The sequence below is a fragment of the Mauremys mutica genome, chromosome 11 (genome assembly GCF_020497125.1).
Source record: "Mauremys mutica isolate MM-2020 ecotype Southern chromosome 11, ASM2049712v1, whole genome shotgun sequence".
In the NCBI taxonomy this organism is placed as follows: domain Eukaryota; kingdom Metazoa; phylum Chordata; order Testudines; family Geoemydidae; genus Mauremys; species Mauremys mutica.
Window position 1 is genome coordinate 84755662 of NC_059082.1, and position 141853 is coordinate 84897514.

Consider the following 141853-nt stretch of genomic DNA (forward strand, 5'->3'; position numbering starts at 1 on the left):
GTGCAGGTTTCCCTGGAGGCTGAGGACTGAAAGGTCAGATACAGAGTGACAGACAGACGGGTGGTTAGTGGCAGCTGGAGCTACACAGGACATGGATGATCTCCGGTTGGCTAATGGCTGGATCGCCAACACTAGGAATTGCATGTGGGGTTGTAGCCGTGTTGGTCCCAGGATATTAGAGAGACAAGAGGGGTGAGGTCATATCTGTTATTGGACCAACTTCTGTACGGGAGAGACCAGCTTTCAACACAGAGCCCTTCCTCAGGTCTGAGACACTAACTCAGTGTCACTGCTACCTATGGGCTGTGAACAGATTGTTTAGCATGTGTAGTTAACACACTGTTTCAAAAGACCATTAATGGTGAAGTGGCCCATTAACACCCCTCCTGTCATAGGGAGGAAATGGGGGGAGGAGCAGCTGAGACAGGTGTGTTAGTGGGTTACAGATTGTCATAAGTCCAGCGTCAATAGGAAGTCACAGCTCAGAAGTCAAATCAAAATAAACCCAGGAGATTTACTTCCCCCTGGAGCAGACATAGAGCCCCATACTCAGTGCAGGCCCTTTCTCCTGGGAATGTGCATTACGGCAAGTGAGCAAGAAGATTTGCACGTCATCTGCAGAATATGATGATACAATGAACAGGAAAGTGTTTGTGGTTTTTGCCTGAAGCCCCGAAGCTCTGAGTTCAATCACATCCTTATGGCTAAAGGGTTCCTCTGTTAGGCCTTGGCTACACTTGCAAATTTGTAGCGCTGCAGCAGGATGTGAAAACACACCCTCTCCAGCGCTGCAAATTGCGGCGCTGCAGCAGGGTGTGAAAACACACCCTCTCCAGCGCTGCAAATTGCGGCGCTGCAGCAGGGTGTGAAAACACATCCTCTCCAGCGCTGCAAATTGCGGCGCTGCAAAGCGCCAGTGTAGTCAAAGCCCCAGCGCTGGGAGCGCGGCTCCCAGCACTGTACGTTATTCCCCACAGGGAGGTGGAGTACGGACAGCGCTGGGAGAGCTCTCTCCCAGCGCCGGCGCTTTGACTACACTTAGCGCTTCAAAGCGCTGCCGCGGTAGCGCTTTGAAGTGCAAGTGTAGCCACAGCCTTAGTGTCTCCTCTGGGGCTACAAGAAGTGGATGCCGACCATCCCGGATTGTGCGTTTTACTGAATGAAACGCTACATAGGGGTGACTCGCGCATACAGGCAGCACCTTTGCCCTGCCCACTGAGCCTGCATAGAGCAGCGGGAGCTCCCCAGCTGCAGCCCTCTGCTCTAGGGGCTGCTGGCCCACATGTAGAAGTTGATCCACGTTACCTATGCAGCCTAGACTGACAAGCCTGCCCTGTGCAGGAGCAGTTATATTCTGTACGTGTTAAAGGGCCGTAGCCCACCACACCTTGTTCCAGGTTAGGAACTGAAATAATCCATCCCACTCCAAGACACTTTCCGGCTGCTGGAAATGCCCCTGCTCATGGGCTTGTCCTGGGCACACCCCTAACGGACGTGCTTATTTCGCTCAGACGTGTAAGTGCAGAGCAGCCTGCAGTGCATGTCTCGCACGCCTAGACCCCTCTCCCACTCCAGCACACCGAGCCTTCCAGCTCTCCACGGCCTTCCGAAAATCTTACTTCTACTGTGTCTTATGCTGGCAACTTCCTGGCCCCTCTGGCTGCTGCCTGCCAGCACCCAAAAGCTCCAGTTCCTTAGTATTCAAAATCACAGCAAACAAACCACCAGCAAGAAGCTGCCAAACATGAACTGTCCTAATGCCACCCTCACCTCATGATCTAACTTAGGTCCTGATCGTTCAGTCCAGTCTTCTAGCATGGAGCCCTGTGCCCCCAAGAAGCCCAGCTGGGCCTCCTTGCTAGTGGATCCAACTGCAGGATCAAGGTGTGAGACTGTGAAATCTTCTGGACAGGGACTTCTACTGTGTGCAGTAAAGCTCTGGGCCCTCTGTGCGGTGCTGTAGAAACGCTGAGTAAAGGCTGGATGTACAGACCACTTCACACCTTCCTCTGACATGAACCTTCACAGCTGTTCCGCAGCACTACACAACGGCTTTGACAGGAGGTGAAGAATCCTCTGTGAAATTGAAGCTGCAATGGGAATTTTTTGTAGGTAGAATGTAATTACCCAAAGTGGAGCACCAAGCCTAAGTCTTGTCCATAGGATCTTTAATTACTGGTTATGGTCAGGACATCAGTGCCATGTCTGCAGGACACCACCCTGGGCCATTAGCTGAGCACTGCTGGCTAACAGGGAAGAGCATGAATCATCTATTCCATGTTTGCAACACCTGGGTTTTCCTGTCGACGGCCATGTCTGCCAGCAGAGCTATGTCAGTAAGGGCCTTAAGAGCTGTGATCCATGGCTGTGCCAGCAAGCGCCTGAGTGCACACACCAGCAGAACGTTGCTGTAGCAGTATAGCTTGTTTTGCTGCCGTGTGTGTGGAGTGAGCTGTACCGTACACTCCTGACTATCCGAGTAGCAGGTGGGTCACAGACTTTATTCAGATAATTGGGAGGTTGGATAATCTACAAGGCAGAAGCCATTCAGCAACAAAGGCTGTGGCTACACTTGCACTTCAAAGTGCTGCCGCGGCAGCGCTTTGAAGCGCTAAGTGTAGTCAAAGCGCCAGCGCTGGGAGAGAGCTCTCCCAGCGCTGTCCGTACTCCACCTCCCTGTGGGGAATAACGGACAGCGCTGGGAGCCGCGCTCCCAGCGCTGGGGCTTTGACCACACTGGCGCTTTGCAGCGCCGCAATTTGCAGCGCTGGAGAGAGTGTGTTTTCACACCCTGCTGCAGTGCTGCAAATTTGCAAGTGTAGCCATGGCCAAAGTGGCCTTCCCCATGGCTAAGTGCTCGTTCTCCTCGCAGTCCTGATGGGAGGGAGGTCTCTTCTCTCTTCATAGAATCTCAGGGTTGGAAGGGACCTCAGGAGGTATCTAGTCCAACCCCCTGCTCAAAGCAGGACCAATCCCCAGACAGATTTTTGCCCCAGATCCCTAAATGGCCCCTCAAGGATTGAACTCACAACCCTGGGTTCAGCAGGCCAATGCTCAAACTGCTGAGCTATCCCTCCCCCCTATTATGTGTGCACCACTGCATTATCCAAACCCCTTCCTTGTCTCCAGCATTTAATTGCTGCACAGGGCATGTGTCTCATGCTGGGGGACAAGAAGGGATTTGGATAATGGGGTTTTGGTTAAACGGGGAGTTAGCTGTACGAGCAAAAACCCTGCTTTGGCAACATAGCTGCCTCCACGCTAGGAGTGCTTTGCCTTGAGTGCAGGGGCCTGCCTTAGCTGACCTGTTACAGTCCCTTGCAGTCATAAACGTCTCTAAGCCTGCAGTACACTGGTATTCGTAAGCTGGTAACGTGCTCCTAGTGCAGACTGGGCCAAAGTATTGACCCAGGCCCGGTGTTGTTCAGTTGCTGACAGATAAAATCTAGGCCTGAGGTGGTGGCTCCTGGCCAAGCATAGAATGGATGTTATGCAAAGTGACCCTTCTCAAGCCAGAAAATTCCTCAGCACCACATGCTGTTTACAGTCTGTTGCTGCCAAAATATGCACCCTCCAAAGATTAATCTCCAAAGATCCTGTCAGCCGAGATGGCCCCAGAAGCCTTCAGAATCAGGAGCCAGCACAGACTTAAACCTGACATTGGGAAACCCCATATTTCCCAGTATCAGAACTCCAGGCCACGTAGGCATTTAATCCAGCGACACAAGCTCAGCAGACTGGCAATACACACCGGTGATGTGATGCTAACAGGGGCTAGCCAGTTGCCTAGGGCGTGAGAGTACCCCAAACTAAATCAGCCCGTCCAGTAACTAACTGATGTAGAAGCAACGTAGCACCCGTCCTCTGTCTCCTTAGCCTGGAGAGTTACAAAATCACCCCGAGTCTTCCCTAGCTGAGACTGCTTCCCTAGTGGCAAAGAAATTGATTTTAAGATAATTGATCTTCTCATCTACTCCACGAATAAGTGATTGGTGACCAGGAGGAAGAGATGTTGGTGTTACACAGGATGGAGCTGTGTAAGCTGTACAAAAATTGCCTTGGACTCTTTGAGCGCATGAAGGCTGGGGTGTGTTGAACAGCTGTTTTCTGCCCCTTTCTAGCCTTTAGGAGTCTGCATGTATACAGGAACTAAAACGTGACTGAACCCTCCCCCCATAGCCATGCTTGTGCAGCCCTGCCAGGGTTTTCTGCCCTTCAAGTCACATCTGCAAGGACAGGTGTGATGCAGCTGCATTGATGATGGAGTGCAGCCTCCTAAAATATGTAACACGTAATGGCTTATTCCCCAGCTGGCTCTCGCTTAGTTACAAAAGTAACTTCTAAACGGGGCAGGTGTGGGAGTTTTCTGATGGGAATGACCCTGGCAGAACTCCCTGACCCCACCTTCAGACAACTGGATGCTTCAGTAAAGTCAACCAAATAGCTTTTCCTGTTCTGGAATGTCAGTTCAAATGCAAAGATGTCTAGTGGGCACACTTGCTAAAACCCTCAGCTTCCTGGGAGGTGATGGGGCTACTCTGCCTAACTAGTTATTTTGGAAAGACGTAAAATGCTCTCGAACTCCCATTGTGTTGGAACATGCTGGTTCCTTGCCTAGAGAGGGGTAAGGAGTTCTGGCTGCAGCGAGAACTTTAATTATTTAGAGCCCTGGTTCTTGCATAAAGCTCAGGAAGCCAGGGTGTGGCATCGGTCTATCCGTGTGACACACAGCCTACCAAACTCCTCGCTGCTACCAAAAATGTGAAGCACAATTGATGACATATCTCAATGGCCACGACGGGCTGAGAACATACCAGCTTCACCATATCCTGCTGCACACTGGCAGTGCCAGGCTCACGGCTTCCGCTGGGAACAATGCCCAGAGGTCATGCAGCATGGCCTGGTGAGAAGCCAAGCTGTGTATATGTACATCACGGCTCTTCAGGTGCCATTGTGCATATGAGGCCTGGCATCCTTCCAGTTTTGGACGTTAAACTTCGTCATGGAGCAGAGGGGGGGCTGACTGAGGTCATACTCTTGGTTTCATCCAACTAAACGGAGGAGAGGCTGGGAAAGGCCCCGCCTTAGGAGCATGGCAGGTAGTGAGCCGGTGGGGATGGTACCACCCTGGCTGCATAGGAAAGTGGGAAAGCCCTTGACATGTTTCATTTAGAATGTCACCCCACAGAAGAAAAGCATGTTTCAGTTCCTGGCGCCAGTGGAGATGCATTGTTCCAGGCAGAACCCCGGAGACTCCGCTATCCAAGGAGCCCTGCCTTTCTCGCTATAAATCACAGCACATTTAGAGTGTTAAGGAGGTGTAACTTCTGGGAAATGGTCACCTGATTGCAGCACACACCTTTGGCAAAGCCCCGGAAGGTGGAGGGGAGTTTTTGTTTGGATTTGGCATAGAATTTAATCAGGAAGGTGGCAGAAGGTATGCCTTGTGGGAGAAGGTGCCTCTTCAAATAACAAGACATAGTTATTTATAAAGAGGACCCAGGCAGCCAACCCTTTGCCCTCAGCACTTCATCCCTTCAAAGCAGAGCCTCTACCTTGCACAAGGTAAATCAATTCCATGATAGCAGCTTTGGGCTTGTCTACACGGTGGGGTAATGTGCTCTGGGGGATGTGATTTCTAAAGTGTGTTAATTGGTCCATGCAGACCCTGCTGGTAGTTAAAGCATTCCAGGGAATGTGCAGTACGCACCAGCAGGGACCACATGGACCAATTAATGTGCATCACAACGCGCTTTAGAAATTACAGCCGCATGGTGCACATTACATTAGCCACCGTGTAGACAAGCCCGGAGAGTCACTCCCAGTTGTTGAGCAGTTCTGAGTTGGTCCCTTGTCACAAATGTAAAGGGCTGGTATAGAGCAGGCCAGGGAGAGCGAGGCACGGCTCCCTCGTTCTCAGCAATGACTTCGGACAGTCAAGCAGAATAACTCACACGTCCATTAATTTAAAAAAATCAGTTTATTAAAAAATATATCTTTCCCTGTTCTTCGTTTCCCAGCCTCTCTGCTGGTAAATAATTCAGTTAAAAAAGACGTCTTGTATTGCACACTTGGAAACATCTTTGTTCTCATTGTTAAAATGCCTGATTCATTTGACAACACAGTACTCTGAAAGCCCAGGAGGTGTCGCTGGCCCAGCACACATCCCTCCTAACACTCCCACAGCCCACCCTACTCAGCTCCCAGGAGGCCATGGCAGGAACCGACTAGGAAGAGGGAGATTGAGTCATGGCTGGGCGCCCACCCTTCCATACAGAATGCACTTGCCAGGAGTGTGCTCACTGGGCACACCAGAGAAGACAATGAGCTGCAGCCTTCACTCTGGGGTCGCAATGGGAGTTTTGCTGTTGACTTCAAGGGAGGCAGAATTGGACCCTGAATGTTCTCGTGTTCATGTTCTCGAGGCAGGGAAACGCCAGTGATTCGGGCTAACCCAATCTGAGAGAACGGGCATGAGCAGTGACCTTTTTAGAACCAATGTTTGAAACTCAGTGGGTCAGAGCTGCAGGTACAGTGCCCCCTGGCCAGGACGGAACTAGTGGTAGGACCCAAGGAGCCCGTGCACAGGGGCTTGGCATCAGAGAGGGCAGTTCCATAGGGAACTCGCTGCATGCTAATGGACAAGGGGAGTTTGAGGGCCACACGCCTGGGTATGGGGTCAGTGTATCTTCTGCTCACTATTGCCCATTGAGGCTGGGTCTGGGTACAGGAATTCCAGGGGGCTCTGCTGCCACTGTGCCCAGGAGTGGGATTCCTCTTCCTTCCTGGCGCTTGAGATGCTCCCCAGAGCACAGGCCAGTTCTTCGGGCGGTGTGCCAGCCAATGGGGCTGGCATTTGAATGGTACTTCCCAGCAGAAGGGCCCGGCCCGTGGGTCAAATGACTGCAGCATGAAGAGGATTCAGCTGCCCTTTGAGTGCCGGAACCTGAGTGTGCCAAGGGCACCTGCACTGTCAGTGGGATACTTTGGGGCTAGTGTAAGAGTGGGTCTGACTGTGGTTTGAGGAGCGCACTGATTGCTGTGTCTGGTCATTATCCTGCTCAAAATTAGACTTCGGGCATTTTAAAGGAAGGGCTGGGGCTGCGTCTGGCTCCCTTTTACTCAGGCTGAGTAGTGCCTTACTCCAGGAGGAGTTCGACTGGCTTTCAAGGTTCTCCCCCAGGCTAAGGAATTTCTCTCTTGGGGTGGGGCTGGCAGAATCCTGCCCGCTCCGTGTTTAGCCGAACCGGTTAGAATCTGACCCTACAGTGGCATTTTCCTTTCCTCTCCCCACCATCCAGTACCTGCATGGTTTTAACGCTTTCCCCAGAGCTCCCTCTCGGCCTGCCCCATGCCAAGTAACACAAGCCGTCCCACATGTCAGGCCTGGAGCAGCTGTGGGGTTATGCTGGATAGGCCCGCTTCTCCCGAGGCGTGATTCCTACCCAGATGAAATGGGGAGGGTGGTGGCTTGTCTCTGTTTGGCAAGGCCCATCACGGCTCAATTCCACATCCTGCACAAACCTTTCACTGGAAAACACCAGGGACTGGGACCTGGCGTTACCAACCACTGCTCTGTGCTGGGGGGCTGAGTCCTCCTGCCTGCACTCCTCCCAGGGCTCTGAACCCTACCCAAGAGTCCCTCAGTGCTCACCCCCAGACACACACCTCTCGCTCCTGGACACCCGGATTACACGTTCATTGCCTACTGTGGCCTCTGGAGGAGGAGATAAATACTGTCAATGGCTCCTGCCCTCCAGCGTGTCGGGCAGCGGGTCTGTGAATGCCGCTTTTAGCTGCAAAGTGCTGTAGTTGGGCGGCGGAGTCCTGGGCATGTGATTTTCCTGGGGCAGTGGTAAGCGAAGGGCAGTGTTAAAGGTGGGCAGGTCCTCGTCGATGCACACGGGGTTGTCGTGGCCCTCTTTGGCCGGAGCGTTAACCTGAGGGGGTGCTGCCTTTCGGTCATTCCACCATTTCTTCGCCTTTTGCCAGTAGCGCCGCATGATGATGAAGAATGAGTCGATGAAGAAAACTTCGATGATCTCAATGACACAAACCACGGAGCAGCTCATCCAAAGGCCCAGCTGGCCCCCAAAGTTGGAAAGAAGAATGACAAGCTGGAGGAGAAGAGAGTGCAAGGTTACGCCGGACCCAGCCAGGCCTCCCTGGGGGCCGGGACAGCAGCAGCGAGCAATCGGCGTCTGTCACAAGGTGCCCAGGGACAGGGTAACTAGACACCATTAAAGGGACACAATACAGAGGAGTCTGGGTGCTAAAGTGAAGGCGAACTGTAATGGGCACGTCTCTAAGCTTCCTGCCGGCTCCTCTCTCACTTACGCTTTAGAAATACCAGCTAACACAGAAACCGAAAAGTCGCTGACACTTGTCTCAGGGCTGTTCCTAGAGGAGAGGTGCCTACGTGACAGAGGACAAGGACTGAATGGGCCAAGGAACCTGAGCTCCCCTCATGCCCCTGGAGAGGGTAGCGACAGGACAGAACTGGGGCACATTGCAGGGCACTGTTTGGGGAAGCTAGTCCTGTTGCTACCTGCACTGGACCCATTCTGGGTCTAAACAGACGCTTGCAGACGTCAGAGCTTACGTTGTTGGCGGGATTCTCGGAAATGAATCTCTCGTTCAGGTCTTTGTAGAACACCACGAGGTTTGCGAGGTCCGTTCTGGGAAGGGAGAGAGAGAGAGCAGGCCCTGGCTTTAGTCAAACACTAGTGTGAGGCTCACTGAAGAGTGATTTAAAGAACCAGTTGGACGGGTAGGGCCAGGGGAGCGTTCTTTTCTATTGCCATTGTTAGGGCCGCGGCGATTGTATCTGAACTCGGGACACAGGCTGGAAATACACAGGGGGAAACTTACTTGTTCAGCATTTTGTTAATTTTCTGCCCTTTGTCCCAGGAGAGGACTCGAAGCATCCAGTCCTTGGAAAACAAGAAAACAATGCAACTGCCATGAGCGCAAGCCCAGGGAGCCCAGGACACGACAGCTCATTTGGCCCAGGTTTCAGTCTAGAATGCCATGATTGTGTGGTAGGGGACCTCACGCTACCACCGGGGAGGGGGGATCTCGCAGACCCAGAGAGACTGACCCCCCCAGGGGACAAGTTCCAGGTTAGCTGGTGAGCTCCTTGGCCAGGGCCATGTCCTTGTACCTGGGTATGGGAGCCTCACGCATTGCAAGTGTTCAGATCCCCTGGTCAGGAGCACCAGGCCGATGCTCACAAATACAGGAGGGGCCTCTCACTTCCAAAGCTGCACCTCTGGATTGACCTGGTTCCTGTTGGAGCTGGGAAGCTTCCCCTCCCCATTTTGTTTGCCCTTGTAACCTCATCTCCCCATCGCTGAGAAATCTGGGCTCACCCCTCCCTCACGGAGACTGCCGGGAACCCCTGGAGGATGTGACAAAGCAGCAGAAGCAGGAAAGCCCCAGCCTGACAATGATCCTGTGGTCCGAGGCACAAGGGAACCAAGCCAGCCGGACGCAGCGCCTGCTGCCCTCATTGTGTGTCTAGGCTGGCTGAGCGAGCAGAGCAGAACCGGGAGCTCACCTCAGAAACTGAAGATGGCCACTGGGCTAAGCTGGTGGTCAGCGTCCATTCCTTAAAGCTGTGGGAAAAGAGGCCTGGTGTTAGCTGTAGGTCTGAATTCCTGCATGAGGAATGTTTCATTTCTTGCCTATCTGGCAGCAGGACTTACCTGCAGGCTTCTTTGCAAATCTGCTGACAACCCAGCTGCTCCTTCACAAACTTCTCATGCAGCTTGTAGTAGCAGTACACTGCAGGAAGAGAGCGCAGGGTAACTGGCTGGGGAAGCCAGCGAGAGAGTCTGGGCTTGGGAGACCTGCGTTCATTCCTGGCTCTGGAACAGACTCCCTTTGTGCCTTGGGCAAGTCCCCTCTCTTCTGAGGTTCTCATTTCCCCCGCTACAAAGTGGGGATAAATACTTCCCCTGGAAAGACGCGCTCCTCGGGCAGGGACAGGCTCTTGCCAAGCGTCTGCACAGAGTCTAGCACAGTGTTTCTCAAATGCAGCCACCAGAGGGTTTTCTTGTGGCCACAGCCTCCTTCACTGTGATTTGGGGGGGAGGGGAAAGCAGCGGCCCCCTCCCTGTTGCTCCTGGATGCACTGCCCTGGGGCTGGTTGCTGGGGTACCAGCAGGGGTTTGGGCCCCTGGAGACACCTGGGCAACCCTGGAGGAGCAGGCAGCTGGTGAGTCCGCCCCCAGTGCCCCCTTACTAGCTAGCAGTAAATACGTTAAGATGATTTGGACGTGTCTATGTGCATATTTGTTTGTTTTTCCTAACGCTAATTAAGTATTTTAGGAAAAAGTGTGAGTGGCCACCAGCAAGAGTTGGTGGCCGCACTCTGACTGGCCACCAAAACATGTGTCCTGAGAACCCCTAGCACAACAGAGCGCTGGACGCAGGCGGGGCCTCCAAAGGCTCCCAGAGCACAACCCAGTAGCGTTCCGAAGCGCGTAGCTGGGATTTCAGAGACACGGGAGCTCTTGCTAGCGGAGAGCTAATCTCCGGGCTGAGCAATCAAAGCTGGCAAGGGTGCCCGCGTTACTCCAAGGCAGATTCACCTTTCCTCCAGCCCGGCTGGGCTTGTGTGGGTGGAGATTTCAGAGGAGAATAGGGTGTGTGGTAATGATCTAATGCCAGGGGCTGAGCTGGGCGTGTCTGTCAGGAGCACATTTGGTGGTTGTAACCAGGCGGTAGAGGAGGCTGCGTGGGGACTTGAGAACTTACTCCAGTTGGGGTATTTCTTGTAGTTGCAGTACTCTGCACCAGGAGGCAAGGGCTGGGCGTACTGGGCACAGCCACAGGTATCCACCATGGCCCTCTGGAAACAGGAATGCAGGCAAATCTGCAGGGAAATAAACCAAGAGTTGGGTTTCTATGAGCCAACCAATGCGCCAGGATGCCTGGGTTGCTTCTAGGTTCTGCCACTGACTGCTCTATTCCAGAACGGGTCGTCAGCTGGAACCAGCAGGGTCTAACATTTCCAGCTGGGATTTCCTATAGGTGGGGCCCCATCTTCAGTCCCTACCAACTGCAGTGCAGGGCTCTGTGCTTTAATGAACTAATCCTACTGGAGTCCTGTGTGACCTCAGCTGGCATCACATCCCAGGGGGCTGCATTTTTATACTTGATAAAAGAAGAATCAAGCCCAGGTGCCGGATTTGCAAAAAGTAGCAATTAATATAAGCGCAATGGGAATTATCATGGAGGAAACCAGGATGCCCGATGCTTTCAAGGCAGAGCCTATTACAGGAGTCATGCAAAACTAGTGGAAACTTTCTTTGTAAGCGTTCTGCTGCTTGGACACAGGTTAGATCGTATCAGTTATTCATGGAGTCTTATCTGACAGGGGTCACAATTTCGGGCTTCAAGGGTTACACTAAGCCACAACATTTGTTTGGCAAATATTTTCCAGTCCAGCAGTGCCAGAGAATTGCATAATGAGCCAATGTTCCTGCTATATGACAAAATCCCCAAGGCAACTTCAAGCTTCAATCACTTTGGAACAAAACCCTACTTTTAAAAGCACTACGGTATTCTACAGCTGTGCTCCAAAGCATTTCAACTGGAGCAGAGCTTCTGCAGGGTTGGGGGCTAGCACTGCAGAATACGGCCCCGTTTGTATACGGGGATCGCCCAAATGACTGAAAAACCTGAGGAAGAATCTCGGTGGGGCTAGAAAGCTCATCTCTCTCACCAACAGAAGTTGGTCCAAGAGCAGATTTAAAATTTGTATTAAGACGTTGTTTAAGGGAACAGTACATAGTTTATACACGGAAGTTTCTGGTTACATCCCCCACCTTGTCTCTGACAAAGCAAATGTAACAGAGCTTTACCTGGAGCGAGTAGCTCTTGTTGTAGAGGTTTGCTACTGGAATGTCCGTGCCAGTCTCGGTGCAGTCGCTGTACGGTTTGCTTAGCTTGTGAGACTGAGTCTGAAAACCAGAAACCAAATGTTCATTTGCGAGACCCCAGCAGAGCTGAAGGAAAGACACCATTCAGTGCTGCTTATTGGACACCCTGGGATCAGAGTCCTAAACAATAACAACGATGATGCAGGACTGAAGCTACTTCTGGGCTGTGCCCACACCGTATAGCTTATGTGAATTAGCCTGTAGGACATAGGCTGCTTTTGTGGAGGAGATTATGTGGCTAGAATTGTTCTTAGATTCTTTCTTAATTACATTTGACACCTCCATGAGATGCCTCCTGTCGCAATCTTTTCTGGGCATTCACCTTTCCCCATTCTGTCTCCTGTGCCTGGAATAAGGGGCCTCCTGATTGAGGGCTCCATACTGACAGGTGTTGAGTGTCTTCAACCTCTCCTGAAGCCAATGGGAGTTAAGACCACTCAGCAGCTCAGAGGTTCTGGCTACTAGTGCACTTGGCTACCTCGCTTACCTCCTTCCAACTTCCCTGCTTCTGCCTAGCCTCTCCCACTCGCCCACCCACCGACAGTCCTAAAAGAATGCCTGGAGACGTGCACCAGATCTCAGGAATACTCATTCAAGCGTCTGTACATCCATCCTCTCTGCCCGTACCGTGTCTGACTTGGCCACAGATCCTGCAGTCAGCTCCAGGAGCACAGACCCAGCAAAGGGGCTCCATGTGGGTACAGGGTTCTGTGCTAGTAGATCTGACTGTAGGACCAGGGCCTGAGGGTAAATTCCTTGGGGCAGGATCTGTCTGTAAAGCACTATGCACAGCTATGGGGCTGTAGAAATTCCAGACCCCAGCAACCCTGGCTGCAGTCACTTGTGCAGTGCAGCTCAATTGCTTCAATCAAAGACTGAAATTACACCCAGAAGGGGCAAGGAAAGACACTGATTCAGTCTGGTGAGAGCAAGAAGAGACTGGTTGCTTTTGAAAATTCATGTGAAATGGCTTTTAAGTGTCACTCTTTCAGTTCCTGGAAGAGATCTAATGCTAGGAATCCTGCCTCGCAGGATCTGCTACTGGGTCCCTTTGCTTGTCTTGTCCTTGGCTTCTGAGAGCTGCTTTTGGTAGAATTTCTGCTGTGGCATGAACTCCTCTTCTGTCATTCCTGCACTGAAATAACATTGCTCTGTGTGTGGACAAGGGGCGGGAGACATTACCCATGTCTGGTTTAGGACATTGTGGCCAGTATATTTAGAGGGTGGAGGGTCTTGGTGCATCTACAGAAATGCATGTGCATCCATTATGTATCCAGAAACCCACATTTGCAAAATACCATGTGCCCGTGTACAAGCCCATCTGTGCACACACATGCAGCCGTGTAGTGGCATGGGCATTTCAGTGGATGTGTGCACTGAGCTCTCCTTTGCATAACTGGATGCATGTGCAGGATTGATCAGGGTGCTCCGAGGAGACAGTGTTGTGGGGGTTGCATGTGAAGCAGCCCATCTGTGACAATCACAGATCGCTCTCTATAAAGGCTCCCAGGAAATGCCAGGCTCGGATTCTTCCTCCTCATGATAGTCACTACTAATATGGCACCAAGATGTAGTTTTTTATTCTGAGATGAAGAAACTGGAAGCGGGATTCTACCTTCTCTGATACATCCCAATGCAAGCAGCCTGTTTGTAAGCTCTTAAACCCAACTCCAAGGAAATGTATTGAATCTTATTTTTGTGTATTGCATAAACTACCATATTTCAGGGTACTCAAAGTCTAATCACCTACACATTCAGAATATTTGCAATGGCTTCCTGCTAACCAATATATTGATTATGAGAGGGCACTTCTTCCATGTCAGACTTTGTGTGTTAATCTTTTCTGTTTGAGTGACTATCTTATTCACTGTGCACCAAGTCTTGTCCTGTGGCCAGCTGATGCCAGAAATCTACTGCCCCAAGACATGGCTCTGGGACTTTAAGGCGGTGTATGAGATAGTTGAGGAATGCCAAGGCAAACCATGTTTTTCAGTATCTACAGTTGTTCCAGTAGAGTTTCGCTAATGTGATATGTGGACTTGTTCTTATTCTATAGGCAGCAGAACAAGGACATGGGGGTTAGGCAGGACTGGGAGATATTTTAGGTCTCTATAGATCTAACCCTCTGCTGCTGATTACTCATGCCTGCTTTTATAGAAACCTACAAGCCTCTTTGAGAAAGTCCCATATTTTTAGACACTATAAAGTCCCTTGTCCCTAATGCTGATCCAGACACCTGGAAGATAGTCATCTCGATGCACATTTGAACCTATCAGACTTTATCCTACTGTCCTTTCTAATGCATGGACTATCGGGGCAGGGCAGGGCACACCCAGCCCTCCAAATAAGCAGCTTCGCTGGGTGTTTGTGGTACAGTGAACAGCAGAGAAAAGAAAAGCCCAAACAATCACTGAACTGGTCCCTGAGATTAATGGGGAAGTTTGTCTCTTCTGATGGCACAGCTTTAGCTTCTCTGCAACAGGCACAGGCCCCTTAGGACGCTATCACCTACTCTACACTGAACTACTTTGGGAAACTCCCAGCACCTTATTTCAGCCTCCACCCTTCCCCCAGTGACAGCAATGGTGGGAGATTCCCCTTGGCAGGGTCTCTTCACCGCCAGCCCAGCAGGGCAGGAAGCACAGAACCCAGCTAGCCAATCAGAATAGACAGATGTCAGAGCTGTGCTTTAGCTCGTCTGCTCCAGCAGCCAAACCACGTCAGAACCTGATCTGACCACAGCCACGTCCGTCCTGTGCTACAGCACCTGAGTTAAACCAGGGGGTTGATGGTGTGGATAGCGCCTCAAACGTTGTAGGAAACATCAGAATCCTCAAGAAATCCACGGGATAAAACCAGGGTGACCCGTAGGTGTGGGATTCCCACAGGCCTGATTTCCAACAGCTCTCACCCCTGAGCAATGAAACGTGGCTCCGAAGAGTGCTCTAGCGCAGGTCAGTGACAGTGGCTCTCTCTCTGGCCTCATGCTTTCGAATGCGCTTCAGAGAGCCAGGCCTGGGGCATAACTGGACCCTCCCAGCTCTCTGCTAGCATTCCAGGATGCTGAGAGGCAGCAGCGGGATCTATTTAACACAGTTAATACAGTGTTTGTAAGCGCTACCGTGAGCCCGAGGAGAAAGATCTCTGCCACTCACAAAGTGCATCCCAATGGAGGTGGCCGTTGCAGTCTCAATCTCAGTCCCGATATCTTCAATAAAGGGATATTCATGCTGGTCGTGGACAATGATTTTGGCCCCGGTCGAGGTTACCAGGAAGGGATTGTAATCGGCTTCCTCTATGTAAAGAACAACCTGCAATCCTGCAGAACAAAGAAATAGCATTGACGGGGTTAAAAAAGCTAGATCCCTACCTCAGGGAGAGTCGACCAGTCTATGGTCACTGTACAGTCTTCTTCAGTTTTAACTGTCATCATCTCTTTGGACTGAACATATGGCTTCAAGTGGAATTGTCAGGATATCATGTGGGTGCATCAATGCCTGTCCAAGCACTGCTGCAGCTAATCTTTAGCATCCAGAACAACTAATAATAAATAAACAACTAAAAATAAACAGTTAGAATGTAACTGAAAACCTATTAAAAACCAAGTTACATAACTGGGGAGGAATAATTTCAGGTGGAAAAACTCTAGTGATGCAACAACATTTGATTCATGTGATTTGGCAACAGATTGGGGAAATGTTCATTTGAACCAACACAATCAGATAACATGTCTAGTTGTCAGTCAATCCCCTTAGGATCCAGTTCCCTGAACAATCTGCTTTCCAGTGTCTCTACTAACTTGGTTCCCTTACCGTACTCGCTGCCTCCTGTAGAGGTGGTCAGGACTTTTCCGTTTTCTCCACTATTGAAGGTGTAGCAGTTGCCATACAGTGGATGATGGAAAGGGGTGAAGTTTCTAAAAGAGAGCAAACATTTTTTTCATCCTAGGCTCTGGTCTAACTGCCTGTGGCAATGTAAATTACTCCCTGGATCTCCCATCAGCCTGACAGAAGAGATAGCAAGTGGGTTTAACGGGTGTTAAGGCTCCTAAATTAGACTGTTTGTTACTTAAGTGATGAGGCTCAATGTACATATTCATGCCATATCGCTACATAAAACAGCCAACAAACATGTTACAGTCCCAGGAAGAGAAGTGTGTGCACTATTAGGGTATTCAGTCACTAACTTCAGAGTGGGGGTAGCCTTGTGGCACCTGAGAGACTAACACATTTATTTGGGCATAAGCTTTTGTGGGCTAAAACCCACTTCATCAGATGCATGGAGTGGAAAATACAGTAGGAAGAGATATATATACAGAGAACATGAAAAAATGGGTGTTGCCATACAACTATAACGAGAGTAATCAATTAAGGTGGGCTATTATCAGCAGGAGAAATTAATTGACTTGTCTCGCTAGTTGGTATGGCGACCCCCATCTTTTCAGGTTTGGGGGGAGGGATAGTTCAGTGGTTTGAGCACTGGCCTGCAAAACCCAGGGTTGTGACTTCAATCCTTGAGGGGGCCACTTAGGGATCTGGGGCAAAAATCTGTCTGGGCATTGGTCCTGCTTTAAGCAGGGGGTTGGACTAGATGACCTCCTGAGGTCCCTTCCAACCTTGATATTCTATATCGTCCTACTGTATTTTTCACTCCATGCATCTGATTAAGTGGATTTTAGCCCACAAAAATGCCCAAATAAATTTGTTAGTCTCTAAGGTGCCACAAGGACTCCTTGTTCTTTTTGCAGTCACTAAATGAAATCCTGGTCCAGAATTTCTCCCTAAGAGCACACTGTGTTAGGCTGGTGAGTAGTTTTTGTGCACTGACCTTGTGTCACAAGATATGCCATCGAAGAAACACGTCAGCAGAAGATCCTCAGCGGAGTAGCCCATATTCACTTTCGTCTCCAAGGGTATTTGTGCCATGATGTTCATATAATGCAGCTTGTACCATTCTTGAATAGCATTTACCCCAGAGCTGAATGTGTAAACTGCACAGTCACTGCTGTTGTTTGGGTCACACTAATAATAATAAAGGAGGAAAATGAGTTTCAGGTGAGGAAGACGTGGTGTAATTTTCCGTTGAAGGGTTTGCAATATGATTTCTACTGAAAAATGCTACTCAAGCAGGAAGTTTCTAGTTGCAGGAGAAAAAAAAAAGGGGAAGACAAATGAGGTATGATGGGATACATAAACCAAGGAAGAAAATGGTTCCTCTTCAAAAGGTCCTTGGTGGACCTCGTGTTGAGAACTGTGTGCATTCTGAAGGCAGATCAGTCTGGAAAAGATACAGAGGAAGCAAACTGGCCTTTCCTGGGAGCATGGACATCAGGAACTGAATGTGTGTAACCTTAAAGAAGCATGGCAGGTGGAGGCTCATCATGGGGGATCTAAGAAATTACCTCTCCAGTGTCATGGTTGGCAATAAAGAGGAAGCATTTTAGGCTGGATTTCAAAAAGGACTTTTTCTTCCAGAGGGTTGCAGGCAAGTGGAATAATCTGCGGGAAGCGGTGGATGGACATGTTTAAGGAACCGGTGGATGAATGTTTACCTGCTGAAAATTGCACCCCATGTCAGGGGGCTGGATTTGGAAGATCTACAGTACATGGGTCTCTCCATCCTTGAAGGTTCTTTGTATCTATTCCTCACTAAAGCCTCAATTAACTCTTGAAAATTTATCATTTCCCTCCAGTGCTACACTTGTCATCTCCTCAAACAGCGGTGCCTGCCCCAGCACATCCACTCCCTCTGCCAACACCTCGCCCAGTCACCACATGGGAATGGAACTCACCAACTGAAAGCCCACGACATCTTGTGGATCCCCAGTATTCACCATGCTGGAACCCTGGTGAAAGACACTGGTCTCAATCTTCCGCTTATTGCCACTTGGAATCTCAGTCACAGTCTTCTTAGAGAGGTCTTCGAACTTTAGCAGAGGGATTCTTTCAAGAAATTTGCTCTCTGTAGCGTTCCAGTCATCTGCATCCCGACGTACCTTGGATTTGCCCTCTGAAAATCCATATAAAGTCTCCAGAGCATTTTTTGTCTCTTTGTCCAGTTCAGACAAGTGCTCTTTCATTGTACTATACCTACATTGGAGAGAAGGTAATAGGAAATAACAGGCCATATTCTCCCCGTGTCACCCTGCTGGACTACTCCATGCAGTCCTATCCTGTCCTATGCATTGTACAATGAATAGTTTACTATAGGGGACAGCCAGCTCTTCCTCATTCTCCTCCCTAGACTGACTTAGTACTGATGCTTCACTTCATATACTGTCTGGAACTTTTATTCACACAAGTAATTTGAATTGGCTTGGGTAAAAGCTGTATCGTAGAGATTGCCCATTGACTGAAGGACTATGAACAACAGGCCATTATAAACAGCAACAGACTGAACTGTGAAGAGGTCACTGTAAGGTCTGAGCTTCTTTAATATCTTAATTAATGAGCTGGAGAGGCTAGAGAAGGCAGTGACATATTGTAATACATTGAAGAGGAATTGCCAAAACTAGAGAGAGCAGAAAGATGGACGGGAAATGGAAAAGATTTATCCTGGGGACAATGCAATCTGAAGTGCAGATCCTCCATGGGCAGGAGAGACCAGAGGGCAGGAATGGCAGAGAGACTGGGATGGGGAGAGGGACAGCAGATTATACAGTTTGGCAGGAAAAAGAACCCAATGTGATTTTGGACAGCATATGCCAAGGCGTCCCATCCAAGAGAGAGGAGATGGCAAACTCTCTGCTCCCCGTTGGAGAGTGTGTGCCTGGAATATTAGTTAGGCCTGAGCTCTTCATTACTGGAAGGATGGCGTTCAGAGAGAGCCCCAGGAACGATCAGGGGTCCGGGGGGCTGACTTGTGCAGAAAGATAAAACAAGCGAAATGCATCTAGCTTGGCTCAGCACTGGTAAGTCAAATATGGCTACAGATGTCTGATGGGTGTAACCAGCCAGGAAGTAGAGGTGCTGCATTTGAGGGTGCTGCGGGAAGGGGGCAGAGATAACAGTAAGGAGGTGGAATTAAAGAGCAGTGGTGTCAGAGCAGCAGGATAAGCTTCCTGAGGGGCTCAGTGATGGAAAGAGTTTTGAGGAAAAATTATTTAACAAATGTCTGAGAAACACTTTCCTTGTGCCCTTTGAAAACACCCTGGCCGTAATGGTGTGACTGCCATTTATACAGCAATTAGCCACCCCCAGGCCCCTCGTGGCTTACTTGTAAGGGTTGATGTTGCAGATGGTGACAGCGGGGAAAGGCAGCTTCTGGAACTGCACAGTGACTGAGACAGAGGCCGTGTAATAGGACATGACGAGCTCAGCACACTGCCACAGGATCAGCCCCACGGCGCTCAAGGTGAGCAGGATCCAGATGAACCTGCGCAAGCGTCCCCTTGATACCACGATACGCCGGCAGCCATGCGTATTGGTGTTCATGCAGTACCAATGCATCAGCTCACTGACTGTTGGAGCCTGAGGGCCAGTCACTGGCAAAGTCTTCTTGATCTTGGCTTTGATCGTCTTCCCAGGAGCCATGTTTAACTCTACACATGAAGGATGACAAAATATTTTAAAGAAACAAAGTGGGTGAGGTAATATCTTTTATTGTACCAGCAATGGGTGAGAGAGACAAGCTTTTGTGATCAACGGCGCCATGTCTAGTTGGCAGCCGGTACCAAGCGGAGTGCCCCAAGGGTCGACCCTGGGGCCGGTTTTGTTCAACATCTTCACTAATGATCTGGATGATGGGATGGATTGCACCCTCAGCAAGTTCACAGATGACACTAAGCTGGGGGGAGAGGTAGATACGCTGGAGGGTCGGGATAGGGTCCAGAGTGACCTAGACAAATTGGAGGATTGGGCCAAAAGAAATCTGATGAGGTTCAACAAGGGCAAGTGCAGAGTCCTGCACTTAGAATCCCATGCACTGCTACAGGATGGGGGCCGACTGGCTAAGCAGCAGTTCTGCAGAAAAGGACCTGGGGATTACAGTGGATGAGAAGCTGGATATGAGTCAGCAGTGTGCTCTTGTTGCCAAGAAGGCTAACGGCATATTGGGCTGTATTAGTAGGAGCATTGCCAGCAGATCGAGGGAAGTGAATATTCCCCTCTGTTCAGCACTGGTGAGGCCACATCTGGAGTATTGTGTCCAGTTTTGGGCCCCCCACTACAGAAAGGATGTGGATAAATTGGAGAGAGCCCAGCGGAGGGCAACAAAAATGATTAGGGGGCTAGAGCACATGACTTATGAGGAGAGGCTGAGGGAACTGGGGTTATTTAGTCTGGAGAAGAGAAGAGTGAGGGGGGATTTGATAGCAGCCTTCAACTACCTGAAGGGGGTTCCAAAGGGGATGGAGCTCGGCTGTTCTCAGTGGTGGCAGATGACAGAACAAGGAGCAATGGTCTCAAGTTGCAGTGGGGGAGGTTTAGATTGGACATTAGGAAACACTATTTCACTAGGAGGGTGGTGAAGCACTGGAATGGGTAACCTAGGGAGGTGGTGGAATCTCCTTCCTTAGAGGTTTTTAAGGTCAGGCTTGACAAAGCCCTGGCTGGGATAATTTAGTTGGGGGTTGGTCCTGCTTTGAGCAGGGGTTGGACTCTATGACCTCCTGAGGTCTCTTCCAACCCTAATCTATAATTCTATGATTTTGCATTACAGAGCTCTTCTTCAGGTCTGGGAATAGGGTTTCCAACTCTCACTGAAGCTATCCTGTGAGATTCCCCCCCCACCCAACATGACAATGTAATTTTCTTAAAATATCCTATTAAAATCTTCCAGATTGCTTTCAGTAGTCACCCGGAGATCAATGCCGATTCCAGGAGACTCCAAGCCAATCCTGGAGGGTTGGCAACCCAATCTGGGAAAGGTACTCAGTATTTTACAAGGGCACTTCCCTAGGCAGACAGCGGTCTCTGGAGGGCACTCACAAACCTAGCAGAGGCAAAGCTCATTTATCTCTGGTATTTCTTGCTTGCTCCCTTTGCTAATTCTCCGGGTGATCAGTGTTAAGCCAGGGCCCCCAACCTTAGAGCTCATCTGCTCGTCCTGCACCAAATTCACTACGGGCCCAATCCTGCAAATACTGTTGATCTCAATGTTGGGGTTTACTGACACGAGTAAAGTTACTCTTACACAGAAGTGTTTGCAGGATTGGGCCCTAAGTGCACTTCCAGGGCGATAGACACCAAGCAGTTGCAAACAGCATAGTGACATGGACATAGCAGCTCAGGCTGGGAAGCACAGACCTCTGCTTGCAATAGAAACTGCTGCAGTTACAGAGATGGGAACCCAGAATTACTGGTACTAGCCAGGGAACGTGAGCATCTAGAAAGTGTCCTGGGGCACTGATCATTTTGCTAAATATTTCCCAGCTAGGAAGTGTCACTGTAGAATATATTTGTGCAACAAATAGCAAAACACTTTCCCACAAATGACACATTCTACAATCTATTCTTATTGCCGATTTGCCCAAGTCTCTTGAATTCATAAATCTTACAAAGGAAAATCACAGGATTTAAAACCAGACCTAAATACACGCACACGTGCAAATCTCCAGTAATGTACAAAATGTGAGAAAAATGAAGTTTACTCAAGAAATAGGAAACCATCATTTTGTACCTACGGACACGGGGGCCAATTGCAAAAGATTTAATCAAGTGAGCAACTTTACTGGTGCAGTCAGTCCCATTTGAGTTAATAGGGCTACTCGGGTGAGTAAAGTTACTCAGGTGCATGAGTTTCCCCAGGATCAGGGCCATGATTTGTGGCAAAGGAAGGGTCCCTCAGCCTTGTTAAGCAAGAGGCAGGCAGGCGCCTTTCCCGTGTGGTTTAAGTTATTCATTATTACAAGTGTTTGCTGATTTTAAGGTGAAAGATTTACACTTATTTTCTACCCAGATATTTCTAGGGAGTGGAGCTGAAGCAGCTGTGGGAGGCACCAGCCTCACCCCTCTGCTAACTGGGGCTCTCCTTTGTCACCCCCTGCCTGAGGCTCCCCTGGCCTTGTGAGGAACGCGGGTGGGATTATCCTGCACTCCTCCTGCCCAGGGGTTTTCCTGTGCAAGGAGGGAAGGATCAAGGCTCCTGCTGGGAACCAGCGGGAAACGGGCGCCGTCCCCCGGTCGGTGCTGGGACCCTTCGCTCACGGACGGAATGACAGGCTGGAAAGCTCTGCCATGCCCCGGGGGTGCCGCCAGCTCTCCAGCCAGGCGCTCTCAGCCCCCAGCGGCTCGGAGGCTGCGGTAGCTGCAGAGACAGACTCGCCTTTAAAACGCTCCGGTGTTTCCCGGTGGCTCCAGGGCGGGGAGGGGAGCTGGGGACACGGGACCCTCTGGCCGGGGGGCGGCTCTGGCTGCCCGGACACAGGAGGGGGCTTCGCAGCGCCTGGTGCAGGCTGCCCGGCTCATCTCAGCGCAGAGACGGGCAGGAGCCCGCGCCGGGCCAGGAGCCCGCGGCGGGGCAGCCACAGGGCGGAGGAGATGCCGGTGGACCCTGAGCGCCCAAGGACGGACAGGTGCGCACTCCCCCCCCGGAGCCCGCTCTGCTCCGGGCCCCCCCTGGTCCCTCCCCCTCGGAGCCCCTCGGGTCCCTCCCCCCGGACCCGCTCTGCCCCGGAGCCCCCCGGATCCCTCCCCCCGGGCCCCGCTCTGCCCCGGAGCCCCCCGGATCCCTCCCCCCCCAGCCCGCTCTGCTCCGGGCCCCCCCTGGTCCCTCCCCCTCGGAGCCCCTCGGGTCCCTCCTCCCGGAGCCCGCTCTGCTCCGGAGCCCCCCGGGTCCCTCCCCCCCCCCCGCCCGCTCTGCTCCGGGCCCCCCGGATCCCTCCCCCCGGGCCCCGCTCTGCTTCGGGGCCCCCCGGATCCCTCCCCCCGGGCCCCGCTCTGCTCCGGGCAATACCCCCCGTCCCTCCCCCTCGGATCCCCTCGGGTCCCTCCCCCCGGGCCCCGCTCTGCTCCGGAGCCCCTCGGGTCCCTCTTCCATCGAGCCCGCTCTGTTTCGGGGGCCCCCGGATCCCTCGCCCCGGGCCCCGCTCTGCTCCGGGCTCCCCCCCGTCCCTCCCCCCGGGGTCCCTCCCCCGCCCGGTGCCCGCTCTGCTTCGGGGCTCCCCGGGGCCCTCCCCCCGGGCCCCGCTCTGCTCCGCCCCCCCCCCCCCGGGCCCCGCTCTGCTCCGGAGCCCCCCGGGTCCCTCCACCCGGACCCCGCTCTGCTCCGGAGCCCCTCGGGTCCCTCCTCCCCGGATCCTCTCGGGGTCCCTCCCCCACCCGGAGCCCGCTCTGCTCGGGCCGCCCCCCGGACCCGCTCTGCCCCGGAGCCCCCCGTCCCTCCCCCCGGGCCCCGCTCTGCTCCGGGCCCCCCGGTCCCTCCCCCCGGGCCCCGCTCTGCTCCGGGCCCCCCCGGTCCCTGCCCCCGGGCCCCGCTCTGCTCCGGGCCCCCCCGGTCCCTGCCCCCAGGCCCCGCTCTGCTCCGGGCTCCCCCCGGTCCCTCCCCCTCGGAGCCCCTCGGGTCCCTCCCCCCGGACCCCGCTCTGCTCCGGAGCCCCTCGGGTCCCTCTTCCATCGAGCCCGCTCTGTTTCGGGGACCCCCGGATCCCTCGCCCCGGGCCCCGCTCTGCTCCGGGCTCCCCCCCGTCCCTCCCCCTCGGGGTCCCTCCCCCGCCCGGAGCCCGCTCTGCTCCGGGGCCCCCGGGTCCCTCCCCCTCGGAGCCCCTCGGATCCCTCCCCCCGGGCCCCGCTCTGCTCCGCCCCCCCCGGACCCGCTCTGCCCCGGAGCCCCCCGGGTCCCTCCACCCGGACCCCGCTCTGCTCCGGAGCCCCTCGGGTCCCTCCTCCCCGGATCCCCTCGGGTCCCTCCCCCCCCCGGACCCGCTCTGCCCCGGAGCCCCCGGTCCCTCCCCCCGGGCCCCGCTCTGCTCCGGGCCCCCCCGGTCCCTCCCCCCGGACCCGCTCTGCCCCGGAGCCCCCCGGGGCGCTCTCACCTCGCGTGTCTCCACGACCGGGGGACTCCATGCGGCCGGCGCGGCGGTAGGTGCTGCGGGCAGGGAGGCGGCAGGTGTCCGTGTGGGATGCGAGCGGCGCGCTCCGACCGACCCCTGCGGCCGCCCCGTCTCAGGTTGCTGCCCCGCCTCTGCCCGGCCCGCAGCGACCCCGCGGCGCCCCCTGCCGGCAGGCCTGAGCACAGGCCTTGGCACAGGCGTCGGGGCCCGCTGCCTGCGGAGCCGGTGGGGCGGCAGCTGCGGGGAGAGGGGCGGCAGGGCTGCGGGCAGGGGGCCTTGGGGGGCTGCCCCGCTGGTGGGACACGGGGTGAGCCTGGGCCCACAGGACCGGCCGGCTGCAGAGCAGTGCTGAGCGCTGCCGGGGTTCCCATGCCCAGGACAGATGCCTGGGGACAGGGGCCATCCGGCGGACAGGTGAAAACCCTGGATGAGGGGATGGGGCAGGAGAAGGGGTTAAATCGTGGGGAGCGTCCCCTCCTGTCCGTGGGTGGGGGGCAGCGCTCCCCACTGCGTCCTCTTGGCTGGCACCCGCAGCTGGGAGTCTAGACTGGGGGAGGTGCAGTGAGTAGGGAGTGTGCAGTGGGTTGGAGAGCGTGGGTGTGCAGTGTATTGAGGGGAATGTGCAGTGGGTTGGAGGGGGTGGGGTGTGCAGTGTGTTGAGGGGAATGTGCAGTGGATTGGAGGGGGTGGGGTGCGCAGTGTGTTCAGGGGAGTGTGAGGTGGATTGGTGGGGGTGTGGTGTGCAGTGTGTTGAGGGATGTGTGCAGTGGGTTGGAGGGGGTGGGGTGTGCAGTGGGTTGAGGGATGTGTGCAGTGGGTTGGAGGGGGAGGGGTGTGCAGTGAGTTGAGGGGAGTGTGCAGTGGGTTGGAGGGGGTGGGGTGTGCAGTGAGTTGAGGGATGTGTGCAGTGGGTTGGAGGGGGTGGGGTGTGCAGTGCGTTGAGGGATGTGTGCAGTGGGTTGGAGGGGGTGGGGTGTGCAGTGCGTTGAGGGATGTGTGCAGTGGGTTGGAGGGGTTGCGATGTGCAGTGCGTTGAGGGATGTGTGCAGTGGGTTGGAGGGGGTGCGATGTGCAGTGCGTTGAGGGATGTGTGCAGTGCGTTGGAGGGGGTGGGGTGTGCAGTGTGGTGAGGGGTGTGTGCAGTGGTTTGGAGGGGGTGTGGGCAGGCAGTAACTTGGAGGTTGGCTCTCTGTGTGTAGAAATGTCTGGGCAGACAGGGAGAGCTGACACAGACTTTCCATATTTATACTGTTCCTTCAGAAGAAGATTCAGCAGTGTCTGGGTCTATGAAAAGTGCCTCTATTGGAGGTCTCCCTCTCCCCCACCCCTTTCCGGTGTCTCTTGTCTTCTCAGGCTGTGAGCTATTTGTGCAGGTGCCCCTGTGCTGCTCCTCGTGCAGTGGGGCCCTGTCCTACTGGTGACCGTGGGCACTACTGCGATACAAGTAAATAACAAAAGCTGCTATGGTATTTTGAGGATGTTCTCTTATTCCCCGCTCCTTTTTGTTAACTCACCCGCCTGAGTCAGCAAAGGTGTCTGGGTGTCTCTGAAGGAGGTTTGGGCAGGAACTGGGTTGCGTGTTTGGTTGTTGACAGAGCAATGTTGATTTAAAGTCAGACATGAAGAGACGGTTCCCTAGGTTGGTGGCTCTCCTCCGAGGGAATATGCGCTTGCGGTGGGCACATTGGCTTTTCTGAACATTGCTTTCAAAGGAACAAGACACGTTCTCAATGTTGACACAAACACAAGACACATAAAACCTGCACAAGTTACAATGATACTGTCAGAGGATTCCCAGACCGAGTCTCCTGTCTCCCTAGTGTCAGCTCCAGGCCTATTGTGCCCTGGGACCAAGAGCCTGCCTGCCCTCCTTGCTCTTCAGTCGCTCACTCCAAAGCCAGTCAGTACTTTGCTGGTGTTCTAGATCAGGGTTTCTCAACCTGTGGTCTGTGGACCCCTGGGGGTCCTCAGAGTGTGTCTAAGATTTCCAAAGGGGTCTGCACCTCCATCCAAAATATTTTAGGGGTCTGCAAATGAAAAAAGGTTGAAAACCACTGTTCTGGATGATCACTGGCTCTGGATGTCCCTTCTGCTGCCTGGTGGGGGGTGTATCACACAGGTACAACATGTGGGAGACCCCAATGTGAGTGCAGGCTCCTCCCAAATCTTGGGAGATGGTGGAGAGAAATGCCTTCTGAGCACTATGAAATCTCTTGGAAGGCAGGGTATGCATGTGGATGTGGATGGGGGGATGAGGTATGTGAGGCTATTAGGGGACTTTGTACACATGTGGGGAGGGGGTTATTCCCCATGATTTTTTTTATAGTATTGCTCCCCTGTTACCGCCCCATAGCTTTTCTTCCTAGTGTATTAGCAAGGAGGAACAAATGCCTCCATTGGACAGCGATCCTGAGGGTTAGACAAATGTTTTGGTTGCTCATCCCTACACGTTGTGGAGTCACATAATTCTCAGTGCGGAAACGTGAAGAGAAGCAGTGAATTGTGCAATCCTGGTCAGTTTCCCTCTGCAGCCAGCTCTGTGTGTAAAGCACTGCTGTACTGGAATGCCACCTCGACCACCAGTCTGTCTGCTGATGAGGTGTGAGGCTGGTGCCAGCCAGGAAACAGGGCACATGGCTAATCATCCTGGTTCTTTGTCAGACATAAGTGCTGCTATGAGAGAAACAAAGGGCCAGAGATAATGGCAGAGGGTTAGATCCACAAAGAGCTTTGGTGCTAACTGAAATCCTCCAACCCCCACTCAAGTTGCTGCCTAACTCTGTAGGTGCTGTTTCTCTGGCAAAGTGGCCCATGGCTGCCTGGGGTGGAGGGGCAAGTGGGGCAATTTGCCCCAGGCCCCCACAAGAATATAGCATTCTATAGTATTGCAACTTCTTTTTATGGAAGGGCCCCCCGAAATTGCTTTGCCCCAGGCTCCCTGAATCCTCTGGGCAGCCCTGATGTGGCCAAGGGGTCTGCCAGTCGGTATGCACAAACCACCTACATCCTTGTACTGAACAGCTCGTCACCTCACCCAGGCCTGAGCCCCAGTCCAGCTTCAGCAGAATTCCCTAGCATGGCGGGCGGTCAGGTGACTCACCTGGGATGTAAGAAACCCAAATTCAAGTCCCAGCTGTAAATCAGCAGAGTAGGGATTTGAAAAAAGCTTTCCCACATTCCAAGTGAGAGCCCTGACCATGCCCCCTGGGCTACTGTTGTAATGGGGTCTCCTGCTCTCTGTTCTTTACTGAGAAAGGGAGGCTGACCTGACTTGGGGGCCTAATTCCAGGAGAAGGTTCGTGGCTGTGAATCCCAAGCAGAGCGAGGCACCTTCCTAGGGTCCGGAGTTCAGTATCTAAGTACCTCAGAAGGGCGTGGCTTAGACTGAACATTGCAGCACCTACATCCCTTTGTGGTTTTAGCCCAGGGACACGAAGTATGTTATGGAGGGAATGGGCCTGGTGTGGATGAAAACTCTGGCACTCCAGTCCCACTGCTTCCTGAAGTGGCATCAGCGCTGGTCTCACGCTCACTCCATGCGTGCTAGCACCTTGGGCCTTGGAAAGGTGGGCGTAGAGGACTTTGGGGAAAGAATGGCCCCCATGATGAAATGGTTTTGGCTTCTTGTCATCCCAGCAGTGCCTGAACCCAAACTTGGAACAGTTCCCTTCCCCTATAGTCCCTGGCCACAGGGAGCTGGCTAATCTTTATACAGTTTTGGGTCATTTCCAGGGTGTGGAAGTGGCAGCCTTGCATCACTAAGCCCAAGAGCTGCAAACAACATAATGACTAGAATTTCAGAGTTTTCCATTGGTGCTGCCAATAGAGAGGGGAGAAAGGGAGGGCTGTTCACAGGCCATGTCTGAAATCAGCTGTACCTGGAACTATTCCATTACATTCACAGAGGGCACATGACAGGATCCAGAAAGATGGCTGCAGATGAAGTGCTGACATGCTAAAGTAAAAATTACAATCGCTATCTCACTAAGAGAAGCATTCCTGAGCATCACATATTTCAGGGTTCTGGACTGGCATCCATCACTACAGTATCTGAGCACCTCCTTGGTTAATAATTGACATGGTAAGGTCCCCAACTAACTTCATGGAGGCTTTGGCCTTTCCTCCCTCCCCTGGGTTTTTGGCGGGAGGCTGGGAGAGAGGCAATTGTGAATATAAAGAATATGTCACTTGTTGTCTGATCCCAGTGTGTGAGCTAGTCTGTGTGCTCCTGTTTCTCTTTTCATGGTGAGTGATCGGAAGGCCCCTGCTGCTTTCTGTATCAAGTCAGTGATATGGATTTGGCCCCATTCATACCACCATGAGTCTCAGACTGTGGCCTATAACAGGTTATACAAGTCAGACCTCACCAAGCAGAGAAAAGTCACTTCTGAACTCCCTGCTGCTGCCCATATGCCTGATGTCAGTAGGACGTAGGGGAAACCTATTAATCAAATTTAACATCCTATTCTAACCAATGTTAACCTACTAGGCACAAAGGCTACTTCCAGACTACCAGACCCTGCATCCACCCACAGAACAATTGAAATACTGTAATATGTCTGGAAATAAAAACACAGTGAGGGAATTTTTGTAACAAACATGCAGGTAAAAGGAGGGTTCTTGTACAGTGGAGATAAACCAGACACAGACATATTTTAACAAATGCCTGGACAGCTAAGTCTTCACAGCTGCCACAACAGTCCCTGCTTGGAACTTCAAACCAACCATTGGGACAGAACCCAGATCCTCCTGTTTCAAACCACAGGCTCATACCACTGAGTGAAGGAGAATCTCCACTAGCTAGTAGCAGTACAGAGGCTTGCTCTTTGACTCAGACTATCTCTTACTATACGTTTCTGTGGCTCCAAGTTCAGATTGGGGCCTCTGAATGATACTGTAATTATAACCGTAATTTAATAGAAAAATTGAACAGTTTTGATTCTAGCCAGTAGAGGGCAGACACTAGCTGGCTCATTGCAATGTGTTGCTAATTTACCCCCCTGCAGAAGGGTAAGCTGGAGCTCTGGACAGAATAGGGTGACTGGACAGCAAGTGTGAAAAATCGGGACAGCATGTGGGGGGTAATAGGAGCCTATATAAGAAAAAGGCCCAAAAATCGGGACTGTCCCTATAAAATCGGGACATCTGGTCACCCTAGGAAAGAACCACCCTGAGCAGATAAACACCAGCTGTGATGTGCACACACAGGCATTCAGAACTTCAGGGCATAGTAAAACATAAAGAGTTGACTTACGGGAAGCCACAGAAATACTGCCATGAGTGAGATGTGGTAAAATACCTTCTACAAAAAATGTCAACTAACCAAAGCACTTTTAGGAATGAAAACGACTGTATGTGAGGATTTGTGCGCAAACCACAATATTGGAGCAGTGAGGCATGTCTGCAAACCATAAGCTTAGGGAAAGCCAAGCTGACTGGAAAGACTGCTGGATATGGTTTGCAGCAGTAAATTACCAAACCGCACATCTGAGTGCAATATGATACCAGGTAATATAGGATGCTGACCAATACAGAACAGATTTATGCTGGGCTCCTTTGCTGGGCCATTGTGTGGGGATAGAACCTTGCAAAGAAAGGCCATTTTATTGTTTCTGATAAAACGTTGGCCTTGCCTCTGAGTGAGCAGGCACAGCTCCAGAGGAGGAGAAGCTCATGGTCATTTTATGCCACTTTTACAGCCGCCCAAATTCTTGGCCTAGCCTTCAGCCCTTGGACAGGGCCTGGTGCAAAGGGGCCTGGATCAGGGCCTCTAGTGTTCTCACAGTAGAAATAATAAATAACAATAGTAAAGTGGATGCACACAATATAAAATTTATGCACTGTAAGTAAAAAATATAACCTCAGTAGGGCAACAGTTATAGTTACCACAATAATTCAGCCCTCTTTCCCTCCCATTTTCATAACAAGGGTCCTGCTCCTCACAAATCCTGTTGTGCGCCATTTTCTTTTTGATGAAAGTGTGGGAAATGTGCGTGAAGCCACCACCCAGGTCATGGTCTCAGCAGATGTCACAAGCTGAGTAGCGTTAGGCATAGTCATTATTTGGATGGGAATCTGCCAAGGAAGACCCAGGTGATGTGGAAAGTGTCTTGAGTGAGTCAGTTCATGGCATGCTTCACACAGAATGGGCCTTCACTTCAGAAGTTCCTGGTAGATTTGCAGGGAGTGATTCTGGCCCTGGCCTGCCTCTTGTACACTGCTATAGTAACACACAGGGGCTGTAAAATGAGCCACAATGGGCCCAGGAGAATTCTCCCAGTGCAGGAGCATTGTAGGACTGATATAAATGGCTCTACACTGCCCCCTCCGTGGAACTTGGCATAGGGGACATTTGGGGAGTGGGGCTTGGAGCAGACTGAGGCCTTGCCACAGAGGGTATTAGAGGTTGGGCTTGGAAAGGAGTGGGGGTGAGGTTATGCTAGAGTTGCCAACTTTCTAGTTTCAGAAAACTGAACACCCTTGCCCCGCCCCTTCTCAGAGGCTCCGCCCCTTCCTGAGCACTCCCCCCCTGCTCACTCTATCCCTCCCCCTCAGACATAGTTCTTGTTTTGACAGATGTATTATGCTATGTTCAGGTTTTATTTGTTACAGGATGCTAGAGCTGGCAGCAAAATAGTCAAAAAGGGTAATTAAAAAAAAAAAGACATTTCACAAGGGTCTTCATGATTTTTTCCCTCCCCCTTTCCGTTTTTTGTAACCAGCTCCATGTTTTTTGTTAAAGTTACTGTAATTTTGTGTGTGGAATTAGGACCACACATTATCACAGCTGCAGTGGGTCCATTAAAGGCCCATGCCTGAAGCCCAAATACAAATCAAGCAGTTGGTGACAGAGGAGGGACCGGCAGGGCAGCTGGTGACAGACCAGGACAAGTGGGGCAGTTGGTGACAGAGGAGGGACAGGCGGGGCAGCTGGTGACAGAACATGGCAGTTGGTGACAAACCAAGGACAGGCAGGGCAGATGGTGACAGAACATGGCAGTTGGTGACAGGCAGGGTAGATGGTGACAAACCAAGGACAGGCAGGGCAGATGGTGACAGAACATGGCAGTTGGTGACAGGCAGGGTAGATGGTGACAAACCAAGGACAGGCAGGGCAGATGGTGACAGAACATGGCAGATGGTGACAAACCAAGGACAGGCAGGGCAGATGGTGACAGAACATGGCAGATGGTGACAAACCAAGGACAGGCAGGGCAGATGGTGACAAACCAAGGACAGGCAGGGCAGATGGTGACAGAACATGGCAGTTGGTGACAGGCAGGGCAGATGGTGACAAACCAAGGACAGGCGGGGCAGATGGTGACAAACCAAGGACAGGCAGGGCAGATGGTGACAGAACATGGCAGTTGGTGACAGGCAGGGCAGATGGTGACAAACCAAGGACAGGCGGGGCAGATGGTGACAGAACATGGCAGTTGGTGACAGGCAGGGTAGATGGTGACAAACCAAGGACAGGCAGGGCAGCTGGTGACAGACCAGGGACAGGCGGGGCAGATGGTGACAGGCGGGCAGGGGCGGCTCCAGGCCCCAGCACGCCAAGCCCGTGCTTGGAGCGGCACGCCGCGGGGGGCGCTCTGCCGGTCACCGGAGCCGCGGGACCAGCGGACCCGCTGCAGGCACGCCTGCGGGAGGTCCCCGGAAGCCGCGGGACCGGCAGAGCCCCCCACTCTCCCGGCATGCCGCCGTGCTTGGAGCGGCGAAATGGCTGGAGCCGCCCCCGCAGGCGGGGCAGTTGGTGACAGAGGAGGGACAGGTCCTGCGGACGGGCCCGGTGCTGCCCTGGGGCTGGGGTAGTCCCCGGGCCGCCCCCCGGGGGAGGCGGGGGCGGAGTCTCAGCGGCGCCCCCAGAGCGGGCTCGAACGCGCCGCCCTAGTAAAGATGGCGCCCGGGCTGCCCGCTCTCAACATGGCGCCGGCGGCCTCGCGGCGGGCACGTGACCCGCCCGGGCTCCGCCCCCAGGCGCTCCGTGGAGTCCCGGCGAGCCCCCCAGCGGGCAGGGGAGCCGGGCTGCAGCCGCTACGGGAGGCCGGGGCTGGGGCCGGGCATGCAGCGGCCGGCGGGCTGAGCGGCCGATCGCAGCCCCCGCCGGGCATGTGCCCTGGGCTCGGGAGCCATGTCCAGGGTGAGCGGCCCCGGGCCGGCCGGCGGCCCCAAGGAGAAGCGCTCCTTCAGCAAGCGGCTCTTCCGGGGCCGGGCCGGCGCGGGCTCGGGCTCGGCCCGCTCGCTCAGCGGCTTCATGAGCCGGGTGCTCAAGACCCTCTCCACCCTGTCGCACTACAGCTCCGAGCCCGAGGCGGCCCGCGGCCCGCCGCCCCCGCCGCCCCGCGGCCTGGGCAGCTGCTTCCACCCGGCCCGCCCGCCGCAGAGCCCCGAGCCGGAGCCGCCGCCCGAGGCGCCGGAGCCGGGCCCGGAGCCGGTGCCCGGGGTGGCCGGGCTGAAGAACCACGGGAACACGTGCTTCATGAACGCCGTGCTGCAGTGCCTCAGCAACACCGAGCTCTTCGCCGAGTACCTGGCGCTGGGGCAGTACCGGGGCGGGGGCGGGGGCGAGCCGCCCCGCGCCGGGGAGCGGACCCCCCCCGACAACGCCGCCCCGCCGCCGCCGCCGCCCAAGGGCGAGGTCACCGAGCAGCTGGCGCAGCTGGTGCGGGCGCTCTGGACGCTGGAGTACACCCCGCAGCACAGCCGCGAGTTCAAGGTGAGGCGGGCTCGCCTTGGGGCCCGACGCCGGGCTCTGGCAGCGGGGTGTAACCCCCGCCGCTCAGCCGCGAGGCAGGGGCTGGGCGTGGACAGACAGGGCACGGGTCGGCTCAGGCCTGCCCTGCTCGGACCCTGCTCTTCCCCCTCGCGGTCCCGCACACGGGCCTTGCTGGTTCACGCCGGCTAGCTTGCCCTGGGGTATGTGGAAATCTGTCACCCTTTCTAAGGACCAGCGGGAGACCGGGTCACTACAAAGACAAGAGGAAAGGCAGGTGATACCAGGTCACAGCTTAGTAGCACAGAGGCCGGGGCGGGTAAACTTTTTGGCCTGAAGGCTACACCGGGTTTCCGAAATTGAATGGAGGACCAGTTACAGGAGGCTGTGCCTCCCCAAACAGCCAGGCGTGGCCTGGCCCCAGCCCCCTATCTGACCCACCCTGCTTCTTGCCCCCTGATGGCCCCCTGGGACTCCTGCCTCACCAGCCCCCCTTGTTCCCTGACCGCCCCCGGAGCCCCTGCCCTTGACTGCCCCATCCAACCAACCCTTCTCCCTGATCCCACCCCCAGATCCCCTACTCCTGACCGCCCCCCCTCTGGGACCCCTGCCCCTATTCAACTCCTCTGTTCCCCACCCTCTGACCGTCCTGACCCCCTATCCACAGTCCTGCCCCCTGACCACCACCCTGAACTCCCCTGCCCTCTATCCAACCCCCCCCCCGCTCCCTGCCCCCGTACCACGCTGCTTGGAGCACTGGTGGCTGGCGGCGCTACAGCCATGCTGCCCAGAGCACCAGGACAGGCAGCCGTGCCGCCTGGCTGGAGCCAGCCATGCCACTGTACAGCACAGAGCACTGGGACAGGCCGTGGCTCTGCACCTGTGCTGCCCAGCAAGAGCTCGCAGCCCCGCTGCCCAGAGCATTGCGCCTGTGGCGCGGTGAGCTGAGGCTGCGGGTGGCGGGAACAGCAGGGGAGGGGCCGGGGGCTAGCCTCCTGGGCCAGGAGCTCACGGGCCAGGCAGGAGGGTCTCACGGGCTGGATGTGGCCTGTGGGCCATAGTTTGCCCACCTCTGACATAGGCTGACCTAATGTTTAGCTGTTTTATTTACAAGTGTGAGGGCTTTGGTATACACTAGGGCAGTGGTTTTCAAACTGCAGGTCACAGTAGTGGGTTGCGGAATGTCAGGCACTGGGTCACGGCGGCCCCGGTCAGCACCGGCGACCGGGCCGTTAAAGTCCTGTTGGTGGTGCTGCCTGGCTAAGGCAGGCTCGTGCCTAGCTGTTCTGACACCGCACTGTGCCCTGGAAGCGGCCAGCAGCAGGTCTGGCTCCTAGGCGGGGAGCCAATGGGATTCTGTGCAGTGCCCCGGTCCCAAGCACCGGCTCCGCACTCCCAGTGGCCATAAACCAGCCAGTGGGAGCTGGGGGTGGTGCCTGCAGGTGAGAGCCCGGTGGAGCCACTTGTGTACCTCTGCCTAGGAGCCGGACCTGCTGCTGGCCGGTTCCAGGACGCAGCACAGTCCACGGTGCCAGGACAGGCAGGAAGCCTGTGGGAATCTCTTGCTAACTTGGCAGATGGTAGTGTGGGAAGCTGAGGTGTTTAGGCTTCAAGGACGGGCTAATTAGGCTGTGAGGTGTGTAGTGAGATGCTGGCCTTGGCGGGACCCTCCTGGCCCCTTGGGCCACTTATGTTATCTGGAGGAAGGATGTAATAGGTAAGAGCAGGGCACTGCGGAAGATATTGTTACGGTTTAGTTAGGCAGCTGGTGTTTTTATTTGCCTTTTAGTTTTGGTTTGTAATAGATTGTAGTAATGTGATGCTATGAGCTGGGAATGTTTTGCTAATGCCTTCCCCCTTTTTTTTTGATTTTGAGAAAAGGGGGGAGATGTGGGAATCTCTTGCTAACTTGGCAGATGGTAGTGTGGGAAGCTGAGGTGTTTAGGCTTCAAGAACGGGCTAATTAGGCTGTGAGCTGTGTAGTGAGATGCTGGCCTTGGGCTGGTTCTCATCTGCCAGTAGGCAGTAAACAGGATAATAAATCAGAAAGTTGTACAGGATGACAATTACCCTATGAAGTTATAGCTGCGCCTGTGTGTATCTTATTATTAACCAGTTAGCAATTGCTTGATTGCCTGCCATAATTGTATATAAGAGCATGCTGGAGAGAAATAAATGACTTTGCTACCAATCACATTGATTGTTGGGCTCTGTCCATGCCCGCACGAGACGCACTGAGATGCAACAGAAGCCTTCCTTAGCACCCCCCTGTGCTGCTGACCGGGACCTGCCCCAACCACAGGCACCAACTTTTCTTGGCGCCAGTGGATGCTTGTGCGCCCCTGGCCCCTCCCTACTCTGCCCTCTCCCTGCCCTTATTGGACCCCTCCCCAAATCCCCCGGCTCTGCCTCTTCCCCGAATCCTCTCCCTCCCTCCCTCCCACCGCTTGCTGCGCGAAACAGCTGTTTCATGGCGCAAGTGCTGTGAGGGAGGGGGAGAAGCAGGAGTCAGCAGCATGCTCAGGGAGGAGGCAGAACGGAGAAGGAGGTGAACTGAGGCTGGGGGTGGGTCGGGGAGCTGCCCATGGGTGCAGAGCACCCACCAATTTTTCCCCGTGGGTGCTCCAGCCCCAGAGAACCCACGGAGTTGGTGCCTATGGCTCCAGCCCTGCACCCCAGCCCTGAGCCCCCCAAAACCTGGAGTCCCCTTCTGTACCCCAAACCTCTCATTCCTGGTCCCACCCCAGAGCCTGTCCCCACTCCCACATCCCTCCATGTCCCCAAGCATTCCATTCCCGGCCCCACCCTCCCAGCCCTCACCCCTGCACTGCAACCCTCTGCCCCAGCCCCGAGCCCCTCCCACACCCAAAACTCCTCATCCCCAGCTCCATTGGGTCGCAGGCATCAACAAATTTCTTCAGTTGAGTCTCCAGAAAAAAAATGTGAATACCAGCGTACTAGGGAGATTCCTTTATTGTTTCAATTAAGTGTTTTCAGGAGAAAGAACTCTTTTTAGTGGATATTTCTTTTTATTCTTGGTCACAGATGTTTATCTTGGTCTATTAAGAAGCTGGGACCAGATGTGGCCCACTAGCTGAAGTATAAGCAGATTCATAAGGCATGTTATGTTGTACATTGGCAGTCACTAATGACTCTCTGGCATAACCAATACCTATGTAGCTTTTTGAGTGACTCATGGATTCCACTGAATGTTGTTTCTCACAGTTCTGAGTAAGCAAAGATGCTAGCTGGCTGTAAACAGACAAACAGCAGATTGGAGTTTTCAAAGTTTGAAACTTCTGTAATGCAAAGCAAAAAACTAAATGGTGAAATTGAGTGTGAAGGTAAACTTGGCAGTGTTTGCAGACAACTTGTTTCTTGTCTGTAGAGCAGCAGTTGCTTGTTAACCTGGCTATGCTAGCAATACCCTGCTTACCCTCTTTAACTAGTTTACTTTTTAAGTTAGCCCCCTGCTCTTTATTCAGATGCAGTCTCAAGTGCCAGTAGCTAACTTTGCCCTTGGGACTAGTTTGCCTGAGAACCTTTCTCTGAATAAGTTTATAACTTATTAACATTAGTTCCAAACCAGGCACGTAGCAAGTTAGTGTGTGCCAGACTTTGTTTTGGTGGTCTTTTCCTATCTTAAACTTTATTCCAAAGTCCCTTGGAACAGAATTTTGAGGTTCTTGACATGTCTGAAATAATATTTCTAGAAGTGTGGCCCATATGTTGCTAATTGAAAGCTGCCTGGTGGAACCAACTTGTGGCTGTGAGCATAAAGTATACTTCAGTCATCTGATTCGCAACAGTTTGTATTGTGTAAATAGTACTCTCTCAAGTAGTCTCCTGTAACAACTGCTTGCCTTTGCCTCAGGCCACACTTTTTCTTTGGCATTTCTGTTTGTGGATGTGAAAAGGGGATTGTTTATTTTAACTTGTGGTCTGATCATAGACATTATTGGGCTGGGTTACTTCTTGGGTTTCCTAGGAGATCTCTCACCCTAGTTTTGGTCTACACAAGAAAAATTGTTACCTGTATTACAACAACTGCCACCAATATTGCAGGCACTGGTGTAGTCATGGCACCATGACAGGACAGAGCAGGTTTGCATGACTGCCCTAGCAGCTTACCACTAATGCAGTGGTTTTCAACCTATTTACCATTGAGGGCTGCATATGCAGCTCTCTCTGTGTTATGTGGACCACATCCACACAATATATATACTATATGGCCCTGAGGATGTCACATGGGCTGCAGCTGTGTGCTGATTGGGTCACAGGTTGAGGACCACTGCACTGTTGCTGTAATATAACTTCCAATTTTTGTAGTCTAGCTGCAGGTGCTGTAGGACCTGGTGTTAGTGATTCAGTGGGCACGACTTCGCAGCATGGTGCTGGGGAGTACTGTATTGACGCTGTTTCAGGAGGAATGCAAAGGATGGTTCTAATTTGAAACATGCCTCTCCATAAGGGGCCTTGTGGGATGCAACATTTGTATTTCAGCAGCTCCAGAGACCTAACTTTGCTTTTTTGAAGACACTTAGAAGCTAACTTGCATTTTACGTGATAGTGCCACAAACTCAAGCTATAAATCAAATGAGAATCTTTCTGGCTCATGTATGGTCACCAGTAATAAATATTCTGCAGATCAGATTCTATCCTTAGTAACTCCAGTATTTTCATTCTCAGTGTTTTATTGAAACTTGATAAACAATTCTGTTGGTTTTGTGAGAGCCTGAAAAGCATCCACCTTGCTGTCTGGACTCTGCAGTGTTAATGTGTTAAAACTAAAACTTGTTTTTGTCACTCAAGCGAGCAAGTCTGACTCTGATTACATGCAGAAAGTAGGTCTGTTGAATAGCAAGATGCCATTCTTACAGAGTCAGTCATTTTTAAAGAGTAGATTCTTACACTCAAACCAAGTTTCTGACCATGTGAAAATATCCAATTTCACTTTTTGCAAGAGTGGAGGATTTTAATCTCCACATCTGTGCCAACTCCTGTTTTACTTGGGTGCATTCTGCCTACTTCAACATTTCTTCTGCAGTTTTAGTTTCTGCCCTAAGCTTCTGTAAAGTATTGTGCTGTTCAATAGCTGTGCTGTTTGCACCAGAAGTCAGGTCACTTCTGTGGTGGGGGGAAAGTGATCTTGTGTCTGTAGTCTTTAAAGCACTGTAGATCCTTTGGGATGAAAGGCACCAGACAAAGGTACAGTAAGAGAGGTTATTCCTGGGCTAGTTTTACTCCTAGCATAGTGAGAGTTCAGTACTACCAAATTACCTTCTTTGTAACAATGACTCTTTGGAGTATCAAAATTCTGCTCTCCCATGGAGGATTAAGAGACAGCGGAGACTTCGTTTTGTTTATCTAAACGGTGAATTATTTTCCTGCATGGTGGGATGAAGAGACGATGTACCGGATTATAGCAAGAGCAGCCGGAAATGTGGTTTGTGGGTCTGATGTGGCTCTTGAAAGCACCATAGGGCTCCATTATCCAAATGGTGGCGTGACCAATGGAGACTGCAGGTCCCAGCATGCAGTGCTCTACCTTGATCTGAGCAACTAGGTCCCATCAAATTCCAGACTATGTAATCTTCACATGCTTCACTTTCTTACTGAAGATAAAGACAGTAATATCCTGACCCACCCTATGTATATACTAGATGTGCCCTTTTGATTCGTGTTCAATTACCCATTTGGAGGCTGCACTGACACAATTTGGGCTCCCTAATCTTCTGAATTTGGGACAATGGCCAGCAATCCGGTCTGTTACCACACAGGAACTCCACTGATGTCTTTCCATTGTAGTCCTGCTATTTCCATGTTTTTTGATGTGGAGGTCTGTTAATTCATTTGTGAGCTGGGCCCCACTAGCTGCTGTCCCTGTCGTGTGTATGTCACAGCTAACTGCATGTTCAGTGATGACATGCATCCGACGAAGTGGGTATTCACACATGAAAGCTCATGCTCCAAAACGTCTGTTAGTCTATAAGGTGCCACAAGACTCTTTGCTGCTTTTAGTGATTACATTGTGCATAGTTGCAGTGTAGGGTCCTCATGTGAGTGGACATTTCTTTTTTCAATACTGAGTATCATGCTGGGCAGTATAAGCACGGGAAGAACAGACCCCTTGAACTGCAGGAATAATGAAACCATTTCCGGAAGTATTTGGGGACGTTGACACATCAAATCCATTATTTTTCTGATAGTGCCTGGAGCGAGCAAAGTGCTTCCTGAATAGAGAAAGGATGGTCCTGTCCCAAGGAGTCCACAGTCTAAAAACTAGTCTTTGAATGGGTCATACAAACTATTACCGCTTACTCCTTCGACTGCCATTATCAAATAATCAGTTGAGCTTGCATTAGGAAATTTATAAATGACTTCAGATTGCAGAGGAGTTTACATCGCAGTGACAAAATGGTGATGGAAGGTGGGGAAGGGAACATTGTAAGCTCTTTGGGGCAGGGACCATCTACTACTCTTGAGCTTGTACAGTGCCTCCATGAGGCCTCACTTGGTTGGTCTTTAAGCACTACCATTATGAACATGATTAATAACAACAATAATACCTAGATAGAAATAACTGCAGCCTTCAAAAGATTTTAGTAGAACTCTTTTCTGCATTCCCATCCCTCTCAAAATCCCCACAACCCCTAGGTGAACTCCTCTTTCTAGACATTCGTTGTATGTCTCTGGCATACAATCTTTTGAGTCACCTGAGGAGCCTTCTGGATGATCTTAAAAGCAACATATCATGGGAAATGCTGTTGAGGGATTGTCTGAATGAACAGTCAGTAAGCTGGGGTGTAAATCTACCTTGCAGTAGCCTGCTGCTCATTAGCTGTCTGTGTGAACCCTGCTGCCATGTACTAAAAGTTCCCTAGCATGCTTTGATATACTCCTGTTTATTCTATTCAGAGGGGCCACACAGACAGTAGATTCACACCTTAGCTTACTGTGCACTGTTTGTTTAGACTGGCAGTGAGTAAGATCCATCTTCACATCTGCAAAGAGTGAGCAAGCCGGCTTATACCAGATACAAAGCGATTTGATGATTACACTCTGTCAGGTGCTTAGCTGCCTCCTTACGAGGGACAAGCGGTTTCTAGTGAATTGACTTTTTGCATTCTCTGTCCTGAAGTGTAACCATCCTGAGCCTGCTGTTAACAATCCCATAAACATAGGATTTTTTTGCTAATGGACAGATTTGCACAATGCTTCCTAAAGGTGTAAGTAAATACTCTTGTGTGGCTAAGGCAGGGACTGTAAAGTAGGGAATAAGTAGAACTTGAATTTTTCAATTTAAAAGCGAGAGCTAAATGAATGTTATCCTGTTATCAGAAGCAACACCGTGTTTCCTAGTTCTGTCCTTTCCCTAGTCAGTCTTTAATATGTTTATTGAAGTATGAAGGTATCTAGAGGAGAGCAATATTGCACCCCATCCTAACAACTTCCTGGGCAGATTTTCTGGAAGCCCTAAAAGCTAGTTACCAGAAAATAATTACCTAAAGGTAAAGTTCCTGTAACTGGCAGGCCTTTGTCAATTTATTTTTATGCTCAAACTACAGATTTTGTTATGAATTCTGTGTTAGTACTTAATCCAGCACTATTTACTCAGAGCAGTGTGGGACTAGATTTTACATACTGTAAAGCAGCAAAAGGTGTCAACCAAACCCCAATGCCATGGGAAGAAGACTGGTTTGCTGAATTCTGACTTTTCATCTTATCTGTAGAAATGGTTTCAGAGGACCCAGTGCAATACTATCTTGTGTGTTCCGCTTTTTGTGACAGAAGTGTCATTTGACGCTAGCTAAGAAATAAAAACTATGTTAGCCAGCTTCATGCTGTGGAATGCTGATTCTGGGCCCGGGAAACAAGCACAGACTGGTGGGACCGCATAGTGTTGCAGGTCTGGGATGACTCACAGTGGCTGCGAAACTTTCGTATGCATAGGGCCACTTTCATGAAACTTTGTGACTAGCAGTGTGGAAGCTTGCAATGTCTGACAGCTACCGGTGTCAGTCAGGAATCAGTTTGGAGTGGGCAAATCTACTGTAGGGGCTGCTGTGCTGCAAGCAGCCAATGCAATCATTGACCAGCTGCTATCAAGGGTAGTGACTTTGGAAAATGTGCAGACCGTTGTGGATGGCTTTAATGCACTGGGGTTCCCTAACTGCGGCGGGGTGATAGGGATATGCGTTCCATCTATCTTGGCCCCGGCACACCGGGGCGGCCAGTACATAAACCGCAAGGGATACTTTTCCACTGGTGGATCACAAGGGACGTTTCACTGACATCAACGTGGGATGGCTGGGAAAGGTGCATGACGCTTGCATCTTCAGGAACTCTGGTCTGTTTGAAGCTGCAGGAAGGGACTTACTTCCCAGACCAGAAGATTACTTTTGGGGATGTTGAAATGCCTATAGTTATCCTCAGGGACCCAGCCTACCCCTTAAGGCCATGGCTCATGAAGCTGTACACAGGCACCCTGGACAGTAGTAAGGAGCAGGAGCAGTTCAACTATAGGCTGAGCAAGTGCAGAATGGTGGTAGAATGTGTTCCTATGGATGTTTGAAAGCGCGCTGGCGCAGTTTACTGACTTGGTTAGATCTCAGCACAACCAATATTCCAATTGTAATTGATGCTTGTTGTGTGCTCCACAATATCTGTGAGAGTAAGGGGGAGACATTTATGGTAGGGTGAGAGGTTGAGGCAACTCACCTGGTGGCCAATTTCGCACAGCCAGACAACAGGGCGATTAGAAGAGTGCAGCAGAGAAGCTTTGAAAGCCAATTTCATGACTGGCCAGGGTATGGTGTGACAGTTGTGTTTTTCTCTTGAAGTTACCTGCCCCCTATATATACATGAAAGGAAATAAAGTCAAAATTGTTTAAAAACTGTTCTTTATTATTTGTTGCACAACACATTGAGAGAAATCCGAAGGCAGATCAAGGTGGGGGGTATTGGGTTAGGGAGGTGGAGGAGGGAAAAACAAGTTGAGAAACCAAATCAAACGTTTGCATATGCCAGCTTTCTGGTGCTTGGGCAGTCCTCTGGGGTTGAGTGTGTGGGTCCCCGTAGCCTCCCCCCTCGTGTTCTTAGGCGTCTGGGTGAGGAGGCTATGGAACTTGGGGAGGAGGGAGGGTGGTTCTACAGGGGCTGCAGCAGCAGTCTGTGCTCTTGCTGCCTTTCCCGCATTAGATCCACCATACAGCAGAGCATGTCAGTTTGCTCCCCCATGAGCTTGACCATAGCGTCCTGTCTCCTCTCATCACGCGCGTCCCTCCTCTCTTTGTGTTCCTGTAATGCTTTACGGGACTCTGCAATTGTTTGCCTCCGCGCATTCAGCTGGGCCCTATCAGTGTGGGAGGACCGCATGAGCTTGGCGAACATGTCGTCCTGAGTTTGTTTTTTTTTCTGCCTTCTGATCTGGACCAGCCTCTGGGACGGAGTATATGGGGCCATGTTGAAACATTTTCACCTGTGGGAGGAGAAAAAGGAACATTTCAGAGAACAAAGGGGACGCTTTGGTGTGAGTAAGCCATCACACACAGCCGGGCAACAGAATTCAGCTTGCAGGCAGCCTAGGGGCACGCGGGGTTCTGCTTCTTCTACATTCATTTCAATTCTTTCAAACTGCTGGGCCTCCTTTCCCATAGCAAGCAATGCCTGGTGGGTTTGCCATATAAAAGGAGGGCCTGCAGGCTCTCTGGGATGATCGCTTCACACAACCCCCTCCCCCACTGCTCCCACTGCGTGGCTCCGATGAGGCTCTGAGCAGGGATGAGCCCTTTAAATTAAATGCAAACAGCCCAGTGTGGCTGGGTTTCCCTCCTGCCCCCCATTGCATGGCTCCGATCAGGCTCTCACTCACCAGGAGTACCATGGTCCAGGAGCCCGCCTTGGGAGTGGGGGGAAGCAATTGGCTCCAACATTAAGCATAGTTCCTGGCTAGGGGGGAAAATGGATACCCCACTTGCTTGTCCTCATCCTCCAATGACTCTTCCTCCTTGCTCTGTGCAACTCCCCCCCTTGCAAGTGTCCATGGACAGTGGTGGGGTAGTGGTGGTGTCACCCCACATAATTGCATGCAGCTCACGGTAGAAGCAGAATGTATGGGGCTGTGACCCAGAGCACCCATTCGCCTCCCTGGCTTTTTAGTACGCTTGCCTGAGCTCCTTGATTTTTGTACGACACTGCTCTGTGTCCCTGGAGTAGCCTCTTTCCATCATGGCCCTGGAGACTTTAGCGTACGTATGTGTTCCTTTTTTTTGGAACATAGTTCTGCCATAACAGACTTGTCTCCCCAACATGCAATGAGATCCAGTACCTCCCGTTTGGACCATGCTGGAGCTCGTCTTCAAATCCGGGACTGCGTGATCTCCTGTGATGGTGGACTGTGCTGATGGTCACCTCTGCTGATGGTGACCAAACAGGAAATGAAATTCAAAAATTCCTGGGGCTTTTCCTGCCCACCTGGCTAGTGCATCGGAGTTGAGAGTGTTGTCCAGAGCGGTCACAAGGGAGCATTCTGGGATAGCTCCCAGAGGCCAGTAACGTTGAATTGCGTCCACAGTACCTTTAACCTGGGATTACGATCTTGATTTTAAGCGCTACCCCACTTGCCGAGGTGGAGTACAGAAATCAGATTAAAGAGCCCTTTAAATAAAAAAAAACCTGGTTTGGTCGTGTGGACGGAATCTTTTTTTTTCGAATTAACTCGGCTAATTCCGAAACAACAGATTAGTGTAGACCAGGCCAGTACTGTAATTGTACTCTATACGAAATCTCTTTTTGACCGATACTAACTCTTCTGTCACAACTACTTCTGCTTCCCAGTTTTCACATGGTCTCTGGCTTTTTAGAAAAACAACTTGATGGCAGCTCTTCCTCTCTTCTGAAATCTAGCTACTTGCATCTGTTTGTACAGTAGCTTCTCAGCACTAGCTTTGGGAGCATAGCACTATGTAATGGAGCTGGGCAGGGTCGGAGGGGAGAGTTTCCCAGAGATTCTGAGGAAGCACTGTTGAATGTACTGGTGGAGTGTGTTCCCTCTGTCTGATTCCTATGCTTCTCATGCCCTTACAGAATGTAACAACCAGCTTCTCCTGGCTGCTCAGCATTTTTTCTGCCTAATGAGAGCAGCTGCTCTAACTGGTGCCAATTTCGCAGCCTGTGCTTCCTTTCTCCTCTTTGTAATGCTGTAGAATTGGCAACAAGCAACTGCTGGGTAAGCAGTGCTGTGTCTCAGACTTGTTTTTCACACGAGACTTGCCATTTCTTTCTCTGAATGGCTTTTGGACTCTGATGACATACATGGAACAATCTTTGCTGTAGAGATTTTTAAAGCTGCTTAAAGGATCTTGGTGTCCAGTTTCCATTAAAAACAGTGAGAATTAGGTTTTGAAAATCCCACTTTCAACACCCTCCAAACTCCATTAATTGGCCTTCCTTCGGCTCTTGTTCTCCTTTCTGGTGGGGCTTCTCCTGGAACCAATATTGTATATTCTCTTTTGAACTTTACATACCAACTGCCTGTCAATGCAGGACCTGAGTACATAGGCTATAATATAAAGCATCCTTAATTGGCTAGAGCATGGTGATACTTTACCTTCTACAAGTTGAGGACTGCCTTTTTTTTTTTTTTGGTAACTTTGATTTCAAGGAGCTTTGTAAGTTTAAGACACTTGATATTGAGCTGGATTCTTATCAGAGCTGATGAAACACTGCCAGGAGTGCTATAAATGTTATCACTATGCTACATTAACAAAATTGCACCCATTCTGTTTGTATAATTTATTATACTTTGTATTTGTATAAAAATAAATCATAGAGTTTCAAGATGCACATGCTTTGGGGACATGCTGGATGTAAGCACAGTACCGTGAGGAGCGATCTTGTAAATATTGTGAAGGTGCTGAAGTCCTAGAACGGGGTATAGGTCATTGCTCTGCAAAACTTAGTAGCAATCTACAGTCCTGGGAAAACCAAGTGCAGGGTAGTGTTGGGTGCATTAGAAATACCATACACAGACATCACTGTGGAACTGACTGCACAAATTAGGGGTGGTAGTACAGTAGTTAAAGGTCAGGATGAGTGTTGAATATTTAGACTATCAAGCGCTTTAATGAATGTTACTGCTTCTACACCTTGGACAGAGATAGCATCTCACACTGGATGGAGTTAGCTCACAATGATTGATTGTTTTAGATATGGTAAGTGTCACAGGTTTGAAAAGGTGGAGAATCTAAACCAGCCATGTGGGGGGAAGAGCATCTCCATCCTCAGAGGCTTTACTTCTGTGGGGGTGGGGGAATAGAAACATAGGAATTTTACTGCTAGGAGAGTTGCCCTTATCCCACAACAGCACTTGTGTGCAATCTGGGGACAGCAAAGCAAAATGTTCTGTGGACAAATGTATTCAAAGTGCATGTGGTATGAACAGTGAAATCCTTATATAAATAAAACCTTGGAGAGAGGAATGCTTCTTGTGTAACAGGAACATTTCTTACCAGTTAGTACAAGTACGGTAAAGCATTATGTTCTGTATCAGTTTAGGTCAAGTCTGTACAAATGGTGAAATGTTGAGCAAATCTAGGGATGAAGGAATAAATTGATCCAATATACGTATTTGAATATAATCACTATGGCACGAGGCAGTGCTTTCCTAAGACCACTGACTTGTTTCCAGGAATTGGTTATTGCCTTCCCTTGCTGACTGTTGACAACTCCCACTACTGTGTATGAGCTAGCTATGTGAAATCTTAGTAGAAAGAAACCAGAACTATTTTATTCTATCAGCTTAAATAAGAGCTAGCTGTATTGCAATAGATCAGAGGTTCTCAAACTGTGGTCCGCGGATGGTTCCGTCTATGGTGCGCACCTGGGTGGCTGCACACGAGGCAATGAAGGGCTACCCACCTATTTAGTGGAGCTGCACAGGCATGGCTCCACTAATTAGGTGCCTAGACCCTGGAAAAGACGCATGTGTAAGATCAGGTGGTGGCCTTGGGGGAGAATTGGGAGTAGGTGGGAGGGGGCAGTGGAGTGAGAAGAGAAGGTGGGGGGAATTTGGGAGGTGCAGGGCTACAGCGGCCAGAGAAGGAGGCGACTTTCCCAGCTCCAGGGGTGCAGCTGCCAGGGAGAGACCCTCCTCCCTTCCCAGTCCCAGCTCGAGGGGCTGCTGTGGCAAGGGAGAGAGGGCACAGCCATCACATTAGAAAGGTAAGACTACTGATATTTTAATGAGTTGTGTGCTTTTATTTGTAGAACAAAAAAAGTTAAATCTTTTTATGTAGCACTTTTATCCAAAGCGCTTTATGCTAGTTAGCTAATGGTAAAAACATTTGGAAAGATCATTAAGTGGTCCACTGAGACCCTTAGTAATTTTCAAGTGGTCCGTGAAAAAGAAAGTTTGAGAACCTCTGCAATAGACAATTGAACTACGTCCCACATAAAGGCTGTTCTTTTAGTACAGATTGGTTATATATCTTTTATCCAAACAATAACACTTGCTGCCTTGCGATCACTGACTTTTATAGGGACAGTAAAGCTCAGTTTCCTTGTCAGTTGGATAAACATTGTACTCTGGTCATTCATCTGTTAATTCTGCTTCTGACCTTTAAAAAGGTGACTCTTAATGAGTGCTTAAGTCCATGGCTGTTGATCCTACTTTCCTGGTAGATGGTGAGAGGTTAGAAATTCCCAGTCTGGTGCCTGGCCTGGGCTGCCTGACCCATGCTGACCTTCTGGGCAGGACTTTTTTCCTGCGCATGCAGTCACTTGGGCCATGAGCTTCTCCGCGTCCGTCCCATGCATTTGACTAAAAGACAGTCCTTTTAGGAAACTGATTCATTATTTATAGGGGCAATGCGATCCCCCTTCAGGTCAGAGTTTAATATCTTGTATCCTGCACATTCAGCACAGCGGTCAGTTTTTTATTCTATACAAAGGGTCAATTGCATGTTTGTTGTTTTAAAATAGTTGTATATGAAACAGTATGTGGTTCTAACCTTTACTACAGGCCCACCCTTCTCCTGCTCTATGGATAGTTCTCCTTGTGAAAGAAGCAACTCAGCGCACCGTTTAAAACTTGTTTAGGGAGAATTTCCCAGTTGTTAATGTTTAGTGGAGTTTGCAGTGAGGCAGTAATGTTATATGAAGTGCGCTCCACTCAGCGAGTGATCACTCCAGCCTGTCCGTTCCGCTTCAGTGCGAGTGGATGTGATGCAGGCTTGAACCCAGTCACCTCATGTTTGCCTTTTTCAGGTAGTTTCACGTGTTGGTAGTGCTAGTATAGACTGCTGGTGTGTCTGGCACTGTGCTTGTCTAGACTGGCGTACATCTAGGCAAGGTGACATTGTGATTGAAATGCCTGAGCCCTCTCTGTGCTACCACTGATAGTGATGCCATGGTGGGAGACTTCCAAAAAAGGGTTAGTATAGATGTGGTGAATTGAGTGCTAATCCCACAGCTGCTCTGTTAGTTGGTATCATTGTCAGGTGCCTTTTCTTAATAAAAGTGAAAAGTAAAGTTTAAAAACCTTCTGTAAAACAATTGCAGCACTTCTGGCATGTTATCTAGAGTAAATGTGACCTGCTATTCACTGAAGTCTCTGGTAGTCTTGCCGAGTTAATATTTTTTTGTTTAATCATCAGTGAAATCTGAGCTTTGCTTTTACTACTTGTCTGTAGTTGCTACTAGAAGACTCCACAGATCTTTCAAAATGCTAGTCAGTGTTCGCTGCCTCCTTGCTCCGATGACCCGGAGGAGGGCTCACTGAGAGCAGGTCCTCTTCAGGCGACTGCTTTGATCTGTCAAGTTCAGTGGCTTGCTGGCGATTTGAGTTTAATGGGTTAGACTGTGAGTTTGATCTGTGAATGGTAAAGAAGGAGGTAGAAACTGAAAGCAAATTTCAGTGTTGAACAGCCAGGAGATGCTGACTGGATTGTTTGCAAAGCCAGGTCTCCAGTAAGGAAGAAGAGTTACAGTGAGGCCTGACATTTCTAGAAGGCAAAGGAAACACACACAAGGAGGGGGAAGCAGCTGTACAGTTGTGGCTGTACGCTGCTTTGCCAGATAGCCCTACAAGCTCTTTCTAAGTAGGTGTGTGATCTCAGAGGTGCTGGGCACTGTAACTGACGTCATGTGCTTTGGCTGTGTGATAACAGTTAAGCAGCAAAAACATTAAACTGACCCTTTTGGTCGCCCACTGGTACGTGATAAAATAAGTGAGTGACTTGTTCCAATGAGACTGAAATTAATCCATATGTCCTAACCTCCTCATTTGCAGGCTTGCATTTATAGGTGTATGCTTGCCACTGAAGTGAACCTGTTCAGGGACCCATTTGAAAATTGGGCCTTTAAGAATAATTAGTGACATCTGATCATTTTAGATGTGACTGACAGGACAGTTAACTTCTCATTATTTATTTTAGAGCACATGAAATGTGTTGGGAGCTTTACAGAAGAAATAAAAGCAAGTCCCTGCCCCAGTGGGTTTACAACCTTAATTTGAGATATGAGGCAACAAATGAGGCAGAAAGGTGGGAAGGAAAACTGCAAAGGGAAGTGACTTGCCTAAGGCCTGGTCTACACTACATGTTTAAACCGGTTTTAGGAGCGTTAAACCGATTTAACACCACACCCGTCCACACTAAGAGGCCCTTTATATCGATATAAAGGGCTCTTTAAACCGGTTTCTGTACTCCTCCCCAACGAGAGGAGTAGCGCTAATATCGGTATTACCATATCGGATTAGGGTTAGTGTGGCCGCAAATCGACAGTATTGGCCTCCGGGCGGTATCCCACAGTGCACCACTGACCGCTCTGGACAGCAATCAGAACTCGGATGCACTGGCCAGGTAGACAGGAAAAGCCCCGCGAACTTTTGAATATCATTTCCTGCTTGCCCAGCGTGGAGCTCTGATCTGCACAGGTGGCGATGCAGTCCCAAATCCAAAAAGAGCTCCAGCATGGACCGTACGGATGTGATCGCTGTATGGGCAGGCAAATCTGTTCTATCAGCGCTCCGTTACAGAAGACGAAATTCCAAAGCATTTAAAAAAAATCTCCAGACAGAGCAGGGACTCAGCGCACTGCTGCGTGACAAGCGTAACGGAAAGCCAAAGAATCAAATGGACGCTCATGGAGGGAGGGAGCGGGGACTGAGGACTCCAGCTATCCCACAGTTCCTGCAGTCTCCGAAAAGCATTTGCATTCTTGGCTGAGCTCCCAATGCCTGTAGGGTCAAACACAGTGTCCGGGGTGGTTCAGGGCATAGCTCGCCAATGTACCCCCCACCCCACCCCCAGAAGGCAAAGGGAAAAAAAATCGTCTCTTGACTCTTTTAAATGTCACCCTGTCTACTGAATGCTGCTGGTAGACGCGATGCTGCGGCACTCAATTGCAGTATCCTCTTTCCCCCTCACTGGTGGCAGATGGTGCAATATGACTGATATCCATCGTCATCATCAGCCTGGTGGCAGATGGTGCAGTGCAGCAGGACTGGTATCCGTTCTCATCATCAGCCCGTGAGTGCTCCTGGCTGGCCTCAGGTGAGGTCGGCCGGGGGCGCCTGGGTAAAAAACTCCTGATCATTCCCAGTAGATGGTTCAGTACGGCTGGTAACCGTCTTCATCATAGCAAGAGGGGGCTGAGCTCCATCAGCCCCCGCCCTTCATGTGTAAAGAAAAGATTCTGTTCTGCCTGGACTATCATAGCAGCGGGATGCTGGGCTCCTCTCCCCCACACCGCTTAATGTCCTGCCTGGACTATCATAACAGCTGGAGGCTGCCTTCCCCTCATTTTATCTCACTAACAAGTCACTGTTTCTTATTCCTGCATTCTTTATTACTTCAGCACACAAATGGGGGGACACTGCCACGGTAGCCCAGGAAGGCTGGGGGAGAAGGGAAGCAACAGGTGGGGTTGTTGCAGGGGCACCCCCTGTGAATGGCATGCAGCTCATCATTTCTGCAGGATCTGACCCGGAGCGGCTGTGCTCTCTGGTTCTCTGATACACTGGTTCTCTAGTACACTTGCCCCATATTCTAGGCAGGACTGATTCTATTTTTAGATATCATAAAGGAGGGATTGACTCGGGCAGTCATTCCCATTTTTGTCTTTTGCGCCCCCAGCCGACCTCAGCCAGGGGCACCTATGACAGCAGCAGATGGTACAGCTCAGAAGGGCTGGTAACCGTCATCTCATAGCCAATTTACAATGGCATGGTAGATGGTACAGAACAGCTGATAACCATCTCTGCTATCATGCAAAAGCAAATGAATGCTGCTGTGTAGCGCTGCTGAAGCGCCTCTGTCAGTGGCATTTAGTACACATACGGTGACAGTGACAAAAGGCAAAACAGGCTCCATGGTTGCCATGCTATGGCGTCTGCCAGGGCAATCCAGGGAAAAAGGGCGTGAAATGATTGTCTGCCGTTGCTTTCCAGGAGGAAGGAATGACTGACGACATTTACCCAGAACCACCCGCGGCAATGATTTTTGCCCCATCAGGCACTGGGATCTCAACCCAGAATTCCAATGGGCGGGGGAGACTGCGGGAACTATGGGATAGCTACGGAATAGCTACCCACAGTGCAACGCTCCAGAAATCGATGCTAGCCTTGGACCGTGGACGCACACCACCGAATTAATGTGCTTAGTGTGGCCACGTGCACTCGATTTTAAACCGGTTTAGTAAAACAGATTGTATATGTAAAATCGGAATAATCCCGTAGTGTAGACGTACCCTAAGATTGCATAGCAGGTCAGTGGTGAGAAACTAAGGTCTCCTGAGTCCCAATCCTGTTCCCTGTCTCTGCATTTTAACTACATTTTGAATTCTGTTCATGTGAAAACAGCGTCCCATCCTTGGTATTTTGCCCAGTAGCACTGAGACCCAGGTCTAGCTATATTGGTTGCTTCACTGAATGTTTGTTTATATTTTTAACAGCAGGGTTGTCTGCACAGTACCATCCCCAATTGCTGTGTGACCAAAGGAGTGGGTTATTTTACTGGAAGGCTTATGATTATGTCCCTGACAAATTGTTTTTTCTTCAGCAAAATTAGAGAAAACTAGAAATAGGATCATTAAAGGTTAAAACTAGAGGAATGGAGCTGATTGCTAGTGTTTTGCCAGACTGCTGGCATAGGGAGAGCTGGGCACTGTTCATTGATCTATGAATTTGTATCAAACATGGGCTAGGAATCCACTATGCTGCTTCTTAATATGCTGGTTTCTATTGAGTCTGTGACTTTCTTTAGGGAAAAGCAAATTTCCACACTTCTCTCTGAAGATGGCAAGTGCTCTGGTGTAGAACAGAACGTAGCAGCAGCTTCTGGGGGTGGCACGCTGCCAGAGAGGCTTCCGCTTTCCTCTTTGGAATGCCATGCTTAGCTGTGTTTGGCAGCAAGACTCATGAAGCAATTTTGGATAAGGATAAAGAGCCTTAACGCTTCTCCTAGCAATTTCATATGCAGTAAAGCCTGATTTATCTTCATGATGACCGATTGATGGCTGTATTTCCTTCTTACATTCTGAAAGGCAGATTTTACAGCCTCATAGTAAATTTAATTACAAAGGAAAAGGGTTCAGTTAATCAAAGTTATAAGCGCCTTATTTTTAGTACCAGGGCAGCATGACAGTCAAACACGCTTGGGAGGCTAGTGGTGAGCTCAGTGCATTGTCAGCTCAGTGTCCATCTGAGACGGAAGAGGGAGCTTTTAAACAGCCATGGAGATATTATTTGCATGTGGCTTATTCCTCTCCATCTACACAATAATAATGGCTGGCCTGCTGTTTGTCTCGCCAGATGGCATTATTTTACGTACTAAGGCTAGGAAGGTTAACTGTAGTACATACAGACATAACCAGCAGTGAGGGAGCCCTATAAAACCTGGAGCAAAGCTTCACCAGGAGCCATAAAACTGGCTATTTCTGTGTGGACTAAGTATACAAAAGCTTTCTTGAAATGTCTACCTTCTGAGGTAGGAGGAGGCTTTTTATATTCACTAGGATACAACAGTCATTGGGAGGTACTGTTTTGAAATACAAATGTGCCATTTCAAAGGACAGTCCTCTGACCCATCTTAAACTAGAGTAGAAATCATGGTGAAATGAATTTGGGCCACGGTCTTCCGACTGGCTGATCTTTATTGTTAGTCCCCAGGTTGCAGAATGTTCACCCCGTGAAGCCAAAAAGCCCCGTGGAGAGACATCTTTCTCCCAATGGCTTTAGTAGCCATGTGACTGCGCTAACCTGCCCGTGCCACTTTGTAGGGCTAGGATTAGGACTTTTGGTAGGGTCAGTGAGAGGATTATTTGGGCTATCCTCCTCTCCCTTCCCCAAATCCCACCCTCATATCTGATCCTTCTTAAATTGACGGGCGAGCTGATGGGGACCTAAGGTCTCCTGCATCCTCTGCTGCAGGAGAAGTGGCGCTTGTGCTTGAGCCCGTGCATAGTTGCCACCATCTAACACTTGTTTGAGGAAGGACTCTCCAGATCAGCTGGAAATCTGGGGGATGCTAAGCCGCCATCTGTTTGGGGGTGGGTTGTGACCGAATGCACTCCTGTATTCACACCCTGCACACCAGTGTCATTATCTTTGACAGAATATGCCTTGGGAGGTGTCATTTGAAAACTAATAACTCACTGGTCAATAATATCATGGTGCAATGGGTGTAGCAACATTATGTGTGAAGTTATGAATTCCCCCCTAGGATGTTGTTAGCACATGTTCAAACCCACGTAGCCCTGACTAAGCAGAAGTAGTTAAACACGTGTATCCCAGACAAAGAAATGTATTTATTTCAGTTAACATGTAAGCAGGAAAGAGGGTTCTTGGAACAACGAGAAGGGTAAACCGGTTAGTCAAAGACAAAGGACAAGTTGATGCCTCTAGCGAGCTGTCATCAAAGTGGATTGGCAATCACTGTTCTGGTGGCCCTTTTTGGCAAAGGGGTGGGGGGGAGCAGGAACAGATCGATCTGCATTTTAGAACAACATAGAGCCTCTTTCACCAGGACACTCCATGGCTCTGTCCCGTCAGCGGGAAGGACCTTTGTCTAGGGGTAACCCTCAGGACAACGCATTTCAAAGGTGACTGGACTATAAAAGGGAGGGGAAAACACCCCAGGGTATCTTTTTCTCTCCCTCCCTCCCTCTCTCATCTAAGAAGACCAAGGAACCAGCCTTTTGACTTTGGGTGTGATTCTGATCTGAAAATGTGGTCAGCAGTGTAGCTGGTAACGTGGTGAGGATTTTACTTTGAATCGAATCTAGTTTAAGTTTTAGCTACTAGAAGGCATTTTATTTTGTAACCATTTCTGACTTTAATGCCTTGAGTGAGTACAACTGCATCTCTTTGTAGTTAAATAAACTAATCTAGTGTTGTGTTTAAACTGTACTGTTTGGGTAACTCTAGATATTAGGTCTGTTGTCCCTGTAAGGGAACAGATCTCCAATAGTTTGGTACTTTAACTGAACTGCCCAGGAGAGGGCTGGACAGTGCAGAACACACAATTTGGTAAAAATGTGGGACTGGGAGTGTGTTGGGGTCACCCTGCACATAGTAACCAAGGCTGGTGGAAGCCAGAGTGTGGCTGGTGTGTAGCTGACAGGCTCCTGTTGTCAGAATTGCTGGACCAGGGCTGCAGCCATACACAGACACTTAGGGTGTGCCCTGCATGCTGTTGGAGAGTGACCCAGGTTGGGAGATACAACAGCAAAACTTTGTGAGGCACCCAAGGTTTCAGGGCAGGTGGGATGGAACCCCTTGCTGGTATGCATTGCGCCCTGGAATGCGACAGGAGTCTTGTGCACAGTTTCCCCCCACTGTTTCCTCTCTCTCTGTTCTCTTCTTATCTCTCTATTGGGAAGCATCAGCATCTCCTTTCCCCATTTTGTATTTGTGCTCCATTTTTGTTGTATTCTCCCCCTCCCCCAAACATTTTCTGTTTGCCCCCTCACAGACATGCCCTTTCCTTCTCTGTCCCCAAGGAGGCACTGCAGTGGTGGGGCGGGAAGATGAACATGGAATCCCTCTTCCTGTTGCAGCCTCCCCTGGGATTCAGTCTCCTCTTTGGATACATCTGGGTTGGAGGGGGAAAAGCTTGAGGTTTGCTCAGAGTTGGCTGATGTGTTAGGCTGAGATTAGTCAGAATTGGCTTTTTCCCTACTCTAGACAAACCTTTCATTTGTTGCTGTATTACCTCTTCTATCTCTGCCTCTTCCCACCCACTCACCCCAGTTGATTCTGCTACTGTTAAGGGTGTGGGGAAGGGAGACTGTTTCGTCTGTTTCTGCATCCTTTGCACTGGTTCCCTGCCTGCAGCTAAATCAGCTCCTCCTCTGTATCTGGAGGCCATACTGGTCCCTTGATAGAGGAGTCAGCTCAGTGCCTGGCAGGCCAGGAAGGAACATGTGTTGGCCCCACACCAGTCATTGCAAGCCTAGGTAGCTTTTTGGTTGCAGTCACCACTGTTTCAGGGATACTGTGTCCTGTTTTGGGGACAAATGGAAGATCTAGACTGTCCAACCCCTTTTTAGTTTCATGGTGTTTGCTCTTGGAGAAACAAACTCTGCACTTTCCAGATTTCGATTTCACCTTTATAGAGAAGGATAGCTGGCTGGAGAGGGGGGTGGAGGTGGAAACGCTGGTCCTATTCAGATAACATCCCGTGCTCAGAGAGATCTGCCTGTAACATCATTTCCCGAATGCAGAATGAGGTTTGTGTGTGATAAAAATCTGTCTTAACGTCACTGGGTGTTCTCTATTGAAAGATAAAGAATAGATATCTTTCCTGTGCACATCTGTGCCATTATGTTTTCAGACCTCTAATGAGCTAGCCCCATCGGTTTACATACATGTTTCCACAGCTGTTTCCTACCAGAGATGTACTGGAAAATAGCAGACCCATATTTTTCCCATTTAAAATCTTGTGTGTTCCAGGGAACAGAAACAGCAAATGAAAGGCTAATAATTCTGTTCCATGTAGTTTTATTTACTGTTTGTGATTAGAGCAGTAAATTAGACTGGTTGTTTGGTCTTGTGTGTGGTGTTCTGCACTGATGTAGCTGCACCAATGTTTAGACACATTGCACTGGTGTGAACAGCAACTTGTGTCTGGATAAGGTTCCCACACTAGGGGTTTATGTCCATGTAGTTCCCTCAGTGTAGACAAGTGTGGAATTTGGAAACTTCCCCTTTTTCCTCCTAGTGACCCTGTTTCCCATTGCTACCCTCTAATTTTGTGAGACTGTAGTTGGTGGTAAGTGCTGGAGTTACTGTACAGTGAAATAGGCTGTTCTTCTTCGAGTGATTGCTCCTAGTCAGGTGTGCGCGCCGCGCGTGCACGGCATCTCGGAACTTTTTTACCCTAGCAACTCCGGCGGGCCGGCTGGCGCCCCCTGGAGTGGCGCCGCTATGGCGCCTGTTATATACCCCAGCCGGCCCGTCCGCTCCTCAGTTCCTTCTTACCGCCCGTGACGGCCAGTTGGAACTGTGGAGTGCTCTCTGTCCTCCACTGCCCTAGCTCTCGCTATTGTTCTTTGTATATAGTTCGTTTAGTACTTAGTGTAGATAGTTTTTCATAGTTAATTAGTTAGGTTTAGGATAAGGTTAAGGGGGGTATCCCCTCCCTTTCCTCCCCCGGTGCGGGCTCATGCCCAAGGCACCGGGCTTTAAGCCCTGCGCATCGTGCCAGCGGCCTATGCCAGTTGGGGATCCGCACGACGCCTGCCTCCGTTGCCTGGGCGAAGGACATCGAACAGATAAGTGTTCTTTCTGTTCCGCCTTCAAGCCGCGAACTCGCAAGGAGTGAGAGATTCGCTTGAAACAACTCCTAATGGAGGCGTCGCTCCAGCCCCCGGCACCGTCCGCGCCGGCACCGTGAGCTTCATTGGTGCAGAGCGCACCGGCGGCACCAAGCCGCTCAGGCACCACAGCCTAAGCCAGCGGCTTCGAAGACCCGGCACCGCTCGCTCTCGCCTTCAAGAAAACACAAGCTGGCGAAGGCACTTGCTAAAGCCCGCGCTGAGGACTCAGCGAAGACGGTTGGGCCACCTGCGGCCCCTACGGTGGCCGTGCACAAGACGTGCACCGGGCCATTGACTCCGGCGCCGCAAGGGCCGTCGAGTCCGGCATCGCCACGCTCCCCGGCACCGACCGTGGTTGAGCCCCGGCTGCCATCAACACCGGAGACTTTCTCCTCGGCGCGTGAGCTAATACAGCTCATAGAGGCACCGAGCCCCCGGCATCGCCGGTGCGGGCTGTCGTGTCCGCAGGGAAACCGGCCATGATGCTCCGGCCGCCCTCTCCGGAAAGACGGCACGACCGACGCTCCCGCTCCCAGTCACGTTCCCGGTCCCGCCGCAGATCACCATCCCGTCGATCGCGATCTCGGCACCGCTCGCCATCGCGGTACCGGTCGCCGTCTCGACGTCGGTCGAAGTCCCGGTACCGTTCGTCATCGCGGTACCGGTCGCACTCCCGGCGTCGCACCAGGTCCCGATCGCCGTCGCGTCGGCACCGACAAAGGTCTCCGTCCCGGCACCGTTCCCCGCGCAGCCACTCCCGGCACCGCAGGACCGGCTCCCGGTCGAGCTCCTGGCACCGGTCGAGCTCCCGGCACCGCGGCTCCCGTTGGTCTCGGTCACCGTCCCGGTACCGTGAAAGCCGGCACCGATCCTCGGCACAGTCTGGGGCCGGACTGCCTCGGTCGGCGGCGCACTCCATCAGCGCCTCGGCACCGCCATGGCCATCCCGCTCTGCATCGGTCACCTCCGCAGTGGACGGCACTGCCCACCTTCCGCCTACCCCACAAGGTCACCCTCAGGGGGCACAGCAGTGGGGCTTCTGGGTGCCGTGGGCCCAGTACGAGATTCAGGGGGTGCCATTGCCCCCAAGAGCCCCTGCTTCCGAGCGCAGGGTACCAGAGGCGACGGTTAGCCGACCGCCCCCTTCACCACCACGCGAGCCTGACCGTGAGGAGACCGTGCAGCCCGACCCAGCCGACGAGCAGTCCGCAGGTCCTTCGACAGAGGTCGCTGTCCAGGGCTTGTCTTCGTCGTCCTCACCGGACGAGGCGGTGGCCGGAGCTTCTGCCAAGGAGCCTCCGCCTATAGATCTGAAGGCCCACCAAGACCACCTTCGCCGCGTGGCGACGGCTATGGCTCTTCCGGTGGCGGAGGTTCAGGAGGACGAGGACCCTATCACTAACGTCGTCGGGTCCGAGGCTCCCGTGCGAGTGGCGTTACCGTTTGTGCGAACAATTCAGAAGAACGCCGCCGCACTTTGGCAGACGCCTGCCTCCATCCCTCCTACGGCTCGTGGGGTTGAGCGCAAGTATTCAGTCCCCCCCACGGGCTATGAGTATCTATATACTCATCCAACCCCGGACTCGTTGGTTGTCCAGTTGGTCAACGACCGGGAGAGGCACGGTCAACCTGCCCCTGCGCCGAAATCGAAAGACGCGCGGCGAATGGACCTGTTAGGCCGCAAGGTCTACTCGGCGGGCGGCCTACAAATGCACATCGCCAATCAGATGGTCCTCCTCGCCAGGTACGTCTTTGACATCATGACGTCGCTGGCAAAGTTTACGGAGCTCCTGCCGACAGCCTCCCGCCAGGAGTTCTCGGCGATGTTGGACGAGGGGAAGAAATCGTCCAGGTCCTCCATCACGGCCGCCCTCAACGCCGCGGACTCGGGAGCTCGGACCTTGGCCTCCGGCGTGACGATGAGGCGCATCTCCTGGCTACAGTCCTCCACCCTGCCGCCGGAGGTGCAATATACATTACAGGACCTGCCTTTTGACACTCAGGGTCTCTTTTCCGAGAAGACTGATTCCCGGATCCAGACCCTGAAGGACGGTCGCGTTGCCATCCGCACCCTAGGGATGCACACGCCGGCTCCACAGCGCAGGTCCTTCCGACAGCAACCCCCCCGGTCTTTCCCTCAACAGCGGTACCGCCCGTACAACAGCAGGCGGCCGGGGCAGAATCGCCGTCGTCCATCCGGCAACAGGCCTAACCAGGGCCAGGCCCCTTCCAAGGCCCCGCAAGGCTCCAAGCAGGCCTTTTGATGGGACGCCCGAGGACGGCCCATCACTCTCCCTACCGGATCTTACCCCTTTATTTTACAACTGCCTTTCCCATTTCTTTTCGGCGTGGTCCCGATTAACAACGGACAACTGGGTGCTTCAAACAGTCCAGTCGGGATACCGCCTTCAATTTGTTTCGCCCCCTCCTTCCCACCCACCCTCCCTGTCCCTCTTCAGGGACCCCTCTCACGAGCAATTCCTCCTACAAGAGGTCCAGACTCTGTTGAGCGTGGGTGCCATAGAGGCAGTACCTCAAGACAGGCGGGGCAGGGGATTCTATTCCCGATACTTTCTCATCCCCAAAGCGAAAGGAGGGCTACGTCCTATCCTGGATCTTCACGAGCTGAACAAATACCTGCTCAAGCCCAAGTTTCGCATGGTCACCCTGGGGACCATCATTCCCTGTCTGGATCCGGGAGATTGGTTTGCCGCCCTTGACATGAAGGACGCCTACTTCCATGTCGCGATCTGTCCCCCTCATCGACGTTACCTCCGTTTTGTGGTCAACAACGCCCACTACCAGTTCGCCGTGTTACCATTCGGGCTCGCTACCGCACCGAGGGTGTTTACCAAATGCATGGCGGTGGTGGCCGCAGCCCTCCGCCGCCGTCAGATACACGTCTACCCGTATCTGGACGACTGGCTGGTTCGCGGACAGTCTCGACAGCTGGTAATGGGCCAGATGACGGAAATCCTGTCCCTCTTTCGGCGACTCGGTCTTCTCATCAACGCCGAGAAGTCCACTTTGATTCCATCGCAGCGGGTGGAGTTCATTGGAGTGGTCCTCGACTCCTTGTTGGCCCGAGCCTGCCTACCGCAATCTCGACATCAGACGATGGTCTCCATCATCCAGGACCTCGTCACCTTCCCGACCACGATGGTGCACTCCCGCCTCCGCCTCCTGGGCCACATGGCATCATGCACCTACGTCACCGCGTACGCGCGGCTCCACCTCCGCCCGTTCCAGTCTTGGCTCGCGTCGGTGTACCGGCCGCATCGAGATCCCATCGACATGGTGGTCACGATCACCAGACTGACCCTCGAGTCCCTCCGCTGGTGGCTCGACCCGGAGGTCGTGTGTGCGGGAGTCCCGTTCCACCCTCCTCGCCCGTCCGCCACTCTGACCACGGATGCCTCAGCGCTCGGTTGGGGAGCTCACCTGGGCGACCTTCACACCCAGGGCCTGTGGTCACCCCAGGAGCTCGCTCTGCACATCGACGTCCGCGAGCTGCGAGCGATCCGTTTGGCCTGTCACACCTTCCGCACCCACCTGTAAGGCCGCTGAGTGACAGTGTTCATGGACAATACATCAGCCATGTTCTACGTGAACAAACAGGGCGGAGCCCGCTCCTCCCTCCTCTGCAAGGAAGCGATGCTCCTGTGGGACTTCTGCGTGACCCACTCCATTCACCTGGAAGCGTCCTTTCTTCCGGGAGTGCAGAACACGCTGGCCGACCATCTCAGCAGGTCGTTCCTCTCCCACGAGTGGTCCCTCCGTCCCGATGTAGTACACACAATCTTCCAGAGGTGGGGGTTTCCCCAAGTAGACCTATTCACGTCCAAGGAGAACAGGAAGTGCCACCTGTTTTGCTCGTTCCGGGGTCACTCGCCGGGCTCCCTGTCGGACGCCTTTCTGTATTCCTGGAAGGATCACCTCCTCTATGCCTTCCCTCCGTTCCCGCTCGTACACCGAGTGCTACAGAAGCTTCGGAGGGACAAAGCCAGCGTCATTCTCGTGGCTCCGGCCTGGCCGAGGCAGCACTAGTACTCCCTGCTGCTCGAGCTCTCCGTTCGGGATCCCATCCCCCTTCCGTTGTGGCCGGACCTCATCACCCAGGACTTCGGCAGACTCCGCCATCCGAACCTGCAGTCCCTCCATCTTACAGCTTGGTACCTGCGTGGTTGACCCACGCAGAGAGGGACTGTTCGGTGGCAGTACAACAAGTCCTGCTGGAGAGCAGAAAGCCTTCCACTCGCTCCACCTATCTGGCGAAATGGAAGCGGTTCGCGCTCTGGTGTGACCAGCGAGGCCTCAATCCCTTCGTAGTCCCTGTCCCTACCATCCTGGACTACCTCTGGTACCTTAAGGAGCAAGGTCTTGCGGTCTCCTCCTTGAGAGTTCACCTGGCAGCAGTGTCCGCCTTTCGTCCATCTGTGGAAGGTCGGTCCATCTTCTCCAACCAGATGGTTTCCCGCTTCCTTAAAGGCCTGGACCGCTTGTACCCGCCGGTGCGGCGTCCTGCCCCAGCCTGGGATTTGAACCTCGTGCTGGCCAAGCTGATGGGTCCCCCCTTCGAGCCCTTGGCCACGTGCTCCCTGCTCTACCTCTCCTGGAAGACAGCCCTCCTCGTCGCCATTACATCAGTGAGACGAGTCTCTGAGCTCCGTGCTCTAACAGTGGGTCCACCATACACCGTCTTCCCCGGGGACAAGGTGCAGCTTCGACCACATCCGGCCTTCCTCCCCAAGGTGGTGTCGGCCTTCCACCTCAACCAGGAGATCTTCCTCCCGGTCTTCTTCCCGAAGCCGCATGCCTCGCCTCGGGAGCAACAGCTTCACACCCTCGACGTCCGCAGGGCGCTCGCTTTTTACATCGAGCGGACGAAGCCCTTCCGGCGTTCGCCCCAGCTGTTCGTAGTGGTTGCTGACCGCATGAAAGGCGAGCCGATCTCCTCCCAATGGATTTCCTCCAGGGTCACAGCGTGTATCCGGACCTGCTACGAGCTGGCTCGCGTGCCACCATGCCGCCTCACCGCTCACTCCACGAGAGCGCACGCCTCGTCGGCCGCCTTCCTGGCCCATGTCCCCATCCAGGACATCTGTCGAGCGGCCACCTGGTCTTCGGTCCACACCTTCGCCTCCCACTACGCGTTGGTGCAGCAGTCTCGAGACGACGCAGCCTTCGGCTCCGCGGTATTGCACTCCGCCACGTCTCACTCCGACCCCACCGCCTAGGTAAGGCTTGGGAATCACCTGACTGGAATGCATAGGAGCAATCACTCGAAGAAGAAAAGACGGTTACTCACCGTAGTAACTGTTGTTCTTCGAGATGTGTTGCTCCTATCCATTCCAGACCCGCCCTCCCTCCCCCACTGTCGGAGTAGCCGGCAAGAAGGAACTGAGGAGCGGACGGGCCGGCTGGGGTATATAACAGGCGCCATAGCGGCGCCACTCCAGGGGGCGCCAGCCGGCCAGCCGGAGTTGCTAGGGTAAAAAAGTTCCGAGATGCTGTGCACGCGCGGCGCGCACACCTAACTGGAATGGATAGGAGCAACACATCTCGAAGAACAACAGTTACTACGGTGAGTAACCGTCTTTTCACAGAACTGGTATAGCATGGGCAGCACAGCAGGCTTCCCCACACTGTCCTGCCAGACTTCCTGTGTCCTGATGTAGAGGTGCTTTCTTTAGGGCCTTGTCTACGCTGAGAATTTGATGCTATTTTCTCACTGCTGGCCTAAGTATCTGTGCCGTTTTACTACTGTGAATCAGCACAGGCATTTTAGCTCTGTCATCTGGAGCTGCTTGAGCAAAGGAAGGCAGGTGGCTGGTGTACCCTAGTAGAGCTGCACAGGTGCTAGGCTAACAGTGGGGGAAAACTGCAGGAAAGTCTGTGTGGGGTCCACTTGAGTGCAAGGGGGGCTTCCTTATTCTGCGTCTGTGGCCCATGCAATCTTTCTTACCTGTCTACTGAAACAATGTAGTACTAATTGTGGTGGGTTTTCTTGTGCCCGTTTTGAACTGCCCAGAGATCAGGGTAGTGTGATCTCATCTAGTGACTGGGCAGCAGGCTGAGAATGGGCTGGGCTTGAACTGTTGACCTGGCAGTGAGAAGGCCCCTATCCCACTACTAAGCCTTGGAGTGTAAATTTAAAGAACATCATTTTTTTTTTTTTTTTTTTTTTTTTGGTCTTACTAAATTGCACTTGTAATTAAGAGTCTACTCTTGATCTTTTGTTTAGGTTCGATTGTGCTCCTTAGTACAGCCAGATTGTACTGTGTGTTCTTTGCTATATGTCTGTTGCTTCCTTTCTACCTTGCTCGTCCCTTGTTGATTACTTTGCTGCCACAGCATCTTATTAGAAGAGAGGCATGGGACATTTCACAGAGCAGCAAATGTAAAGGTTTCAGTAACAACAAACCCACTCCAGAGCAGTGATGGCAGAAGGGGCATGAACAGAATTGGGAACATGCTGCTACTGTCGGTGGAGTCTCCAGAGCAAAGTAACTCATGAGGAAACTGCCACTGATGTTCTGTGGTACTTCCTGATTCACCTCCAGTGACCTAGCAATCCATCTCCACAGGCAACTCTATTTATTCTCTGCCTGCTCACTTCACTTCTCAGTGTTCTGGAGTTGGCCAGGATAAGTATCATGGAGGCACCTGTGAGGCAGGGAAGGAAGATACCACCACCCAAGATGTGCTGTTTGCTGCTAGTTGCCTGGTTTTTCTCTCCATTATGAACAGAGATTTCCGTTTCTACGGGATTGGCTGACTTCCTCGTGGCGTGAAAGCTCATCAGCGACGGTTTTGGTTAAATGCCACTAGGCTTTTGATTGGAGTGATGTGCAGACAATAGTGGGGAAGGGAAAATGGGGCAACTTGGGCCTAGATTTCTGTAGACTATTTCTGTGTAGAAAGCTCACTTTTACCTTGTATACCTCAAAGAGGGGTTCTGCAGACTCTTTCCTCTGAGGCTTTGTCTAGACTAGGATTTTAAGGTGTGATGCTAGCATGTATTAGCATATAACTAATATGTTTTAAAATCTAGTATAAACAAGGCACACTGCCTTTGGCATGCTAACCTGGTGGAGTTAAAGCTAACAGGCTAACATCACACCTAATCAAGACAAGGCCGTCTAACTGCTTCTTGCTTGTACCTCTCCTCCTCCTAGCCCTCTGGCCACTGAGAAGGATGGTTGTGGGGTTGGTCTGTGATGTAGACTTTCTGCCTGTTGGGGATAATAGCCTAGGCAGTTTCTCAATGAGTGAAGTGCTGTCTGGCAGGAAGGGTGAATGCTCTGACAAGGCTGTAAAGTGCAAATATATTATTGTGGAGGCATTGGTAACAATTGCAGAGTAAGGTTGTATTGAGATTAGCACTTAAACCAGGACTGAAATCCCTCTTTCACATGTGAATGAATTGAATTTGGTCTACAAAGTTGGCCCAATATTTTAAGGGCCAATTGAATTTTCTGTGTAACCTTTTTAGCAAAATATGTACTAATGAATGCTGAGGAAAGGTAAAAATGCTCCTTTAAAAAAAAATTGTCCTGTTTTTTCCCACATTTCTTTGGGTTTTTCTAACTAATCCAACTTCAGCCACAGTTTCTTGGAGCATTAAACCTCATACATTTATTTTAATACGTAGGATAGAGCTCACTCTTGAAACTTTAAAATACATAGTTATTCCGCTAATTCTGGATAATCGAGTTTAGACTACACAGATCCATCAGGTCGTCTCAACTCTTACTGCCATCCTTCTCCAGCTGTGTTGGGCATGTGCCCCAGGTGAGGTTTAAAACTACAATGTTCTGCAAATACCTCAGGCCCAGTTCAGTGCTGCCTGCTTGTGAATGCTAGTACATCACTTGTTTCTGATACAGTATGCAAAGGGCTCTGTTAGTACCGTATGTTCTCTGTCAGGACACTGTCCTTTCCATGAGGCTTTCTGGCACTGTAGACCCACCAGTTCCCCTGCTATTCCTGACAGAGTAACTAGGTTTAAAATGTCTGCAAGCTATGACCCTCTGTATGGCAACTCCTGGGTTTGTGGGGGCTCTGTGTGGTGGTGGTGGTGGTGGAGGAATAGAGGGTTTCAGGTACATACAAGACTTTGCAGATGGGAAGACAGTAGTCCCTGTGCAGGCATGAGCAGTAAATCCACTAATGTCCATGGAAATTGCACATCTGTATTGAGAGCAGATTATATGCCTTAGCTTCATTTGCTGCTTTGGGGCAAGTGGGCAGATTACTGAGGAACTAGAATAAATATTGATTGGCCCATTTCCCTCCCCAGCAGTGACCCCATTTCCTAGGGGATAAAACAAGTAGCCCAACCTCCTTTCTCAAATCTGTTGTAAAGTCTGATTAGAGAAGGGAGGGGTGGGGGCTTGATAACATGAGCATGTGTGCAGAATATCTGGTCTCTTCTAGCAATCCCCTGTGTTGGTCGTGCTGTTATTGCTGATTGTGTTGCTCTTATAGCCCCATTTTCTTGTTCCCGGTCCTGCAGGAATATTTCCTTACTGGACTGGCAACTCTTGCATTGGGACAGCTTGTCCTGTCACATGCCTGGTATGGAAAGAGAACTGTTTTTCAATTTCTTCACCGTAGTTTTCGGATCATCTGCAGCTGGCATCCCCTAGCAGTTGAGCCTTGCTCAATGAGGAGTCTGAAAATTATTTTCTGGATACAATTGCTGAGACTTAAGACATAGGAAGTGTTCTGCCCTGTGACCATTTGAGTTAGATTTGTGTCCCTCCTGGCTAGTGAAAGTCAGAAGGAAGGTGCTGGGCCTCTTTCGCAGGTGACTTAGCCCAAGTCTACACTGGTTTTGGTGGTGGTGGTAGGGTCGAATAGCATAGCTGAAGTCGGCGTATCTTAGGTCAACTTACCTGGCCGTGAGGACGGCGGCAAGTCGACCGCTGCCGCTCCCCTGTCGACTCCGCTTCCGCATCTCGTGAGCTGGCGTTCCGGAGTAGATGGGGAGTGCGATCAGGGATCCATTTTATCGCGTCTACACTAGATGTGATAAATCGACCCTCGATAGCTCGATCACTACCCACCGATGCGGCGGGTAGTGAAGACCTGCCCTCAGTCAACATGCCAAGGACTCAGAGGAAATGTGGTTCCTGTTGCTCAGTAAGTCCTCTGTCGACATGGCCGATCTCTCCACCTGTCACTCCGTATCAAATCTCCCGTCATTGGGCAGGAGTCGTCATCAAAAGCTGGGCAATGCTGCTTCAGCAATATTTTGCATTTTCAGGCTTCTCTATCTCTAGGCAGTTTGGTTTTGGGCCTGGATATGCTGGTCATACAGAAATTCTTAGATCTTTATGATCAGCTGGTCTGACCTGCATAACACAGGCCAAAGAGCCTCACTCATTAATAGTGCTGCAGCTATTGGTGAGGAGGATCCTAGTGACAGCTTTCTGGTAAGCTTTTCAGGGCAGGAGTCACATCACCTCAGTATAGTGCAGGGGTAGGCAACCTATGGCATGAATGCCAAAGGCAGCACACAAGCTGATTTTCAGTGGCACTCACACTACCCAGGTCCTGGCCACTGGTTCGGGGAGCTCTGCATTTTAATTTAATTTTAAATGAAGCTTCTTAAACATTTTAAAAACCATATTTACTTTATATACAACAATAGTTTAGTTATACATTATAGACTTATAGAAAGAGACCTAAAAATACTAAAATGTATTACTGGCACGCAAAACCTTAAATTAGAGTGAATAAATGAAGACTCGGCACAGCACTTCTGAAAGGTTGCCAACCCCTGGTATAGTGCAAGGAACAATGGAAGCCTGATCCTGTTTGATGATCAGGTGCTGAGAGCTGGAGGTGAAATAATCTGCTGTGGTGGATCCCTGGCAGGGGGAGGGATAGCTCAGTGGTTTGAGCATTGGCCTGCTAAACCCAGGGTTGTGAGTTCAATCCTAGACGGGGCGATTTGGGGATTGGTCCTGCTTTGAGCAGGGGGTTGGACTAGATGATCTCTTGAGGTCCCTTCCAACCCTAATAATCTATGATTCTATGATCAGTTGCCAAAGGGATGCTATAGAGTATAGACCCAGGGCTCTCAACCTTTCCAGACTACTGTACCCCTTTCAGGGGTCTGATTTGTGTTGCATACCCCCAAGTTTCACCTCACTTAAAATTTACTTACAAAATCAAACATAAGAATACAAAAGTGTCATTACACACTATTACTGAAAAAATCCTGACTTTCTTATTTTGACCATATAATTACAAAATAAATCAATTGGAATATAAAGATTGTACTTACATTTCAGTATATCGTATACAGAGCAGTATAAACAAGTAATTATATGAAATTTTAGTTTGTACTGACTTTGCTAGTGTTTTTTATGTAGCCTGTTGCAAAACAAGGCAAACATCTAGATGAATTGCTGTGCCCCCGGAAGACCTCTGCGTACCGCTGTGTATCCCTGGTTGAGAATCACTGCTGTAGACTAAACACGCAATCTTCGATTTATCAAATGTGCTAAGGGTGACTTAAGGGGGGGCGGAGGGAAGAAACAAGTAGGGAGAATGATTCCGTGGGAGATCTGAAAGCACGGGTGCATGTTGTGTGACGGGATGGCTAAACAGGCAGCAGCGTTGTAAGCAGCCATCTGGCCAGCACAATCCCTGAAACTGCTGGTGGTGGTGAAGCTGAACTGCAGGTTTTCACAGCTAGTAAACTCCAACAAGCAGTTCCTGTTTGTGTCCAGGAAGAATCAAGTCTGGGCAAATATCCTGGGTGTGTGCCCATGCTTCTAATACATTTCTGGGAACTCAGATGTAAATTAGGTGCATCCCTCTGGCTCCCAATAAGAAGCCTATGTAGCTCCTGTGTTAAGCTTTCCCTGGTGTGGAAATCCCTCCACAGACAGCACAGTCTCTCTCAATACCTGCTCCAGCAGTGCTCTGTGTGTGTGTGTGTGTTTCGCTGTCTCTCAGCCATCCACACCACCCACAGTCTCTTTGGGGAGTATTTGTTGGGTTAGTGGTGGTCATGCCCTTTGCTACCATCAGATTGTTTACTCTGCTTCTATGTTCTGTCCCTTCCCTGACCCTGTATGTCTGGTCTGTTTAGATTGTGTGCTCTTCAGCAACTGTGTATTTGTACAGTCCCTGACACAATGGGGCTTCGTTCCTGGCTGGTCCTTAGGCACAACCATCATAAACATGATTAATAACTTGGAGTTTGAGCATTCCTGGGTGCATGGCACAGTCTGCTTGGGGGCAGAGTGACCTTGTCAGAATTTACTGAAGATGGGTGGGGAGCAGGGAGATGGCTTTGGAGCACTTAAGACAGGAGCCTTTTGTGTAGTTGGGTGTATTGGAGGTAGAATCCAGGCTAGATGGCTTGCGTCTGAGGAGCTATCTGCCGCATGCTTGTAAAGACAATGTGTTCAGCTACAGAAAGCAGGTTTCAATGTGTTGTGAAAAATCAATTATTAGTTTAGCTTGTCAATACTAGGGTCTCTTTAGATCTTGGACCCCTTTCAGTCACAACTCTAAGCTCCAGAGCCATATGTTCCTAGGTATAAACAATAGTAAAAGACCAGAGGTCTGCCTGCCCCACCCCAAATCTTGGTTTTAAGAGTAAAGTCCAACAACCAGCATTTGAAATCATTTCTGCTCTACGAAGGTGGTGAAGGGACTCAATCAGGTAGTGCTGTGTGCTGGTGCTGTTCCTTTGGGAGATGTAGTTCTTGATGGCTGCTAGCCTGTCTTTAATGGCTTCAGTCTAGGACAGTAGTATTACAATAAATAGTACTTTTCTGATAAATAAATGTGCAGTTCTCTGGCAAACTTCCCAGTTCCTTGCTTGTCCCATAAAGTAGAGGCTAGGCTGCTGTATCCAGGCTGACAGTGAAGCCCTATTCGTAACGACATAGCTGATATGAAGGCAAACAGTGCTCTTGGTTCTAGGTTTGTGCACTGGGTCACTGATAGTTGCACTTGCTTCGCTGATGAAACACTTGGTAAATGTGCTTTTGGGCAAGCAGCCCCTCGGCCAGGCTTGTAGGAGTGGCTGGAATTTCTATTTACTAGTCCAGATAAATTTTGGATTTATGTAGCTATCTTCAAGGGTTGAGTGTCCTCAGCAAAGGATTATGTGATTCATCTGACTTCTGGCTCTTTGACACAAGCTTGAGCCCAAAGACGCGTCTTAACAGCAAACACTTAAAGGATTCCATACGTTGAATGTGAAGCTAATCAAGATATGCAGTGAACTCCTATCCAAAATGATTCCAAAGCACTTTGCAAACTGTCGTGACATTTACCTACCTGTATATCACTTCACTTATCACTGAAATGCAGCCACTTCTGGATCGAACAGGCAGTTGGTTAACAGTGCACAGCAACACTGCACGAGTTCAGACACACAGTGAAGACATGTTTATTGTTTTGAAATAGTGGGAAATTTATGACCCAGGTGTACTACGAATCTAACTGTACTAGTGTGTGCTTAGTAGCATCTGTGTTGCAGGATGTTCAACCCTGATTTCTGGCATGGGCTTAGAACTGCCAAAGCCATGTTACAATGTAGGTGCCCCATCCATGCCAGATGAGTATTGCCCCCACCCATCCATGCCAGATGAGTATTGCTGGCCTGGCTAGACTAGGAATGTAGATAGTCCCTCGAGACAGACTATTAATGATGGAGCTGGATTTTTCCTCTTATTCTTGGGGGGGGGGGGGGGGGGATGTCAGGTGCGTTTTACACCTTCTCCAAAAGATCTCTAGGCCAGCCTCCCTGCAAGTGCCTGTGCTCCACTTTAGTGGATCCAAAATGCACTTGCCTGATTTTTAGCTAGTACTAGTTCTACAGACTGATCACTTTGGTGCTCATCTCTTTGAATCAGTCAATGCATCACTTACATTTCTGTCTAAAATAGAAACAGGTCCCTTGGTAGACTCTGCCTTAGCCCCGCTGTCCAGTTTTCAGATCAGATAGCAACTTCCACATCTCCTGCAGCTCTCGGCTTACTTCAAGCTTGGCACAGAACCCACTGCCCCTTCCACCTATAAATGCTCTGCCTGGACAACAGGGAAGCTGTATGTTTCTGCATGCAGCGGTTAGCTGAGCCTGTTTCTGATCACAGGTCTGTTCTTGAAGGCAGATGTTCTGTCCATGGGCTTGTACTGTGTTCTGAGGGCCTCTTTGCTGTTCCTTTGCAGAGCATTGTCTCAAAGAACTCCATGCAGTACCGAGGGAACTCGCAGCATGATGCACAGGAATTTCTGCTCTGGCTGTTAGACAGAGTTCATGAAGACCTGAACAATTTAGTGAAATACAGTGGCAGACCTCCATTGAAGGTAAGGCAAATCCAGCACAGGCCAACAGGGACTTTGTTTTTTTTTAAATTGGTTCCATGGAAGCTTTCCGTTTGAAACAAAATATCTCTGTATTAGCTTCCCAGTATGTCTGTAAAGTGATTAAAAAAAATCAGTTGCAATTAATTGTGCTGTTAAACAATGAGTATTTATTTATATATATATTTTTGGATGTTTTCTACGTTTTCAAATATATTGATTTCAATTACAACACAGAATACAAAATGTACAGTGCTCACTTTATTTTTAATTACAAATATTTGCACTGTAAAAACCAAAAGAAATATATTAGGTGAATTGAAAAATGCTAAGTACTATAGTGCAATCTCTTTATCATGAAAGTTGAACTTACAAATGTAGAATTATGTACAAAAAAACCCTGCATTCAAAAATAAAACAATGTAAAACTTTAGTGCCTACAAGTCCACTCAGTCCTACTTCTTGTTCATCCAGTTGCTAAGACAAACAAGTTTGTTTACATTTGCAGGAGATAATGCTGCCCTCTTCTTATTTACAATGTCACCTGAAAGTGAGAAGAGGTGTTCGCATGGCACTGTTGTAACTGGTGTCGCAAGATATTTACGTGCCAGATGCGGTAAAGGTTCATATTGTATTTCTTGCTTCGACCACCATTCCAGAGGACATGCCTCGGTGCTGATGACGGGTTCTGCTCGATAACGATCCAAAGCAATGCAGACCGATGCATGTTCATTTTCATCATCTGAGTCAGATGCCTCTAGCAGAAAGTTGATTTTATTTTTTTCGGTAGTTCGGGTTCTGTAGTTTCTGCATCAGAGTGTTGCTCCTTTTAAGACTTCTGAAAGCATGCTCCACACCTCGCCCTCTCAGATTTTGGATGTACTGTAGCTAGCTTTAGGAAGCTCACATTGGTACCTTCTTTGTATCTTGTCAAATCTGCAGTGAAAGTGTTGTTAAAATGATCAACATAGAATCATAGGGTTGGAAGGGACCTCAGGAGGTCATCTAGTCCAACTCCCTGCTCAAAGCAGGACCAATCCCCAGACAGATTGTTACCCCAGTTTCCTAAATGGGCTCCTCAAGGATTGAACTCACAACCCTGGGTTTAGCAGGCCAATGCTCAAACCACACATGTGCTGGGTCATCATCGGAGACTGCTATAACATGAAGTATATGGCAGAATGCAAGTTAAACAGAGCAGAAGACACAATTCTCCCCCCGAGGAGTTCAGTCACAAAAATGAATGCATTATTTTTTTAAAGAACATCAGCATGGAAGCATGTCCTCTGGAATGGTGGCTGAAGCATGAAGGAGGATATGAATGTTTAGCATATCTGGCACGTAAATACCTTGCAATGCCGGCTACAAAAGTGCCATGCAAATGCCTGTTCTCACTTTCATGAGATCAGCATGAAGGCAGCATTATCTACTGTAAATGTAAACAAATGTTTGTCTTAGTGATTGGCTGAAGAAGAAGTAGGACTGAGTGGACTTGTAGGCTCTAAAGTTTTACAGTGTTTTGTTTTTGAGGGCAGTTATGAACAAAAATCTACGTTTGTAAGTTGCACTTTCATAATAGAGATTGCACTACAGTATTTGTATGAGCTAAATTGAAAAATACTATCTTATTTTTACAGTGCAAATATTTGTAATAAAAATTATATAAAGTGAGCACTGTACATTTCGTATTCTATGTTGTAATTGAAATCAGTATATTTGAAAATGTAGAAAAACATCCACAAATATTTATTTAATACATTTCAATTGGTGTTCTGTTTAACAGGGCGATTGGGGCCAGAGGGCTGTTCCTGGCCCCTGGGGCTGCAAAGAGATTCTCAGTCAATGCGTGGCAAGTGTGCACCAGCCCAGCCCAGTGTGAATGGTGACAACTGACTGCCACCCATTAAGTTTGGCAGCTTAATGATGTGCCAGCTATATCCAGTTTCAAATACTTGGCTTTGTTCTGGTGTGTTTAGCTCAGGAGAACCTAACTTGGCTCTTCCCCGTTTAGCTGCATGTGATTGGTGTGGCACTCCTGTGTATCCTGGCATGCCTCCCTTTTGGAATTGCTTTTCCTTTTCAGCCACCATTGGAAGATGCTGCACTGCTCGAGGCACCAGGCTTTCCAATCAGTAGCACTTTCGTACAGGAACTCTTTCAAGCCCAGTACAGGTACAGTAACTTTCAGCACACTCTGATTATGGGGGTTTATTCTTTAATCCCTGGTGGCAGAGCCCAGTGCAATGCAGCAGGGCTGTGTGTGTGGGGGGGGGAGGAGGGGGGGGCAGAGAGATGGTAGGCAATTAACCCTTTGCAGCCCTCCATTTTGTTTACAGTGCTGCTATGTCCCACTTGGTCAGACTCCCTTAGTGGTTGTCTTTCACTTTGGTAAATGAAATCTGGCCTAAGAGATCTTGCTCCAAAGGGGAGTAGCGGCCAGTTTTATTGCACTAAAATTCTTTGTCACTTCAGTGGAAAATGTACATTTGTTTCCCTCTTGCCAGTAAATCGGGAGTGTTTTTTTCAGCCTTCACCCCCGAGCACCCACAGCATTTCCAGGCCAACTGGACAGGGAGCAAAGGAATGGGACACGATTTCGCATGTCTGAGATCTGCCTGGGTTGTGTCGAGTCAGGAGCCTGTGGCATGAACTGGAGGCATGTGGTGGCTACTTGAGTTTAGAATCCCACGCAAGCTGGTAGTAATTATCATTAAGCTAATGAGGAACCCTCCAGCAGAAAAGAAATTCTGTGCTTAGTCCTTCACTTTGTTCATGGGAACTACCCCAGCTTTCCACCTGGGAGCTGAAGTTGGAAAAAAAGTGGCCAACTTCCAAACTCACCCAGCAGCACTGCAGCCGGTCTGGTGTAGGAGATTGCGTGGTCAAACAGTCTTCTCAGTATGTCACTGAGGCGCCCCAGTGGCAAAGAAATAAACTTTGGGATATTACAGAATCCTGAGCAAGACTTAGAGTGACCTTATGGCTTGTTAATTTGGGATATGAAATACTCGGGGGGTGTGCGCGTGTGTGTATGTGAGGAGTCTCCTTTCTTTGAGTGAATGAGATTGAGGCCCATGCAGTGCTGTCTGCATAAGCATCCCCTTGCCCACTTGTCTGGGGGAGAATAGTCCTTGTCAGTCTCTTCAGATTAGAATCAAATATGGGCACATTGTTAATTTCACAAATGTCTCTTAGTGGAGGCAAAGTGGAACAATAGAGAGGAGCCTGTTTTCCTGGCATGCCCTGTAATAAATGAACTCAGACTAATTACTGTGTGAGCATCTGGGAATTAGGCGCCTTTCATTTACAGCAAGGATTTGTCTGCAAAAACGCTGTGCAGAACCTTGCTGGAGTGTGTGGGGGAAGGGGTTTGATCGGGAGGGAAGAGCAGGGTCGCTGTTTGTGTTCTTGATGGTTTGCTTGTCCCTCATTAAATGAGAGATGTAACTTTACCCCATTGATATTTTTAATAGGTCCTCTCTGACGTGCCCTCATTGTCAGAAGCAGAGTAACACCTTTGACCCTTTCCTCTGCATCTCTCTGCCAATTCCTCTGCCTCATACACGGTAATGTGCTAATCTGTGCCTTGAAGTTAAAATTCTGGGTGTCTTTCCCAATGCTTGGTAGCATTGCAAATCTTAATATAGAAGAGATTGAGACGCCAACAAGATTTGTGGCAGATTGGGGTTGTATTGAATGGGCCAGTAGAGCTGTATTCTGAAGGGAGACCCCAAACCATGTTGAAAAGATGAGCTGTGGGAACTAGATTTCTTATTTCCCAGAGGATTCCATAAATCTAAAAGTTTTTCCTATACAAAGCAGAATTAAAACAAAGATTGAAATTTCCTACAAAACTTAGTTTCAAAATTTCATTTTGGGTTAAAGTTTTTTTTGTTCCGATTTTGACTTTTTTTGTTTTTAAATTGTTCTCCAGGTTCACCAAGTGTAGGAGAAGAAGTAATGAGCTGAGTTTGCAGCGAGAGAGAGATTTAGGTTGGATATTATTAAGAAAAACTTTCTAACTATAAGGCTAGTTAAGCACTGGAGTAGGTTACCTAGGGCAGCTGTAGAATCCTGGTCATTGGAGGTTTTTAAAACCAGGTTGGACAAACACCTGCCAGAGATGGCCTAGATTGACTTGATCCTGCCTCAGTGCAGGGGATGGACTAGATGACCTCTCAATGTCCTTTCCAGCCCTACGTTTCTTTGATTCTAGAATATAAAAATTTAAAAAAATGTGAACAGAAAATTGGAAATATTTGGTTGCAGAAAGGCCATTTTGCTACTGACTGATTTGGCTTTTGCCAATGGGAAAATGTTCTGTGGGGAAAATTTCCAACCAGTTGTAGAAAAGAGGCTGCAAAAATGCTTTCACTCTTCCCCTTCTCTTTAACCCAGTGGGTTTTCCCAGCAGCACCTCTTTGAGCGTGACTTTAGGATGTCAGTTTTGATTGATCTGGGCCATGTTACAAGGATCCTTGAGGTAAAATTAGGATTGCCCTTCAATCTAGGGCAGCCTCATTCAGGAACTGTATTTTGTGATTCCACTTCCTTGGGGGGGACTCCCCAGTTAGTGCATAGAGTAGAGGCTAGCCACCATAGGGAACATACCTCTAACTTGGAGCAAGATAGGTGTCCATCCCTCCTTTATTTAAGGGTCTGGTAGACATTTGGGACTTCAAAGCATCTTCTGGGTGGGCCTGGTTGCCTGAATAGCTCCAGGGTAACATGGTCCAGAATGGTCATGTATGACTTCATTACTGATGATGCAACCAGCCTCTTTGGGAGCTCTGTGTGGGAACTAGGCTTGGGTCGTGGCCCAAGGACTGAGTGAGATCCTTACACCATTTTTCCATCCCTAAATGGCCTGGAGGTTAAGTCATAACAACCAGATCAGAAATGGTCTGTATTCTTATGGTGTGTGCAATGGAAAAGTCCCCATTCAGGGTTCTGCAGCCTGCTTTGTTGATCTGACCAAGCTTAGCTCAGGCTGAGTTTTTCTGAGTACTGTATAGAAATGTTCAGCCATCCCAGTTGTTCCCTGTACTCTCTGCAGACCTCTGTATATCACTGTGGTGTATCAAGGGAAGTGTTCACATTGCATGCGCATCGGCGTGGCAGTGCCTCTGTCTGGAACAGTGGCGAAGTTGCGTGAAGCAGTATCCATGGAAACCAAGATTCCCACTGAACAGGTAATAGGCTGGTCTTTGGTCACCGTGGTGCCACTGGGGTCCTGCCGGAGTTCTGATGTGTTTTTTTGTAGTTGATATGGCAGGTAACAATGGACACTGGGGGGTTCAGATCAGTGGACGTAAATTTGGAGGAAATAGGTGACTGCAGAAACTAGCCTGAACGCATTGTCTCTTGCGTGTAACTCTCACATGAATCGGTTTGGCTGCCTGTAGGTTATACCAGCTCCTTGCTCAGGCCTCCAGGCTGCATTGCTGCATTTTTCTCTATTACTTGAGGAAGGGAAAGCCTGTGCTTCTGCCTAACAGCTCTGCAGTGACTGTGTGTGCACATGTGTACTCTGCTCACTATTGAGAAATTAGCAGGGCTCATGGGAAATGTCCTAGAGTTTTGAGACTCCTAGGGGAAAACTACTAAGATGACACTTGAAGGGTCCCACGAAAACCCCTGCATGTGTTCCCTTGATCCCAGCTGCTCCCTCATGGCCAGACCCTCCCCCATTTCTCCTTATGGCTGGTACTGTAGGACTGGAGAATTCCCATGCTCTGTCAGGAACACTTCAGCGAAAGTCCATTTGTTAACTTCTCTCCCCATCCTGGGAGCTTGGCAGCTCAGCAGTGGCTAGCGCTGATAGTCTAATGGCTGCTGTTCCATTTCTGCCTTGTAGATTGTGCTGACGGAGATGTACTATGATGGGTTCCATCGCTCCTTCTGTGACACTGATGACCTAGACACGGTTCAGGACAGTGACTGCATTTTTGCCTTTGAGACCCCCGAGATATATAGGCCTGAGGGGATCCTTAGTCAGAGAGGTAAGTGGGTAGGTCTTCTAAACACCCCTTCCCCCAAACTCCACCCCTACTGGAGTATTGGCTATGGGGAATTTGTTTGAAAAAGGGGCATTTGGTTATATATGTCCTAGGCCTGGAGAGGAATGTGGAGTGTTTCCTGGTCTGCTGACTCTAAATTGAGCTCTGCTTCAATGGGCTGGCATTCCAGACATAGATGGCTTAGCTTCGAACCTGGCATCACCAGACCTTGCGGCGGGAGGGGTGGTGCAGAGCAACCTGTTACAGTACAGGGCAACTGCACTTGCATTTCTCCTTAGTGGTCCAGCAAGGGCACTCACTCAAGCTTCCAGCTCCTCAGCTGTTGCTTCTGTTGGGTGGAGACGTGTGTCCCTCTCCTTCTCCTTCTGACCTGGTATCTCCAGGCTGCACAGTCTCCTGCCTTCGCTGTATACTTCCCAGCACGGACAAGTTGCTCAAGAACACTGCATGCTTTCTCTTTAGAGATGGATAACAAGTGTAATTGCTACAGATTTGTTACCACACAGACTTCCCAAGCAAGCCTACTTTATTCTACTGGTAAAAAGCATTGCAGAGAAAACTTACTAAAAACAATAAAAGAACCTACAGACATGATTTTAAGTGTACTAAGAACCCCAAGCCTTATATGGATTGTGGCAGGATAAGTCCATCAATACCCCTCCCTAGGAGAGTTCTTGATTACCGGTTCATCACAGCTTCATTTCCGAACAAGCACACTCATAGCATGTTCAGTTCACACATCATACAGTTCAGAGGTCTTTGACCTGGAGTTTCCAGAAGCAAGTAATTGGTACAAAATGGACCTCTCTTCAGGGTGTATCTTCAAGAGGTTGGCATTCCCTTCACCTCCAGGTACTTCCTAGAAAATCCACTTCACACATGTTGCCAAAAGATCTTTGATGGTCCTAGTACCTTTTAGAGATTGCATTAGTTCTGTCTTCCTGCTAAAGAAGTTCCATACAATCTCATGATAGTAAATAAACACTTGCATTTCTAATACAATGTACCCCGGGGTATTAACCATAATTCAATAAGATGTAACTTAATTCATTAAAGCTCATTCAGGAAATTGTCAGTCTGTCACATCTCTCCCCTTACAGAAGTGGGTGTAATGAGGGTGTTGACCCACATTCTAGGGGAACACATTGACTGAGTGCCTGGGTGGAGGTATTCCCTGCATGGCAGCGGTGCCATTACTTCTCTGTTTTACATTTCACCTGTTCAGATAACAAACCTGCTAGCAAACCAGCATACATCCTTCAAAAATATGTATGGCGTTGTCTGACCAACACCCTACATAAATTTCCTCTTTAAACCTATGGGACTGAACTTTCCCAAGTACCTTTTTGCCCTGTTACCCCAAATCCTTGGATGGAAACTTGAGACCTGATTCTCCCACTTCTCATGGGTCATGTGTTCATGTGTCATGTTCTGTGGTGCCCTACGGGGTCAGTTGCTTCAGTTCTGGATTGAGGTTCCCCACGTGCCACCACCCAGGAGCCATTCTTTGGACCACAGAGAGAAATAATTCTGCAGTGGCTCTCAACAATGCACTGCTTTTAACAGGAGAAGTCAAGCCAAGGGAGTGTCTTCAGACCTCCCCCATAGCCAGATTCCTTTCTCTGGGGGGCTTCAGGGATTCCTGTGGCCCCACCCCTGCTCCTCTGGGTTCAGGCGATGGAGTAGCGATCCCCCGCACCATTGGTTCCTTTTGTCCACCTCTTACACCCCCCACTGAGTCAAGGTGAGCAGAATTCCCTCTCCCACCTGGCCCAGGGTCCTTCACCATCTCCCCAGCAGCTGTCTTACTCTGTACTTGTGCATTTCCCAACCTGGGGTAGATGTGTCAGTGCACCGCAGCTGCCTCGGTCTCCCTGCTTTTGGCTGGTGGCACTGCTATCAGCAGGCTCTGCTCTGCCTCGGGGTCCCTTCCCTTTGAGGGGCTGGCAGAGAACTTTATTTCCTGATCTGCATTTTAGGACCCAATTAATTTCTCTTTCAAGTCAGTAGGTCTTGTCCCTTCTGCTGAGCAACAAGCGCTCTTCTCCCCTCGGCTCTGTCTGCCTGCTCGGGGGTATAACCGGACTCCCCTTGGACATGGGCAGTGGAAACGTGATGCCTCTTCCCCCTGTCAGCTACTCTCTTCGCATTTTTACTCTCATGCCCATTGCCTGTTTGAGGCTAACTGAAGACTTGTCTACACTACAAAATGAAGTTGACTTACAGCCACCACAGTAATTAAAGCTCCTTCTTGTGCCTTCTGTGGGTGGTGCGCATCCTCACCAGAAGCACATCCAATCCGCCAGCTGAAGTGGGGCATTGTGGGACACTGACAGCTGGAGCCTGGCAGCCCTGCCCTCTGCCGCGCTGCTGACAGCCTGAGCGTCAGCTGGGCCCTTCCTTCTGCTCCAGTGCTGATGGTGAGCACAGGCTGTCAGCCCCATTAATTTGCAGGTCTCATTGACCATGGTCACCCCACAACCAGCTCCCCATTTCCTTACATAACTCCTCATTTGAGTTCAAACCTCGGCATAGGTCATGTCCCTTTTGTTCTAAACTCCCGGAAACCTTCTCCTATACGTTTCGGGGGTCAGTTTAAACTTTTGTAACAAAGCTTGTTAACTGTCATCATCTTTATAGTTCTCACTTCCCATAAGGGTAAAAATGGCCAAGGCCTTTGTCCCAGACAGCAGTGGAGCAAGGTACCTTGCCATGTCCCTTTTCCCCCGCTTTATTCAGCTAGCACCCCAGTTCAAAAGCATGTTGGAACACATCCCTATCATTCCCCTCCCTAAAGTGCGGTTCACCACCCATCAGGACAGGTACTGGGGACTGGTTCCGACGACTGTTCTGCTGTTGCAGTCTCTGTATCTGGAGCTGGTAGTGCTGCTTCTTGTCCTTTTCTCTCTCATACAGACACTGCTGCTCCTGGTCAGATGCACTCTGTCCCCCTCCAACTGCAGCTTCTCCTGCTCCAGCTAGTGAGCTGTCCACCGCTCCTGTTCCAGTGGTGGGCTTGGGCTGGATGGAACATAGTTGTGCCTCTCTGTCTCTTCCCTGCAGGGCTCTCCATCTGCTGGATCCTCCTCCAGCAGGCTGGAGGTTTTCTGAACCATCAGTCCTCAGCTGGTCATTAGAATACAACAAATTGATTAGTTAGATGAATCAGCTCTGAAAGCATTTCTCTGCATAACTCAACCAGCCCATTTTTCTTCAGCTGTTCATAATTTGTTTCCCCCTGTGTCTGTTTGCTATTCCTTTCCCCAAAATGACTGAGACAGTTGTCTCTGTGCTTTTCCTTCTTCAGTACTTGCTGTTGGCACTTGCGGAATTCAGATTGTTACAGATCCCAAATACATGGTCATTGTATATGTTACAGTTCAGGGCACCTGCCCCTGTATTTCCCGTTACTGGCCCAGCAAGGGCACTCTCTGGCAACAGCTGGGGGGCTGGAAGCACAAAAGAGGGTGCACCTTTTGGGCTGCTAAAGGGACAGTGCCAGTTGTCCTGAACTCTGACACAACCCAAGAAGCTAAATTTTGCTATGAAAATCAGATTGCTGGTGATGTTTCAGGAATAAACAAAATGTGCCCCTCTCTTTCTAAGGCCCTTGGGCCCCTGTTCTCTCCCTGTCTGGGTAACGCTCATTCAAGTCACTAGGAGTAACTCGGATCCTGCAGGATGAAAGCACTGAGTTTCTCCTCTTTGCAACAGCTGGTGCTAACACATGCTTCAGCCAATTCATGCATTTTCCAGCTGAACTGCATGCTGCTGGTGCACAGGCAGATAAGGAAACCAAAAGAAGCTAGATTTGCTGGAGCTCTGTTGGCAGTTTGGCAGAGTACAGATTTCACCAACTAGAGGAAGAAACATCTGAGAGTGGGATGTAGGAGAACAAAAGCAAAATTTTATATTTGAAAATGAGCAAGGGTTTTTTCATTTACTCCTTCAAACTGTTCTCCTTCTACATACAAACAAAATGAGCTGCTCTAAAACTACAGGTGCATATGCAACAATTGAACTGGATTTCCAGTGTAAGATACTAGGGGGTGTGTGCGTGTGCGCTCTATTGTATCTCTGTTGTATAGAAATAATCACACATGCATGTCAACTTTTTGTTGAATTAGATTAATTGTCAAATAACTTTTTAAAATATAAATGACCCAATCTGGAAGCCCTGCGTTTACACTGACGTGTTGTTCTAAATTAGAAGGCGGCTTCTTGAGAGCATGTTGACATTCCCCTGTCAGTGGAGGGCACAAGGAGGCAGTGGTAGAGGAAAACAATTTAAAATGCCTTCTCTCCCCTAATGTTTCAGGAATTCATGTGACCAATAACCTGAATAACTTGAAATATGGCACTGACCACCACAGAACATCATCTTATACACAAGGGGCGGTGAAGTCTGGGAAACAGGAAACCTCTACTCGCTCAGCAGCCAGTGACAAGATTGTATTGCTGGTCTGCAACAGAGCATCTACTGGACAGCAGGGGAAAAGGTAAACACCAGCTTCCAGGCTACAGCTCTGGTCGTGGCCTCCATGGAAAGCCAGGATTCACTGTTGTAACTATCCATGTACTGAGACGACAACATAGACACCTCTCTGGAGCCACAGTGTAAAGTCCGAACTCTTGTTGGGAGCCAGGGTGATGTTTGAAGACTTGTTGGGCCACTAAAAACATATGTTCAATGATGTAGCCATTGGATTCATTTGAAACCATTAATAGTTGAGTCTGCAGTTAAATGGGCGCAACTTCTGCGAATGCTAATGGGAGCTCTGTGTGTCATAGGGAATTAGATCCTGTCAGGTGGCCTGAAATCACCTCTGAGCCAGCCTGTCCTTTGAGGGTGGTGCTGTTCACACTCATACCTGATGTGCCTCCCTGCCAGATGTCAAGGCTCTATCTGCTCTTGCTGAGGTGCTCGAGTGGGCATGGGAAATATTTTATGAGAAGTTTATTCTCCTTCCTCGTCTCGTATTGATAAATGGCTGAGCCATTAATGTTCACACGTTCCAAAAACTCACTTTCTGGTAGGGGCTGGATGCCCAAAATTTCTGCCTGAAAATGGGACCTTGTTGGTGGGAAGTTAGAACCAACTGAAAAGGCCCTTTTGAATGTGACTGCTGAGACAGCCTTAACAGTAACTTGTCCCTGTGTGCTCAAGGGTGTACCCCTACCTGTTCACCCTCCCTCCCCCAAAATCCATCTGGGCTTGATTCTGATCTCAGTAGGTCTCCGAGGCCTGGGCTCCACTGAACTCTGTGGAGGTGGGGTGAGGGTAGAATTGGACCTTTTCCTGTGATGGTAACGAGTTAACGAGGAGAGGGTGAGCTTTGCCACAGACTCTGCTGGGAGCAGAATGAGGTCATTGCTGGAAATTTCATGCAGTGTCATCTTTCACTTCGAAACTCCAGGCTTTGGCAGGGTTGATGCTATTCAGTGTCGTGTTGTAGACATTGCAGTGAGAGGGGGCAAATAACAACTGAATCAGGATCGTCCCTTCAAAAAGACTAATCTTCTAACGTCGTCTCCAAATGTTGCTCCCTTCAATAGGTTTGGCCAGCCCTTTGTGTTGCACCTGGAGAAAACAATTGTATGGGATCTTCTCCAGAAGGAAATCCTGGAGAAGATGCAGAATATTCTGCGGCCCTCAGCCTGCATTCAGGTAAGACAGACTGACACTTCTGATCCTGGAATTTCCACCTCTTTGTCTTTGTAGCTTAAAGCTGATGGAGAATCCAGTTGATTGGAGGTGGTGAAGGTGCTGTGTGTGGTGATGGAATATTCCGTAAGTGAAATATATCCCCGGGGATAGTGTGCAGCCTGTGTCTGCCGTTTGCCGAATTGCCCACTTTTATTTACCACCTTGAAAACATATAGGTGCTCGGCCTGGGCCGGGGCTGAATGAAGTCTGCTTCCAGTGGCTGTTGCGTAAAGGATTTCTGTCAATAGCTCTGTTCACCATTCTGAGAGCAGCACGCTGTAAGAACTCTGGCTTTACGCTTCCTTCGAGAACTGAAACCAGCCAGCGGGAGACCTGCCTTTTACACCCCTTAGAACAGAGCCCTTCAGTCTAAACCAGGGGTCAGCAACCTTTCAGAAGTGCTGTGCCACGTCTTCATTTATTCAGTCTAATTTAAGGTTTCACGTGCCAGTAATACATTTTAATGTTTTTAGAAGGTCTCTTTCTATAAGTCTATAATATATAACTAAACTATTGTATGTAAAGTAAATAAGGTTTTAAAAATGTTTAAGAAGCTTCATTAAAATTAAATTAAAATGCAGAGCCCCCTGGACCAGTGGCCAGGACCCGGGTAGTGTGAGTGCCACTGAAAATCACCTCGTGTGCCGCCTTGGGCACGCGTGTCATAGGTTGCCTACCCCTGGTCTAAACGATAGAGCCACCCAGTGTTCAGGTCTCATACTTGGAATTTCCCCCTGATATTAAAAGCCTGGGCTTGGCAAAATTGGGATGAGCAGGTGTCTGAAATTTGGCATGTGACCCATTCTGGGGAGCACCAAAGGGATTGCCCTAGGGCTGGGCACCTCCAGTAGGCAGTGAATGCTTATATGTTCTTGGCGTGCTGTAGTAATAAATGAAGCTAAGTTTGTTAGTTTGTTTTAGTGGAGCGCTTTAAGCGGGTTTTTTTTGTTTTTTTATTATAATTGGTTATATAAATTTTATTATGTGCATGTGCAATTTTAGTTTAATTATTTGTTTTTTTTGGTAATTGGTGCTTTGTGTATAGCGTGTTTTAAAGGTAAACATCTGGTCGGCGCTTAATCAGTGTGTCTCCTGACCGAGTGTGGGGGGGTGGGAACCACTTCAGCCGCTCTAAATACGGGGGCGGTCTTCCTACCCCCTTAGTGCTTAAGAAGTGTAAAGTTCCTACAGCGTGCTATATCGATAGTCACTTCATTCTCAGGTCAGACATCTAGTGATCAGGACGTAACTTCCGCATTGAAAAGAGAAAATCCCTTTGCAAAGCCCTCTGAGCTGAGGCAAGCGTGAGAAATGCAATGCCAAGGGGAGTAGGCACACTAGAGTGCTTGGCTTCAGCCTGATGCAGGCACTGTTTGTCTTCAGTCTTTGCATAAGGTGGATGGAGGAGCTTAGATCAGGTTAGATGGGAAGCCAGAGAATTTTCCTATCCCCTTAGTACTTTGGCGGTCTGTTTAGAACCCATGCTGATCTTTCCATCTCTTAATTCCTGGGGAACTTTTGCTCCAGCTAGTCCTTTGCTTATAATTGTTTCAATGAGATGATTGCTCATTTTCCTCATACCCCCACTCAATAAGCCTCAGACTGTTCACAGTTTAAATTGCAAAAATCTGAGGCTTGAAGCTGTAATGAGTCATTTGTAAGATCAAACATGTGCCAGCCTCTGTTTTGTAGTTCTGCCATTAACATTCTTAATTGAGAAATCTGCCTTAGAAAAGACTTGGAAACATTAAAAGCGGCCAAGAGTTCTGTGGCACCTTATAGACTAACAAATGTATTGGAGCATGAGCTTTCGTGGGTGAATGCCCACTTGGTTTATAAGGTGCCACAGGACTCTTTGCCGCTTTTACAGATCCAGACTAACTCGGCTCCCCCTCTGATATTTGAAACATTAGTTGATGTTTTCATGGCTCTCATAAGCATGCTAGGTGGCTGTTAGAGCAGACATGTCTGTTGGAAAAGTCTGTGTAAGAACAAGCCGGTGAGGGGAGAGAGGAGAGGTTGCCTATCACTATGGAGGAGTTCCTGGTGATTCTCCCAAACCTCATCTCTTTCACGTGTCCCTGCCTTGGATTCCAGGTGCAGGAACATCAACTCTTAGCACAGTAGCCACGAGAACTTAATCTACTTGTTTTCTCTTGTGAAACGCTTACTCAGAGGGGCAGATCCTGCCTTGGCACTTGCAGGGAGTGAACCAGCCCTGTAGAATAAATCTAACTTCAGTCACTTAACCAGTTCACTTTTTCCCCTGTTTACCATAGGTGTGTCCATTCAGCTTGCGGGTGGTTAGCGTTGTGGGCATAACATACCTATTACCTCAGGAGGAGCGGCCCCTCTGCCACCCCACTGCGGAACGGTAAGTGCGGCCCTTGTCCCCCAGTGGGGCACAGTGTTTCCAAGTTCACTACTCACCTGTTCTAGTGTTGCAGTTAAAGTATTGCTGCTTAGTCCGTGGGAGACGGGTGCCTTACGTGTGGGAGCATAGACAGACTTTCTAAACCTGGATGGCCATGGGTGTATTTTATATTTGTTGTTAGAAAACTTCTACTTGGTGCCACTTGGAGAAGGAGAGCGAGTGATTGGAAATAGATGGGGAGAGAAGATGAGAGAAGCTTTGAGAGGCAAGTGTGTGGCGCTGGAGATGGTAGAAGACTAAGGGAGTAAAATGACTGCAAGCCTCATGGGCGGCAGGTCTAATGGCCAGGGGAGGCTCTGCCTCCCTTGCCACGGCTGCCGGATCCCCGGTTGTGGGGTTTGGTGGCGAAGTTTTTGCTTTATTATGCCCCATGCAGGTTCCAGGGTGGCTGAGGAGGCACATACCGGTGCTTCAGCTGCCCCAGAATCTGCATCGGGCATATCAAAAGCATCTTCTAACAGACACTTTTCCCCGGCGGGTTGGATCCCGGGAGGGGAGGCATGGCATGGCTTCGGCCAGCTGAGGTGGGGGCGCTCAGGCCTTCGGCCAGCCGGGGTGTGTGTGTGTGTGTCTTGGGGCTCCGGCCATGGGGAGGGCGCAGGCAGAAGGGGTGGAGTTGGGGGCTAGCCTCCTCAAAGGGGGGCTCCACCGGCTGCCCATGGAAAGCCATGCAAATGTACTGAGCAAGGGCTGTGTTCAGCTGTACCCAGGATGGGACCATCTCTGGGAGCGAGAGGAGTTCAACTTGCCGGCTGTTAACTGCCATTAGACATGCTAGTGTGGAAGGAAAACAAGGAAGGGACTGCGGGCTCTAAACCTCATCTCTAAAATTGGATTTCTGCACCCAGAGTGGAACATATTATAGTAATTCTGCCTTTCCCTACTACTCCCATCCCACAGCGCTTCAGGAGCCTTACTCAAGAACTACTTCACCCATCATTGCAATGCGCACTCATCTAGGTGCTTGGATAATGTGTTGAGCAGAGTCATATATGTACCTAGAATAGATTAGAATGCAAAACCATATCAGCAGCGTGTGACATTACTGCAGTATCCTGAAAACAGGGAATGAAGCAAGAAACTGTACCCAAAGGAATATGATAGTCAGCAATAAAATACTGAAGTGATGGGCATAATTAAGGTTAAGTTTCTGTCATGGTTATTTTTAGTAATAGTCAGGGACAGGTTGCGGACAAGAAACACAAATTCACAGAAGCTCGTGACTTGTCCCTGAGTTTTACTAAAAATACCCTGCGCGTGGGGGCGGGGAAACGGACGGACAAATAGATCACTGCTGGGGGCTTGCAGCTGTTCCAGCCCCCTGCAGCATGGGCTGTCTGCTGCCGCCCCACCCTGGGGGCAGTCTGCTGGTCCGGCTGACCCCAGGGGCGGCTTCGGCAGGGGCTGACTGTCGCTTCTCCAGCACCAGGGGTGCTGACCCAACCCCAGCTGCCGCTTCAGCCCTGCCCCAGAAGAAGTCAGAGAGCCTGGGAAATCATGGCATCTGTGACCTCCGTGACAGAATCATATCCTTAGGCATAATGAAATGCCACAGGTAGATCCCCAAATTGGAATTTGGCCAGTTCACTGGGGCAAAGTTTCGTGGGCACCACTCTTCTCTGTTACGTGCCATAGTACATTAAGTGGCTAGGGCCTCCAATTTTGGATGTGAGAAACCCTTTAAAATTCTTGTCTGTCTTGTCCATGGGACAGGCTTGATTACAGACAAAATCAGCCATTTTTCAAGGGAGAAAATGCTGGAATCCAGTTGGCTAACAGAAAATCTGGTTCGTGCGATGTTTCTCTGGTCACACGTGTTGCTGGCTTCAGAACTTGCTGTTTGAGGAGTTTTCCTTGCTCCGTTTTACACAGTGAAGTGTGTCTAGCACATGAATTGACAAGTAGTCTGTTTCTGGTATCATTTCTGTATTCTATTTCCTGCTGATAGCACAAAGGAAAATCCCCCAGAATATCTGGTCATTCTTGTGAATGGAGACTTTATGGGTAAGCTGTTCTTGCTGGATTTTATTTTTTGAGTAGCCTGTCTGTATTGATGCAGCTGGTTAGCAGCAGTAGTAGCTAAGCTGAAGAACTTGCTTCTCTGATCCAGCTGAGTTCCTACATCATAGGGCCCTGCTAAGTTAGCTCAGGGGCTGAGGGTGCACAGTGGGTATAGATACAGATACACACATGCACAGAACAGGGTGACTTGAGTTTTAGACTCAGTGCAGTTCTAACCCTATGATGTCTGCTTCTCTCTCCAGGGCACTGAAATCATGTGGACAGGGTGGAACTGCTCATGTGAAGTTGGTGGTAGAATGGGACAAAGAGACTAAAGATTAGTAAGTATGATTGCATTAACTGCCGGGAAATATTGGCGAACAGCCTGGCATGATAGGAAATGCAGCAAAATGTTAAATCCCATAGAATCTCCAGCTTCTGAGATGTTCAGATGAGACTGTAGCTGTAAAGACAGGAGGATCTAGTGACTGGGGCTTCTGTGTGGTGGGATCCCTACCTCTGTCTAGCCTGGATTCCGTAATATCCGAGCTGGCTTCTCAATCACAAACCGTTTGCTTCATGTGCACAGCTCCCATTCATGTCAGAGGGGTCTTAAGGGAAATACATGGGGTGACTTTTCTGCTACCTGATTCAGACCCAAGGCTGAGTGAAAACTACTTCCCTTTCTTGCTTTAAGTTTAGTTGTTGTAGAGCAGCCCCTTACCAAGGCTGGCTCCCTATGGGATGAGACAGATCACGCAAGCAATACCTCCAGCCCTGCAGTGGCTCCTCTGTAACGTTGGGGGCGGGGTGTATTGTACAACTGGTAAATGCCTTGTTTCCCTGATGCAGTTTGTTTGTGAACATGGAGGATGAGTACGTCCCAGACTCCGAAAGTGTCCGTCAGCAGAAGGAGCTTCATCACCAGCCTCAGTCCTGCACTTTATCTCAGTGTTTCCAACTTTACACCAAAGAGGAACAGGTAGATGCACTAGTTTGCTGGAGTAGCTGTTCTGCAGACATGGACTCATTGGGGTGTCAGAGCCCCAAGTTCAAATTCTTCTCCCCCTCCTTGGTTGTGTCCACCTTTTGAAGGGGTAATGCTTTCTGCAGATGTGCTTTACGATAGTCTGAAGACAGTGTGGGCTTCTCTTTATTCTCATGGGAATATGCTATTGTGTGTTTCCAAGTCTCGGAGGCAGACCAGGAGGATTTTTTTTCTCTTGCTGTGCAGGCTGCCTCTAACACCTCTACAAGTGCACTTGGGAGCTACCCTGCTCAGTCTGAGCCTCCATGCTCACAGGCTTCCTCAGCAAACATGCTGACGGATCCTTCTCTCCAACTGTGTTGCCCCTTTCTCTTAGGCCATGGCTACACTTGCAAATTTGCAGCGCTGCAGCAGGATGTGAAAACATACCCTCTCCAGCGCTGCAAATTGCGGCGCTGCAAAGCGCCAGTGTGGTCAAAGCCCCAGCGCTGGGAGCGCGGCTCCCAGCGCTGTACGTTATTCCCCACAGGGAGGTGGAGTACGGACAGCGCTGGGAGAGCTCTCTCCCAGCGCTGGTGCTTTGACTACACTTAGCGCTTCAAAGCGCTGCTGCGGCAGCGCTTTGAAGTGCAAGTGTAGCCATAGCCTAAGTCTCCATCTAGCAGGGAGTGCTATTAGGAAGGCTGGAGACTCCCCTCATCTAGATCGTGCTGTACTTAACCTCTTGTAGAAGAACCTCTTCAAGCTAGGGAACGTTAGAGGGAGAGATTGCTAGTTTGGTATCAGGTGCCTTCAGAGAGCAGCCTTCATGGCTTCTGGGAGGGATGTTCTGTGCATGGTAAACATGGGGCTGTAAAGGAGGATAACGTGCAAATGGCACTTCAATGCAAACACATGTGATCTACATGTCTGGCCATGAAATGGGCTGGCACAATCCAGAACATGAAATTGGGTTCCACATCTCTTGGGCAGGGGCTGTAATTACCTAGAGAAAGCAGTGTAGTCCCAAAACTAAGTTCAAGCTGTCCTGCAGTGGCTCAAGAGCATGAGCACCAGCCTCAGGGCAGGCTGTTTGGAACCAGGGACCAACCCCAAACGGGCTGTGAGTTCTATAGGTAGATTTCACCCACCAACTAGCAAGTGTAAACTCCTCGGGTGCTATCACAGCCTAACCACGGAGTCACAGACAGTCCCTTGGGTACCTCCTATTCTGTCTTGCCACCCTGGTAAGCCTATTTTTGTGATCGACCGTCCCTTACACCAAGTATCACAGCAATGTTCAAGACACTTCCCGTCTCAAAGAACCAGTCACTTACCCCAGGTCACTTGCACTTTGGATCTCACCCCAGAGACAATGCTTGTAAGCCATCCTATAATAAACTATCTGAAGATTTATTGTGTAGGGAGAGGATACAAGAGAGTTATTTACAAGGTTAAAGCAGGAACATAGATATGCACAAATGAGTTAGTCTAAGTTTTAAAAGATAATAAAAGTGTCTATGATAAGCAGAAGATCCCCCAGGTTTAGCCCTAAAGGTCATACAGAGCTTGCTTTTGTCAAATAATCCTTGTTCTCCAGAGTCCAAGCAGCTTAGAGATACAGCCCCTCCTTGTTAGGAGCTTTGAGCTGCAAACTGAGCTGCTGGGAGGAATTCACTTGCAAGACTCATCCTCAGGGGATGTGGGAGGAGAGTAAACAGTCTTTTGCCCTTTGATGTTCCACTTTAGCCCATCTGCTGTTGATGGGCCTTCCTTGTGAGGCAGGATAGAACCTCTTCTGTGGGAGACCAGCATTTCACACTAAATGATGTTTCTCCTCTCTGGTGATTTGCACAGTTGCAAAGGCTTAGAATGCAAATGTTCAAATATTACCTTACATTATGGGGTACAGACGTTATATATGAGATTAATGCACGCAGCAGCTCACAAGCATTCAATAAAGCTTAAACACTAAACACATCCTTGTAATTCCAATACCTGTTTTAAAATCGCTTTCTCATACCTCCAGACCGGTCTGTTTTTTACCTGTGTGTGTGAGAACATGGAAGGGAGTGTTTGGAAGTGGAAGTAGGTGCTTTGCACAGCTGCACTGGCTGAAGTGCCTCCTGCATCCATCCCCTTCATGTTTATTACGCACCATCAATGTGGCGAGTGGTGGGGAGCGTCTCTGTGCTGCTGGAAGCCCCTGTTGGCCAGGGTGCCAGCCGGACAGTGAAGGTGTCGTCTGGATGCACTGGGTCTGAGCGCATAAGTGAGCAATGGCTGTCGGGAAATATATAATTGAGATGTTTGCCAGCTAACAGCTGCTAATGCTCCTTGTTCTTAGCTTGCTCCAGATGATGCATGGCGCTGCCCCCATTGCAAACAGCTGCAGCAGGGGAGTATTACATTGAGCCTATGGACCTTACCCGATGTTCTCATCATACATCTAAAGAGGTTTAGACAGGTAAGAAACCTGAAGTGGGAGACTCCAAAAGGAACCCTGAAGAATGGCCTTTCAAACTACTGACCCTCTGAGGCTAGGCAGTTGATTGGCACTTTGCCTTTTGGCTACGTTGCAATGAAACACTGTCCCCAAGTGGCGAGTTGTGCTCACTAGAAGTATGAATATCCTAGATGGGCTTGTATAGACACCTGGAGTTGCGGTTCTTGTGCAAACCACAGTAAAGCCGGAGTGTTCCTCAACACAACCGACACTGCGGTTCAAAGCTGCATTTACTGCGCACGAGAACATGTCGGCATTGCCTGCCTTCCTTGCGTTCTTCTGTTTTCCAAAGCCAAAAGCGGTTATGGCACTTTGCTCTCGTTTCTCTAGTAGCCTCTGGAGAGAGGAGTTGCAGAGAGAAGTCCCTTACGGTGCGACTGTGCTTCTGCATCATGCATTCCTCTTCTCCTCAAGCTCCGGATCCTCCCTACCATTGTAACACACATTTCCTTTCAAACAGGAAGGAGACCGAAGAATGAAACTGCAAAACATGGTCAAGTTCCCTCTGACCGGCTTGGATATGACCCCTCACGTTGTCAAACGCAGTCAGAGTAGCTGGAGTCTGCCATCTCACTGGTCCCCATGGAGACGACCCTACGGGCTTGGAAGGGACCCTGAGGATTATGTCTACGACCTGTATGCGGTGTGCAATCACCACGGCACTATGCAAGGAGGGCACTATACAGGCAAGTCCTCTGCAGCTTTAGACTGATGGACTTCCCAGAAGATGGTAACTGTCAGAGTGGATCTCTGTACCCTCACCAATGTGCCGCCTTCCTAAACCTGCAGGAGTCTAGCTTGGCCCCTCTGAGCCTGCTAAAAAGGGGCCACTTAGCGTCAGTTTTATAGCTGTGTTTTTGTGACTTGGAACAATGCCCTCTAGACCCAAACTCCCTTCACACATCCTACCAAACAGCCTGTGCACAGCTCCTTCTGGTGCAAGTAATTCTAGAAGCACAGTCAAATAGCTGACTCCAACTCTAGGTGCTTGGAGAACATGGTGATGAGGGCTGCCAGCTAGGTACTTCGAGCCCTGTTTGCTGCTGCCTTCTCCCTAATGTCACTGACTTTGACAGGAGTTTGCCTGAGTCTGGAGTGCCAATAGGGTTTTAGAAATGAGCTGCACATTAGATGAAATTACAATCAAATCTGACACACATGAGTGTCTCCCAGTTGTCCTAACTGCTTTTCTTGCAGATAAAAATGCTGAAAAGCCATAATCCTTAGACTGGATGGTCAAGTTAACCCTCCTTGCAGCTTCCAAAATACTCGCCTGCCACCAGAGCCTATGTTGTATATGAGCTTCAGCTGAGTGTGTGTGCATATTCCAGCAGATTCCTACTTGCTTGGCCTTATGTAGCTCTAAGGAACAGGTGGAGAGAGACAGGAATTTAACACCGTTCAATGTCTTTGCTTGTGTGCTCCACCAGTCCTTCAGTGTGTATCCTCTGGATGTTATAGTCCTGCATAATTCTGAATAGGTTCTGTTAAGAGACAAGATACAGCAACAGAAGCAAAATGCCACAAACAAAAAATAAAACAAATAGTGCTGTCCCAAAGCAGGGGTCCCTTCTCTGTGGGCAGCATGGGGCAACCATAGGCACTGCAGTGCGTACAATGCACATCTCTGGTGTCTTCAGCAAGCTTCCCGCTGGCCATTCAGCATCTGGGTAGCCAGTATAATAAATCTGTGATCCTTCCTTCTCCACTTTGTCTAACTGAGCCCGTGGTAGCAGAAGAGGTTGCTTGCACTTTGCCGTACAACAGATTTGGCTGGAATGAAATGAATGGTGCCTGGTGCTGTGAGGTCTCTAACGCACTCTTCTGTCTCACAGCATATTGTAAGAATTCTGTAGATGGCTTGTGGTACTGCTTCGATGATACTGACGTGCAGCAGTTGGCAGAAAATGAAGTCTGCAAGCAGACAGCTTACATCCTCTTCTACCAGAGGCGCACAACAATCCCATCATGGTCGGCTAACAGCTCTGTGGCAGGTAAAGCCAGGCTAGCTTGGTCAAGGAACTTCGGTAGTCTTTCCTTATAGAAATGACAGAAGAGCTTTAGCTCAGTGATCAAATCAGCCTTGTGCCTCTCTCCTCGTCAGCCCCTGGTGCGCAGGGCTACAGTGGGAGTGGTCAGGGAGCTGGCGTAGCTAACTAGTGGTGCCACTAGCTCTTGTGGCTGCCTGTTCTTAATGATGATTTCAGCTTGTGCTGGCAAGGCAGGAGTAGAGACAGCTCCCAAAGAGCTTACAGCCCAAGCTCTGCCCATCCTAGAGCATGTGCCTGAGTTTGCTCCCACTGAGGCCTCTTCTCAATGCCGAAGATGCTGGGAAATTCTTCCACTGCTGTTCTGGCACTTGCTCTGTTCTCTTGGGGCTAGTCCTGGGGGACCTACTCCTGTAGTTAATGCACAGGCACTTTTTACCACAGAGGGCCATTCTGAACAACCCAGAGATAACACTGCTGGCCAGATCACACTAGCACGGCCGCTGGCGGAGCAGCCCTGGAGGGAGGTCTTCAGTCTCATCAGTGCTGAGGGAACTTTAACCAGCCTGGCTAGTGTCCTTGCCCAAGGAGGTTCCAGTTCAGTTACTGCACTCAGCTGTGCCCCTTCAGCCTGCCAGAGGCTCGGGGCTTCCTTCTTGTAACCAGTTCAGCTCTGTTTTTATCTAGGGCACCCCGATCGTGTGTATACAGTACTTCGGTCAGTCCTCCTTTGATTAGGAGGCCAGCCCAAGTGTATAGCTCCATGTGTCACTGGGGAAGCTCCACCTGCACGTTCTCCAGGCATGCTCTCCCTGCTGAGGTGCTGTAGGATGGCTTCCCAGAATGCATTCCTACAAACAAACGTCTTAGCGTATGTGCACTGTGCCTCAGGTGGCATGGACCCAGGTTTCATCACTATATTTGGTCTGCTGGGTGGATCATAAGCTTCCCTGGCCAAGGCCGGGTACTGATGGGGCGTGCAACGTGACTGTTGATCCAGGCCCCCTGGACACAAACTGAAGTGTTCCGGGTAGCAGGTTGAACTGGCTGTGCCTCTGACTGGTTACAGAATCATGGGTAAAAGATGTGACCTGGACGAGGCCTTAAAGAAATCCTGGGAGACTTAATATCCACAAAGGGAGAGACTGATGTGTCTCCCCTCCTTCCCACAAAAGGAAGAAAAATCTCCTTCAGGGAAATCGTACGTGTGCACGCATTGGGGTGTGGCAGGGTTGAGGGGGGAAACCACATCAGAGGGGTTGAGTTGAAGAATATAGTCAGGGGAAAGTTGAATATGAAGGGGAGAAAGCTAAGTCTTGGAGTCCATTTTGATTTGGATGTTTGCATATGTAGCAGCCAGTCAGATTGCTGGAGCATTATTCTTCAGTTAAAAAAATGAAAAAAATTTTTTTTTTCAAAGCTGGCCAGTCTGAAGCTAGTTTGTTCATCCAATTACAGTGATATGCTAGAAATATAACCTGGTCTGTCATTGGTAGAATGTCCCTAATTCTCTAAGCCAACCAAATGCAGCAAGTCAGTGGTCCTCGGTCAGTTGAAAGGAGTGACTCCATCCATTGTTGGGTCAGATAGAAGTGAAGTCGCTGGATCAGGATCTCTGCCTTTAGAGAGGAGCAGCTGTGTGTTTGAGTGGCAGCCTGGGCTGAGTTCTGCTCTAGTGGCACTCTGGCTGCAGTTCACATGTTGCTGGAAGAAGAGTTTCACTTTATGGGTGAAATCATGTGACGTGAATGGAATTATTCCTTCACTAGTCAGGATATTGCAGTCACATAGGCACAGCTCTGCTTTCGGGGAGTTAGAGTTGAATCCCAGTGGTAGGAATGTAATTTGCTTGGTAGGGGGTGTGTGATCTGTAATTGGCCACACGCTGCTGATCTGATCTCAGTGCCTTGATCCTTCTGCAGGCTCTACAAGCTCTTCTCTGTGTGAACACTGGGTGAGCCGGCTTCCTGGCAGCAAACAGCCCAGCATCGCCTCCGCAGCTTCCTCCCGACGCACGTCTCTGGCCTCGCTTTCAGAATCAGTTGAGCTGACTGGGGAAAGGAGTGAAGATGATGGTGTGTATGAGTGTTCCAATGCATTGTGTGGGAAGGCGGTTCTAAAATCAAAACCGGTCTGTGGATCCGGGGTTTCCTCTCAATTTCCTCCTAGGATATTAGCAGAATGCACACAGCACCGGAAGCGGGCTCCCTAACCTGAGCAGGGAGTGCTGGGGAGGCAGGCAGTGTACCCAGCCTCTAGGAGCAACAGACGGTGATCAAGGCGTGCCAGGAGACTGAGTGGCACTGATGGGCTGCCCTTTTTGGGAGGCTGGGAACTAGCACAGAGGGCCTTGGAGAGGTGGAAACCACAGCTTGTGCCCAGCCCCTCTAGAAAACAGTTTTGTTTATTTTTTTGAGAATTAAGTGATTTCATGTTTGCAGGGAGCAATATCAGGCTGACACTCCACGTACGTTTAGTGTAGAGCAGCGGTCCTCAAACTTCATTGCACCGCAGCCCCCTTCTGACAACACAAATTACTACCCGCCCCCAGAAGGGGGGCTGAAGCCTGAACCCACTCGAGCTCTGCTATCCTGGGGGGCCAAAGCCGAAGACCAAGGGCTACATCCCCAGGCAGGAGGCTTGTAACCTGAGCCCCACTGCCTTTGGCCCTGGGCCCCAGCAAGTCTAAGCCAGCTCTAGAAACCCCATTAAAATGGGGTCGTGACCCACAGATTGAGAACTGCTGGTGTAGTGTTGCCATGCTCAAAGCATGGGGCATGATCTTCTCATTTCCCCAGCAAAGAGAACACTAGCAGAGTCACCTTTACAAATAACCCGAGAGCTGCTGGCTGCACTCCGCTTCTCCAGGCTTTCTCCATCTGCTCTTGGCTTAGCTTTCTGAGTTAAAAAACAAAACAAAACTAAGTGTTGCTCTCTTTCCCTGCAGGGGGGTTCTCGACTCGACCCTTTGTAAGAAGCGTCCAGCGTCAGAGTTTGTCTTCTAGATCCTCTGTCACCAGCCCTCTGGCAGTAAATGAAAATGGGATTCGGCCATCCTGGTCGCTGTCTGCGAAGCTGCAGATGCGCTCCAACTCTCCTTCACGCTTCCCTGGAGACTCTCCTGTGCGCGCTTCTGCCTCGACACTGGAGAAGATCGGGGAGGCTGCTGATGATAAAGTGTCCACCTCCTGCTTTGGCAGCTTAAGGAACCTCTCCAGTAGTTACCCAGAACCAAGTGACAGCAGCAGCGGGCGAGAACATAGGACAGTGGGCAGAGCCCCTCTGGCTGTCATGGAAGGGGTGTTCAGAGAAGAATCTGCTGCAAGGAAATCAAATTCTGCTTTCATGGACCCATATGGGAAAAGCTTGATGCAAGCAGACAGGAGCCATCTGGCTCTGGACCCTTTTGATAACAACAATCAAATTGCTTTTGTGGATCAGAGTGACTCTGTGGAGAGCTCTCCAGTCAAAGAGGTGAAAGCCCCCAGTGGGACAGGGCTGCTCTCCGAGAAGGCAGATGGTATCCCCAAGAAGGCTCCCAGCTCCAAAGGCATTTCTGAGCCAGATAAAAATTTGAGGAAAGGAAGGACAGTCTTGTCTAGCCAAGAATCCCCAATTTCTCACCCTTCTCCTGCCTCTGCCCCTCCCTTAAAGACCTCTCAGAAGGTTTCCCGTTCTAGAAGCAAGACAGATTCTTCCAGGGCCAGTGGGCGACATGCATCTCCTGCTTCTGGCCAGGCTAGAAAGGAATCTGGCACCAAGCTCCAGGAAAGCCAGGCTGTGTCATCGACTCAGCAGAAACACAAGTCAGTTTCTTCCCCATCCTCCACAGCTGCCAAGAAAACCACTTCGGGGTCAGTGACACGGGGGCCCTCTGCTGGGAAACGCAGGACTTCAGACCGAAGCCTCAGCAGGGAGGGCTCCAAGGTAAGCCTTGGCTCGGATAAGACCAGTGTCACTTCCAGCTCAAGAACTAGCTCTCCTCGGATAAGCCAGCCTAGGAGCGAGAGCAGAGCAATGGACAGCAAGCATGGGCGGAGCTCCTCAATGGCCAGCCTGAGGTCCCCAAGCATCAGCATGCGTCCGGGTTTAAAGAGGGACAGCAAGTCGGAAGATAAAGGGCTGTCTTTCTTCAAATCAGCCCTGAGGCAGAAGGAGACCCGGCGGTCGGCTGATCTTGGAAAGACGACAATGCTGTCAAAAAAGACTGCAGGTGGCTCCTCCAAGCCAGGCAGTAAAAATGTGGCAGAAGACAAGTCAGAGAAGAGCAGCCTCCCACCAGCCTCTCTCACAAACCCCAGCATTGCTGTGAAAGAGAAGCTTGCCCTCAAAGATGCCACGCCCAGCAAACATTCTCTGCTGTCCAGCCGCAAATCCAAGTCTTCCCAGCTAGACCCCAGAGCGCAGTCTCCTTCCAGTGACAAACAGTCTGCTGACAAGTCACTGAAAAAGTTACCTTCCAGCATGCACATGTCTGCACGGCCTTCTCCGAAACCGCAGTGAGATGCTGCAATCCAGGTGTTTTTCTTTCTTCTGCTGAGAGCTAATTTATTCTGAGTTCTTGTTGGGTTTTTTTTGTTCATGTGCCTAATGTGTGTTTGAGGAGAACTTAACTGCAAATTGGTAAAGCGCCTTTTGATTCTGCCATCAAACCAAATAGCCACAGCTGGCCAGCACTGATACCAAGTGAAGTCCAGCTGGAGTCATAGAACATGAACGCAGCTGTCCCATAGCACTTGTACAGAAGTCTCTTTATAGAAAAATGCAACAACTTTCTTCAGACAGCAGGTTTGAAACCTGTGACCCAGTTATACTGTAATTAGCGTGCTTTATAGAACTGTGAACTAATATTCCATTGGTTTGTCTAAGCAGGTGCCAACTGTGGTGATGGGTGGCCTGGTTCTTGGCTGCAGAAGATGCTAAGGGACCTGTGAAAAAGAGAGACTGCCGCTTCTTTGTGTTCTGCCCAGCCCCCCATTTTTCAAGCTTTTTAAAGGGCAATATCTCAACACTAATGTTGTTTCTCAGGTATATACTCAGCCAGTATAGGAGGGTTAGCATTAGTGGCTGGACAGCTCCAATAGGGACTCCCATGTATGTGTGTGCAGAACAGGTTTCATATTTTCATTCCAACAGGCTTAATTATTTTTATAAAATATAACTTGCATTTTGTTGCCATATCTGGAGACTCTACTGTCTGCTCCAGCTTCCTTCTTCCTTTGAGGTGTTACACTACGCAACAGAGAAAATGACTAGTCACTAGCTATGAAATGTCCAAGGTGAAAGATTATTACAATGCCTAGAAAGACAGCTGGAATTCTTAGTCTTGAATAATAGTGAAACTGGTAGGACCCTTATGGTTAAACCCCTGAGAAGCATTTTCTAACACACATGCTCAGATGCTTAATTGGCATCTCTCTATCTGCAGGAGACGTGAATAGATGTGCCACATGTTCTGTGCTCCCTTTTTGCATTTTCTGAGTATGTTTCAACGCACCTCTGTGGGGTTGTATTTTGACCAATAGTGTAGTCCCACATTCTTCTCTTCATTCTACATTTCTAATGCTTGCTGACAGGTCCAGCTGAAACAGTGTCTTACAAGACACGTCTGGTTTCTGATCAGATGAGGAATTCTGTCAGGGTTAAAACACTACATCGGCAACACCTTTGCACACACTGCCTCTCTGAAAGGTGGCTTCTCTTCCCTCAAGTCCTTTGATACACACGTGGTATTGTCTGTTTTTATTTCATGAGCTGCTGCTGATAAATTGCATTCTCATTTTAAGAAAACAACAAACTATGTCCTTCATGTATGGAATCATGTTTTGTGATAAATGGTGTATGATAGCTCAGTTGTACTGTGTGCACAAATGATCTCCAGTTTACATTATTATGCACATTCATTCTTTGCCTGTCACATGAACACTTCTGGCTCTGTGAGCTTAGTGTGTGGACAGACCTATTTATTAACCTTTCCTGCTCAGTATTACAGTAACAAATGACCCTGGAACAAATAGTTATTGTTAAATATCCGGTTCAATCTCCTCTCTTGAACCTGTTGGGGAAGTTGCTCACAGGTCACTGATTGTGGCTGCTCCTTGGTCACTTACACTTAGCTCATCTGCAACAAGCTGTTGAGAGATTTACTTTCAGGGTAGCTTCAACTGGTAATACACAAGACTTGCATATATGGCCTCAGACGTGATTGTGCATACCACAAAGCTCTGTGTAACCTGTGAATATGAACCCACATCATCCAGTCCAGACCATACCCTCTGCAGGACAAGCATTCTTCATCCCCAGAAGCAGTGCTAGTAGCCTGTAACGCTTCTCTCTACTCTGCCTGACCTTCCATGTCGTGGATTATGTTTTAAAACCCAAACATGGCCATTTTCTCCATTCATTCCTGTTCCTATATCACACTTAGTGGAGCAAAAAGGGGGCAAGAGGCATAGAAAATTGATCTTAATTTGTGAAGCTGGATTGTTTTGTTTCTTGTTTCCTGAACAGGCAGGCGTTACTGGGCATATTCCTCTAGTCATAAATTTCTACCTAAAACTTCTGATATTGAAGCATTAGTTTAAGGTTTTGTCAACATGGTTTGCGCTCTCAAGACATCTCCTAAGTTGCAACAGTGCTAACATGGTCTGACCTCTTACTATAGACTGGGCCTAGTTTGCCACCTCATTAGAAAGTGTATCATTGTGCAAAGTGATCATATGGAATAGCTTCCCCCTCTTGTGCACTCGTTCATTGAGCAATTCCTGTATTACATACATCTGAAAGTTGGTTTAGGGTTTCCAAGTGGTAGCTTTACTTCTTGTGTTCACTGCCTTATTGAAGCAAATATGCAGCAATGACTTTGAGATTGTGTCGTAGACCAATGCTAATCCAGTGTGCTTGTACCATGTGGTGAGCTTGCTATGTAGACATAGGCTGCAGTACCAGAATGGGAGCAAGAAGTTTATTGTTGCCAAATAGTCTAATAGTTAAGATCAAAAATAGCCAAACTGCCCCGTTATGGTAGGTAACCCCAATCGGGGCCTGCTGATGATCCCTCCTTGGGAATTCCTACTAGCTCCAAAATCATCTCTCTCCTTCTGCAAACTGTCCAATGAGAGTTGGTACCAGCACCTTTGAAAACGGGAACTATGATACACAGGACCCTTGCGTCTGGTCAATCCCACCCGTCTGAAGTTTTTAGAATATCACCCTCTTCCCATTAATTTTTGTCTCGGGGAAGAGTGTAATAACGAAATCTCTCCTTAAAGTGAGTGACATGCTGTTCTCCTGTGACAGACTGCCTGCACTTGAGATATATTTTTGAGTAGGCAGGCTGAGCCATACAGCAAATCACTTCAGTTTATATAGGGCAGTGGATTTCTGTTGGTGGTCTCATAAAGTGACTAAAAGATGATGGCTGTGACTCTTAACAGTAACTAGAACTGGAGCTGTGTCTTTATGGGCAGATGAAACACAAACACAAAACTATCTGGAAAGCATCACGATTGTTGTCTGCTTTTCTGTGCATCCTCTGCCCTCGGGTTCTATTGATATCGATAGACTGTGAAATTCTGGGAATATGTGATGCTTGACCTGGTGGTGGCAGCTCTAGAAAAGAACCCCCCTGAATACAAATCTAAGCCAAGCATCTGTCCTGTTAGCCCTGAATGAACCAGTTATGGGGAGTGGATTTTTCTAGGGTCGTCTGCACAATTTTGGAGGCTTCCCAGTGAGATAATTTGGGGAGGAGGGACATCATCTCAATCTCGTTCCCTCACTTCCCCATCAATCCGCTTTCTCTCCTGTCTACAAGATGAGAGGAAGGGGAAGCAGCTGGTGTGTGCTGTTCAGCACAACAGTTCGACCCTAAATTAGGGTCCCTTTAGCCGTGAGTTTTGGAAGTCCTAAAAGCCAGGTCTGGCAGTGATTTATGTCTTAGTCCGTAAAGGTCTTGGACTGCCCTGAAGCAGTTACCTGTACCTGGTTTACAGTCACTTCAGTTAGCTTTGGCTCCCAGAGCAGCTCATACCTGATGTGGAGATGCAACCTGGGGGGATGGCAGGACCCAGGATGCCATTCTGATCTCATGGGTTTGTATGCTGGGTCCTGTAGGCTTCATGTCTGCAGCTCTGAATTAGACAAGTGGCTGTAATCCTGCTCCATTGTATTAGTCAGGCGCAGCCTTTGGGCTTCTGTTGAATTGCCAGTGTAGCCTTTAGTGGGGCCGAGCCTGGTCTCCAGCTTGTTTAGCTCACAGGTGAGATCCTGCAAGACCAGAGGCTGATGAACTAGAAGAGAAAGTTACAGTACTAGATGTAAGAGTCCTTTGAGTAGGGAATTCCAGTGCTAGCCCTGTCTTTGAAGTTCCAGCAGAGCCACACAATCCTCGGAGGATAAGGGAGAGAGTTAGTCATCTGAAGGGCTTAATAGATGGTTATAACCATCTGTGGGTGGGCCTGGTGTGAATTAATTCATTTCTTAAAGTGTGGCAATTAAAATGTCTCTAGTTACTTGCTTCTAATCCTGATTGCAGAAGAGCTGAGCCTTCATTCCATAGCTAGACTCTTGCTAGAGCCATTTGAAGAAATTATTTTCACCCTTCTGGGCAAGGTTTTTTGGGAAGTATTTAGTAGTATGTGAACTAGAAGTACATTTTCAATTAAATGTGTTTATAGAGGCACTTTGTATTTTGTATTACTTGCATTTGATAGACAAACTGGTGCCTCCAATTCTTTGTAAGTGTGATAGGTATCTCTCACTTTGGATGGATGTGCAAACTTTTAACCCTTTCAAACTTAGGCGATCTGTATAGCTAAGTCAAAAAAGACATGCTTTAGATAGAAAATTAACAGCTCAATTACAGTACGTTTAGCTCACTGCAAGTTCTCCGGTCTCTACACGCAGAGCTGTCTCCTTGTCACAACAGAAATTTAAGCATGACCAACCATTTTTTCTAAGAAACGAAGACAGTTTTTGCATGGCAATTCTTGCTGTATCCTGACTGCATGCACTTATTAACTATGCAAGCATTAATATAAACTATAGATTGCACTGTCAGTATCACAAGCTACTAGGTAGACTCTGGAGCTCTGTTTTTGAATCTGTAATTTTATTTCCCAATACAGCTACAACTCAGCACAGAAAGTATCAAGCACCAGAGAAGAGCATGTATCATATTTCTTGCTTTATTTGCACATCTTTTTTTCTCTTTACTTTGCAGAATGTTGGATTACTGACAAGACCGCAGTGTAGAGTAAAGTCAGAAAGGAATCTGAAGTGTTGAAATGAGAACAAACTGGTTTTCTCTGTATAGTTTTTTAAAACTGGAATAGCCTGACTCTTATGTTCTGTATGTAGTCTGCCACTTTCTATATGGTTTTAATGACACATTCTGTACATCATGTTGAGAGACAAGGAGGCAGGGGCGGCTCCAGGCCCCAGCACGCCAAGCACGTGCTTGGGGCGGCAAGCCGCAGGGGGCGCTCTGCTGGCGCCGCGAGGGCGGCAGGCAGGCTGCCTTCGGCGGTTTGCCTGCGGAGGGTCTGCTGGTCCCGCGGCTTCGGCGGACCTCCCGCAGGCGTGCGGCCGAAGGCAGCCTGCCTGCTGTGCTTGGGGTGCCAAAATGCCTAGAGCCGCCCCTGCAGGGAGGTCACCTGTAGCAGTGTTGACAATCTAAAAGAGCTTTTGTAGAATTTCAGTGCTGTCTAAGGGAATGGTTACCAGCCATTGGCATGTTGCCTACATTGGCACAGTAGGCTTTAGTCACTGGGACCGTAGGTTCCTCCCTGAATGATGAGCTTTTGTCCTAGGCCCTGCTGTTCACTGGCTGTCTACACTCCACTGCGTACCCCATGCTGTGACCACCTGGAGCATGGCTTTCTCCAAGCCTCAGTCTTGTGCAAGTGCAGACTCCACGGCGGGGAGAGTGTGCACGGCCTAATGGGAGCATCATGGGGTTGCCTGGGGTCTTAGCTTGGTACAGCTGCCTGAGGAGATTGAGAACAGCTGGTCTGAGGGACTGTGCCCTCTTAATTCAAAGAGGGGTTTCAAGACTTCTTGAGGGATTGGGCATTTTATTATGGAAAATTAAAGAGCCACAATGAAACATGTTTATAATTTTTCTGGAAAACTGAATGTGACCCCGATAGGAGATATTCCCTCTCATAAAGGCATCTTTTCCATAGCCAACAATCCAGTCAGTCGCTGGTCACATCTAGGACATACTTATCACCCCTACTTCTTTGTGGCATCTGTTCCAGGACCCTTTTTTCTCAGTTGGACAGCAGTTATAAAGAACGTTTGTTTTGAAATGACATTCCAAATCATTTTACTGTAATCCTCTTTATCTTTGCTGTCATTTGCCTACTAATCTGAAATAATTTGGCAGTATCTCATGTTATCTGTGGAGGCAACTGAAATTTAGTTTTAATCTGTGGTGAGATGAAAGTACTACATGGTTTTCTTAATAAAAGCACCACAAAGCATTTGCTACCATTGGGAGCTTTATTTTGCAGAATAAAGGTAAAATGAAAATTCCTACAGTACCTTTCAGGTTTTTCAAAGCTTAGCGGGGTTTTTTAAAAAGCCACTAACATCCAGTATACCTGCAAATAGTGTTTAAATGGCACAGATTAAAACTAGGTGCAAACATACATTCTATTCCACTCTTCAGGCCCTGCAGCACAAACACTTTTCAAGAAAGCTTGTGTTAGGATGCAGCATTTGTGCAATGCAATATGGAAATGTTTCTAGGTGCTATACAGCCTTGGGAGTATTGAACACCAGGGGATATAGGCTACACATGGCTAGAACACTTCCTTGTGGCCTTCAGAGTATACAGGTTTGCTCACCAACTGTGCCTCACCATTGGTTAAAATTGAATTTTAAGTCCCGTTACAAATGCAGTTTCTCTTCTGGTCACCAAATTTCAGATTTTACACTGGAATATCTACAGTTCTAAAAGCTGCATGTCATATCACTGTACACTGATACTGGGCAGTGGGGATCACCCCACCTTTGATACTCTTCTGTATTTTAATGTTTTCGAACTGTACAGTAATCTGGAAAGCAGGCTGTCTTTACTTGGGGTTGAACATTGTACCATAAAAACTTTTAAATTATTTGAGGACAAGTGCATGAGACTGTGATGCCTTTTATTATTTATTTGTATGTTTTATTATTCAAGGTGTATGCACTTTTAATATGCAGAATTTATATTTTTATGTTAAAAGATCATTTTCTTTCAGAAAGAAGAGCTTTGAATACAAGGAATTGGAATTAAGTGGGAAAATGTAATAAAATACAATAAATTTATTACCATGCATCTTGGCTGCATGAGCTTTCTTCAGGGTGAGGGGTTGGTGCCTGCTACACAAGGCACGTGGTTCGGATTCACCCCATAAACCTGCCCCTTCTTCATCTCGGCACTACTTTCCATTTTTCCCTTTCTCCACTTCGCTCCGCCTTGGCCACAGACTAGCTTCCCCCTTTGGGGTATCTCTGCCATTTCTGGGTTGGCCTCCCTTCCTGCACGCACCCCCATGCTCAAACCCTTTCCCGAACCTGGTCTGACACCACGTCTCTCCTTCAGGCCAGGCCCAGGGACGCACATAAAGGTGGCATTGTCATGCTGTGCCCACTCACCTCCAATCAGCCCCCTGGCTTCATCGGGCATTCCTTCTCCCTCCTCTGTTCGCATGCTACTGCCTGGACTTGTGAGCTCTTTCTGGAAGGGCCTCTAGAGTAGGACGACTACATGCATAGAGCGCAGTGTCTAGCTTACAGGTGGTGGACAAAGCCTTTACACCTGACATCTCAGTTTAGTGACTGAGGGGGTTTGTCTCTTGTCCCTGTGAGCAAATGACAAGAGATGAGCCAGATCCAAAGGCACTTTTTACAGTTAGATGAGATTTTACAATGGTCAAACTGCATGTTTCCTGTCTTGCTGGTGGGTAGCGTAGAATCTCCTTTGTGGCCACTAGATGGCACAACCATCCTGTGTTATCCCTGATGGGGAGGCAAGTTTCAGAAACTCATCTGGAGGCTTCTCAGGCCTGCAGACTCATCGAGGAGTGAAATGTTTCGATGCCTTGGGCTCGGTGGGTTTATATACCACTGAGGTGGGATTTTCATGGAATTGGTTCTCCAAGGTGCAATGCAGACCTCAAGGGAGCAAATGTCTGTGATTCCAGTGTTTGCTCAGAGCCCCTTGTTGGATGCACGACAAATCCTACCTGACTTCAGTGCCTCCTGCCCGAGGCCCCTCTCCTCAGGGTCCCTTCCTACTCAGCTTTGAAAAGTGTCAGCAACTAAACCAGGGCTTCAACCAGTCCCTCCCAGAAATCCACCCTAGTCCAGCTCAGCTCAGCTCTGCTTGGGCCCGGGGTGGCACAGTAGGTTGGTAAGGCAGTGCTGAGAACTTCAGGCAACCCAGGCCGCTTCCTGGCCCTGAATCGCTTTGCCACGTGCCCTTCAGCAAAGATAGAAAGATCTAGTGCGTCATCTTCAATGTCCGTTTACCCTTGCAGGGCAAGGGAGACAACCTGGGAAAACAAATGGTTCCGTTGCTGCAGAGGACAAGAGTGATCTAGAACATTCTTTACACCTATTTAATTCCATCTCCTGACAGACAGTGGGGCGGAGCGCGCGCTCAGTAAAAGACACAACACTGCAACTCTTCCTCAAAGGGCTGGGAAGCCTTCCACTTCAGTTCTGTAGCAGAAGCAGGTAAGACCAGACATGGTTCCTGTTTGCGAAGGTTAAGGAGAAGCAGACCCCTTGCCCCATCCCACTGTTTTTTTCAGGTCTCCTCTCTTGGACACTCGGAATGTTGGATGTTCTGGTTCTTGTGCTGCCGCTGGCGGCTGCTGTGTTGGACTGGAATCCCCTCGTGATGCCCTGGGGAGGGGAGCCCCCAAACAGGCAGGAGCCCCTTTACTTTGGTGAGTGGTGATCTGGGGGGAGCAGGCTGGCAGTCTGAATCGCTTTCAGATTCCCGTTTGGCTCCCTTGGGAGGATTCCTTCAGCCCTTCATGTGTCTGCCATCCCCCCAGGCTGGCGTCTGGGGACGATCCCCTTATGCAGAGTGCAGGCTCCTCTCCAGCAGCCTTACTGTCAAGCTCCCTAGTGCAATGGGAAGGCTTGGGCCTCTGCTTAGCAAAAGCAGCTAGTTCCATTCTCCTGCAGCCATTTGCTTCTGCCTCTCCAGGAGGAACTGCGGAGTCCTACAGCAGCTGCTGCTCCCATCTTCTCTGTGATTCTCACTGGAGGGAGCTGGGAGGCTTCCCATTCAGCTCTTGTCTGACTCCTGCATCTTGCTCCCGTTTGCCTTTTGTTTTCATACTGGTTTCGGCAGAACTCTCCTCAGATCTCCTGTGCTGGAGCAGTTATTGAAATGCAACATGCAACTTCCCTATGTACATTTCGATATTCTATTAGCCTTTTTTAATGGCCCCTTATTGAACCGAGGCTTAAACTGTGTAAGACTGATAGTAATAGAACATTTAATTGTGTGCTTGTCTAGCTCTGGCCTAATTAAATATTGTTTTTCATTTGGTAGGTTATGCAGTGATGGTTTTCCCCCTGTCAGTGATGAGAACACGCGAGCTCTCCTGGAATGTAGATGAGTTGCTGATTTATTCTGTGCTGTCAGAATAGGGATGTACAGTAGTTCTCCAGCTCCATTGCTCGGCTTGGTCCAGACTGTGCTGGTGAACGTGCTGGAGGGGAGGGCTCCAGCCTGGTTTGGGGGCTGGAGGAGAAGGGATTGGAGAAATCTCCAGTTCTGATGGCTGATTACAGCTCCAGCCAACTGTTTGCTCATGACTAATTCTGATGTCAATGAACTCTCCAGGCTGTGGTCGGGCAGACTGGGAGCTGACTCCCGTTGTCGTGGCTAAGTATGTACGGCTCCCAGGAGCCGCTGGGCTGCTTGAACTGGAAGCACAGTGACAGTCTGTGTCCCTATGTTCACCCTTTCAACAAAACTATAATGGATTTTGTACAAACAATGCCTTGTGAGGTATCATTCGACAACCCATATTCCACTGAACATTATTGTCCTGGTAAAATGTGTGGCAACATTGTATGTAAAATTATAAGATTCTCCTCTATAAGACATGTTCCAAGTCTGTGGAAACCACTTCAAACAAGTTCCCCAGAGACAAAAGGCTAGCCAACATTGGAGCCAGGTGTCGTCAACATCAGATGGACAGTCACCTGGTTAAGTGGCCATTCTTTGGAAGGAAAAAGAGTGTGAGCAAGAAATTTATATTTTGGCCAAGGAACAGCTGGAAGTTGTCGTCCCCACAGACGTCCTGTCCCCTGAACCCCAGCTGGAGATGATTTTCCAAAGGAAAATAGACGTATAAGGAAAGAGGAACAGAGGCCCCCAAATCTTCTCTCCCTTCATCTCTCCTCACAGCATCAACAACACTTGAAAGACAAAGGAAGCATCATTGGACTGGGGAGGGATCCTGGTTGAAAGATTCAGCCAGTCAGACTGCAAAAGCATGTGGCGAGAGAGACATTTTGCTTTGAATTCACTTAGCTTGTTAAGTATTTGTTTTACCTTTTATTTCTTTGTAGCCAGTTCTGACTTTTATGCCTCATTACTTGTAGTCACTTAAAAGATATCATCTGTACTTAATAAAATTGTTTTAGTGTTTTATCTAAACCAGTGTGTTTGGTTGAAGGGTTTGGGAACCTCCACTGGAGATAACGGGTTGTGCGAATCATTTCCTGTTAATGAAGTGATGGACTTTCCATGAGCTTGCATTGTCCAGAGAAGGAGAGAGCTGGGCAGTACAGGATGCACATTTCTGGGGACAAGTCTGGGACTGGGAATTTGCTGGTGTCGCTTGGTTATATAATTCAGGAGTGACTGGCTGTTGCACTCTTGCAGGATAGCTGGGAGTAATGTAGATGCTGGAGGCTGGGTGTGAGGATGCCAGGAGTGGTAAGGCTCACAGCGAAGCAGTGTAAAAGGCACCCCAGGTTGGAGAACTGAGGGGACACAGAATGGACCATTGAACAGCTGTACTTAGGGTAATGTCCATGTATGGCTCCCAGAAGCAGCTGGGCTGCCTGGACTGGAAGGGCAGGTTAAGGATGGAATGGTGACTGCTGAGCCCAGTGCGGAGCTAAGTACCCTGATCTCGGCAGGCCCTCTAGCAAGTAATGCCATCCCTGAGCACCAAGGCTGGGAGCAACCAAAGATGGACCAAGAGCCTGACTCCATCTTTCTTTCTAAAACCTCATGACTGGGTCTGACTTGCGCTTCGTGGACACGTAGGGCTGCTGAGACTGGTGCAGTGCCTCTGCTGGCGGGGCTCAGGCTGCCGTTCCAGGGCCAGTAGAACCGCCGTGGCGGGATGGGGAGACACACCTCATACATGTAACCTCTGAGTAGGCGGGTGGCTCTCCTCGATTGTCTGGGGAGGGATAGCTCAGTGGCTTGAGCATTGGCCTGCTAAACCCAGGGTTGTGAGTTCAATCCTTGAGGGGGCCACTTAGGGATCTGGGGCAAAATCAGCACTTGGTCCTGCTAGTGAAGGCAGGGGCTGGACTCGATGACCCTTTGGGGTCCCTTCCAGTTCTAGGAGATGGGTATATCTCCAGTATTAAATTTCTTCTGGCCCCTTGTCCCCAGGGGTCAGAGGCTCCTGTCTCATCTGCCACGTTCTGCTCTGTGAGTTTATCCTGGCTTCTGCATGCGTTGGGAGGGATGCCCCGTCTCTGGGGAACACGGCTTGAAAGAGGAAGTGGAACCACTGCTGCCTCCCTTCCCTTCCTATGGAGACTCCTTGTGAAGCAGGGCGAGGAGCTAGACACCTGCTGGTGGTTAAAAGTGGACTCCTCTCCAGATCTGTCACGGGGACTCCAGCTCCCTCCCAGCTGCGATAGGAGCCGGAGCTAAACCTGCTTCTGGAGGCTGCTGAGCTTAATATTCCTTCCCTTGTTGAGGCCTTTTCCTGCCTACGGGCCCGCGTACCTGTACAAACAGGTGCAGTTTGTGCCCGTCAGTGCAGTGTGAATGGCATAGTTCTGAAATGAATGCCAGCACCTCTGACTCGGCACGTATGAGGCCAGCCATTAAGGGGGAACAAGACTCAGCCATTTACTAGGGGGTTTATCTGTGTGTCCCCAGCTTCCAGTGTCTTGGAGGCCTCTGGAGACTTCATAACAAAATCAATAGGCATTTGCCACGTTATCTGGAGAGGCTCACGGCCGAGAGTGCCAACCTCAGGGCACAAACCCCAAATTGGTTGTGTTCTACGCTTAGCTTTCACAACCAAGTAACACGTGTGAATTCCTCAAGCACTAGAATGGCCTTGCCATGGAGTCAGACAGTCCCCTTGGGCACTCCAGTCTGTCTTGCCACCCAAGTGAGCCTGTCTTTGTGGTAGATGTTCCCTTTGAATATTGTTCTGATATTATATGTAGGCTACTCCCAGTCCCAAAGGACCAGTTACTTGCCCCAAATCAATTACACCTCAGATCTCTCACTAGAGTCAACATTTGTAGCCAGACCTGAAGTAAACTAATTAAAGATTTATTGACTAAGGAAAATAAATGTTACTTAGAAGGTTAAAGCAGGTGAACGTACGTATACACACAGGTGAGTTAGTCTTGGGTTTCACAAGATAATGGAAGCTGCTCTAATATGCAAGATGTCTGTCCTTTAGGGCTAAGGTCCCTTGCTTAAGATTATAAATATCACTGTCTCTCCAAATTCCAAACGGCACCGTAGTCATGTTTATTCTAGTCAGGGATTTTTATTCCCTTCCTCTGGAGTTCAATCTCATGGAACAAGTGTCAGTGCCTGTCTCCTCTTCATGGTGTGTGTGTGTGGACAATCAACAGTCTTTGGCCTTTGTTTCACAACGGCTCGTTTGGTTTCAGTGGGCCCTTGTGTGCAGGACCAGCACTTCACAATAATTCATGCTGCTTTCCTGTTTGGTGAGCTACACAGGGATAGAGGTTTGCAATGCAAACACTCAATGTAACTTTAGACCATGGGCTGCAGATATTATAAGCGAGATCAATACATGCAGCATCCCACAAGCATTTCATGTAGTCTAAACTAGGGCTGTCCAGCGATTAAAAAAATTAATCACGCAATTAATCGCGCTGTTAATAATAGAATACCATTTATTTAAATAGGTTTTGTTTTCTACATTTTTCAAATATTGATTTCAATTACAACACAATACAAAATGTACAGTGCTCACTTTATATTAATTTTTGATTTTAAGTATTTGCACTGTAAAAAAAACCAAAGAAATAGTATTTTTGAATTCACCTAATACAAGTACTGTAGTGCAATCTTTATCATGAAAGTTGAACTTAAAAATGTGGAATTATGTACAAAAAACCTGCATTCAAAAATAAAACAATGTAAAATTTTAGAGCCTGTAAGTCCACTGAGTCCTACTTCTTGTTCAGCCAATCGCTCAGACAAACAAGTTCACATTTTCAGGAGATAATGCTGCCCACTTCTTGTTTACAATGTCACCTGAAAGTGAGAAGAGGTGTTCGCATGGCACTGTTGTAGCCGGCGTTGCAAGATATTTACATGCCAGACCCGCTAAAGATTCATATGTCCCTTCGTGCTTCGGCCACCATTCCAGAAGACATGCAACTACACTGATGATGGGTTCTGCTCAAATACGATCCAAAGCAGTGCGGGCTGATACATGTTCATTTTCAGCAACTGAGTCAGATGCCACCAGCAGAAGGTTGATTTTCTTTTTCGGTAGTTCGGGTTCTGTAGTTTCTTCATTGGAGTGTTGCTCTTTTAAGACTTCTGAAAGCATGCTCCACACCTCGTCCCTCTCAGATTTTGGAAGGCACTTCAGATTTTTAACCCTTGGGGTGAGTGCTGTAGCTATCCTTAGAAATCTCACATTGGTACCTTCTTTGTGTTTTGTGAAATCTGCAGTGAAAATGTTCTTAAAATGAACAACATGTGCGGGGTCATCATCCGAGACTGCTATAACATGAAATATAGGGGAGAATGGGAGTAAAACAGAGTAGGAGACATACTCCCCCCTCCCCCTCCCCGAGGAGTTCAGTCACAAATTTAATTAACACATTTTTTTAATGAGCGTCATCAGCATGGAAGCATGTCCTCTGCATTTATGCAGTTATGTAACAAAAAAAATTCTACATTTGTAAATTGCACTTTCACGACAAAGATTGCACTACACTACTTGTATGGGGTAAATTGAAAAATATTATTTCTTCATCATTTTTACAGTGCAAATGTTTGTAGTAAAAATATACACTTTGATTTCAATTACAGCACAGAATACAATATATGAAAACACAGAAAAACATCCAAAATATTTAATAAATTTCAACTGGTATTCTATTTAACAGTGCGATTAAAACTGCGATTAATCACGATTAATTTTTTTTAGTTAATTGTGTGAGTTAACTGCAATTAATCAACAGCCTTAGTCTAAACACATTCAACTTCACGTGGGTTTTAACAGTGCTAGTGCACAGGTGAGCCAGACTGGTTTCCAGCTATCTGGAATTGCTGGCTGGTGATACAATCCACGTCTGTGTCCAGTGAGGCCTAGAGGCCATGGCTGGAGCTGGCACCTGGTCTGCCAGCGTCTCAGCATTGATTTTAACCACGCTGAGGAACCAGCCATGCTTTAACCATCTCATTTACTGCTGGTGTGAAGACCTGGCAGCGGACATGAGCCTGGAGAAGCTAATGAAGAGACCGATGCTGCAGCTCCCTAGTGGAGTCTCGCTCTATCGCTTCTTCAGCTGTTGGAGTCAGACTTCAGATGGGATTGTGGCGATTGTCTGGAAGCATCCGGGTCACAGGGCTGCTTGAGGCTGGCGGAGGTGGGGGGCCCCTGTGCTCTGTTCTTTCCCAGCTGCTGCAATTGCCTCCTAGCCGCACTGGTTGCATGGTGCTCCTTCCCCTCCTGGGCTTGCCTTCTCCCTTAGGCAAAGGGGGCTCTGGCTCCTGGGCTCCTCAGGGAGCAGGAAACCCTGTGTCGTGGCCAGCTGAGCACCTGGCTCTGGGACTCTGCCCGTGTCAGCACAGCTCTGGGTTTGTTAGTTAACTTGGGCTCCCTCTCCCAGCTGCATCTGCGGCAGCAGCACAGAGACTAGCAGGTCAGTCGTGGCTCTGGACTAATGGGCTCCGCTTCCCTTTGCTTAGTGCCCAGCGCTCCGCAGGCGCTGCCCCAGACTGGTGTGAATGAGCCGTGAGCCCAGGCTCAACTGGGGGCTGGCTCCTCTCCTGTGCGTCTCCCTTGCAGGTGGGACAATAGCTGATAGGCCGAGTGTTCCTGCCACTGGAAGTTCCCCTGCAGAGAGTCCTGGACTCCGGACGGGCCAGGTGACCCGTCACGCTCTGACGTCCTGACAGTTGGCTCTGAAGCTTCTAGATCGTGTTCTGAATAATGCAAGAGCTTAACTGGGCCAGCGCATTGGTACCAGCGGCAGCGTCTTCCTTGGAGTCTGTAGCTTCCATAAGGAAAGTCTCTGCCCCTCTCAAAGCAGCCTGGTCTGAGGAGCCATAAACAGGGGTTTGCAGCCGCCCAGGACCAGCCAGTTCTGTATTGATTAAATGGAGGGGTGAATTGAATGCTGCTTTGGCAGCCGGATACTGTGCAGTGCCTGCTGGGTACATAGATGGAGAGCACGGGGAGGCAGCTGCTGGCTGCAATAGACCAGACTGCGTCCCCCCTCCCCCCCGGACCTGTGCTTTGTTTCCAAGGGACGCACCCCCGCTCTGCAGGGCGGTGGGGGTGGAGGGATGCAAGGCAAAGCTCTCAGAGCCGTTCAGAATTGTGTGCCGTGGCTCTGTGCAGTGGGGATGTTGGCAAATAGCTTCTGGGGGGCGGCAGGACCTGAACGGGACCCAGCTGGGTGAGACTCCAGCTCGCTGGGCGAGTGATGGTGATGCTTTAAATGCCCACAGCAGGAGCAGGCCTGCCCAGGCTCTAGATTGAGCATGACCAGAGCAGGGCTAGTGTCCTTGCTGGAAAGCTAAGAAACGCCGGGGATGCTGGGAAAGGAAGGAGGGGTGATGCCTTGGCACTGCTAAGGAGCCGACCCTGGCAGGGGTGCTTGGAAGCTGACCCAGAGTTGCTGATCTGGGATCTGAGACTCTGGCTCGGCGGCTTTGCTGTAGGCTGTTAGAGCAATGACACTCGATCACTAGAGCCCAGCGTCCATCAAATGCTTAGGGACTCAGCGGGCGAGCAGCGCCGGCTGGTGGCTGACACCTCCTGGGAGCCAAGCAAAGTCTCTGAACAGGGCAGAGGGACTGTAAGGCCCGAGATCTTTTTCGGCAGCCATGTTAGGAAAGTCACATCCTCACATTCCCTCTAAATTCTATCCAGTCAACGAAATGTCGGGCTGTTAAGATCAACTTCTGCACAATATGCCAGCAGGGTGAGCATCCCCGGACGACCTGATCCTGCCAGGCCACCAGGAAGAGTTTGTCTGATTACTGGGAGTGGTGAGCATTGAATGCTCAGTGTGTGCAGTCTGGTTTGGGGATTGTTAATAAATAGAGGTTAAGAATATTACTGTGTAAGGCTCTTTCACTGGTAAAAGGCCCCACAAACCCGCAGAAGATTATGCCCCGAGCCCGGGGAATTGGGTAAGGACGGGTACTTGAACGAGCCAGGTTAAGCTCTGAGCCCTAGGAGCTGGGTATGGGTGGGTGCCTGAATGAACGGGGTTACGCCCTGAGCCCATGGCAGGGTAAAGGCAGGGGCCCTACGGCCTGCAGGTTACAGAACATGAAGTTGGGAGATGTTCAGAGCACGTTGGATGAGGGTCACAGGCCTTGGCAGACTCTAGCCAGAGTTCAGCTGGCCAGAGTACCGGGCTGGCCCTGCCACGGGAACCCCTCTGCCAAAGCCGCCGTCGTTACCATTCACCACCTAACGCTCGGCTGGGTCACGTGACTTACGCCTGGCTGGAAACGGGGGAACGAAAGGACCCTGCCGCAGGAGGCCGCACTGGTGCTGGAGGTGCATGGGTGACCTGGCCTCTCCTCCGGCCTCGAGAGAGGTCAGAGATGAAGTGAGTTTGTTGATCTTTCTAGTCCCTTGTGGATTTTTGCCCCAAATCACAGCGAGAGGCTTGGGGGGCATGGGAGGGGGGAGATATTTTGCCTGGAGGGGGGAGGCGGCTCTGGGGGCCGGTTTGCCTGGAGGGGGGAGGCGTCTCTGGGGGCCGGTTTGCCCGGGGGCGGTGGTGCCTGGAGGGGGCTGGTTTGCCCAGGGGAGGCGGCGGCAGCGGCTCTGGGGGCTGGTTTGCCCGGGGAAGGTGGCTGGAGGGGGCCGGTTTGCCTGGGGGAGGCAGCGGCTGGAGGGAACCGGTTTGCCCAGGGGAGGCGGCGGCTCTGGGGGCCGGTTTGCCCAGGGTAGGCAGCTCTGGGGGCTGGTTTGCCCGGGGGTGGTGGCTGCAGGGGCAGGTTTGCCCGGGGTAGGTGACTCTGGGATCCATTTGCTCTGGGGTTCTGAGGCCCCTCCCCCTCCGGTGTCTCCCAAGAGCCAGTTCACGAGCTGTGGGCCAGTCGCTGAGACGTCTCCACCTGCTGCACGTCCAGGCCCGGCCTTTGGGGATGATGGTTCCATGGTCTCGGTGGGATGTAGCCTGGGGAGCTCATGGGCACTCAGGCTGAGGCACCCTCAGGTAGCCTAGGCCAACCCCACGGAGAGTGGTGAAGACGAGACCCGAGTCTGACCCAGTGTCCGGAGGGAGCAGTGCAGGCAGCTGAGCCGGGTAGGGGGGGTATGTTGCTCTGAGCCACGGGAGCTGGTCTCGGGTTTCTTAGGCTATTGCGTGTGTTTCTGATCCCTGCTGGAGATGTGCCTTGTGGACTCCTCTCCTCCTGCTGGAAGCGGGTTCTGGGGCTGGTGACTCCATGAGGCTGTGGGAACCACTGGCCAGCGAGACCCTGGCTGTGTGCTTGCAGCGTGTGAGGCTGTGGGAGCAGGCGCTCTGCAGTGCGATGTGCTAGCGAGTCCAGGCTGGCTCAGACTCTGGGGGCAGGACTCTGGCTGCCTGCCTGGCCCAGCTCTCCAGACCCACGTGGTAAGAGCTGCTTGGCCACAGGCTCTGACCTCTGCTCCTCCAGCCCACCCCAAGGAGGCTCCAGTCGCAAGGGACTCGGTGAAACACTCAGTGTCCTGCCAGAATTAAGGGGGATTTAGTAAGGGAGCCATAAATTATTGAATAGAGGTGGTTATAAACAAATGAAATATGGCCTGCACTGCCAAGGGAGCTGCGTTTACCGCACCAGGCAGGCTCCGGACACCCATAAATCCCCCCAAAACGTGGGTTGTGCTGTCAGCTCTCGTTTCTCTCCAACAGGCCAGTTGAGATTTATGGGCGTGTGGAGAAGATCTTGTTGTTTAAGAAACATGCTGGGACTAACGACTGCCCGGGCAGGGCGACTGGCGGAGAGGCAGAGGCTGGGGCAGGGCTCCTGGGGGTCAGTCCCAGTCACTCGCATCAGCCTGAGAATCTCCGCAAGGTGCGGGACGCAGCACAGCCGGAGCCCCCGGGCCAGGGCCCTGCTCCGCGGGATGTGCGTTCGCTGGCCCTGGCTGCTGTATTCCGCCTGCGCGGCACGGCACCGCTTGCCTCGCAGGGCCCTCGGGTGGCTGCGGCTGCTGGGCAGGAGGGATGCGGAGGTGGGGGGCAGAGATGGGGCCTCACCACTGGCCTCTCCCATTCAGCCGGCAGCTCCTCAGCACCTTGCGCCCCCACCCCAGTCAAGGAGCTGCTGTCTCCTGGCAGGGAAATAGGGGAGGGAGGGGGCAGGAGGCGCCTCTGGCTGCCCCTCACTGGCCCCACAGCAGCCCCGGTGGCCGTGAGGATCAGCCCCTGGCCCATGGGGACGGGGTGTGGGGCTGGGCTGAGGGAACGGGCCAGGCCCTGCGGGGCAATCGGCTGTAGCTGAGCGTCCCAGCGATGCGGGCCCCAAACCTCCCCCTTGCAGCCCTCTCCCAGCCTCATGGCAGGGCTGTCGTCCCCAGGGTACAGAGCGGGAGCTGGGGTCCAGGGAGACTCAACGAGGGTCCTGTGGGGAGCTGGTGGTGAAGCCAGGACCTGACTTGCTGAGGATGAGGAGGGCTGGCTGGGCCATGAGGAAAACACGTTGACGTTTCAGAACTGGTTTTCATTGCAGCGCGGAGCAAACCGGAGCCCTTGTGATGTTTTTCACAAACGGAGGCGCCCCCAGACTAGCCAATAGCCCAGGGGTTCAGACACTTCCCCGCCCCGTCTCATCTCTTGTGATCTGTGCCGAATTGGTCAGATCAGGGACTCGACCCTGGGTCTCCCCTATCCCAGGTGTGTGCCCCGAGCACTGGGCTAGGAACTAGTCTGGGGGATCCCTCTTGTCGGAATCCGAAATTCCATCCTGCGCTTGAGAAACCTTCCAGAAGATGAGTTTCCTTGAAACTGACACGCTTCCGCCAAGAGTTTTGGTGGCGACAAATAGGCATTTTCTGATAGAGGAAATTTTCTAATGACGTGGGTTTTTTTCTATTTCCAAGCCCTGCTCTCCTGCCACCACCACAGGCCCCTCTCCCCTTTTGTCCTCTCTCACTGGGTGTGTTGACCCTGGAGCAGCAGCCAAGCAATTGTGTTGACTGTGAAGGCCCCTGTGTGAGGAAGTGGGAATGTTCTGGCTGTGTTCTGTGAATGCTGAGTGGGGAGTGTTGACCTGGGAAGGTTGCCGGGGAGTTTTGCTGGGACTGGCTGCACTGGGGAAGGGAGGATACCTGAGCATGTAACCTGAGAACCCAGGAGGGGGTTGAAGGCCAGGTAACACCTCTGCCCAGGACACTGGACAAAGGACAAAGGCTTTTTCTCCAACAGGGAGGAGCCGGTGGGAGGCTGGAGTGAGTCTGAGTTTCAAGCTGGCTGGGAAATGGAGGGGCACCCGACGGGGCTTGGGCTTCCCAATGGGGCTGTGGCCTCCCTGGGGCCCCAGATGGACCTAACTAAAGGGGGTCCTGCTGTCTGTACCAGCAAGACCTGTCTTGGACTGTGTTCCTGTCATCGAATAAACCTCTGTTTTACTGGCTGGCTGAGAGTCGCGTCTGACTGCAAGGTGGGGGTGCAGGACCCTCTGGCTTCCCCAGGACCCCGCCGGGGCGGGCTCGCTGTGGGAAGCGCACGGAGGGGCAGAGGATGCTGAATGCTCCAAGGAGAGACCCAGGAGGTGAAGCCGTGTGAGCTTCTTGCCCTGAACAAGTCTGCTCCAAGAGAGAGGAGGCTCCCCAAAGTCCTGACTGGCTTGGTGGGGAGCAGTTCCAGAGCATCGCCCGGGACTCCGTGACACCCTGCATGCCAATAGTGCTGTACAAATCACTATTAGCAGCTAATTTTCAGTTACCCTTCGCTGTCCCAGAATACCTTGCATTTCTCCTTTTCTGTTGCTTGGCTACCCCCAGCTTTGGCCTCTACATTTCACCGTACGGTCACGGATACAGATGAAATCCATATTTTTATTACATTTTAAAGAGCATAATTGCTTCATATCTTGTATGGAAATGGGTATGACAGATGTCAAATTAAATCATAGGCCCATCATTTATTTATAGATGATTATATTAAAGATATATTAATATAGCCTTAGGCTTTATGGAATTATACACAATAAAAATATATTAAGCCTTATTGGCCAATATTTTTCCAATCCTGTCAGGTTTTTACAGCCACTTATTCAATCGAGACCCCCCTGCAGCTCCCCTAATAGAGCTGGAAGGTATTGACCAGGCAATTGGAAAACACTTGAGAACTTTGATCTTGCTGTGATTAGATTGTATCGCTCCTTAGCTTTATGAAGGGTCCTGTGCCAGGTGCTTTGAAATGAGCGGACGGTAGCTTAGAACGTGCGTGGTTAAATCTAGGTCAACAGAGAAGGTTAAGTACCAGAGCAGAGCGTGCGAGCCCAGCTGTTGTTTCACTGCTTGGTCAGGATTATTGCAGGGCTAAACCAGGATTAGGTTATTGTGAAACAAGGCTAAGATTTCTAATGATGAGGTGGGGGCTGAGCTGAGGGGTTTGCTGTAGGCCAGATGCTCTGTGTCAGGAGAAGGCGATTCTCAACATCCCGACCGTGCTTTCCTTTGCTTCAGTTGGCTTCCTGCTGCCCGCCCGGCCTGCAGAATCCAGGGCAAGTCCTCCATTTCCTTTCCCTAGTGCGAGAGAATCTCCAGCATGTTTCATATGGTGGGAATGCCTGTCATGGACCACCCCAGCAGTGCCTGAGGTGCTGCATGAACACAGAACACAGACTCGGCCCCTGCCCCCAAATGCTAACGATCTGAACCAGCCTGCGAGCTCTCCGGGCCGCGGTACGGGGTGCTGGTTGGCTTTAGACTCCCGTGCCTGCCATGTATTTCCTGTTGTAGCCCCTTTGCAACTAGTGCTGCTCCCAAAGCCGGTGGGCAGGTTCCCTGCCTCGGAGCGTAACCACCCCCAGATGTGCTGAATCACAAGCGCGGCACGTGTGTGCTGGCTGCTGCCTGAGGCCCCAGGGGGGTAGACGGGCCAAACCAACCCAAGCAGCAGTGACAGATGTGGCAGTTTCCTCCTCCATGACAGGGCTGGCTGGGCCAATCTGAGGAGTGGCTTTGGACGTGACGCACAGGGCTTGGCTTGGCACCTAAGCAGAGTCAGCCACCCTAGGGAGCTGCCTGGAGTTCCATGGCTAGCACGGCCCGTGGGCTGTTTGCAATATCTCTGGTGAGCAGGGAGAGTGCTCTGCCCTTCTCGGGAAAGGTTGCTGAGCAGAGTCTTGTGCTGGCTGGTGGGGCTATAACGTGTCCCTGTGAATTAAACTGCCCTTCGCCGTCCCATGCCAGCCTAGGCAGTGGTGACTCTGGTGGGGTTTCTCTCCTGTGTGCGCAGACCAGCTCTGGGCGGGGGCTGGCTTTGGGTGGGGTTCAGAGCTCAGCTGTCGATGTGGCTGCCCTGTGCTTTGGAGGCATAAAAGCAATGCTCCAAATCGTGCTGTCCAGGCTGATCTGTAGTGTGAGCAAACCGAGCCCTGGCAAAGCGCCACTTTCTGGAGACTCATACCCTGGCTTCCAGCCTCACTTGAATGCCGCAGAAGGGCCTTTGGCGTGCAAGAAGCTGCCTTCTCCTGGGTACCAGGAGTGTTAATGACGTTTAAGTAGGGCTGTAAGATCCCAGTCAGGGCGGGAGCCCTATTTAATATGCACCGTACCAGCAGAGAAAGCCCGGGCCGCTGACAGAGGTCAGCGAGAGAAAGACGCGTGGGAGACGGGCTCTGCTCTGCGGAGGGCACTGCTGCCTGCAGAACAAGTCTACGCTGTGCAGAGCACGAGCGATGGTGTTTCCACTCTAGGAGGGAGGGTCATTAGTTACACTGATTGTAGGAGACAAGCAGCAGGCAATAGATGCACAAGTCGCCCCTTCCCTGGAGTTAGGTACGAGACTTTCTGATATTTTATGAACACCCAGCAGCCTCACTACGAGAGCCAGAACAAAAGCCTAATCTTAGGGGACGTTAATAAATTATAACATATTAGGCACTGTCAGCGGTAGCCCTGGACTCTTAAATTTTGTTCTAATTAGAGCATTGCTTTCCCTGTCTCAGCACTTTTCCCCTCTGCTGGGTATCGATCCGTTCTCTGTGGGGATCTGACCAACTGTTGACAATTTATGGTAACATAAAGCTAGTACCTCTTGCAGCAAAAGCACAGCTTTTAATAAAAACCGCGGCCACCAGCCTCCTAGAGGCAGCCTGGCCTGATTATGGAATGGATTTAGCAGTTAAGGCGCACCCGTGCCGCTAGGCATTTTGCACATAGGGATTTTTATTGTAACACCGAGTCTTTCAATTGTCGGAGTATTGCATAAATGTCTAGGTACCTAATTGAAGCTACAGGGGCCAATGGAAACCAGTGAGAGCTATTGGCCCCTCCACTGGCTCAGGATGCTCACATCTTCTCTTGACAGTTAATTGGGGCCTCAGTAGGGCCTGTATGATCATGTCCCTGATAAAATCATTGTCTCCTCCCGGCAGAGAAACATTTGTGTGCAGCTTTTTTATTAGGTACAGAAAGGAGACAGATAATATTTGGGAGATAGGATCCTCTCCTATTAATATTTGAATGTGGCTGAGCTCCATGCTGAGAAGAGCAGCACTCCTCTAGGGTCGCTGCGGTCTGGAGCACAAGTACATTCGTACAGAGATTTGCCATGCTATCGCCTCCATCTGTGCATTGGAGAAATCTCTAATTTAGGGTTGAAAAGGCCTCGCTCTGTATCTGTGCTGGAAGGAAGCTGGTGGTTGGTTTTATTCATTGAACTGCAAAGGAGGTTGTAGAAACTCGGTGAAAATGGCAGGTTCTTAGGGCTCCACTCCATGCCAGCCCCATGCCCTTCGCTATGGGATTCATCGCTTCCCCCTTCTGTCTGTCTCTGGTACGTGTGTGCTCAGGAGCTGAACTCGGAGATGAGGAAAGGCCTCTCCAGGTCCAGGCTTAGCATCCGCTACTCCATAGCTGATTCAATGGCGTGGGCTGTTGAGTTTCCACTCTGTCCTCAGAGACGTTCCCTCCAGTCACCTCTGCTTGGGAGCAAGGACAGTGGGGTGAGAAGATGACAGAGCTTCCCTCACACCACCGGGACTCTCTGCTACATCAGAATGGCCAGACAGGGTCAGACCAATGGTCTAGCCCGCTATCCTCCCTTTTGGTAGTGGCTGATGCCAGATGCTTCAGAGGGAATGAACAGGGCAATTATCAAGTGATCCATCCCCTGTCATCTAGTCCCATCTTCTGGCAGTCAGAGGCTTAGGGACACCCAGAACATGGGGTTGGTAAATAGCTATTGATGGTCCTATCCTCCATGAATTTATCTCATTCTTTTTTGAGCCCAGTTTGGCCTTCACAACATCCTCCGGCAATGAGTTCCATGGGTTGTGCGCTGTGTGAAGAAATACTTCCTGTGTTTGTTTTAAACCTGCTGCCTATTAATTTCATTGGGTGACCCCTGGTTCTTGTGTTATGTGAAGAGGTGAATGTCACTTCCTAATGCACCTTCTCCACACCAGTCATGATTTTATAGATCTCTATCATATCCCCCCTTCAGCAATGGCTCCTTAGAGACACGAGCTGTGTCTTGGCTAATAGTCAAGCAGTAGGACTTCCAGTTGAGTGCAGGGGCTTGAGATGTGAACTGCTGCTGGTCTAACAGGCCAGCTCCGTCAATCGTCTGCTCGAAGGAGGGCTGGCTGCCGAGAGACAATGGGAGCTTTGAACTTTCTCTCCATGGATTGAGTGTGTTACTGGGATTTCAGAGTGAATAGACTCCTGCTGGGGCCCTGGGGATAGGCCGGATGATGGGATTGTTAGAGGCTTATTGTGATGGCTGTTCTTGCTTACGTGGACAGCGTAGGCTGACGCCAAATGTGATCCAGAAGGAGTTTTTCACCCCAGTAAGGAAACTGTGGATTTTTATGTCCCCTGAAGATGTGATCAGGGCTCATCCAGTAGGGCCAGGGGGGTTCATTTGACAGGCTTGTTTTCCTTTGATAACAGACGTGGAGGAGCTGGTGGCTCCCAAAGCCCAGCCCCTCAGGTCAGGGGGGAAATACTCTGCTTCTGCATCTCACTCTCTTCAGCGCTGACACTGATTGGCCCCTTGGCGTCCATTGCCCCTTGTCACTGAGGCACTTTTCTCCTGCTCCCTCGTGGCCGTGAGCAGTGAGAGCTCAGCGACTGCCTCAGTATTTTTAGAAGTAGCTTCAGTTGGAATTACGGCTAAGTCACCAGTTGTGCCTTAAATTTGCGACTGGTTCCCTAATCAAGGAGGTGAGACAGCAGAAGAACAAGACTTCGATTAACAGATTCACAAATGTGAAGGCCCAAGGGTGGCCATTAGATCATCTGCTTTGGTGTCCTGTATATCACAGGCCATTATGTCTCACCTAGTTACTCTGTACTGAGCCCAGTCACTTGTTTGACTGAGGGTATGGCTACACTTGCGAGTTGCAGCGCTGGTGGAGGCTTTCCAGCGCTGCAATTAGTAACTGTCCACACCTGCAGGGCACATCCAGCGCTGCAACTCCCTGGCTGCAGCGCTGGCCGTACACCTGGGTTTGCTTCAGGTATAACGAGTGCAGCGCTGGTGCTACAGCGCTGCTCGTAAAGTGTGGACACACACCAGTGCTGTTATTGGCCTCCAGGGTATTAGGAGATATCCCAGAATGCTTTTAACTAAATTATTCCCTTTGTTTTGTTATGCAGCCTCTCTTTGTGCTCGGGGCTCCGGGAGCTGCTTATCTAAAAAAACAAACAGCTCCTGTTTGCTGTGATCAATCTGTGAACAATCAAATGAGCTATCCCCCTGCCTGCCTGATTCACAGGGGTTGAGTGTTTGCTTTTTGCTTGACGAGAGAAACAGCAGCCAGAAAGGGAGTCGGCAGCTGCTTATCTGGTCTGCAGGCTGTTTGCAGTTAAAGAGTAAAGGGTCGGGAAAAGTTTCCGATTTTGCAAGGCAGGGAGCCGATACAGTGTCGGCTCCAAAAATCCACTCTCTCTCTCCCCCCCGGTCCCTGTCACACTCCACTCCACCCCACCCCCCTCTTTTGAAAAGCACGTTGCTGCCACTTGAACGCTGGGATAGCTGCCCATAATGCATCACTCCCAACAGCGCTGCAAATGTGGCCACACTACAGCGCTGGTAGCTGTGAGTGTGGCCACACACCAGCACTTTCCCTACACAGCTGTACGACCAGCGCTGTAACTCCCAGCGCTGCAACGCTCAAGTGTAGCCATACCCTGAAGCATCTTCCAGAAAGATGTCAAGAGATGAGGAATCCACCACTTGCCTGGGGAGTTTGCTCCAATGGTTAACCACCCTGGCTGTTCAAAAACCAAAACCAAAATCCCTTATTTCTAGTTTAAATTGAACTGACTTAATCTTCCAGCCATTGGCTCTTGTTATGCCTTTCTCTGCTAAATTGCAGCCTTTTAGTCCTGGTGTTTTCTTCCCGCAAAGGTGTCTGCATACTGTAATCAAGTCACCTCTAGATCGTCTGTTTGATGCACTAAGCAGATGGAGCTCTCTACGCAACTGTGCTACATTGGCACAGCCGCACTGCTGTAGCGTGCCTGCTGAAGACGCTCTGTGCTGACAGGAGAGCGCGCTCCCATCGGCAGAATTACTCCACACCTCCGCGAGAGGCGGCAGCTGTGTTGGCAGGAGAGTGTCTCCCGCTAACATAGGGCTGGTGTGGACAGCGCTTAGGTTGATGTAACTTACGTTGCTCAGGGGAGGAGGGGGCTCTTTCACCCCCCTGCGTGACGTACGTTACATCGAGGTGAGCGGTCGTGGAGACCGGCCCTGAGTCTCTCAGGCATTTTCTCCAGCCCTTGAATCACTTTGTTGCTCTTTTCTGCACTGTCTCCAATTTTTCAACACCCTTTTAAAATGTGCACACTAGAATGGCACCCAGTCACCAGCGTCTGTCTCACCAATGCCCGATCCAGAGGTAGAATCAACTCCCTAGTCACGCCCACTGTTCTTCTGTTTTATACATCCAGGGATCACGTTAGACCTTTGACCACAGCATCGTTCTGGGAGCTCACACCGCGTGGCTTGTTCAGTGAGACACCTAAATCCTTGTCAGAGTTGCTGCTTTCCAGGGTACTGTCCCCCATTCTGTAGGTCTGGCCTGAATTATTGGTACTTGGATGTGTAACTTTCTATTTTGCTGTATTTAAAATGTATTTGATTTGAATGGGCCTGATTTACCAAACAATCTCAATCGTTTGGCCTGCCCTGTCCTCAACGTCATTTGCCACTCCGCCAATTTTTGAGTCATTCACAAATTTTATTAGCAGTGATTGAATGTTTCCTTCCTGGTAATTGATGAGAATGTGTGTGTCAGACCTGGTACTGATCCTTGCCGAAGCCCACTAGAAACACCCCGGTAGATGGTGATTTTCTATTGAAAACTCTTTCCTGGGATTTGACAGTCTGTTTATAATCTATGTAATGTGTGTTTGTTGAAATTGTATAGTGCTCTTTTTTTTTAATTAGAATGTTGTGTGGTACTAAGTGACACACCTTACAAAAGTATATTAATCTACAGAGTTACTTTTATCAACCAAATGTAATGTCATCAAAAAATGAAATCAGGTTTGTGGGAAGACCTGTTTTCTGTATAACCATGTTGATGGGCACCCTATTCCTAGCCTTTGATCCTGTATCAGCTTTTCCATAATTTTTCCTGGGATTGATGTTCAGGCTAACTGAACTGTAGTCACCTGGGTCATCCTGTTTGCTCTTGTTGAACACTGTCATTACATTAGCCCTCTTCCAGTATTCTGGAATTCCCTGTTGTTCCAAATCTATTAAAAATTAACCTCAGTGGGCCAGAGATCTTCTCAGGCAACTTGTGTGGGTGCAGGTTTATCCAGGCCTGCTGATTTTCAATAGACTGATCCCTAGTCGATGTTGTCTGACATCCTCCTCAGCGGGGAGCAGCGTCTGCGCTGTGACCTGGCTGGGGGGACGTGGTGGACTCTGATGGGGCAGCAGAGAGAGAGAGCTGGGAATGAGCGGGGGAAGGCGAGGGCGCTGGCCCAAGGCGGGAGGAGCAGAGAGGGAGGGGGGAGGGTAGGACAAGACCCAAGGAAAGCAGGTGCCTTTCCCTGTAAATTAGGGCAGAGTCAGGTGGGTCTAACGCAGTTCCTCTCCAGTCCTCGTGTGAACAAGGCCGTTGTTGACACCGCCTCAGCCAGCCCCGCGCGCTTCATCCAGGAGCAGGAGGCGCAATTGGTCCTGTTGAAAGCGAGTGCTCGTCTTCCCCATGCCGGTGCCCGCTGGATGGGGAGCAGGGAGGGGAGGGGCTGTCAGCAGGGGGTGGGGTGGAGGGTGCATTGTATTTTGGGGAACAGGCTAGGTCCCCTAGCACGTCATTAATAAAACCCCAGCAGCAAAACCAATCATCTCTGAAGTGATCCCAGCCAGGACCCCCTCGCTGCCCGTTCAGCACCCAGGTACCCCTGCGGAACAGGTTCCCTTTGCAGCGTGCTCCAAAGGTCGCCGCGTGTTTAGCCTGAGTGACAGCAAAGTCCTGGAGCGCCCCCCCCAGGGAGGGGTGTCAGTGTGAAAGGGGGCGAGTCTGTGAATCTGCTGAGGGTCCAGTTAGACTTTGAAGATTAACTATACAAACGATATTTCCCAGTCTGCATTTTACAGCCAAGGTGAGGATGAAATCCAACAGGGTGGCCCCCTTGTGTTGAGTCCAGTGAGCATTAGCTTACTAATTCAATGCTCGGTTCTTTGCAGGTCAGCTTTTAACGTGAGCAGTATTCATCAGATCAGGGCATGTGGTTATTTTAACCAATCAGCAATTTATTCATTCACCCAGAGCCACCCTAGTATGCCATACAGCTCATCAACCAGGTGTAGACACCACCAAGGTTCTAGGTAGGTACCGTCTTGCAGGCAGTTGTCAAAGACTAGGGTCAAGGCTCAGCCATTATGCCAGGGATCAACGCAGATCACCAAAGGCTCAAAAGGCAGAAGGGAAATAAAGAGACCCCCAATTCTAGTATTTTTACACAATCTCCTGACTTTAAAGCCAATCTCATGATTTTTGGTGAGCCGGACTCATCGTTTTTGAAGGTTTGGGGTTGGCCGTACTGGGGCTCGTACAGCCTGTGCACGGTCACATCGTCACTGCTATTGGTACCCCCGCTAGCTAGCACCAAGCTAACTTTGTCTAACCAGGCTGCAAGCGCTCCTCCTGATGGTGGTGTAGACATGCCCTCCGCTCAAAGGGCCTAGTGGGGTTCTGCTGCTGGTGCAGACAAGGATTTCTGCCTGAGAACTAGCTCCTCTCCGCCTAGAGGAACTGAGGTCCTAGCGTGGTTTTCAGGAAGCAACCTCTGGCTGTGCTAGTGGGAGATGGTATTAGGTCTCCACTAACACACGGCACGTGGCTTTGGTTGTGGGGCAGATGGGCTGTGCAGCAGCTGGAGCAGGGACCTTTTCCAGGGCAGCAAGCGCTCCGGGGGAAATAGGAAGAGATGCTAATGGGGAATTTGAATGTAAAATGATGGTACATGGTGGTGTGTTTGTGCATCTCCAGCAGGGTAGTGGGGTGGGAGAGATGGTCCGTGAACTGGTCTCATGTCCTCTGGAGTTCGAAGTTCCTGTCGGCCCCTGGGAGCAGAGGTTGTGGCTCCGGCTTCCCTTTCCCCAAGGCTCAGGTCCTGCTGCCCTCCTCCCTATTCAGTGCTTTCCACTGGGGAGGCCTGGGAAGGGGGCGGGGTCTCTTATCTACCGGGATCACGTCCTTAATGGTGTCCAACAAGTAGCAGCACGGAGCCCAGCAGGGACTGCAAGAGCCACGGTGCCTTCCCCCCTGCACTCATTCACCAGCTTTGGCAGCATGGTGTTCTCCAGCGATTGCTGCTGTGTGTAGTGGGAGCCCTGGTCCCTGGGTGGCCTTTCTGAGACTATAAACCCGATGTGCCGCTGACGGGAAATAGCGAAGCTGGGCTTGAATGCTCCTGGTGAACACAATTTACTCATTTGTTGCAATGACCCTAGAGGGACTAGTCGTTCAGAGTGAGCTCTTGCTTATTGAGCCACTCTTAGCGCCGATCTTTTGGCCTGCACAGGTAGGGAGGGAGCGCTACGCCCTGGCTCGCCTTGTCGAGCGGAACATGGGCCATGTTGCTTCCCCTCTGTTCGCTGCCTCTGACTGCCTGGTCTTTGACACACCAACATTCATTTTCCATGTAGGAGCTCAGCAGACACCAGGATTTGTTTCTATGAAGCCGAGTGTTTGGGGCGATAACAAGGGACATGCAAACACATTCAATAGCCATGACCTCCTTTCCTGCTCACTGGCGCACAGAGTCCCCAGCTGCCACTCTGGTCTTTGCTTTGACCCAGCTGCCATTCGGTCTAAAAACTCCTATCACGGCGCCCTGATCCGGGGACGGTCAGTCGCTGGGACCTGCTGGGGCCCAAGGGGAACTTCTGGTAATTGCCAGGACAGCAAATCATGTGAAAATTATGAGTTATTTGGTAACTGAAGGCAAGTCCCAATCCCAGCCCAGCTGGGAGCTGCAAATGCTAATTACTTTGAAACTAGTGTGTCCCCCCTCCCCCCCGCCCCGAAGACGTTTAAATCAGGAATAACTAACACACTGTTGGCTGCTGGAGCCATTTATCACGTCACTGCGTGGTCTCCTTTTCACAGCAGTTTCATCCAGTGGAAAAATAATAAGAAACCTTGTGTCTAACATAATGACGTGAATTCCTTAATAAACACATGGAATATGGATGGCTGTATGTTTCCACTCAGCCTGAACCAAGCCATGATGAATTAATCCTTCCTAAATGTATTGAATATTTCTTAAACTATTCATCAGCCCCACGACAAATACAGCTGTCGGCCCCAGCTGACACCCGATTTTAAATACCTCTCCCAGCGTGCCAACACAAATAGATAGTTGCTGCTGCTTGGAAAGCAGGGACCTCATCATTTTTTAATGCGCTGCAGTTCTTGGGCTTCTAGAATATTTATAACAATGTCATTATTTATCATGTGCGTTCACAGGCATCCCAGGCCAGCTCCTCTCGGGCATGGGGAGGGGCAAGGGGCATTTCATTCCCCCCCGCCCTGCTCATTCCCTGCCCCTCTACTTCTGCAGCCAGGCAGGAGGTCAGATGTCCCTGCCCCCGGGGAGCTGGGTGGGTCGATGGCTCCAGGGAGCCCGTTACTAAGGGAGATGAGCTCTCTCCCCTGCCCGTGGGGCTGGAGCTGGGAGCTGGTTGGGCCTCTCCCCACTGTGTGTTGGCCTTTGTCGGTAAAGGTCACGGACCCAGCTCTGACACTCCTGGCTTCCCCAGGCTTCTGGACCGTCCAGGAGCTCCGGCGGGGGCTGCACTCAGAGGAGCTGGTGTTTCCCTTACCCTGGAGGATGCCAATTTCGCTGCTCCTCCCACAGACATCCTGGTGCTTCCTTCCCGCTCCCCCCCCTGCCTGGGTTTATCTGTAAGCCCCCCCCCCCCGCAGGCATCTCAGCAAAGGGGGGGATTGCGAGGAGTCGGGCGCTCAGTGGTGATTGGCTTGTGCTGCACAGTCAGGGGGCTGGTTTTCATTTGAGAAGGAAATTAGCTCCTGTACAATGTGCTGGATCTTAAACGCGGCCAGTCTGTGTCCCTATGGCTGCTCCCTTCACCCCCCCACCCCAGCTCTTCCAGCCCTGGGGTTTGGGGCACGCTCTCATTGCATCTAGCCCGAGCTCTCTGGGGCTGGGACAGGCTCTAGCTCTGTCCTTGCTGCACCCGGCTCAATGGGGCCCTGATCCCCACCACGGAAACAAGGGTAGATCCTCGGCTCGGCTCCCACTGGCGCGCGTCTCTTTTGGGGCGGGGGGAGAAGGGGGTTTGGAGCCACCTGGGGTAGGAGCTCTGGATTAAGCCGCTAGAAGCGAAGGTGAACGGCCCTAGCCAATGAGCACCGCAGGGCGGCAGAGCCCGTGGGGCAGCCCGTGGCCACTGACTCGGAGGGAGCCACCGTCATGTCCAGCCATTACGTTTGCGAGAGCACAGCGCTCCGGGGGAGGCCAGCGTGGAGCTAGTTACAGGCGGCAGGAGACGGCTGGAGCCTCCGTGTATCCTGGTGACGGAGAGGCCTGGTGCAGCTGGTATGAAGCTGTTCCATGCGTCTCTCTGATGGACACATCACAACAGCTGCTCCAAGGTGGGTTTCCACGAAGCCGACCAAGTGTTTCATTCTTCACCATTCAGGCTACTCTTCCATTGACCAAAGGGCCCAGGGAAGTGCCACCCCAAAGGCTCTTCGAAATTCTAGCCAGCAGCATTCAATACAAATTCCCTCACCCTCTTGCTGTGAGCTGTGGGATTTTACTTTGCTGTTTGCTTTGAAAACATCTTCAGACCTTTCACTTGTCTCTTGTTTCATGTCCCGATCCCCCTCCGTCCGCGCCCAGACGGCTGCTCTCTCGCTTTCATTCGTGTAAATTATTGACTTCAGAAATGCTGAGTCAGGACACGGAGGCTACGACAAACGCTTCCTGCTCAATGTGCTGATTCAAGGCAACTTTAGGCTTCCTGGCTTCTTTGGGTCCCAGTCCCACGTTTGGGTTTCAGCGGGTGGAGAGGTTGGGGAAAGGTCAGGCAGGTGGCGATGTTACTGAATTAATCCTGGATGTTCTGCCATTGTCCTGTCTGTTTACATTGGCCCCATCTCCTGCAGGTACCCCGCGAGTATTTAAAAATAGAAATAACTATCCCTCTTCCTTTCCCGCCTGTCAAGGAAATAGCTGGAGAGACTAATGTTGGTGTGGATTAATGCAGTAGATCCTCGTCTGCCTTGCATTCAGGCTGCATTGAGGAGGGGACGATACACCCAATACCAGTGCTGGGTCTGACTCAAGACATACAAAACATTGGAGTCAGGAAAGGAAGTTGGCCTAGTCCTTATCGATCTGTCGGCAGCCTACGGCCCTGCGTGGGACCTTGGGCTGACTGCTGTGCCCCGTAGGCCGATGGTGCAGGTCAGCCAAGGTCTGGTTAGTAACTGAAGATTCAGCCTAGAAGCAGGGGAGAAAAATCAGTCACCTTAAACCTCTCCACAATGGCTTTCCCCAAGGGTGTGCTTTGCCTCCCCTCTTGTTCAAAACACCCGCACACATGAGCTTCCTGAAATGCAGGCTGAGAAGTACAGCTGTACTGAAGGGAATCTCAGCCAAGACAGAGAACTTTCGACCACTTATTTCCAGCTCCGAAGTGTGATTCTCCGTGAGACCAGGACAGTGGTAATGACTTTCCATCGAGGAAAACCTTCTTGCCTGTCAACCCACCTCGATCCCTGTACAAGCCAATTACAGCCGTTCCAACCAAATGTCACATTCTTGGGAGCAAAACGTGATTGGAGCTTGACATGCCAGCCTCCCTGGGACACCTGAAAATGAATCTCTTCCTGTACTGCCTCAATGCTCAAACGATGGGGAACCTCCTGGGGAGCAGACCCTCCAGTCCTTCATACATCTGCATTGGCCCTGGACTTGGCTCCAGCCGAACACTGCTCTGCAGCCTGGGGCCACCACGCTCAGCTGAACTCCTCCCCTCATATTCTTAGTGGCTGCTTGAATTATACACTAGTTCCAGGTCTGTGTGTGCCAGACCTGTGAGGAGATGCAGCGACTGTTAAGGCTGCCTGGAGAGCTGGGACAGATGACCCCAATCCTGCATCTCCGGTTGACTGACAGGGAGCAACATGCAGCACCGACTCCAACGCCTGCTCATGTTCCAGGGAGGAATCCTGCTCCTGCGGATGGGGTTGTGACCCCATGGCTGATTTCTTGACACCCTTTTGCTACAGCCGCGCATGGGCTCTGGACAAGAGCGCTACCGGCCCTTTCCCACGCCCAGATGATCAGCACCACCAGGGAACTGAACACTGTTCTTACAGCGTAGGGTGGGAGGGAGAGAGTCTAGCACATTAGGGAAATTCCGGAGTCCATCACACACTTGCATCCCTGCCCGCTTGCTGGCAGATCCTGGACCAGGCTCAGTAGGCTACTCTCTGCTTCGTCCACGCACCAGCTTGGCCTGGTTTCCTCCCCACACTGTGACTATGGGGCAGCAAAGCAGACAATAACATATGGGGAAATGTGCCCAACTCAGTGGCCGGAGGGTGAAATAGTGGTTTGCCACAAGGGATGTCATCTGATGTTCCACGCGGGGGACCTGGGTTCTTTTCCCAACTCTGCCACTGACCTTGGACAAGTCTCTTCATCACTCCAAGCTCCAGTTTCCCTTCCCACCCGTGTCTATTTAGCCAGTGAGCACTTTGGACCAGGGACCGTCTCGCGCTATGTGTTCGTGCAGCACCCAGCACAATGGGCGTCTGATCTCAGTCAGGGCCTCGTAGCATGACGAGAATGCAAATGAGCCATCTCTCTGGGCCTGAGCTCCGTCCCGGACGGCTCAGCTCTGAACAATGAAGGCCCTCGGGAAGGTGGCAGGCGGGCAGAGCAATCTGAAAGCAGGAGTGGAAGGGGTTGTTTCAGAGGGGAAAGTTGTTGGATTCCTACCTGCTGCTGCGTTGTTATTTACTCCAGGACTGACAGCTGGATCCTGGGCTGCCGGTGCCCCACTCCCTCCTGCTTCCCTTGTGTCTCTGTCCTGAGTGATTTATTCCTGTCTTCTTGCACTGGCTTCCTCCCAGCCGCCCTTCTAAGGTGAACAGGACTCTCTGCGCGGTACGTTTCTATCAGCTTGTTCTTTTGGGTGTCACAAATACTGTAACATCTGCTCTGGCTGCCATTTGCTGCCATCTAATTCTTTTTTTATTGAAATGAGTTTAAATTGACGGAGAATATATTAGATTATTCTCTCCCTGAGGTTGTGCACTTGTGTAGATGTGAATAAACTGCACAGTTAGCAGCACTCCCTCTTTCTCGCTCTCTTTTTTAATCTAAGAGAAGCTGGCTCCCTGGAGAATTGGCACGTTTCCTAATGACCTTAATGAGTTTCCATAGCTGAGGTCAGATTTATCTAGGAAGGCTGGCAATGGTAGGGCATGGAGGTGGTTCGTTCTCCACTGCTGTGAACCTCTGATAGCTTTGTACTCCAGACAGTAAATAAAGCAGAATTTGATAGCGCTGCCTGGCTTTGTGATTAATACATTTTCTCCTTTAACAGGCAGAAGCGTATGGATTGCAAAGCAATTCATGAAGACCAGATGACAGTCTTTAAGCATTTTAATATTTTGCAAATGATTTATCATTGGTAATGAGCAGATGATATACTCCACTTCAAGGGTATGGATTATATATTAAAGCTGGCATCATGAAAGGCAGCTGCAGATGACATATTGCTAACAGGAAATGGAAAGTAAAGTACAACTTATCTTTTGTTTAACAGGAGAGGTCAACTGCTTCTGCCCCAGTCTGGGAGATAACCTGCCTTTGCGTTCTCTCATATTAATGACTCTGGTAAATATTCTCTTCTCTTTGGGTTTTGTGCTGTGACAGCTTGTTCCTCCAGCGACTCCAGGTGCAGGCGTCTCTAGAGGTGAGTTAGGAGGCCAGGGCGGAGCTGATTGGTTTCTAGGCCTTGGCACCTGATCTGATCATCTCCAGGGGTGGTTATGCTCCGGGTAGTTTGGGAGAAGGATGCTTGTTTGTTTGTCTATAATTCCACTCACAAAGCCGTCACTCACCGGTCACCCAGCCCAGGTCAGCCAGACCCTGGAGAGCAGGGTCAGGCTTTAGCTTGAAGCAAAACTTTCTGTAGAGCCGGGCCAGAGCCTTCTCTCTGCAAACCGGGGGAGCGGGCCGGGGGCTAAGGTGACCCAGTACAGCTGCTTTGGCTGGGAACTCCGTTTTGCATTATGAACCAATGCCTATGTTGGCTCTTGTTTTGTTCATCGGCCAGTAGTCCAGGGGAGGGTACCGGGCTGGTAATGCAATAGCCATTCCAGTGGAAGGTAATAAGCCATTCACTGTTCCGTACTAGACACACATTTCTGGAGGATGAATGCAGTCATTGTGCAGAGCCATGTTTTTATTATGTAATCGCCTCTCGTGTGTAATTAGGATGCAATTGCTCTCTTGCTGGCTCCAGGCTGCATCCAGCTAGACTGGACCTGCCGGGCAGCGGCATGGTCCCAGGTATGGCTGAGGATTCCCGGGATTCCAATACAATGCTACTGCCGGGCTGCATAGTGGATATTGTGGGGGACTAGACGTGTTAGTGATATTAAATGTAGCACTTCACCATGAAAGCTCCACCCCCAGCCTGGGTCCTTTACCCTATGAAAGGGAGTTGGTGGATTAATGGGGGCACGTGCATGTGAGCAGGGTTAGACGAGAGTCCTGCAGAAATGCCCTGTGCTGGGTGGGTTCCTGCTGCCCAGCTGGTCCCGTCACACTGCTGGGAGCGAGATTTTCTTATTGCAGATCTAATCTTCCTTTCTCAGGGAGTGGGGGGTGCTTGTCGCTCCCAGAGTGATCAGGAGCTAAGGGCCCAAAGATTAGCAAGGGAGCTTGGCAAGACTCTGTTCCTGTTTGAATGTTCCCATGTGAGGACCAACCACTGTGATGCTTTGTCAGCTCATGCGCTTGGTGCGTCTGAAATTGTACCATGGCTGTCAGCAACTAACAGTTTTTTTCTGTGGTCAGGAAAAACCCACCTACGGATTGATTTTTGGGAGTATTAATATTATTGATGATTAGCATCTAGGAGCCCTGGTCATGGACCAGCACCCCATTGGGTCCTTACCCCAAGGAGCTTACAATGTAAATTTAAGACAAGAGACAACAGATGGATACAGGCAGATGGGGGAGTGTGAGGAAACAGGCAACATTGGTCACCTTCGCAGGCTGATCTCACAGCCTAACTGCTGTCAATTTTTTTGTAGGCACCACAGCAAAAGGGAGTTTTGAGGAAGGATTTTAAGATGGTTTGTCACCAACATGCTGGATTGGGTTCTGCTTAATAATCAGCCACAAATTACTAGGAGAAACACTGGTTCCCATCAGATGCTTTATAATGATGTTCTATTTACAGTGCGGCTTTAATTAGTTATTAGTATGATAAGACATTAATATCGCTTTATAAAAGTCACTGCAAATCAGCCATTCTTTCAACCTCACTTCAGGATTATTTGCCATCAAGCTAACTTCAGCTCTTTCCCAGGGATTGTTGTGGAGATTTCCCCCTGGATAAGGGCGCAAGTGAGGTGTATACCAGGGACTGGGAGCTGCGATCTGTGTACACAGACACATTGAGAGGGGAATGGGAAGCAGACCCCAGCTGGTGTAAATCAGGTTCAGTAGGTGGTCCCTTGTTCGTGTGTTGTTAGAGGTAAACAGCAGTGCCCAATTTCCCCTCTCTGGATCATGCATTATTGTGTCTACCTCCATCTCTAAATGCGACAGTCCCAGTCTCTTTTTATATGGCTGCTTTCCTCTTAGCACCTCTTCCTTCTCTGCTATGTCCTTTTTGAGATGGGCTGATGAGGACTGGGCCCGGAACTCCAGGGCAGCATGCCCCTTTGATTTTAGTAATGGCATGATCATATTTTTAGTATCATTCTGTCCTTTTTTCCCCATGCACCTTTGCTTCTCAGACTGCTCCTGCACAGGGAGCTGTTTTCACGAAGCTGCCCACACAGACTCTGAGGTCTTTTTCTGAGGGGTCTGTTAATTTAGAATCCATCAGCATCTGAGTGGTTCAGATGGTTCCTTCCAGTGTGCATCACCTTGTGCTTGTCGGCACTGGATTTCATCTGCCTCCCTGGGGCATGTTTGTCTAGTTTTGCTGGGACCTTCTGATCAAATTTTACTCTCAGTTAATCTGGAGTCACTCTATTGACTTTCACTGGGGGTGCCCAGGATTTACCAGTGTAAGCGAGAGCAGAACCTGACCCCGGGAGAGAAGGGGACATGAAGTGACTTTCCATTGCTAGGGAAATGGTTGAAGTTTAGTGGGATGAGTTTAGTCTTGGTTCAGTCATTAGCCGCCTGTGAGGAGCACTGATGTGTTATCTGAATGGGAATCGGCTGGAGAGGGAGCTGGGCTGCTGTACCGGCCGGCTGGGCTATGACTGGGGAGAGGGAGAGAGTGTGGATTCTGGTAGCCCCTGGCTCAGCTCAGTGACTGAGAGGGCAGCTACTCTCCCATCAGACGGTGAAGAACTATAGCCACCGGTGCACAGCCTCAAGGCCAGAGCAGAAGGATGACCTTGTGGGTAAGACATCAGCCCGGGAACTGAACGAGCTGCGTTTAATTCCTAGCTCTGCCACCGCCTACCTGTGTGTGACCTTGGCCATGTTACTTAGTGCCTCACTGATGATAACCTCTCTGCTTCCCAGGGGAACTGTGAGAATAAATTCATCCATTTCTCTGAGGAGCTCGGTTACTGCAGCCATGGGGGCCAATGGGAAGGTCACCGGGCAGGACTGAACCTGGGACCTTGCGCACATAAAGCATAAGCCTTTACCAGCCGAGTGATAAGAGTGCTCCTCTAGCAGCGAGGTGGAGGATGGACAGTCCCCGGGACCAGGCGCTAGAGGGGAGATGCTCGCACACACTTGCACTGTGGTCCTGTGTCTGCACGTACAGATGCCCTTTGCTGGATGCAGGTGCAGCCGCTGAAGTGTTTTCTTGTGATCTTGCCCTCTGAGGCCTGTGTGAGCGTAAGGTACTGAGGATACGACTCTGGGCGGGGGCTGTAACGCCAGGGCAGAGGTCTGCACTGCTGGGGCAGACGGTGCAAAGTTCGGTGCCTGAGGCATGACCTGCACTCCCTGTAGCCAAGCCATGTAGCGGGGGCAGCATCCCCTTCATGCCAGTGGGGATAGATCCCTTCTTCGGTTCCCGGCTGGAGCGTCACACGCTCCCCGCAGTGCTGCAGCCAGCAGGAGCTGGCCTGTTACTGGCCGTTTCCACCGGATGGCGTCAGATATTTACAGTTCTCACTTCCCACCGCTGTGGGGCCTTTCCCGTTCCTGCTCCTCAGCCGTGGGGCCGGGGGAAGTGCTGGTGCAGATGGGGCACGGGGACCCCTGCCCCGGCTCCTCTGACGCTGGAGACACGGAGTTCCTGTGCGGGTGGACCTGGCTTCCCTCGGGCCTCCTGAGTCCCTGGGATCTGTGGGGGTCAGGGACAGGCGCAGGGAGCTGGTCCACGGGGGGAGGGACGGGGGGACAGCTCCCCTCCCCCAGGAAAGAACAGGGGGACTTTGCCAGCAAGGGCCCATGGCCGTTTTCTCCCCTGAGTCCCTCCCAGGGGTGGCAGGAGCGGAGCCGCCCGTGGGCAGCCAAGGGGGCGAAGCTGAGACCCGGGCTCTGAGGGGGCTGTGGGTGTGTCTACACTGCAATTACACACCCAGGGCTGGCCCGGGCCAGATGACTCCCCGTGTGCAGATGTCTGGGCTTGGGCCAAAGCCTGAGCTCTGGCACCCTCCTACCTTGCAAGGGTCCTAGAGCCCAGGCTCCAGCCCACAATGAACCAGCCCCTTAGCCCGAGCCTGGGGAGCCCCAGTCCGCTGGCACAGGCCACCCCTGGGTTTTAACCGCAGTGTAGACACCCTGAGAGCGTCCCTCACTGGCACTGAAAAGTGATTGCTTTGAATGTGTTTTTGTTGTGTGGAAGTTTTAGTTTATACAGGGGTGCGTGTGTTGGAAGGGAGAGCTAGCTCATGCTTGTAGACCTACCGTCGGTCATTCTGCTGGTGGCTGTAAAAGCAGACTGAATCTAGGTATTAATTCATTTTAAAGGTTTTGTGCCATAGGGTTAAAATCTAAAATTACATTCTCCCAGCAGCCGCCTTTAGCAGTAAAACGGTGCAGTAGATTGTCCTTGAAATTGAAGTCATTGAATTTCCTCAGTCTAACAGAGCAAACCAGTAAATCAACATGTAGTTTAATATTCACTGATATTTTCACTTGCTTTACATAAGAACATTAAAATGGCCACACTGGGTCAGACCAATGATCCGTAGCCCCGTATCCTGTCTGCCGACAGTGGCCAATGCCAGGTGCCCCAGAGGGAATGAACAGAACAGGACAACTGAGTGATCCATCCCCTGTCGTCCATTCCCAGGTTCTGGCAGTGAGAGGTGAGGGACAGCCAGAGCATGGGGTTACATCTCAGCTAATAGCCATTGATGGACCTATCCTCCATGACTGACTTAATTAATTTTTAAACCCTGTTCTAGTCTTGGCCTTCACAACATCCCCTGGCAAGGAGTTCCACAGGTTGACTGTGCGTTCATAGAATCATAGAATCATAGAATCTCAGGGTTGGAAGGGGCCTCAGGAGGTCATCTAGTCCAACCCCCTGCTCAAAGCAGGACCAAACCCAACTAAATCATCCCAGCCAGGGCTTTGTCAAGCCTGACCTTAAAAACCTCTAAGGAAGGAGATTCCACTACCTCCCTAGGTAACCCATTCCAGTTCTTCACCACCCTACTAGTGAAAAAGTTTTTCCTAATATCCAACCTAAACCTCCCCCTCTGCAACTTGAGACCATTACTCCTTGTTCTGTCATCTTCTACCACTGAGAACAGTCTAGATCCATCCTCTTTGGAACCCCCTTTCAGGTAGTTGAAAGCAGCTATCAAATCCCCCCTCATTCTTCTCTTCTGCAGACTAAACAATCCCAGTTCCCTCAGCCTCTCCTCATAAGTCATGTGCTCCAGCCCCCTAATCATTTTTGTTGCCCTCCGCTGGACTCTCTCCAATTTATCCACATCCTTCTTGTAGTGTGGGGCCCAAAACTGGACACAGTACTCCAAATGAGGCCTCACCAGTGCTGAGTAGAGGGGGATGATCACATCCCTTGATCTGCTGGAAATGCCCCTACTTATACAACCCAAAATGCCATTAGCCTTCTTGGCAACAAGGGCACACTGTTGACTCATATTCAGCTTTTCGTCCACCGTAACCCCTAGGTCCTTTTCTGCAGAACTGCTACCCAGCCATTCGGTCCCTAGTCTGTAGCAGTGCATGGGATTCTTCCGTCCTAAGTGCAGGACTCTGCACTTGTCCTTGTTGAACCTCATCATATTTCTTTTGGCCCAATCCTCTAATTTGTCTAGGTCCCTCTGTATCCTAGCCCTACCCTCCAGCGTATCAACCACTCCTCCCAGTTTAGTGTCATCTGCAAACTTGCTAAGGGTGCAGTCCACACCATCCTCCAGATCGTTAATGAAGATATTGAACAAAACCGGCCCCAGCACCGACCCTTGGGGCACTCCACTTGATACCGGCTGCCATCTAGACATGGAACCATTGATCACTACCCGTTGAGCCCGACCATCTAGCCAGTTTTCTATCCACCTTACCGTCCATTCATCCAGCCCAGACTTCTTTAACTTGCTGGCAAGAATACTGTGGGAGACTGTATCAAAAGCTTTGCTAAAATCCAGAAATAGTACATCCACTGCTTTCCCCTCATCCACAGAGCCGGTTATCTCGTCATAGAAGGCAATTAGGTTAGTCAGGCATGACTTGCCCTTGGTGAATCCATGCTGACTGTTCCTGATCACTTTCCCCTCCTTTAAGTGGTTCAGGATTGATGAAGCGTTGTGTGAAGAAATGCTTCTTTTGTTTGTTTTAAACTTGCTGCCTATTAATTTCATTTGGTGACCCCTAGTTCTGGTGTTATGTGAAGGGGTAAATGACATTTCTCTCTTCACGTTCTCCACACCAGCCATGATCTTATAGACCTCGATCACATCCCCTTTAGACGTCTCTTTTCCAAGCTGAACTGTCCCGGTCTTTTTAATATCTCCTTTTATGGAAGCTGGTTCCATGCCCCTCATCATTTTTGTTACCATAGACGCTGACTCCGTGGGTGCTCCAGGGCTTCATCACCCACCAAAAACAATAGGGGCTGCCACCCCCTGCTCTGCCCTACGGCCCTGCTCCCCAAGGCCCACCCGTGCGCTGAGGCCCCACCCCCGCTCAGCCGCTTCCCCCCGAGGCCCCGCCTGCTGCTGGCATGGGGGGGGGGGGTGGAGAGGAACCCTCACTGGCAAAAACAAAAGTCAGTGTCTGTGTTTGGTGCCCTTCTCTGAACCGTTTTCCAATTCTAACGTATCTTTGTTGAGCTGCAGCTACCAGAACTGCACCCAGTATTCAAGATGCGGGGGAACCATGGCTTTATCTAGTGGCATTCTGATATTTACTGTCGTCTTCTCTCTCCTGTTCCTAAGGGTCCCTAATGTTCTGCTGGCATTTTTGACTGTCGCTGCACATTGAGCTGATGTTTTCAGAGAACTGTCCACAGTGACCCCAAGATCTTTCTTTGTATATGTATAGTTGGGATTATTTTCCAATGTGCATTACTTTGCATTGATCAACATTGAATTTCATCTGCCATTTTGTCACCCAGTCACCCAGTTTTGAGAGATCCCTTTGTAGCTCTTCGCAGTCTGCCTGGGACTTAACTATCCTGAATAATTTTAGATCATCTGCAGATTTTGCCACCTCACCATTTACCTGCTTTTCCAGATCATTTATGAATATGCTGAATAGGACTGGGCCCAGAACAGACCCCTGGGGGACACCACTATTTACCTCTCTCCATTCTGAGAACTGACCATTTATTCCTACCTTTTGTTTCCTGTCTTTTAACCAGCTACTGATCCATGAGAGAACCTTCCCTCTTATCCCATGGCAGGTTACTTTGCCTAAGAGCCTTTGGTGAGGGGCCTGGCTCACTGAGATCACAAGGAAACACTCCACTCCAGTATAGCAAGAGCTGCAGCTCTGCTTGCTTCCCTTTGAATTTACGCCAGAGGAGCAAAGGCTGTTCCAGCGCTGAGAAGAGCTCCTTTGCAAGGTGGATTAGCCCACGTCCACATGGCTGCCTGGAGCACCTGTAAGCCAGGCTGTGAAGCAATACAAACATCCCTGCACCACTGAGAGTCTGCATAGTACAACTGGCTTCCAGCACTAGCGACAAATCACATCTTACAATCAATTATGAACTGTAATTTCTTCATCAGATTTGGATCAGAGCCTACAGCTTTATGCTGATTATAAGCTGCTGTTGGGAGAATAGTAGCAGATCTTTGCATTTGATCCCTTGTCTCTACTGAGTTGAAGTTCAAGGATCTCTTGGACTCACGACAACCTTTTACCTGCTTGACCAGCTCAAGCCCGATGTAAATCAATTTTGCATCTGCTCATACACTGGAGTGGTTCTGAGCTCCTGCCTCCCCCTTACTCCTAACAGATGTGGCTTCTGCTGAGAACCATCTTGCTCAAACTCCGCTACCCCGTGGGACAACGGCGTCCTTGGCAGACTTCCCGCCCTCCTGACAGAGATCTTGGTAGAGAAAGCGCCACCAGGAGGGGATGGAAATGTTTCACTAACCTTTGGGCTGCCTGGGGAGTTGGAGGCGAATCCCACTAGCCCACTGCCTCCAGTGACAGACCATTGGCCAATCCCAATACTAACAGCAAACACTCGCGTGTGCAGAACTGGGGTAGGAAGGAACCTGGCTTTGCTGACCAGGATACAGCCTGCTGGGTGCTCGGGATGTTCAGGGTTAGACTGTCGGGGATCTCCCGTGAGAGCGCGGGCCCAGCTCCAGCCAGACATGGAAGCAGAAAAGCTATGGGAACAGGCTTGCTTGGAATGTTTCTTGTTTATCTGAACCCAGGAGAAACTTGGTGTCTTGCAAGTCAGTCTGGCCTGGTGCACTGCCAGCCCCCCATGGTTTGGAGAAGTTGGGGTGAGCTTCGTGTGTGCAAGGGAGCCCCCAAGTCTTGTGAGGCTTCCCCCAGCCACGGCGGGAAGCCATCTGGATCTGCAATAGCTGCTCTCTCCATGAGGCCCTTTCCCTGCAGAGCTCCCACCTGTATCATGTTGCTGCACATCCAGCCTTGCTGTCTCACTTCAATTTGCAAACACTTTAAGTGGTGCAAACTGGTGTGGGAGTGACGAGCTGCCCTCATTTGTCAACACATCAATTATTTCTGAGAGCACTGGCCTGTCACTAAGGCTGTGAGATGCCTTCTCCCCAGGAGAATGTGCTTGCTGGCTGTTTATAGGCATGTGGAAGTGCCTCCCCACGCCGGTGCCATTCCACCTCGGTGCTCCTGCCATCCCGGCGCTGTTGGCGTGCCGGTGCGTGGCGGTACTGCTGCTCCGGGTTGGGAGAGGAGGGAAACGTGCAGACTGCCGGCACGCACTGGGGGTGAGCACAGCAGGCAGGCTCTTTGGCGGCAGTCGGGCCGCACCTCCTGATGCATACAGCAGGGGAAAGTCAAACCCCTGAGGGAAGGGATGCTGCGTCCCAGCCAAAGAGTGTCTTATCCCTTGGGCACCCCGTGCCCCCTCCTACCCAGCATCCCTCGAGCACCCAGGCCACAGACTTTCTGCCAAGGCAGCCAGGTACTGGGATGTGCCTAAGAGAAAGTGGGAGCCAGCTGCAACCTTCACCCAAACCTCGGCTGAGGTTTCTTTGCAGCTACAGAACCTCACTGGGCTGCCATGTGTCCTCCAGGGCAACAAGGGTTTCCGTCTGCCGGGCCGTTTCCCCCCAGGCTAGGGGGCACTGAAGACCTCAAACAGGGTGCGAGACGTGGCGCGTGCTGGGGCCCATGGCTGTGACTCCCAGCAGCACTGCCTGTATTACAGGAGTGTCTAAGGGCGCCAGTCAGCGCCATGCTGGGCACCGTGTAGGGAACAGCCTGGCTCTGCCCTAGCGAGCGCACAGTCTGGCTTTGGGATGAGAAAAATAGAGCCCATTGCTCTCCATTGGCGCCGCCACATCTCTTGCACTGGGGTGTTGCCCCACAGTTCACAGGGACCAGGCCAAAGGAAGGCGAGAGGACGAAACACCCGGGAGCTGCTGGCTCGCTGGAGGCTGCTGCCCACGCTGGGTTTGCCTGCGGGGCTTGTCTTGTCTGTTTTGCCGAGGGAGAAGGAAATGCTCTCCCCTTGCCGCTGAGGGCCCTGCTGCAGCAGAGAGCTGGGCCGGGGCCCGTCAGCAGGATGGGGAGCCCACGGGACTGCAGGCGCACGCCTGGGGTGATGTTCCATTTTTTGACTTGTGGCTTTAGGCATGAGGGTGAGGGGATTGTTCAGACAGAGCCAGGCTCCTTTCTGAGCCTGTTCTTATGGGTACGCCTCACCCCCCGCCCCGCACCGAGATGTGCTCCGGCAGGCAGGGGTGTGCGTGGATTCTGCCGGTTCCCGGGTGAGGGCCAGGGAGCGCAGAGCACTGCTGGTGCGGGGAGTGGGCTGCAGTGGTGATGGTGGGTGGCTGCTGAAGGGCAGAGGTGGCTCGGTAACGACAGACAAGCGGAGGGGAAGAGGCAGAGGCTGACTGTGTCGTGGCCTCTGGCCCCAGCAGCCAGGCACCGAGGGGGAGACACTCGCACTAGAACGGCAGTTACGTTGCCCTGGGTCCCCAAGCAGAGGCCACGGTGACGCTGTGAGCTGCCTGCTCAGCCAGAAATAGCTGCTGTGAGTGGGAGCTGTGACAAGCTTCCCTGGGAGGTTTCAGGCAGGGCCTGAGCTCCCTCTTCCCCACTTCCTGGCAACGCTGGCACCATCTCCTGAAAGACGACTGAACCCGCATCCTCCACAGCCTGCTGTTCTCCTGCAGAGCCGTGGAATGGCTGGAGGGGTGCAGCAGGCCTGGCTCCTGTACCCCAGCACTAATTAGCACCCCCTTTTCTCCAGGCGTCAGTTAATGATGAGCCCCGACCTGTACCGGGGCCTTGATACACGTGGCTAACTCAGCTGTGACGCTGGCAGGCCAGGGGCCAGCTCATGCCGAGGACCCACTTCTCAGCTGAACACTGACAGCTCCCTGGCTGGAATCCGCCTGGCTCCCCGGGGTGTTAGGATTGTTACAACAGGCATTAGAGTTATAAAACTGTGCTTAGTGATTAGGCTTCAGGAAATGCTTGTAAATTGCTGCCAGCATTAATTTCACTTGCAGCATCTGTATCCCCTGTTATAAGGCGACAGTGAGCGCTTGCCTTGTAATCCTCTGTCACTGCGTAACTCCCCAGAGGGGAGAGCCCGTCACTAGTGTGAAATGCTGCCTTACACCTTGCCCCACAGAGAGAGCCCATCGACACCACAGAAACTATCGGGGAATCTTGAAGGGGACAAAAGACTGTCAATTCCTCGTCCCCTCTCTCCCTCCCCTCCACCCCTCAAATGAGTCTTGCAAGGGAATTGCTCCCGTCAGCTGAGAAGCACAAGGGGGGAGGGGATAAAAACCCCTAACAAGAAGAAACTGTATCTCTCTGCTGCCTGGACTTCCGGGAGATCCCAGTGTTTGGCCTGGGTTAGCCCTAAAGGACACGTAGAGCTTGCTTATTAGAGAAGCTTCTATTACCTTTCCAAACTTCAGGCTGAATGTCACTGGTGTGTGCATGTTTACCTGTGTCAAGCATGCAAAGAGCTCTCATTTCCTTTGCCTAGTTAATGACTCTTTATTATAGGCTTGGCCACAAGCGTTGTCTTTGCGGCGAGATCTAAGGTGCAATTGACATGAGGTAAGTGACTGGTCCTTTGGGACCAGGAGTAGCCTGAATATTGCTGTGACCCTTGGTGTAAGGGGCCATCTGTCACACAGGCAGCTTTGCCTAGATGACGGGAGAACCCAAGGGGACTGTCTGGGACCCCGTGGTTAGGCTGTGAGAGCGGTTGCTAGTTGGTGGGTGAAATCTACGTCTAGAACTCACAGCCCGTTTGGGGCTGGTCTCTGGCTCCGAACAGCCAGCCCTGAGGCTGGTGCTCACGCTCTTGAGCCACTGCAGGACAGCTTGACACCAACAGTTAACCGAAAACTCCGAGCTGGGTAATTTGAGGAAAGACCATTTACCCAAATGTATCTGCACAGGTCCCCCTCCCCTGCTGGTCCAGAGCGCCCGTGGCTGCCCTGGGGAAAAGGCACAAGCACCCAGATTCTTACAAGCCACTGGGCTCGTTCGTCTTGCCTGTAGGAGCGGAGGCAGGCTGGCTCCGACGGGTCTGCACAGGGTGTATGCTGGCTGGGCTGAGGGGTGCTGGAGCATTAGGATTAGGATTTCCTCCGTCCGTGGGGCTAGTGTAGGCTGTTTGTAGTTAGCGCCTCATTGGTTATAAAGATCCCAGCTTATGGGAACGAATGCAGCTCCCCAAGGAGCCTGCTGCCCCTACTCACAGTAGGAAGGTGCCAGGTTCTCCCCCCGGGAGTTATTACAGCGCTCAATGGAGGTGTGGCCCCATCCTGTGGCTGGCAGAGAGAGGGTTAACCCAGCGTGCCTGCACTGCCCTGAATGCAGCTAGTACCAGTCCCAAGGGGTTATGAGAGGAGCCATAGTTGGCCTTGCCTGGGGAGGGAGGGGGCGGGCCTTGGCTGGGAGAAGCCTGGCCTTTGGGATAGCCCGAGTCCTGCTAACACCTCTAACCGCACTCAGCAGGGCTGCCCGGGCAGGCGTGGGGCCCACGTGTGATGGCCAGATGCTGGCTGGGTGGTTCTGCTGCCCTCACCTGCCCCAGTGTCCTGGACTCTTCGCTTTTCCAATGCGTCCAAAAATCTCCTCCCGCCCCCTTTCCCTTCCACACACACCTGAGCCGCTGACTGGCCAATTTCAGATCGGGTTGAAACCCCTGGGACTCAGTCTCTGCTTGGAGCCTTGTCCCAGTCCCAGTCCTGCCTGCAGGAACGTCTCTCCATGGACACACACCAGGCTCCTTGGGAGGCCGGTGAGTGGTGCTGTCTGCGTGGGATGAGCAGTAAAGAGAGGCCACCCAAGCCAGAGCCAGAGCCAAGAAGGGAACCCAGGCATCCTGGCTGGGCAGAACGTTACTGAACGCTGTGTCCCCAGCCCCTGGTCCTTGCTGG

General features: G+C 50.5%; 2 protein-coding genes across 3 annotated transcripts; one reads left to right on the forward strand and one right to left on the reverse strand.

Annotated features, from left to right (window-relative positions):
- Nucleotides 1-6006: 6006 nt before the first annotated feature.
- On the reverse strand, nt 6007-23987 carry SCNN1G (sodium channel epithelial 1 subunit gamma). The gene is made up of 13 exons (XM_044980290.1): nt 23920-23987; nt 19164-19488; nt 17740-18037; nt 16776-16969; nt 15761-15864; nt 15104-15267; nt 11871-11969; nt 10762-10879; nt 9708-9786; nt 9560-9617; nt 8872-8933; nt 8603-8678; nt 6007-8117 (listed from the first exon to the last, which is right to left on the reverse strand). The coding sequence occupies exons 1-13, from the start codon at nt 23948-23950 to the stop codon at nt 7740-7742; spliced, it is 1986 nt and encodes a 661-aa protein (XP_044836225.1). The 5' UTR covers nt 23951-23987; the 3' UTR covers nt 6007-7739.
- Nucleotides 23988-32071: 8084 nt separating this feature from the next.
- USP31 (ubiquitin specific peptidase 31) lies at nt 32072-101762 on the forward strand. 2 transcript variants are annotated; one of them, XM_044980122.1, is made up of 17 exons: nt 32072-32656; nt 68681-68818; nt 70899-70987; nt 72289-72381; nt 73872-74007; nt 74673-74817; nt 79154-79334; nt 80392-80503; nt 82822-82916; nt 85241-85318; nt 85830-85959; nt 88292-88411; nt 88911-89136; nt 90286-90444; nt 92361-92513; nt 93386-94956; nt 95311-101762. In XM_044980122.1, exons 1-16 carry the CDS (start codon nt 32072-32074, stop codon nt 94939-94941), a joined length of 3996 nt encoding a protein of 1331 aa, XP_044836057.1. In that variant the 3' UTR covers nt 94942-94956; nt 95311-101762. The 2 variants fall into 2 exon arrangements, with proteins under 2 accessions (XP_044836057.1, XP_044836056.1); XM_044980121.1 differs by having other exon boundaries at nt 93386-101762.
- The last annotated feature ends 40091 nt before the right edge of the window (nt 101763-141853 follow it).

What these genes read in the sequence shown, in the direction of transcription:
- USP31 (XM_044980121.1), top strand. Translation starts at nt 32,072, where the DNA reads ATGTCCAGGGTGAGCGGCCCCGGGCCGGCCGGCGGCCCCAAGGAGAAG. An exon ending in GTGGCAGACCTCCATTGAAG is followed by an intron (nt 68,819 to 70,898) that starts GTAAGGCAAATC and finishes TTTCCTTTTCAG; the next exon opens with CCACCATTGGAAGATGCTGC. An exon ending in GCAAGGAGGGCACTATACAG is followed by an intron (nt 89,137 to 90,285) that starts GCAAGTCCTCTG and finishes TCTGTCTCACAG; the next exon opens with CATATTGTAAGAATTCTGTA.
- SCNN1G (XM_044980290.1), bottom strand. Translation starts at nt 23,950, where the DNA reads ATGGAGTCCCCCGGTCGTGGAGACACGCGAG. An exon ending in CGGTCGTGGAGACACGCGAG is followed by an intron (nt 19,489 to 23,919) that starts GTGAGAGCGCCC and finishes CTTCATGTGTAG; the next exon opens with AGTTAAACATGGCTCCTGGG. An exon ending in ATTTGCAAAGAAGCCTGCAG is followed by an intron (nt 9,618 to 9,707) that starts GTAAGTCCTGCT and finishes CTTTTCCCACAG; the next exon opens with CTTTAAGGAATGGACGCTGA.